This window comes from Centropristis striata, chromosome 6 (assembly GCF_030273125.1).
Source record: "Centropristis striata isolate RG_2023a ecotype Rhode Island chromosome 6, C.striata_1.0, whole genome shotgun sequence".
Taxonomy (NCBI): domain Eukaryota; kingdom Metazoa; phylum Chordata; class Actinopteri; order Perciformes; family Serranidae; genus Centropristis; species Centropristis striata.
This window is the reverse complement of record NC_081522.1, coordinates 7,679,904-7,799,065: the sequence shown is the minus strand read 5'-3', so window position 1 is coordinate 7,799,065 and position 119,162 is coordinate 7,679,904. Positions and strand designations below refer to the sequence as shown.

At 40.2% G+C, this 119,162-nt stretch overlaps 4 protein-coding genes across 5 annotated transcripts; 1 reads left to right on the top strand and 3 right to left on the bottom strand.

Annotated features, from left to right (window-relative positions):
• Nucleotides 1-25,580: 25,580 nt before the first annotated feature.
• On the bottom strand, nucleotides 25,581-34,638 carry LOC131973929 (glucoside xylosyltransferase 1-like). 2 transcript variants are annotated; one of them, XM_059336068.1, is made up of 8 exons: nucleotides 34,268-34,638; nucleotides 32,859-32,951; nucleotides 32,024-32,207; nucleotides 31,572-31,703; nucleotides 31,210-31,461; nucleotides 30,442-30,565; nucleotides 30,097-30,269; nucleotides 25,581-27,368 (listed from the first exon to the last, which is right to left on the bottom strand). In XM_059336068.1, the coding sequence occupies exons 1-8, from the start codon at nucleotides 34,483-34,485 to the stop codon at nucleotides 27,207-27,209; spliced, it is 1,338 nt and encodes a 445-aa protein (XP_059192051.1). In that variant the 5' UTR covers nucleotides 34,486-34,638; the 3' UTR covers nucleotides 25,581-27,206. The 2 variants fall into 2 exon arrangements, with proteins under 2 accessions (XP_059192051.1, XP_059192052.1); XM_059336069.1 differs by lacking the exon at nucleotides 32,859-32,951 and having other exon boundaries at nucleotides 25,582-27,368.
• An 859-nt stretch (nucleotides 34,639-35,497) lies between these two features.
• Nucleotides 35,498-39,190, bottom strand: LOC131973262 (YY1-associated factor 2-like). The gene is made up of 4 exons (XM_059335220.1): nucleotides 39,057-39,190; nucleotides 38,616-38,741; nucleotides 36,582-36,734; nucleotides 35,498-36,463 (listed from the first exon to the last, which is right to left on the bottom strand). The coding sequence occupies exons 1-4, from the start codon at nucleotides 39,080-39,082 to the stop codon at nucleotides 36,223-36,225; spliced, it is 546 nt and encodes a 181-aa protein (XP_059191203.1). The 5' UTR covers nucleotides 39,083-39,190; the 3' UTR covers nucleotides 35,498-36,222.
• Nucleotides 39,191-40,653: 1,463 nt separating this feature from the next.
• LOC131973775 (periphilin-1-like) lies at nucleotides 40,654-57,267 on the top strand. The gene is made up of 10 exons (XM_059335852.1): nucleotides 40,654-40,768; nucleotides 41,298-41,360; nucleotides 42,268-42,341; nucleotides 42,790-43,020; nucleotides 43,591-43,652; nucleotides 46,531-46,593; nucleotides 47,005-47,183; nucleotides 49,831-49,907; nucleotides 51,153-51,287; nucleotides 56,434-57,267. Coding segments are annotated over exons 2-10 (1,041 nt in total). The 5' UTR covers nucleotides 40,654-40,768; nucleotides 41,298-41,359; the 3' UTR covers nucleotides 56,653-57,267.
• Nucleotides 57,268-57,346: 79 nt separating this feature from the next.
• On the bottom strand, nucleotides 57,347-83,282 carry prickle1a (prickle homolog 1a). The gene is made up of 8 exons (XM_059336161.1): nucleotides 83,012-83,282; nucleotides 64,241-64,444; nucleotides 62,314-62,427; nucleotides 61,290-61,427; nucleotides 60,335-60,538; nucleotides 59,917-60,103; nucleotides 58,957-59,826; nucleotides 57,347-58,844 (listed from the first exon to the last, which is right to left on the bottom strand). The coding sequence occupies exons 2-8, from the start codon at nucleotides 64,427-64,429 to the stop codon at nucleotides 57,988-57,990; spliced, it is 2,559 nt and encodes an 852-aa protein (XP_059192144.1). The 5' UTR covers nucleotides 64,430-64,444; nucleotides 83,012-83,282; the 3' UTR covers nucleotides 57,347-57,987.
• Between the last annotated feature and the right edge of the window lie 35,880 nt (nucleotides 83,283-119,162).

The following is a 119,162-nucleotide window of genomic DNA, read 5'->3' as shown; positions in this document are numbered from 1 at the left end:
CTATTGAGACATTATCGGAAAATTGAACCTTGTAGCACACTTTAAACCTCTGAAAGATAGGTAGGCTAAATAGACTTACAGATCAGATGAGTCAGGGTGGAAATCCAGAGTGAATTGTGTTACTGACCAGGTGTAGGCCTATCACACAATGGGGCGGAGCTCCCCTAAAAGGCGTCCGATCAGAAACAGTGCAATGCTGCAACACGTCCTACGTAAATAATTATATTTTGAAAAATGAATTCAAAAATCTTCAAAATCAAGCATGCACAGCTTTGTCCCATGCGCAAGCCACATACAAAATCTTAGGTCAGTCTGACAAACAGTCAGCGAGACATGCCCTAGATACACACACACACACACACACACACACACACACACACACACACACACAGACCCTTCTTGCTTTTATAGACAGATAATCCTGCAGTAAATCAGTATCTTGTTATGTCACAGGTCAGGTGGACGGATTATCTTGGGAAATGAGAAGTGCTAACATACTTTGATTTTAACAAATTTGTGACAAAGTTGAAGAGAAATTTGTGCGCTTAGATCTTTTATCGTGAAAAATGGTAGAAAACCTCCCCCAAAGTTTTTATTTTTGCTGAGTGTATTAGATTTGTGCAGCTGTCCCTGACTAGCTGTTTGTCCTATTTTTCTTTTCTTTTTTTGGCTACAAAATTGAAGCTAGATCAAAGCTGTGCAGATGAGGCAACCTCTTGCTGTCTTAACCAATTTATGGGCACATACATTTATACCTGCATACAAATACCTACACCATTGGTATACACTGAAACTGTCATGTTACTTCAAATGAATACAAACCTTTAAAATAATTCAGAATTGTCATTGGCCATGGTATACTCAAAATGTTAACCCTGATGTATTTTGTTTCTAAATGTCACTCATTGACAAAATCATTACAGTTTGTTAACAATAATTGTGACCTTTTCCTTAACCTCTCCCCATCTTCCTTATACAGACCTTTCTGTATTGAAGGTGATGTTAGCAATGTACTGGTACACCTGATCTATAACAACTAAAAAAAAAAAATCACAACGTAATTTATGGGCTGTAATCTACAAACATAAATTTGTCAAATCTACACTAGAGTTTACTGTCAGCCATATCAGTGAAACCTTGTAATGTGAAAATCTGAAATAAAACTACGTAGATAAGCACATCTCAGGTAATTCCAAGTGGGGAGTGGATGTAATGAGAGCAATATGGTGATAAACAGGTGTGATAAGATCGATGAAGCGTACATCAATAAGGCATTATCCAGCTTCCACCGCCTCTACAGACATGCACTGACAGACAGCTTGACATCTACCTGTGTCTTTTAGGAGAATGATGGACATTATTACATCTCATGCCCCATTCACTCCAATGTTCACTATTAATCTCCTACAGGCCTTGAAACTACTGTGACCCAAGATACATTAAAAAGGTCAAATTGTAAATCTGCACACTCAATGCAAATATTGTGTTATACAAATTGAGAGATTCTTAATCTCATACAGAAAAGTTAACCGGATGGCTTTTCTTATTGTTGATTGTAAAGTCAATGGTGATAACTGTTGGTTAAAAAAAAGCCATCGAAAAAACACATTTCCTGTTAATCATTGGAGCTTCTTGAATGGTGCAATAACACTTCAAACTCTGCCATATCACATCTGCAGTATGCCGCTGTATGCATTATGAGGTTCACAGTATGGGGAAATGGATTTGGCAAATAAAAAGCAATGAATTCTATCTCCCACTGTAACAACATGAGCATGGTGGGTGATGAACAATTCTTGCCAAGCTGTATGACCTTCGGCTACACTGAGATGCAGCCTGACATACCCGTGTATCACCACCCGTCACCGGCTATTTACATTTGGCCTCACGCTCAAATGCCAGGGATGCTATGTGAACATAATGGCTTACATTTCACAATGCCCTGTCATAGGGAATTGCCACATCGGCAAAAGAGGCAATTATTTTTCTGTGGTGACTGTTTAGCCGGTTATGCGGATATAGTATGTCAAACACAGATCCTGTACCTCCCCACCCCACCCCCCACCCCCCAAGGTGGGGAAAACAAACATGTTACCCTGCTATCGCATGACACCGTTGGGGCATTGCTTAAACAATTGTATTGTCTGTTTCAGAGAAAAGATAAAAACCAGTCTCCGAGATTTCTATCGGCAGTGACTTCCCCACCTTTTTTGGGGGGGAGTGGAATAGGCAGAGGAAGTTGATGTGTCTGTCAGAAATCAAAATCAACACTCAGAGCTAAATGAGGGGAGGAAAACTTGCAAATTAAATTCAGCTGTCAATCCACATCTGTTTGATCCTGTCTCACTGTCAGTCTGTATCAAGATTCCTCAACACAACATTATTTGAAGACTACAAAAGGGGCATTCTAATGGTGTTCATACGTGTTAGTCTGCCTGCAGCCAGCAATAAATGCCAAAGAAAGTTTTATTCCCATTTTCTTAAAAGCTTTTTTGAATTGTATGATGGCTTTTGAGAAACTTAGTAATACATCTTTATCAGCATATTAACCGTTCCTGACCTGCAGTTGAACCCTCCCATGGCTCCCTGGCTCCTCAGATGTTGCCTTGCTTGCTTTCTTTGGCAAACATGTTGTCCCATGTGATTCACAAAAGTATAGGTATAGGCAATGAGGTTTAAAAGAAACAATGCAAACTTTTGTTACCTGCATGAATTATTTCAGTCTCTTACTTCAGGGCACAGTCAAATTCTCCCTCATTATATAGTGAGAATAACAACGTGTACATACTTTCAATACATGGGCACCCCAGTTTTGCCAATATAAAGCCAACCATGTTGTGAATAGCGAGATCCCTCCTTACGGTCTTTGATGGAAGGCCATAAAATATTAATTTCACAACAGCTGTCTAGGGCGCTCCGTTATTTGACGTGGGCTGTCAGCCTTCTAATAATCTTCCTGGGTTTTGTCTCATTTGTGTGTCCCCATCGAGGTGCCTGTAATCTCCTTCATTATTAATCTCACAGAGCAGAAATGTCATGCCGGCAGCCTCAGTGCACACTCGGCATCATTTAATTCTTGTTTACCAGCTTTCCTCTTTCGCCCCGGTGATGCCGCCCGCTACCACCAAAGCAGCATGCTTTCCCCTAAAGAATAGTCTTTTCATTCTGTCAGGAGGCAGAGAATTTGCATTGAGATCTATAGTCTTCTCCCTGCCACACGCCCCTCTTATCATTCCCCTAATGGATCACAACAGCCATTGTGCCTTGCATCTGTGTGTGCGAGTGTGTGTGTGGCAACTGTTTGTGTGAAGATACCTTCAGAGCCCCTTGAGGAAAATTTCTAAGCTGATTTTACCCTCTTGTTGCATGTCCTACTTCCTGCTCCCCAATCTCTTTTCTAGATCCCTAGACTCTTGCAGCTTTAATGTGACATCACAGGGTTGTGTACCTGGCCGGGACCCCCGGTTAGAGTGAATACAGATGGAGCTTGGCTGTTTGTCTGTGGTTTTTGTAGCGATTTATCTGGGTATTACGGATTGAAGCTGGGAAAAACTGGAGCAGAAGGTGACTGATGGAGATAGGAGGTTTAAACAAGGAACAATATTGTGTGCTGCCGGATTTCAGCACAATTGTAGTCTCCATTGAAATAAATATTTTTATATTTCCACATAACTTGCCAGGTTTTAATGGGTGTCAGTTTACATCTATTATTGGTTACATTTCAAGCTTGAATGCAATATTAAAAATGACTATCATATAACTATGTAATATGAAAGGGTGAGGAAGTGCCAGAGAATTGTATTTAAGCATATTGTAGCTTATTTTTTAGCTTTAGGGCCCAGAACTACTGTTTTGATTTACTGGTTTACCTGGTTCCCAGTGGCAGCTATTTTTAGTGAAAAATATGCAACCTGATGGGCACCAAACAGCATACAGAGTTAGCAACTAACTAGTAAAAAGAGCATTATTGCCTCAGATGGATATTTTTCTGGAGACCAGACCAGATCTACAAGGAGAGTATTGGTGCAAATGTTTTGTCAGGATGCCACAAACATGGCTCCAAATGGATGCTAATGTTGCCATGTGTCTGCTGGATGTGTAAAAAGGAAATTGCTTCATAAAACATTCCCCATATTTACTTTGTAATGTGACAATATGACAATGTTTTGTTAACAGTTAAATCCCACAAGTGGTAAAAAGAAAAATGCTGTAAAACAGTAAATACAATAAAAATGATAAGCAATAGCAGTAACTGAACTTTGTACATGCTAACCAAAACCAAATATGTGTACTCCAATTTATTAGTGTATACAGCTCATCATTACATTTTGATTTTTATTTATACAAAGACATATCTGTTTATGTATTAATTCATCCTCTCTATGTGCCAACACCATCACCGCCAATAATTATGCTACCATGCTTTTCTCCAACAACCAGAAACAACAGCGCTTAGTGACCGCAGTTACCTCATTTCCTCTTTTGTCAAAAGATTGGCTGCTGAAGTATTGCCCCACGCCAGTCATCAACATCCAATTACATACACAAGCTGTAGCTGTATGTTTTGTCTAAATCTGCCTTTTGATGAAGTACGGCAACACAGGTGGTGGAGGCATGAACCTAGATTTAGGATTAAGACAGTAATGCCGTCTGGAGGTCCTGCAGGGGCTGAAATCTGAAGTTGAGTGTGTCTCTGAGAGTACATATGTGTACCACAGAGGCTTTGGCAGTTCAGTGGGCCTGTATATTAGCACTCACCAGCTGTTCTTCCTTACATGCCAACTCCTCTTTTGTTTGCTGACAGGCTCATTGGCAGCTGCATGTGGGATGGGGAAAGGCACCTGTCAGAATTAAACATGGGGCCTCAGCAGCTCCACAAACAACCTCACAACAGATGGAGAATGCTTAAAAATGTGGCCTGTGTGTATCGCATCTCTTATTTTGAAATGTATTCTGCACACACAGCATTAGCCCGTGCTACATGGATCTGGGAAATTAAGTTTGCACAGTTTGCACAGTGGGTCAATGAGGTTGGTTTTTAAAGTCAAGAACCTCCCTGAGATTATTTTTTTTTAAGGGCTGGGTATCAGCACTCCATACCTTTATGGTCTTGACCAAAAAAACCCAGTACCAAGTACGCTCAGCTGCCACCAAAATGTTTGAAAGCATGGCTATACTACACGCCTGTGGCATCTGATGAAAAATAAATGTAGTGGTGGTTATATTTTATACAACTGAATTTAAGCATCTAAGCAAATCTACAGGTTATGATAACTGTTAATTTAAATTTCATGGTATACCGTAAAACTGGTAAACCACACACATAATGGGTATCAAATGAAGTACTCTATTTATATTGGTTTCATTTTTAGGGTATTGTAACTTTATAAATGATACCCAGCCCTACTCTTTCCCCCAAAAGTATGCTCTTCCTAATCCTGTATCCCTGACATGTATTATGAGCACAAAAAGCGTCAAAAACATGTTTTTTCCAACTTGAAATGAAACATCTGCATGATCATAAAATGGCATGGCTCAAAGTACGGGGAAAAGAGTGGTAAAGAGGTTTCATTTCCTGCATCATATCAAGAAGATTTAAATGAAGCTGGTATATTTCAGCTCACGTTCTTTACGATAAGATATTCCTTTATTGATCCCTATGGACATGTTTGACACATCAGGTGACCATCAACTGACACAAACAATCTCTCGTCATGTTTGCCTCAACATTTAATTAGGAAAAAAAAGTGTCTCCGCTGCTACATGTTGTTGGTGACTGCATGTACATTCACATGTTGTGGAACTGTTTATGATGCTTACTTCCATATACAGCTGTTTGTAGCCTCCAGCTGTCTGGTTTATTATTAACCATACTATCGCAGCATCTTTTCTGCAGTATGCATATTCCATATCTCATGATATGTGAGTGCAAGGCTGTGTTCTGAAACTCTGTGGGGAATTCAGCCACAGTCTTTGCTGAATCCCTGAATGCTGCCTGGCTTTATATCGGGAGCAATACAGAGAACAGATCCTGAACCCGTATTAGCATTCAAACTGAGTGTCCCTGACTGACACTTTCTTTTAATTTCATTTAGCATTGTAAATCAGTCAAATATGCTGATTTAATAAAACAAATTAAAACCAACCAAAACTGGTAATTTGTGCACTTAACTTTATAATTTGTTGCAACTTATTATTAAAACATGCCCACAATTTAATATTTTTTGTAAGCATGGTCTTGATTTAAACAGCATGTTTCAAAATAATTTCAATCACTAGCCAAAAGTAAAAATTTTCCTAATGCATTAATTAATTTTGTTTGTATTTAGCCTGCTATCTTCTTGAATAGATGCATAATTAAGTAAGGCTTTTTAAAGGGTATAATGGATCAGAATTTGTTAATCAAGCATTACTTCAGGTAAAAAGCTCTGGGGAGGAGTTATTAAGGCATCGCCTGCTGACAAGACTTGTGATGTAAAGTGCTGCTGTCAGTACACAAGGATAATCAGCAATCCCATCAATATGCAGATTTGAGTGATGCTTCAGACTTTGAACAGACAACAACACAATTCACAGATTGTACTAACCCTACTATCGTATTTTCACATAAAATATATGCAACTTCACTATGTTTAAACTCACAATATAGTGTGCAAATCACTGCAAAAATAGTTCATAAAGCGCGTAAACTTGTCATAAAGAGTAATACCAGAGGAACTTTAATATAATTAATTTGTGATTTATACCCTGCAATTACAATATAGTAAATGTTCTCTATTTTACTACGAACACAATAAATATCTGGACCTTAAGTTGACTGTCTGGGAGGCATTAGTTTTATGCATTCAGCTTATAATATCGCATGTTAGTAGCTACACAGAAAATGTAATGAGTGTCCAGTTATCACTACACCACATGCATATTTTGTTGCTCTTCCACATGCACCTCATAGCTCAATCAGGCCATGTATACACATTTGAGCTTCACTGGATTTTTAAAGATAAATACGTCTGAAATATGAAGCACTGATAATGAATTTCTCATTGAAACTTACTCCTCATGTTGTTATTCAATATCTGTGAGAATGGTACAAAGAATCTACCATGTGAGTAAGCTTTATTACAACACCATTATCCCATTAAAAGCACCGAATTGGGTTTGTTGACTGTGGATGAAAGAGAAATATTAAAGCCCTCATGAATAGGTCTGCCACTATTTTAACTGACTGCAAGACAGCCGAGTGATACCCCATACACAAGGAATAAGCGAGGGAATGAAGAAACGTGCAAATAATAAATGTACTGAAATTGTCTGGAATAATGAGCCTTTTGATAGGAGGGGGGGTGTGTGCTATCATTTGTTGCAGCCGTGGCCCTCAGACAGAGGCACTATTCTAAGATATGATCATTTCATTCAACCTGTCTATTCATATTCAGAAGACCCAGGAGGCGAAAAGAGCAGGGAACATGTGTATGAAGTAGAATATGCAGGAGCGCCATTGTCTGTCAGAAGCAAATCTTTTTTCAAATGCATTCTCTGTCAAATTACTCCGATATCAGGATGTAATGAGACAGATAGGCAGTGCAATAAAGCTCAGACAATAACCGAGTCACATCTGACATCAAGGTAGGTATGCAAGCTTAAGTAAATATGGTAATATGAAGGATCTGATAATCAGAGACTGGCACAACAACACACCCTCTGTGCTTTGATATTAGTGTTCATTGGAGGAACCGTGCATCAGATAAAATAAGCGGAGCATTGGCCTATAAAGTCCTTCGAAGTAGTGATCCTTCTAAAGGTAGCACTGATGACTCCACTGTGAGACTCACAGATGGTCTGCTCCTCTCTATACCTGTGAAGCCTACAGAAATACGGGCAGCTAATGAAAATGAATGGCCAGATCTATGCGACTTGATTGCCAGAGCTGCTTTCATCAATACATCTAATAAAGGAGTCACTCCTCCTAGTGGGACAGAATGGAGCAGTGATAGAGAAACAATGAAAGAGTTTTTATCTTATCTCCAGCACCACTTTCTTTTTTCAGATACGTTGAAGCGGTTTATCTTGACCAAAGAAGCAGGATGAGTCATGTGGGACTGAAGTAAAGCAGCTCAGTATGAATTATAGAGTGGGTTGAGTCATAAAGTTTAAAATTTTCACAATTTTACGATTAAAATTTCCTGCTTCACCACTTTTTATCTCTCAACTGCAGTAAAAACATTATGTATGGATTGTTTTTTCATGTATATCCAGTGGCAGACCTTAATAAATATTCATTAGATTCATTTAATTCAAATTCTGTTACCCCACTGGCAGAATATTTCAATCACGTCATTCAGGCCTTGGATCTGCTGAGCTTTTGCTTGAGTGTTTATAACTGGAGGGTCTGCCAGCAGAGAAGCTTGCCTGCATGGCCTTCTGCAGAGATCTTACTCAGGCTAAAACATAGAGGTTGGATGAGCTCTTTTCATGGCGAGCTCATTCACATTTTAAGTCTGGTAGCACAATCTAAATGCAAATTGCAAGCTGATTTTGTTGTTCCTCTATCCTTAGGCATTATGAGGTAAACTTAATAGGTTAAAGGTTGTTTTAATGCCGACAGGAGTAATTGGAGTCCTACATGTTCTTCTGATATGTCAGACAAGTCAGAAGCAACGTCCAAGTGATAACTTGTGTAATCCAACAACACTATGCAAGCTCACAGCTGTTGTGATGCAGTATCAGGTGTACAAAATTACCAGCTCCATGTTTGCATGCTGATTCAATTCTTATCCCTGGGTCTTTTTAGCAGAATATGTTAGGAGTTTTTCACTAAAACAAAAGTCATTAAAATCCCACACTATGGAAAGACTTGTCACTTTACGCCATTTAGCGAACATTATTATATTGTGGACAGGTGTCATATACTGTTAGGACATAATTGAAGTCTAACTGGCCTCCAGTGGACACAAATCCTTAACTCCAGATGTACTAATGCCATGCTGCAGCCCATAACGATGCACAGGCCCCCATTAAATTAAATACTGACACAATTGTCAAACTGTCTGAAAAAAACCCTGCATTTTTCCCTCACACAAAATCAGAATTCAGTGAGGATATATAATAATAGGCAATAGTGGTGACTGAAAGGTAACCTTCACATTGTTATTCGTCCATTCAGGGAAAATATGAATGACAGAAAAAATGTAATTTGTCCATTTTATTTTTAAGTATAGATTGTCATGCTGGGGAATTCAGAAATTACATTTTTGTTTATAGACAAATGGAATTGTGTGGAGTTAATGATTATTATCTCAGTAAAACTTAAAAGCTGTTCATAGTTCATACATGAAGTTGATTATTGTTCCAAACAGAAAAAATGTCACATTGGGCACATCCACACAGTTACCAGTTAATTAGGTACACTTAGCAACAGCTAATCCAGTCCAATACAACAGTCCAGTTGATTAAACTCTATGGTCAGTTTGGATTTAGTTTACGGTGCTGTTGGACTGTTTTACAGAGAAGTGTTTCTGTTATTTAGCCAAACCATATCAATACAATTACTAAATAGGCAAGGCAAGGCAAGGCAAGTTTATCTATATAGCACAATTCGGACACAGGGCCATTCAAAGTGCTTTACAGGGGCAAGATTAAAATACATAAAACACATTAGAAGACATTTAAAAGCGAATTAAAAAAAAAAAAGTGAATGAATAAAACATTTAAAAGCAAATGAATAAAAATTACAGGTTAAAAAGGAAACAGAAAAAAATAATAGAAACACCTAGCATAACACAATGCAATTCAGTAGCTTACACCCTCCAAAATCGATAATGTAAAGATGAATCAACACCTCTAAAAGTTTTTCAACAAAACCTGAACATTATAAGTATTTAAGTTATGGTTTATTGCAGGGCAGTTGTATTGGTAGGGCTCAACAGTTAACATGGCGCCATTGTCAACCCTTTTGATAAATACATTTTTAATATTTGTTGCAATAATGATATTTAAATATTGCTTTTACAATCAGAACCGTATTGGCGCTTCAAATAACAGATAACACTGATGATTGAAATTCTTTAAAATGTCAAATAAAACACAGGGGAAAAAAATTGAATCATTTATTTGGAGAATTGTGACACTTCTACTTATCAGAAACAAGTGAAATCGGAGATGTCTGACACCTCACTACAAACCAAAATCAGCAACAAGTCTTTGGTGACCAGAGTATAAAAGGATGAATCAGTGACAAAAAAATGTATCAAGTAAAAAAGAAAAAAAAAGTCAAAGATGTTATGAGGAGAATTTGGTTGTGCTAGAGTATATGGGAGATAATTTTACCGCCTGGCGAGATGAAAGAGCGGTCTCTTTTGCAAGTGCTTCACTCTAAATTTGTAGCTATTCAGGGGACTTGGAAAATCTGCTTTGGGGAGTTGCTGAGGACAGAAAATATTGGATAAACGTTACACCTGGATGAAAGACAGAGGCGACTTACTGCTGAGATGAATTGCTATGTGAAGAGGCTGGAGTGGGATTTGATGCCTGAGATGCTCATTTGTTCAAAGGACTTAGTCTCAAAGGGAAACACCAAAAACCTGTTTATGATTACTGGATAGTCATGTTTGCCCATCTGTCTGTCCATTATCCACTGCTTCCGTTCATTTTCTGCTAAAATGGCTTCATAAAATGAGCTTCCTGTCTTTTCTGAGCATGTCTGTTGTCGGTTAAGGTACTTGTCATGACTCATTCAAGTTAATTACCTTTCCAATCAATATGAGGCTTTAACCTCTTGTGACCTCCATGTTGTTGTTATTCCATTTAAGTTCAACTCTTGGGAATATAAACTTATCTAAGGAAGAGGGTAATTACTGTTCTCAATATGGAGAAAATTGATTTCCTCTACCACAGAAAAGTCTCATTAATCCACAGCAGGAGCAAAAGGCTAAATATTCAACAATCATTGGAGTCTACTAGTTGAAGAAGAATGTACCAACAAGCCCCTAAACAAAATGTTTTCATTTGTCAGCCTTTCAGAAACTTAAACATATTAAATATTAAATTTCAGTCTTCACCATCTTAATAGTTTAATCTCAATGATATCAACCACTGGAATCATCCTGATTAAAGGTTATCTTTGCTTGTTTTTTTTGTGTTTTCCAGTTTTCTATTATAACTTAAACTCAAGGGAAAATAATGACCAACTAGAGTTAACCTCCACGGATCAAATCAAGTACATTTCTCAGAGAAGTGGCCCAGGTTTTCAAAATATCAGGTTGTCTGGTGGTATAAAGCTACAGTCCACCTTTTAATTTTACTTGGAAAATTTCACATCCATAAAGCCAAGTTCTCAAATCGTTTGAACTGTTTATGATTGAATTTAGGAAGTATTAATAGTCCATAATAATTATAGATAATAAAAATGTGTTTACATGTTCAGATAGAGAGAGAGTTAATCAGATAATAGTAGCATAAGGATGTCGTAATGAAAAAAGGTAGAATACAACACATAGTTGCAGTCATTGTCAGTAGGCTTATTCTTAAAATGTTATGTTTGTTTTCACCATCATAGAGTTGTTAATTGAACTTGATGTTTTAGCATTGAGATCACTTTGCACTGGACTGCCTTATTGAGAGCTTTTTCTAATATTCTGACCTCGCCCTCATGCGATTGGGTGGACAAGAAAAGGAAGCGTTTTTTATTTTTATTGGTTATTAAATTTATATGTGTTTTTTCCTCAAACTGATTTGTCAACAACACATTTAATTAAAAAATAAATGTGTTTTTACCTTTAGTGGTCTCAATATGAGACTAACCTTTGTTTAATTCTGTGTTCTTGGGGAAATCAACCTGATTTTAAAATGTGGTCAGGCAATAAAATACTTTCCTTTTAATCAGCCTTTTGCTCGTAAAATTTTATACGTGCTGGTAAATATTTTACTACTGCAAATGTTTAGGGTGATCATTAAGCCAGCGCCAGAGAAGCAAAATTAATATTTCAGAAGACAATTTTAAATCGGATTAAAGTCTGGTGGTAAAAGCACTTTTCATTCTGTAGCTTTCTTTTGTCCTCTAGAATGTAGGATTTTCAGTTGCTCAATTGCAGTATTCAAAGTTATTTAAAGTCAGTGTTGTGTGTTAAATGTTGCAGAGAAGACTGCTGTATGAAGAGATCCCACCTTGAATATTATACTCAAGCTCTGTGTATGCTGTATTCTTTTTCAGGAGGGCCATTTGCTTGCGGCTTCATTGTTTTATGCACATTCTCCCCAGATTTTCCACATAGTCGTTAAATGGTTCTGTCTTTAATATGTCATTTTTGTCTCCTGTTGAAATTTTTTTTTCAAAATTCATTCACCACGCTTCTATCCCCATTGGAGCATGACTGAGAGAGAGCAACACTGAGAGTACAAAAGAAGTACAAAAGGTTTTCTGGCTTGCAGGCATTTGTACAGAGATAACTATTTCCTATCTCTACTTTTTATGTTTGTAGCACTTACTGCATGCATCTGCAGGAGTGAGAAAGGCATTTTATCGAGCAAGTCAGAAGTTTAGTGCTTGATTTTGCTTTTTGCTGCAAGGCAATATTTCTATTGATTAATAGTGGGCTAAAGAGTTGGGGAGTTTTATTGCAGTAAGAGGTCTGTTGTTGAAACCTTCGACATTTTAGTTGTGGGCAAAAAAATATATTTATACTAAAATTAACCTTAGTGAATTTCACTATAAAATGTCAGATTACAAATAATGAAATGAGAGGATACGAACAATTTCCAATTATAAAACTTTGCTCTGGCATAATAATGTATTTGTTACCGGTCCACCAACTAATAATTAGTGGTTATTGTCAACTTATATAAAAAAAACCCTGTGTTTGACTGGAATTTTCCTTGCAGGTTCCATCTGCTCTTCATGTCGATGCCATCTCAAAACCTAAACACATGCAGGTCAGCTGGATTGCAGACTCTGAATTTCCCACAGGCATCGGGTGTGTTTATCTGCCAATTTGTGTCCGCCCTTTGATGGATGTGCGGCCTGTCCGAGGTGTTTCCCAGGATATGTGTCATTTAAATGAGTCTATATTTATACTTCTTGTTATTGCCACCAACCCCATGACGGATAGCAAAAACCAACAATGGATTGGTCCTTTCAAAACCTATTGTATGTGTAGCCAAAACTTGATACAGCTTATTGCTCAGTATTCCACAGAGCTCCAATGCTGTCCAAAAACTGTTAAAAACACATCAATGGGCCACACTATTTTACTGGGTGCCATGGTCTTTCTGATCAGCAGCCTTTATGACTGAAAAATTAAGCTGATGTGGAAATGCCAAAAACTGCAATTCCTAGAATGACCACTTGAGGCTGGCTCCAAATGTGAGTCAATCTCCATAGACCCCCATGTTAAAATACCTAACTTTACAGCAGAAATAAGTATGTTTACAATCTGATACATCAAACTGTTTTAGTTTATTATTAAGTTCAGGTAATTTTTCACTCTATTGGGGATAATTTTCATGTAACTCACCAGTTTAAATTATATTAAAGCTTGGAGTTATGCATAATTAAGAGTATCAGGTATTTCCCCATTTCCCTTCCGGATATACAATAAGATCATACTATATTATGATGTGTATAAGTAAAATAACATATCAAATTTACTGTGATTAATTGGTTGAATTGTGCCTTGGATTTCCTCCTTGCTTTGTGTAACGCCGTCACTTCAATAAATATTCAGGTTGTGTTATTTGGTCAGTCAATGGATATTTCTCTATATAACAATCGTGAGATGAAGCAACTGCTCAATACTGCCATGCACATTACTGTATTATTGCCTCAGCCACATTATAATCACATATTTGAATATGCATGTCAATGTGGCCAATGACTTTACACAGCTGGGAAATAACCTACCCTTACTGCATTCTCCATCTGATGACTTACAATGTGACCAAAATGATGCACTGAAAATATTTGCCTTGCTACCCAAGGTACAGTTGTTTCGCAATAATAGAGGAGGATTTCTATTCAACCGATATGCATGTTGTTGTCACAGACTGCAAGAGTGGCCAGAAGCAAAACAGAGAGAGAGAGATAGTGTTTGTTATTTGTATTCACTGTATAATGGAGGAGAATGTGGGAAAAAAACCGGAGATGCAGCCTCCGATGGGAGGATTTCTCCTGGGACACCAACACCTGAATAATAATGACACAGACTGACAATTGAGAAGAGAGGAGTGGTTTCTGTAAACCTACCCTGTCACAACAGAGCCAAAAACAATGATATTTTAAGTAAAAGGGATTACAGCTTTTAGTCATTGTGGCAAGATTGGCAAATTCCCAGAAGGTGACATGGGTAGAATAGATGTCTTACAATTTGTGGATCCTCTTTTCCTCCAACACAAAATTGCACAAAGTGACTGGACAGCTGGAGAGATATAGTCAGGGGAATGCAGTTCTATGCTAAGACTTTCAGTTCACATTTCAGCTAATCCTAGCTGTAAAATCTATGTTAAACTCATTTTGCTCACAATTATATCTCCTCTCTTTATGTAAGATTGTTTTCTCGAGCTGTTTCATGAATAATGCAAGTGTAAGAAATCAAAATGCAACGAAAAGGAGAAATATATATCACACAAGGTTTAACATAATAATAATAATAAAGCCTCCACTTTTGATTGTCATCCAACTCTATGGTGGGCTTCACCTCTACTGTGTGTGCTCAGCTTTTCACACTTTTAGCCTAGCTGATGGAAAGAACAATCATGTTATATCAGCTGAATGATTGCTCTTAACTTGTGTGGAGTGGCTTTACGGCGATAACTTGGAGTCCGGGAAATATCACGAAGTGCTGCGGAAGATTAAATGGGACAGTGCTCTTTGTGGACGAGCCCATATAAATGCCAGACCATATAATTATGATTAGGATAAGGGATCTCTCTGAAATGTTAATTGAATTAGGAATTTGGACAGGACCCTGGATAGCTCGGGATGAATGCGTGATGATTTAGACCTGTATCTGTCACTGAGCAGGGCACATGCTGATTTTAATTTGATCAAAAGCATGAGAAGTAGATAGCCCTGCTGAGTTGTTCTATTTCCTATCTCCTTGCATTTAAACATTTTCTAATGAAATTAAACAAAAGTGCAGTGGCATGAAAGGTTGTTCAAAGAGGTAGCATGAAGCCAAATGATGCTTTTATGACTTTCTGCTCTAGTGCTCAAAAGTGCTGTTCATTAGAAAGCAGAGCAGGAAAGACTGCAGCAGAAAAACGCTGCCATATTATAATACATAATCAGAGAGAGTGCCATCATTTCATAATGCATGACAGGACCATCCAGGCTGACACATGGAAGGTGATGTCTACATCTTTAATCTGCATTTCAATGAATTTGCATTTCATTTATAAAGGCCCAGTCAGGTTTCCTCTTCTAATTAGAACGAGAGAATGAAAACTATTTTTCACCTGCATGCTTGATCATTATTCATTTGTTATGAGAATGATCGTGTGGCCAAACAAGGATCTTTTGCAGGTTCTCAAACAATATTTACAAGATGTGGAGATCACTTGTTTACTCCTCTTCTCAATGCAAACAGCTCATGCGCACAACACTGAATGTAGCTAAATGTCTGTGTGCCGTCTTATCAGCTTTACACAAACAAACCACCTCACAATGATATCACTACAGCAGCTGTGCCAGAAACACTTAAAACCTACCTTGCTAAATCTCCTGCTGTGCATGAAATTAAAAAGCAGTGTGCAGAAGCATCATATTTCTCCTAAAAGCAGACTTCAGAAATTAAAAAAGGATGGCTATATTCTTACTGAAAACACAATATTATGAATAGGAAAACAGATCCCAAACAGGATAACACTGAAACCATCAGAAGAATAATATATATTGGGTTTGGATTTGTTTCACTATGCAAAAGTCTGAAAAGTCTCTTTTCTACCTGTAAACATCCTCTGACGCCTCAGGTTCTCTAGACCTGAGGTCAACAGACACTAAAAACTTCCTCCAAGAGCTGAAAGCTCTACATTCACAGTGTGATCTGTGGGCCACTGAGCAGCTCCACTGAAGCAGCTGGAGGTTGTGGTTCTTGTCAACAGCAGCTCAGTAGTGGTAATGAGGGTCGAACCACTTCCCTTCCCTTCACGTCCCCTTCACTTGCTCTTTCAGATTCAACCTGATAGCAAATTTTGATTGACAAAAAAGTATCAAAACATTTTATTCATCATTTCTAATATTAGGGGTCATCCAGTCCAACCATGGTTAGGAATATACCTCATTTGAAATATGCTTCATGAAAAATGTTTGATTTTTAACGTAACCTGGTGTTACATCTTCACAATTACTCATAACCAAAAAATACTTAGTATTTAGTGTCTTTTAAATGACATGATCCTGTTATGTTATTTGTTTGTTGTGTCTTGGCGTCTCATACATACACAGAGGAAAGCGAAGCTAGATTGACAGACATGAGCCCTGAATTTAATTGGGGTTATTTTTTTTTACATTTTGCTCGTTGCATCTTGTTGTCAGGGCTTTTAGGTACCTTGAGAATGCTTGAATGTTACTCTTAGCTGTATAAATCTTTCAATAATGATGACATTTTTTTTTTAGTATCTATTGATTTGTTTGTAAGGATGCTAGTTTGGAGGGGGAAAAAACCTTCCTAATACACACTCAACCTTGGAGAATGTTTATATGTGCTAAACCAATGATGCTGCTTATTTGGCCTGTGGCTCTTGGGCCATTAAGCCTTGCACTTATTAGCTTATGTATGAGTTATTCTAACAGTATAGGAGGTGGAATATAAATACCTTACTCAGCCACAATAATAGCATAAAGGATTATTATATAAGCATTTGTGTGTTAGTGAGAGAATCATTTGAGAAGCCGCCTAGATTATCCTGCAGTGTCACACGCTAGACCTCGGTGATCTGCAAACAGGATAAGAACTTAATCTTCTTATTAAATTGTCATTCACATGTTCCATTAAGTTCCAACCCCTCTGCAAAATAAATACGATCTTTATTAGAAATGTCAAATATTACCTGCATTCTGCATACATTTGCTTGTGGACGCCTCATCTTACATATCTGAATGAGGCAAAGCACAAGTGATTCATCATAAATTGTTGCCTTTGTGTAAAACAGTGACTCATGAGTATCCCAGGTTTATGGTTTAACAATTTCCCAGCTAATAATTAAAAGTAACACTTTATATTATTCATATGAACGGTGTTCCTGTAACAAAAGTAATCAATTCATAAAAACTCAGAGCACCAAGTGTAAATGTTTCACTCAATGTAACAATATAAGATTGATTCCACATCACAGCCCTTTAATTGATTTCTCTTGAACACCTCTATAGGTAGAATATTGAGTGAACGGAACATTGGATGGCTGCTGGGTAAAGGTAAAAGGAAATCCATGCGTGCAGGAGAGAGATAATGAAATAGAGTGAAGTCAGACCCTCCAGGCACATACCAGTGAGTCGCTCTGGGTCCCATGACAATAAAGATTTTACCCTTTAATTGAATTCTGGTTATTCTCTGGTCATGATGGACAACTTTCAAAATGAAGGCAGTGTCTCCCCTTTTTTTCTGTTAATTTCCCTGACCCACTTTAAAGTCCTCTGACTTTTCTTTTAACGGCTGCTTTCTGGCAAAACAAGAATTTTACTCTTAATGGTCTTGTTTTTAATGATATTTTATGGGCATAACACTATTTTATTAACAAATTACAGTTAACTGTGGGAGCCAGTTGAGTTCAGTTGCCCTGGCTAATAATTTAACACCAGAACATGGTGGCTTTGGGAGGAAATATGTTGTGCACAACACAATGGTGGATGAACAAAATTTACATATTGATCATATTGAGTCTTGTTGGTATTAAGTCCTAATAGATGTGGGGAGTGCTTGACTGAATTTATTTGACAGATTGCTATTAGATACACGTTTGTGATATATATTATCAAACAAAAACAGATGAAAATCTCTTACAAAATTACCCCTTCAGATTTACCTTTGACCCCTTAGAGTGAAGGTACGATTATTTCAATTGGGAGATGTTTTTTTCACTACTGTAATATGCAGCTGTAATGTAATAAAACTATACACCTCCAGGACATACAATAAGTGCTCTTATTGTGCTTGTTTTTATTCCATACTCTCTTTACCTTTACTATGAATATCAAACAGCACAATAGTCCATACACTACTCAAGAAAGTTTACCTGACCCCAGGTTGACCCCCACTGGACTGAACTATCTATATATGTAAACAGTAGTTAAACTATCTCCACCTTGGTCAGCTACAACAGCAAAATAAAATTATGAATTGAAGCAGTAAGGTAAAATGACTGTTTTTGTTATAGGAGTCTTGTGTCTTTGAACATTAATTCATTAATTCATTATCCTTAACCGGCTTACATTGGGTGAGAGACGAGCCAGACCATCACAGGGCAGACACAGAGAGACAGACAATCACACTCTCATTCACACCTAGGGGTAATTTAGAGTCACCAGTTAAACTTAAGTGCATGTCTTTGGACTGTTGGAGGAAGCTGGAGGACCCAGAGAGAACCCACGCTGACTTGGGGAGAACATGAAAACTCCAGACAGAGAGCTAACACTGTGTCTTTGAACAGAACTTACATAACAGCTTCACTTCCCCTCCGCATAAACTTAAACAGGGCTGTTTGGCAGCAAGGTAAAGCAGTGAAAATATTCTAAATATAGCGTACAGTTAAACTGATGTTGATTTTTTTGGGGGTCTGCCTTATTCTTGCAAGCTTCTCCAAACTGGTGTTGTGCCAACTACCTACATATAGAATACACTGACTACAGATAAGTATCTTGTTCAACCCCACTTCAAAAAATACTATCTGTTTCATAATGTGACATTTAATATTGCCTTAGTCACAGAGTCATTTCTCTGCAGAACCAGTTTTTTTTTTTTTTTTACTTTTTAGTAGATGTGATGGGATATTTTTCCATTGTTGTATTGGTACACAACAAACCGGTCCTTCAATAAAGCATCTGAGTGCAATCTGGGATCGGCTGTTTTGGCCCATGGGAAACACTTTATCTGGCTGCCACTCTGTACAACCGCAGAGATTCTTTGAAAGTGATAATGCTTCTTGTTTACGGGATCAGACAAAAAGCAGCTGCTGCAAAAACTCACAATCCAAGTGAAAAATCTTCCTGGAAGAGTGAGCTATTGTCTTTCAATTAAAGAAAGTTCACTTTACAAAATGACATCTGCTTCAGTCAAAATGAGGTTTTCTTGGGAAATATTCCATCATAACCTCTTCTTGCAATCGATGCTCACCTACTATCAGTCATATCACTGAAGAATTAGGCCCTCCATTGCTCCAAGCATGCATAAATAATGATAATGACTTACAGGAGCTCTGATGAGGAACCATCTCTGGGTTTTGGTGGTCAAAGTGCCCTTGAAAATAATAAAGGGGACTGAAAAATGGCTTTCTTGGAGCAATTTCTGCTATATTCCTCAGTTGAAACCATGCAGCTCATTATGCATTTTGCAGCTTGGTAACCTTAAATTGCATTGTTGCTGTAATGTGTCTGATTAATCTATTTCAGTTTTATAAATGCCTTAGAGTGCAAGAAAGAGAATGCTAAATTAGTTTGAGATTAGGGTTTTATAATAGGTTTCACATGAGGGGCATGTCTAGGTTTTTCCAGAAACCCCAGCTCATTTAACACTTCCATCACAGCCAACAGTTCATGAGGTGGAGAGAGATTTCTGGTAAATTGTGAAGTTTGTGGAACAGCCCATTTAGCCTGGGGGATTTCCTTTGAATGTACTTTCAACTCCAAATGAGAGACACTTCTTCAGTCTTAAACCAAGCTTGGAAATCCACCCATTAAAAAAATGTGTTTGCACTGGCTTAAGCCGCATTGTGCAGAAGCTCTAATTTGACCATGAATGTTTTTCAAAATCTACGAGGATTGTCCTTTTCCGTGTCAGAGATAAATGTTGTGGCAAATCCATCATGCGTCGACAGCTGTCAGACTCCAGGAAAAACAATTAAAGGTTCCACGCACAGGTCGAGCTGCTCCAATAGTCAGTGAAGCAACCTCTGTGTGTGGGCTCAGGGACGACACAGTCATTAGGAAATGCCAGAGAAGGAGGGATGCATGGGGAAGACAATTAAATGACCTACAGTATATGAGGTTGAGGACTCAAGGGACTGAAAGATGAAGGGGAAAAAACAAGAGTACAGAACAGAGTTTGCTCAGTTCACTATCATTATTTAGCAATTAAAACAAGTGGGTAAAAACAGGAAATGACAGATTAAAGTCACTGCGGTGAGAACACGTCATACAGGCTTCAGGAGGTCCACAAGGACTTCAGTAAACAAACCGATATGATGTGAACCAAAGCTAGCCTCAGGTCTTTGGCATGCCTCCCAAAAGTCAACATTACCACACAAAGACAAAACCATACATTAATTTGCATGCAAACAGACAACACACACATTGTTGGCATTTGGCCGAGTCACAGACAATTTATGGTCACTGATGCTGCTGTCATGCTGGTGCATGAAAGTGGATGCCCGTAATAGTCCGTGCAGTCAATCAGTAACCATGAATCACAGGCTCGGCCCATTAATGCTGCTTGTCAGTGGTGTCTACAGTGCAATCAAGAAAGTGCAGAGTATTGAATCATAGGGCATATTGTTCACTAACAATACTTGGCATGGCATTGATTTCAACCAATAGTCCTTTAGCCCTCAGGCACTGGGATGTGACTCATTGATGAGACACTTTATCAGGGGGAAAAAAAGGTCAGTTGAAGTGATTGATACCCTCTTTTATGAGTGGTAATACGGATGGTATTACTTGTGCATTTTGAATGCTCAATCTCAATGACATTTGCTCCAACTGGGCCATAAAAAGCCAATATAAGAGTGAGACTGAGTAATAACATCCTTATTTTGTGTTTGAATGTTATGCATCTATAAAACATGCCATGCTATCTTGTGTGTGATGGCAGCGGAGGCGAGAGCCCTTGGGGTCAATGTGGAAGCTCTTTGAGCTGTTGTTTATGGTTGTTGAGTGAGAGGAGACGAGCCACCACCCTTGCATAGGCGGGATATGGATTATTTGTTGAAACATTGATCCACACACTGTAGCTGTAAGGTGCGAAGTCATTGATCAAGTTTACCTTTCTAACTTTTGAGGAAACATTCGAATAATTTGCTAGGATGGGATTTGAAATGCATGTTTAGAAAAGTTAATCCAAGAATAACCTTTTAAGATAAGCGCATAGCTGTAATGACGGCATTGTCAGTCTGACAGTCCATCACTTTGGTCCAAACAGAAATATCTCAAGAACTAGTGGATGGATTGTTTTAATAAACATTTATAGACATTCACGGTTCACAGCTTTAGAGTGAAATGGTTCAACAACTGTTGGAAGGATTGTCCTAAAATGTAGAGCAGACATTAATTTCCACCTCAAGATTAATTGTAAAATGTTGTGTGTTCTTTTGACTTTTTATCTAACATCATTATTTAGTCAAAGCTTTAATTTGACCAATACTTTTGTTGTCAAAACTAATGGCTTTTCCAAGGAGCAACATTAGGGGCTGAATATAGAATCCAATGCAGAAGTGCCAAAAACTGAAAAATAAATAAATCCCCACAGACCCCCATGTTAAATGACTTTACAGCAGAAATAACTGTATACTTTATATAACTCACAAATTCAAATTTTATTATGGTTTGAAGTTATGCATAATTAAGGGTGTGGCCTGAGTGACAAGTGGGTGCTGTCACAGGTGGCTGGCTGCTCCGTTGGGCCACCTCAGCCCCACCTTTGCTCCACCTCTTGGCCCATTTATTGATTAGCCAGGAGTTAGGTGGTCAGGTGCTGCCAAGATGGCACTGAGCTTATCAACGGCTCTTCTGAGGGTTCATAGCTGACATCACAGAAACTATGTCCATAGTTTCAATGCTATTAGCAAATATCAAAATGCTTATTATTATGATGGTGATCATAAAATAAGAATCAGCATGTTAACATAGTTATTCATAGTATTTTGCCATGTCTACTGCCACGCCTAGTGTGGCTGTATACCACTAATCTCTTCCCAATAAAGTTTGACTAAAATTAGAAAGAATCTAAATTCACAGTTCAGTCTATCAGTAACTGTAAAATGACAAGATGATATCCATACTTTTCAACTGTCGGCACTGAAGTAATGATTTCATCTCATTTCCATATGCATATTTCTCATCTTGTTCTGCTTACAGTGGCACATTTACTTCTCAGCATGGTACTGAAGGATCCATGCATGGCTAATGCTCAACGGTAAATTACATTAATTGTTTTAACCCCTGACATATCAGCACAAAATACCTGTCTCAGCAGTGCTGGCAAATGTATTATTGATCAAATGTTCACTAGTTAAATGATATCCTTCTGCAGCAGGAAAGGTAGAGCTGAGAGATAGATGCACGAGGGGAAGACGGATTTTCTACCTGGTCCATTCAGCTGTGATAGACTTCTTGCTTTTCTCTCATCCCCGTTCTGGTTTGACACTTTGTTCAGTTTATCAAACTGACAAGATACACGACTCGCTGTCAGGTTCATGTCTTGACTAACTGGATTCTCATCCTCACTCAGGAGTTCTGTCTTGCAAAAAGAGCAGATTGAGGATCCGCCATTCTTTATAAATACACTTGATGAGTAAAACTTCTGTGTTGTCACATCACATATTGAGCAATGTTTCATCTATGGCAGACTCAACAGCCTTTTTATTTAATGGCTTCCTGGCAGCCCTCAAAACACATCAAGTTGTGCTGAATGTATGAAGCCTTCCTTAAACTTTGAAAACACAGTGAATCATCACCCAGCTTCACAGCTCTGATAGGGCCTTTAAGCCTCTTTTAGCTAATTGTTTTGGTTTTAAGGCATGCACAATGAAATTTGGCTAAAAGTTAAAAAATAAATCATTTTTCTCTCACATTTACTTTTTATTACCAAGTACATTTCTGCTTTCTCTTCCCAATCGTCTCCGTCACTTCTGCTTTCCCACACTACCAAATTCTGGCATCACCGTATATGACCAATAATATTTTTGTCTACTTTGCCAATCAATCCTTGAGTGCTGCTCCTCAAATATAATTGCCATCCTGACATTCCATCTTTCCGACTTGCTCAACACTCCCAGATCACCAAAATGAGCTCCAGCATGTTCCACAAGCTTCCACTCTTCCTCTTGGTGGCTTCACTCCACCACCACAAGCCTGTAGACTCCAGCGGATCATGTTCTGTCTTCTACCACGATCAGCTAATTGACAAAGTTCTTCTCTATTGCTTGCATCAATAATATATATACTTAACGACAGTGTATCTGCTATATACATTTTGGAGTAGCGGCCTGCCACTGCAAAGTTATTACCCCAGCTCCTTCAGAACTTTATGAAATGTCATGAAGTCATTATAACACAACTTTTCCATAGACTGTAAAGGACTCCGCTGAGCTGTCCGCTCCATTTAAACAAACAAAAAACAAACGGTTTTCCGCTCTCTCTCCAAGTTGAGGAGAAGCAGCTGGAGCAGTGACAGGATGTCAATCACTCACAAACTCATGAAAACCAAATAAACAATGCGGCCAGTACAGTATTTTCTGCACCATAGTTGGTTAAGAAGTCATTCATTTTCATTCAGGAGTCTGTACAGAGTAAAAACTGTACAGCGTTAAAAGACGAGAAGATACTGAACTTACATTCAGAAGCTTGCAAAAAACACGACTGGTTGTGTAAACAGGCAAGTGTTATCTGAATAAAGTTTAAAGGTTTTTTCTTTCTTCTTCTCCCAAGTGGTTAAAAAAATGCAATTTTTCATTTTTCATCATCATTGTAGAAAACAACATGTATGCATGGTCTGAACACATTCACAGTCTTTTCTGTGACTTTTCCAGACTTTTCTCTGTCCTGGCTCCCAAATGGTGGAACGAGCTCCCTACCGACATCAGGACCTCAGACAGCCTGCACATCTTCCGCCGCAGGCTTAAGACCTTACTCTTCCAACAATACCTCGGTTAAGTCATGGTCACCTAACATATATATTTAAAAAAAATGATCTTCTTCTTCTTTTCTTCTTTAACATATAGCACTCCTGTAGCGATGACAGTTAGCTCTTAAAGTTATGTACTTACTTGATTCCTGTGGTCTATGTCTAGTACCTTTAGGTTGAATGCACGTATTGTAAGTCGCTTTGGACAAAAGCGTCTGCTAAATGACATGTAAGGTAATGTAATATTATGTGTGTATGTAACAGTAAACATTCTAACTTCTAGTATTTGAATGACAAATGGTGAATGCACTGTTTTTGTGAGTGCACATCATTTTAACATCCATTCTCAGATGTCATGCACAACAGATCCTGCCATCCTTATAACTCTAAACGACCTCTGCACACATTTGTTGATGATGCACGCTCCACACTCTCCCCATTGACGTAAAGAGGAAGTTGATGACTTTGCATTGCCTAATATTGCATAATCCTTACTTTGTGACCCTTTTTACTCTGCACTGGGCCATTTGCCTCCGACTGTTTTAATTTATGCCTGGGCTTAAAATCACTATTGAACATTACGAAGGCCAAGTGGTGCAAGCAATAACATGAATAATCCATTGGAAGTTCCTGTTAGACCGAAAGAGAATGAGACCTCAATCACCATTATACTCAGGGGGAGTGAAACCAGGCAGGAGCAGCAGGAGCCTTTCCCCTCAAAACTGAACATGCTTTGCATACTAAAGTTGTAAACATCCGTCATACTAAGGGTTGGACTTGATGGTATTCAATGATATTATTGACCATTTCTCTGCACTATGCTATGCATAATCACTTCATGGAAGAAATAAATTCACCTGTAGGTTTTTTTTGTATCCACACAGCAAACGAACACATGCACTCCATAACCCATTAAAGACACAATTGTGAGAGTAGAAAAAGTACTACGAGCTTCTATTACACTGGTTCTCTATTAAAAATATGAATCACCAGAGCCAACTTAGGAGCCTTTCCTTCAGGCCACATAACTTGGTTATTGCTCATTAGCTCACAATACAATACAACCATTAATTGCCTTATATGCAAGTCCTTCAGAATTACTGATGGGTTCCTACTATTTTTATTTTTCCCACTCACTCCACAATGTGTAATTTCTCAGGAAGAAACCGTATATAGCTCCTTAGAATAGAGACCATTTTAAATTCATCTGCAGATCTATTGCCTATTCCCAGCACGTCTGTCAATCTGCCTGTGAAATGAAGAGCCAGAGGCTACTGACCCAGACACATCAGCTCCTTTTCGGCCATCTAACAACACTTTCTGAAGTCTTCACACTTCCACATTAATTTCTTATTTTAAGCTGGCTGCTGCCTTCTAGGATATGGCTCGTGCTCTGTCTTTTGTGTGGAGTGAGTCGGCAACAGGTACAGTTTATGCAAAGTGGTTATGATGGCTGTTGCAAAAAACTTAATAAGAATACAAAATAAAATGTAAGAATATGAGAACTGAGCATTCCAAATCAAACCTTAAGGAATTTCAGTCAAATAATTTAATTCCTCCAGAATTTGCCTTATCACAATTTTTTAATTGTTATAATTCCTTCATTTCCCCCCTCAATACTCTTAGGGGTTTCATGTGTAATAAAGTACATTTGCAGCCAAAAATAATTATTATTAACTCTTCAAAGGGAAATTCTAAACCATAGCACGTACTTTAGAGCAATCACATTAAAATGCTAAGACTTTTTCCAGTTCATCCATATCGCAAGCATATGTTAGACACTACATAATGCATCAAAGAAACCGTTGGAAATTGTTTTTAATAAAATATCTATTTCTGATTCAATATATACACTTGAATGTTGTTGCTGGCTTTTCAGTAATAGGTTTAAATCACAGATATGAATTTATATGGTTTTACAAATCCACAACTTCTCAAATCAATAGTGCAAATTTTTGCTAAACCTGTTTAAGGAGATTTCATGATGCATGGCTTGATTGAAAACTAACTGCTCAATAAGACTTTGTTCCAGTTATGGAAAAACATGCTCATATTGATAAAGTTACTGAAATAACTTAATGATTTTCAACCAGCTTTGTGTTATCTCGGTGTGTGCAGATGAATGGCCAATAGCAGAAACCCAATGCGCCATCAATGACAACCACTCTGCCCACACTAAGCTAACAGAAAGCTGGTTCAAAATCTGCAAAGAAAGTCTTTAAAGCGGCTGTACTTGATTCTCAGACAATAATGAACATAAATATTGTAGTAAACAACTATGTAAAGATATAATGGAGTAATGGCATTCTGACCAGGAAATGTAGTCACATTCCATCTGTGTTAATTCAAGCTTCTCTGGTCTTTGTTGACAGAAAACAACAACAAATTGTTGTGGTCAGTCTAGCCATGCGTGCCTTTGAGTCCCTTTGTCAAGTATGTCCTGAATTCTGTGTACAGCCACTTTAAATGCTACTACAATGAACAGTAAACAATTATTTGACAAACTCCAATACCACAGTATAACACATTATAGCCTCATGTTAAAGTGAAAAGGTCAATCAAAAGTGCTTCCTGTCACAGATGTTCAACTGTAATAAATACTGATCACATTCTATAAACGTTTTCTTAATGAGCATTTGTTTCGTTCAATGAAAAAATAAGATAATTCCAGTCCAACTAACTAGTACCTGAAAATGATGACAACCCTTTTCCATGATATACTGCAGTGACAAACACACCAATACAAAACCTGTATTCAAGATTATATTAACAACTCTAATAAAATACTAAAAAAAATATGAGGATAATTAGGTACCCTGCTGCATATCTTTTAAGACAATTTTACAAAGTGATTGTAGATACGGAAAGTGTCAGTGCATTTTCCACCGTGGTGAGAAAGCATTTGTGACCTGATTGTGTGTTCATTGGACGGATAACATTGGCTTCACTTTAGAATAAAAAGATAACCTGTTTAGAGAACAGTTTCCCCATCCCTATTCCCACCCCTGATATGCAGTTTGGTAAACAGATGATGGCTCAGTGTTGACCTGAGTCTGTTAGTCATCCAGCTCATTGTCTCCACAGGAGTGTCGTACATCCAAGTCTCTACTTCCACAGACATTAGACACTAATCATAACATCAATGATATCAGAGTGCTGTGCTGATCATCTTCCCTGTGTGACATCTTGTTGAACAGACATGATGCTCTGTTTCAACTTCTTCGTAAACAGGTGACTGGCTCTTCCACAGTAGCCATTTTTGGTGGTCTGTAGCGATGCTTCCAGCGGATGAAGCAGTGAGGACTCCATGTTCGCCCCAAATGGGTACTGATGAAGAGAAAAGTGTGTATTAAAAGTATTATATTGCAATTTTTTTAATACAAATCTAATGTTATTCCAGCTTTGTGCCTCTATACATCCCTATAGATGTCCCTTGATTTTCAGCTCAGCCAGATATTACTCAAGAAAAACTCTTATTGTGTTTTTACACCTGTTGTCTGCTGTGACAGCCGAGATGGAACAATAAGAATTGCATTCAGATCACAAGAATTAAGTGCCACATTTATCACTGTCACTTCAAGACAATAACATTCTGCATTTGATTCAAAACTGTCAATTCAGAGTGTGTTTAGATGATGAATATCTGCTAGCACAACTATACAAGAACGGGCTCAGTTAGGCGGAACAGCATTGGTGAATACTACAGCTGCAGCATTCCAGATAAACTTTATTATTAGATGCTTTTGTGTCACCAAGTGAATGACAAAGATAAAACTTCGAGCTCTTCAGCTAGTTAATATAAATACCCGAGGCTTTTGTCACATACAGTATGTGAAAAAAGATGCAAGCCCTTTTGTTTTTGTATTGAGATAAACCATTCATTTACTGCTTTAGTAAATAAGAAGAAATCACTATTTTACAGCATTTCATCTGACTCCAGTTTGGCCAAGCATTAGGTAACTCAAAGCACACTTTCTTTATTATCTTTCATATACTGCGGCAGGCAATAAAGCACCATTAACAGCCTTCTATCGATTTTTATGTGGATGCTGCTGGTGCGTTGTCCACACAGCCATCATGATGTCTCAAACTAGCATCAGCACTAAAAATTTTACAACTCTTCTGTGGGCTTGGCTGCGTAATGGTACTGCCCTTTATTGCGAGCTCCTCTGTTGGCTGGGAGAGCATGCCTTGGGAGCCGGGCTGACTAAGGAGCTCTTGGTGGGATAGAAATTAGAGTTTCCTTCAGAATTGCATCCTCCAGGCTTTAGGATGCCGTCCTCAAAGGACTGAGTGGGAACAAAGTGGGAGGGGGGCCTGAGGAGCTGGAGCATCAGGAAATACTGATAAAAGCTTCAACAAAATATGGCTTATCACAACAAAAGGATGAAATGCTTTTCAGTTAGATCAAGCTCTTTTCTAATAAACTGTACTACAAAGCCCTGTATCTTACATTTATCAACTTAATACAGAACACGTTTTTTGATTACTAATGACAAACTGCCACACTCCTCCGTCGTCTAAAATCAGGTGGAGTCTGGTATGTGCTGTCTTGGATGCTGTATGTGTGTTTGTGCTGTCGGGGAGACTGATGGAGGCATGAGGCCGAGTGCCCCATAATGAAGCCCGCTCGTTTACTTAATGGCTGAGAACATTGCCCGCACTGATAGTGGCCAGGCTGGGCCCTGTGGCGGTAATGGATGTAGACCAGCTAATGAAGCTTCTCTTTACTCCCCCGATTGCTGCCTGCATGTTGACCGGTGTGCTGAAATCAACAAGAGCAGATCGAAGGCAAGAGCTTTCCAGCTGACTTGCTCGCTCGTCGATGACGGATGTGTAGTTGACTTTTGAGCTATGAAAGCATACATAACGCATAGTAAATCAGACAGATGTCATACTTTCTTTTTCCAAGTTCTGTCTTCATTTTCAAGAGCCAGCAATGCACTGGCAGTGCTCTGTAGGGCGTCGTACCAACTTAAGGATGCTAAAATTTGGGAAAATGTAAGAGTTTACAGAAGGTGTAAAGAGACAGCCAGTCCTCACCAGCTGTTCCAAGTGCTGACGCACAAACCCAAGTAGAGGGCATTAAAGGACATGGGTGGTGATTCTATGTTTTTCTTTTATTGTCAACATATAAACTGGAAAAAAACAAAACAACAACAAATTGCTCCGATTAACAAGTAATGTCTGTGTGTCCCGAATCTGATATAGCTTATCCCTTTGTGCCAAAGACCTCCAAAACTTTTAAAAGCACATCAATGAGCAACACAGTGTCTCTGGCTGAGCATCTAGGGTTGCACCAAACGTCAGTATTTAACTTTTGGAGCCTCTATTAAGGTTTTTTGAATGAAGCTTCAAAAGACTGTGGTCTTATTTGATGACAGATAATGTGAGTTAGTCTTATTAAATCAACTTTCTTTAATAAAACCCAGTCAGTTATGATGCTGTAAGATCTTTCTGTTATAACAGTGTGTGCCTTGTTTTGTTTGAGGCAAACAGTAGAACAAAAAGTTTCATGCAGTACAGCCCTATTGGCCTAAATTTTTGCCTTTTAGTTTCGAACATCTAAAGCCAACATTCAAGTGGTCAGAGCAGGGTGGGGCTAAGTTGTCTATTTGGGAGAGCCAAGACAGGATGACTGAAATGTTTAACAGGCTATTGATTAAGCACTGGTGGAAGGAAGCATCTATGAGTAAAAAGCAATGGCCGGGAGTGCCTATTGATAAAGTAATGACAAGAAAATGTCTCTCCAAATAGTCTGGTCTACCTACATAACGGCCCTCTAAAGAAACAGAGGCACCAGAAAGAAAGTCTATAAAATGATCACTCCTCATTAGTATAAACAAAGCCGTTCAATCATTACTTCCTCTTACATTAAGTTATGCAGTTAGCGGTGTCTGGAAAGCACTTAAAAACTTTTGGAGGAATAAATTCACTCAATTCTATTCAGAAATATTTTACAAGACTGTTAACAAAAAAAGACCCTTGTTTTTTAATCTATTTTACTGTCAGAGCTCAGAGAAACTGTATATTTATAGTTTGAGGCTGTGTTTACCTTTTGGATGGCTTCGTAGACAGCTCGAAATGCAGGCTGCTTGTCATCATGGTAAACTCCCCTGTTACCATGGAGAATGAAGACCCCTTCTTCATCAGCCTGTTGACAGTTGCTGCCATAGATACAGTGGTCTGGACGGTAGTTCCACTGGCAGGGGAACACATATAGGCTTTCTGTAACACAGCAAGAGACATGATTGGGTTGATGAGGATTGTAAATAACTTGGTTTATTCAATAAGAACACGTTACAAAACCTCAAATATTTATTTAGTAAAGCTTTGTCGTCTCTTGGACTAACGGAACATTCATGACTAAAAATAATGCTGCATATGAGGTTGCACAAACCTGGGTTATGGTGAAATATGATATTAAGAAGGTCCTGGTCACCCCAAGTGATATTGAGTTTATACTTCTGGAGAAGGGGCATCAGAATCTCCTCCCACTTCAGTGCAACTGTGGTCATGTCATTCTAGATGGGAAAATACAGCAATCAGGACAGCATTCATATCAGTTTGCATCAGGAAGTCATAAACATGCAATTCTGGAAAATGAAACCCTTTGTCAACACTTCACATCAAATCAAAGAAACTGTCCCTCAGTGGAGTATGCTCACTGTGATGGTTTAGAAAGGAATTACAAGAGTGACCTCAGCTGGTCAATCTTGGTGGTGCATCTACTCCAGGAGCCTCCTTTGGTATTCAGAACTATTTTTCAATGTTAAATTTCACACATCTCTAAAATGTTTTAATGTTAACCTGAATGTAAAGATCTAGATCTTTTAATTATTGGACAATGTGACATATATTGTTTAACTCCATAGATGAGATTACAAATATCTGCCCTTTGACAGTGAGTCAAACATTTCTCATACACATTCCTGTTGACTTTGGAAGTAATAACATTTACATTTTAGATGTTTCACACCTGCTTAGTACTCATTTCCTTAATAGGCCCGCACTTAATCATAGTGTGTATGTTAATGTTACGATGGCCCTCATGATACAATGGCATATTTTACTGGCAACAGCAAATACATGCACACAGTAACATTTGACAGCAGTAAACATGCTGCAAAAATACATTAAAGAAAGGGAAATTCTAAATGCACATTACCTTAAAAGATTTCTCCCTGAGGCGCGTCATGTTCATAAGCATGACCCCTGAGTTGATGCCCGTCATGCCATAGTAGGGATGGCGGGCAAAACGGTTGTACCAGCCGATGCGTGGCTCCTCGTGTTCTGGAGCCATGGCAGCTAAGTGGCTCGAATTGAACTGAGAGAGAAGGGCCCAGATTTGCTCTACTGGCTGCAGGAAAATTATATCTGTGTCGACGTAGAGCAAAGAATCCACCTCTTTTAAGATGAGCTGGAAAACAGACCGCAAAAACAAACAAACAAACAAAAAAACTTGTGAGCACATTTTGCAAGTGGGTCATTTTTACAAGAGATATGCATGAAAGATGACTGTAGACCTACCGGAAGAAAGAGCCTCTGAGAGGCACAAGGCTTAAATAATTTCTTCCACTCCCTTGCATTCTCCTTGGGAAAAGTGATGGGGTAGATGGTGAAGTTAAATTTGGTCTGAACTGTTCTGGGCCATGAGTCCAGCTTTAAGAAAAGATAAACACAACGGAAAAGAAAAAAAAAAGTCAACAATATCCACATGCAAGATTTTAACTGAACTTGTTTTTTGTTTTTTTAATTATGAACTGTGTAAAAAGAAGCCTTTGTTTAAAGCATTCATGCATGCACAATTTGTGCAATGGATGCAATACTGGCTTCTTAATGTGATTGTATACATCACTTGGCATAACACATCAGTAACACAGGTTCAATCGTAACAGGTTTCAAATTGGTTTAAGACACTATGTACAACCAGAAAATTAACTAATTAATTAAATGAAAGTTATGGTGAGGAAAAGACTTACAGCTTCTCTGAAATTGTCATGCAGATCATCCTCAGCAAAGATGTAAAAATGCAGAGGTTTTTTGCTGAAGATTACGGCAGACTTCAACATGGTGAGAGTCTCCTCTAGCCTGGGGCCACAGGCCACCACAGCCAGGTGACTTCTCTCATCTCTATGTTCCCTCACTGCAGAGCCTGACCTCTCCCTAGGAGCCAAGACAAAGTAAAAGGAATCAGTAATTAGTGTTGTTTTTTTATTCGCACAACAGCATGGATACACTTTCAGATGACGGTAAGATCAACATGGTGAAGGCATCAGCAGGCTCAGCTGACTGATACTTGGCCCTGCAGGGTTGGAACTGTCATTAGGTTTAATTAAGGATGTAAAAAAATAATTATTTCTCATGCTTTGTGCTGCAATCAGTTTGAGAAATCGTGAAATCATGTCCCATATTTCAGAGACCAATTTGCCAATTTTAAATTATACATGCATGATATGATAGTGGCATGATTAATGGTGTGTATGTGATTGTCAGTCATGAGATTTCAGATTACAATAGTAGTAGTACTTTTACAGCCAAACAGGCCAGCCTTACAGTACTTATAATCATGAGATGGCTTTAAACTAACAACTCAAAGTGTTTTCACTTGTCAGCATGTCTGATTTATTAGGACTGCTTGTACTTAGGACTTCAAGCTTAAGAGTAGTTTCAAGGTACACGGTGCAATAGGTAAGGACCCAGCCTTTACTCTGAACTGTGGATCTAAGAAGTAGGTGAAAGTTGCAAGTTGAAAGCTGCGGATTATAAAAAAAAACATTGGTATCGATTAATAGAGATGCACAAAATAACTCATACCTAAGAGATGATTCCAATAAGCAGTTCACTCCACAAACATCAGCAGGCAGTCTCCAATATGGCTTCCAGTAAGAAACTGACACTGATTTACACCTAGAATAAAAACATGATCTTATGGATCCTCAATTTTAAATGAATCTCTTGGACATCAGATATGTTTTGGGATTAGATCTGTCCTAAACTGCCTAGTAGTTAGTTGTTTAACAGATGGCTGTCCTTTAAATCCAGCCAAAAACTAATGAGGCACTGAGTAATGAGGAATTAACAGTTAGTAAATGTCATCACACTGTTAAAATAATCGTCTTCGTCATTTTTTGTCAAAATTGTTGTTGTTTTTTGCCTAAATCATCTCCTCATGACGCCGGCCACCTATGGTAAAATCGCCTACATCCTCAGTTGATCAGATCATGTGATTTCACCCCTATAAGATAATGGCCTATGTCAAGTGTGTGACTTAAGCAATTTTTTTGTGACTAAAGCAAGATATGGTAACACTTTATTTTGAAGGTGTCTACATAAGAGTGACATGAGCGTGTCATAAACATGACATGGGATGTGTCATGAACATTAATGACACTTTGAAGTAACATTAATGCTCATGATACTTGTCATGTAATGTCTCTGACAGGTTTGTGTGACTCTTATATATAGACACCTTCAAAATAAAGTGTTACCACATCTTGCTTAAGTCACAAAGGCATTTTCAAAAAATTGCCTAAGTCATTTATTTTTCTTAAGTTACATAATTTACACACAGTGTTATTACTATGCCAATAGCCATCCTTTCTTACATCCTTTTTGAGTGAAAGTATCAATAAATGTCGTATGTTACACTTTTGGTGAAGTTTTTTTTTGTTTCCTGCAAAACTTGAAAAAATGAGTTAGGCGATTATTTCAACAGGGTGACGGTGTGTTTTGGGATTAGATCTGTCTTAAACTGCCTAGTGGTTAGTTGTTTAACAGATGGACGTCCTTTAAATCCAGACAAAAGCTAATGAGGCACTGAGTAATGAGGAATTAACAGTTAGTAAATGAGCAAGCAATAACGTTAATTGCTAATCAATTATCTAGCTAACAAGTGGTAGCTTTTAGATTTATGCACGCAATGTTACAGACTGCCCACTACTTTTTTTTCCAATTTGTCCACCAAAGGTTAAGCCGGGTAACCAGGTAACCAGGTTTAACGGCTTAACGTTCGGTGTCCCAAAGTCAGCTATAGCAAACAATGTTTCAACGGCATCATTCTGTTCCGTTATTAAGGTTCAATGTAACGTAACCACCACGCTAACTTCATACAAACTGTAAATGTAAGCAAAGCTAACCATTAGCTAAGTTACTAATGTGCTCAGTAATAAAATATAATGAGAACTAACGCTTTGTGACACAGATTAGCTAGCCAGCTAAGCTACCTGTCAAGCCCTTCTTCGCGGTCTCGAAGGCCTGCCAGTCCTGGCCTTTTCCTGAGAAGAAGCCCGGAATCATGACTGCGCCTGTCGGGTATCCCCTGCTCTTTCAAGTCCCAGTCGTCTCCGTCCTCCAAGGTGGAGGCTAGTTGGTTGAACACATACAGCAGTGAGAAGAAGGTAAAGACCATGCACAGGAGAAATGCTTGAAGATAGCATCGCATTTTGCGTTTCGAGTTTTATGCGCTAACGGAACATTTTTGTTGATCCTTGCTACCATCTGATGTACTACCAGCTAACTGATGTTATAAATCAAGTCAGATCAGAAGCTAAGCCGAAGTGCACAGTTGGTGTTTACAGTTTTTTTTGCCCCACCCACATCTGTTACACGTGTATTTTGTTTGAACAACCATCTGTCAGTAAAGTTACAGTGAGTGTACAGTAGAGAGCCAGGTAACTACCAGACTCAAAGCTCAGTGCATAAGAACATAATATATAAAAGTGTCTGGCAGAATAGCAATACAGGGTCAGACGTGCGATGATCAGAAAATGAAATGAAAACCATAACTCAAATCCCATCTTCTTTTCGCTGGGTAAAAGTACAGTAGTAGTATCAGCATGCTATTTCTCTGGAGTATAATTTCTGACAAGTAAACACCTATTTAATGGTGTAGCTGCTGCATTGTTTCACATATAACAATGCATATTTTAAGTGATAACATAATTTGTATGTAATATCTTAATATGCACGATACCTGGCTGTCAAATACATGTAGTGGAGTACAAAATTTCCCTCTGAAATGCAGTGAGGTAGAAGCATAAAATAGCAGATGGAAATACTCAAGTACACCAAGGTAGTTATTTATGTAGGAGAATGTAATTAGCTACTTATATCATTGGTTTTGGAGCCATCCTTATCAGATGCAAAGACAACAAATTTAAGGACCATAGAGATTGGTAATAATAATGAACATATACCGTATGGTGAAGAATGTGCAACTCTCTGATTGACCTGAACTGAAGTTAAATACTAAATCTATCTTTTATGTCTTGCCTTTATGGTACTTATTGGTCATGATGTCAAAAAGGTTGTGAACAAAAACAGGAATCAATTACCAGTGGAGCTGCTAAAGACAACCATTAAGGAAAAACATTTTGCTCTAGTAAAGCAACTTTTAAAAAACCCATGTGTCTTACCAACAAAAAATTAAAAACAAAACAAAAAACATACCCAAGTATCTACAACTTATTTTATTTAACATTATTTTACAATATAAACCATTCTATAGATTAAATCATGCTTAACTCTACCAAGTGAAGGAGAAGCATACTTAGAATAATTATTCAATATTTGTACTCAAATGTTAGACAGTAAAAAAAAAAAAAATTGCATCCAATGGCATAAAATGACAGCTGGACAAGGCCAGTAACCAACAGTGTTATGATTTAATGTTAATGGCAAAGTGGAAATAATGCTAAAAAATGTTATCATGAACATCTGATGCCATCAAGTGCAAAAAACAACAACAAAATTCAAGGATAAACTACAAGTCTGAGATGACTTCATCATATTTTCTTTCATAATGCATCATTTATTCTGTGCAGCAACGACCAGCTCAGTGTGATGCTGTCGTAACACTGAGGTGTTTAAACACAAGTAACCACAACACGTGGCACAGTTCCACTGACATCCAGGATTTAATGCTACGGTTCCTTTTTTCAGCTCGTCATTATAGATCTTGCTGCAACAGTTCTTTGAGTTGAGCACACGGCGTACGTCCTGACTCCTGAATTCTTTACCATCACGGGAAGGCCGTTAACAATACAGCCCCAACGGAAGTAAATGCTATCATATTGGCATGTATAGTATTATTTAAAAAAACAAAACGTGCATGTTGAAGTTTAATCTCTGGTTGAGGCTGTTGAGAGTGCAGAAGAATGGGTTGTGCTGAATGTGAAGGTTAGTGAGTCTCTCCATTGACTGGCGAGCCTTCCCCGCGAGGCGAAGAGCATCTGGACACCCCTCGTTCAGTGTTATCAGAGCTTGAGCCACTTTGACTGTGTTGGTCTGCTGAGGCAGCACTTGTTGAAGTTGACGTGGGTTTGGCTTTCTCCTTAAAGTCTGTGATTATTACAGTCAAGTCCCCAACTGTGACCTCTAGATGCTGGGCGCTGCTCCGGTCTATGTTTTTTAGCCTGGGTCTGGTGAGGTGGCAAACAAACAGAAAACTAGCTTGAAGATCAAAAACAAACAACAAGATCAAGAACCACAGAATATGATGAGTCATTCTGCTTTTTCCTTTTGAAAACATTATCTTACCTCATCTTTTTATGGCTTTTCTTTTTAAGTGTTAAATCTTTATCACTCTTGTCTTTTTCTGACTTTTCTTTCTTCTCCTTTTTTGGGAGTGTTGGTGGTGCAAACTGCTGATTCGCTTGCTGTGTAACCAGCTGGGAAACAGGCCGCGGTTTTCTGAAAGAGATTTAAAAAAAGAAAAGAAAAGTAAATGGCCTCATAGGTACATTTATATCACTGAACCTGTCAACAGGGTGAGCTTGTGGTTTGCATTGCTGAAGTTTTAACTACTCGATAAGACCAGAAGCAGCAGGGTTTACAACAACTATTTAAAAAGGACATTTCTGTCTGAATCTTAACTCTCTAAATGTTCTAAAATGTTTGTAAAAGATATTTTTCAGAGTTGTTCAAGACAATCTAAAAAACAAACCCCTATGTTTATTGAAACAGCTTTTGCTTACTGCAATCACTCCTCCTGGCCATGAACTGTCCCTTCATAATGTAATTTTAGTGTAAATTGTGGGAGACAAAATCCACAGCCCCTTTTCTGTATCATAATACATTATAAAGTTAATCCGAAGTTAATATAGAAGTATATTTATATAGAAGCCTGAGTTTGTAAAATCAGGTGGGATATCTTCAAAAAGTTATAGTCTTAATCGATTAGTGGACATAAACTGGCATCTATTTGGATAATGAAATAATCTTTTTTTTTTTTTTAAAGCAAAATAGCCAAACATTTGCTGGTTTCATCGTTCTTAAATGTGATATTTTCATACTTTTCTTTGTCATTTGGATTTTTAGAGAGTTGGTTGTGGAACTTATACAATTTAAAGATGTTTTTAAACTCATTTTCATACTCATTAATCGAGATAAAAATTTGGCATTGAAAATGAAGAATAATCCCTACTTCTAAATATATAAATATATAACATTCCTTTGTTCCTCAGTGCTGTGTTTCCTGAATGAACTTATGTGAAAATGTAGCAATATAAAGAGGGGATTTCATACTAAAAAGGACAATAACTTTGAAAGAAAGACATTTGATTTGATCAGCTCAGACTACTGAAGCCTCGTATTAACTAATAACATATTTCTGCACATTACAATTTTTCCCATCTCAGAGTTTAAGGAAGGAAACTCTTCATTGTCAGCATGAACAGGAGGAAATATTACAGCAAGCAAACTAATTCCCATGTTTATATTGGCATCTGACTACAGTTAAAATAACAAACACTGAGCTTCATGGCCATATCGTCATCCTGTTAAAATAATAACTTAACTATTTTTTTCAAATTTTGCAGGAAACACAAAAAACTTCACCAAAAATGTAACATATGACATTTATTGATAATTTCACTCAAAACGGATGTATCAAAGGATGTCTATTGGCATAGTAATAACACTGTGTGTAAATTATGTAACTTAAGATAAATAAATGACTTAGGCAATTTTTTGAACATGCCTTGTTGACTTAAGCAAGATATGCTAACACTTTATTTTGAAGGTGTCTACATTGGAATCACACAAGCCTATCAGAAACATGACATGACAAGTATCATGAGCATTAATGTTACTTCAAAGTGTCATTAATGTTCATGACACATCTCATGTCATGTTTATGACACGCTCATGTCACTCTTATGTAGACACCTTCAAAATAAAGTGTTACCATATCTTGCTTTAGTCACACAGGCATGTTAAAAAATTGCCTAGGTCACATTTTATTTTGACTTAGGCATAATAAATCCGCTTAAGTCACACACTTGACATAGGCCATTATCTTAATTATCTTAAAGGGGTAAAATCACATGATCTGATCAACTGAGGATGTAGGCGATTTTACAATAGGTGGCCGGCGTCACGAGGAGATGATTTAGGCAAAAAAAACTATTTTGACAAAAAGTGACTTAGGCGATTATTTTAACAGTGTGACGATATTATGTATCGTAGAGCTAGATAGGTGTACCTAATAACCCTTTACCAGAGTGTACTTTTTCTTTAAAACATAATGCAATCAAAAATAGTTGTGCAGTAAAGAGCTATAGTTGTTCTTACCGAGTGGACGTCCCCTTCCTGACATCACACATCATGCACTTGAACGCCTCAGCGGTGTTCCTGAACGTGCAGACGCTACAGTCCCAGTAACCATCGTCGGCGGAGGGCTTCGATTGCCGCTTTGGCCTTCAGACAAAAACAAAACAAAAACACTGTGATAACGCCACATTTTCAATGAGCGCAATGATTTAAAAGAACCCCTGTTTGGTAGAGATTACCAGAACAGGAAAGACACGGCAATAAAAGTTCTTTTCTGCTCGGAAGTCAGTCATTGAAGGAGAAGGTAGCTCTCAGTTCACACAGGCAGTTGCCCCATATTAAACAAGCAGCCAGCGAGCCGCCATGAACACTTCAGTAAAACAGCTCCATCCATTGACCGAGCTTTCTGTTCTCAAACGGCCCGATAAAGTCTCCATTCAGAGATACAGGCGACAATTTTACCTTGTGGGGCTCTTCTTGTCTCCCATTTCATGAAACTTCGACTCAGTGGAGTTAAAAAGGATCTATGTTACAGGTGAAAAAACGCATTTAGCTGCTACTCAGCTGTCGTGGAAACTCCTGTCGAAGGACGGTCACGTGACGCGGGTTTATCCAATCGCCTTTAATGTAATCACAACAGAGACAGCAATAAATGTGACACAACATTGATGAAAGGCGCTTTGTACATTTTTACAGCATGAGAGGAAGGTGTACGTAGGCTTTTATGGCGTGTGGGGGAAGGCAAATGTACACTAATAGCCGCAATAAATGCAATGCAGACATATTAATAGGAATATGTGGGCTGTTGATACATTTTTACTCAAGCATTGCTATTTTAAAGGTGGTTGTGGTGGATGTACTTTACCTATGTATTTTAAATTATACATAATGGTATATATATATTTATAATTTAGATTGTTGTGATATAATGATTCTATACAGGGGAACTAAACTGTCATAGCAGTAAAAGCAAGTACAATCAAAGAAGCATAGTATAGATGGCCTAAGTGAGCACCAACGATGTGCAGCTCACAAAACAAAACAAACAAAATAAAAAACAACAAAACAAAATACTGTATGCACCATAAAGAAAGCAAAACAATGAAATGTATCGAGAGATGTATCGAAAATTATTCCAATCAATGTAAGGACATAATGAAGTTAATGGCATTGTTGTATCTTCATTTACACCTCTATTTTTCTACATTTCAGAAGCAATGATTGCAAATATATATACATATATATATATATATATATATATATATATATATATATATATATATATATATATATATATATATATATATCCTGCCACATGCCATCACACTGTATAATAACAAATAATAGTCTGGTTCATTACATACTGTCTATGCACTTTATGTGTTTTTTATGCACACTGTTCATTGCACCTTATTTGTTTCATAGCACCAACATTTTTATACTGTATATTCATATTTATTCTGCACTGGAATTCTATTCTACTCCTTCTTTAGACACTTTATATTTTATTGTATTTTTATTGTATTTTTATATTTTATTGCTTGAAGTATGCCTAGGTTGTTCTTTTTACTTAATTGTGTTGTCATTGTCTCTGTGTGTAATGCTGCTGCTACACTGTAATTTCCCAGCTTGGGATAAATAAAGTATATCTATCTATCTATCTATCTATCTATCTATCTATCTATCTATCTATCTATCTATCTATATATATATATATATATATATATTACATACACAACATTTGATGATGGCTTTAGAAGCTATTGATTTTGCAGCAGTATATAAATTGATAAGAATTAGCTCCAAAGAGAAATCTACAACATTAAAAGACTACTACACAACCTGATACCAACATTACATACAGATATACCACATAATATGGAAATATTTTTGTTGATTGAATATATTTTAATACTTTAATTCCAATACATTTTCGTTTAATTGAATATTTTTACATTGTGGTATTGCTACTTTTACTCTAATAAAAGGTCTTCCACTGTCAACATGAGGCAGTTTGGACAATCCCACCTGTCGCCACCAGAGGGGGGCAGCGAATTGTTTTCCGGAAGTATCTTGTTCGTCGAAGAAGAGGAGCAACCTGGTGCTAAATTACTTGTTTTGGGTTTCCTTGCACATGAACCCGAAGAGAAAATCTGGACAGATGTTGGATTCAAGTAAGTGTACTTTAGCGATACGAGAAATATATAAAACGCACGTATTTAAAGTATTAAAATCGTCATTTGGTGAGTGAGTTTCTTACGACTTCTCTCCTGTGCGGTGATGCTGTAAGCTAGGTTTGCTAACAGCAGGTGCTAATACTGTGGAGCTTTCCTACCCAGTAATAACAACATCATACCTTTTCTGCAAACCGCTCTCAGTCACTTATTAATGTTTGGCAGCAGTTGTTCTATTACGTGATATAGATACATGGATTGTTCATACTCCCCATTGGTCTTTAAATACTTGCATACTTTGGATAAATTCAGTTAAAAATAGCAGAGGTGGAGTTGCACTGTGCCCTGCTGAAGCTCTAGTTTAGGAAGGCTTGAACATACAGCTGTCTTATTTTGACAATTCATAAAGAGTTATGGATGGGGATGGTTAAGAACTGTTGAGCTGAGGTCATAGTTTGTGTGTTTGGGCTCCTGTTTCTCTGTGTTAGGGTGACTGGTAAAAAAGTCTAAAGCATTTTCCTTCTTCTAGGTTAATTATTCTCTACTGAGACATATTGAGCATATCGGACAAAACACCAGAATCATTCCAACAGTAAGTGAAAATTACAGAATTTTGCATGTTTTAGAATCATAACTAGTAATTAGTTCGTTTAGTTAGGTTCTTTAATGTCCCCAAAGAGATAATTGTTTCCACACAGACAGGTTGTTTCAGTACAGCATATGTTTAAAAAATGGTAGCACACAAGTACCAGATACACGTCTCTTCCCACATATATCACAGAAATACATATACAAACATAGACAGCAGCAATCGTGACATCCATTCATGACCCCTCACATGACAGACAACAACCCTCTCACCACAGAAGAACATCTAGACAAGAATAAACATGACATGGACAATATACAGTGATATCAGTGAAATCTACATATTCTTTTTCAATTAGTTGTCTTTCACACATACTTTATCCTGAGTCTAACTGGAAACTAGTTGTTTCTGCCAAACTCGTGTTTCATTTGCATTTGTGAATTAGAATAGCTTTGTTATGTTGTGTTTAATCAACACTTCAGCACTTGCACTTAAACTAATATATTATTAAAAACCATGTCATCAGCAACTTTTTCATTCTTTTTTTTGTATTTTCCCCTTGTGAGGTAGTACCATGTCAATGCTTCTCAGGTTCTTGTCAATGTAATGTAGAGTTTCTCTTTTGTGTTGTGTGATGTGATGTTTTTATGAAACAAATTCCCCCTAATAATGTTTAACCATAACCATATGTAGTGCTAAAATGTTGACTAGAGAACTTTCAATAACGTGATATGTATATATATATATATATATGCATACATGTACATATCACCTTGTATATAGAAGGTTTTGGCCAAATCATCCAGCCCTATATCTTTAGTGATAAAACAAAGTCCTGAATATGCATACTAAATATGATTAACTCATAATCTGACTAATCCACTAACATACTCCTTTTTTGTCTTTATAGTGGCATATCGACATAGTCGAAAATCAATTAGAGAGGCATATGAAGAGCAGTTCTCTGCAGTGGAAGCAAGAGAGGTATGTGAACACATTTTATATGCTTAATATTGATATTCATGGTAGCAATGAGTATTCGTTTACTTTTTATTCTTTTATAAGTCAAGTTGTATCTCTGTATGTGTCACAATGCTTTAGATGCTGGTTTCCTGCTGTTTGTTATTTCTGCCTGGCTTAATTTTGTTTAAATACACTAATTGATGTTATGTGATTCAAACAAACCAAACTATTCATTGAGCTTTTGCATTACAAAGCCCAGTATCTCAGGATATCTTTATTGTAGTAGGGCAGCATAAAATGAACAAGGTCTAACAGATGAATCACAAAACCTGAATTCATTTTGTACAAAGCCATTCCAATTCTTTCATAATAAAAGTAGGTAATGTTATTGTTTAAAACTGGGATACCTTTTGAACATTTCCCACAAATGTAGTCCTATTTTGTGAAATATAACATTGTATAATTTCAGGTGACAGTCCATCGAGTTGTCAACATTGTTGAAAAGAGGAGCCATGCATCTCGGCCACTAATGGAATTTGAAAGAGGTTTCAAAGATGACCAGTGGTATGAGAGTCCTCGAAATTACCTGGAAACAAGAGAATATCATGACGACAGCAATTATCCATCCAGTGATCGTCGACATTATGATGAAGACTCCAGCTTTGGCCTTTTTCGCAGAAATAAGTCGCCCTCACGAAATGTAAGATAATCTTGTTATGCATAGTTTATAAACTAGCATCGGTTTTGTGTTACAGGCTTGGAAACAACAGCCCCCCCCCATTTATAGCTCTGGTTAAATAGAAACATTAAGAAATGGCATACCAATGTCTCTCTCCATCCTAAGTATGTCTGAAGTTAACAGAATTGCAAATTGTAATAGTTTCATTTCGATCTTTTGGACCTTTTTGTTTTCAACATCAACATCAATTTGCAGAATTTTCCACGTTACCTGTGGAGTTTTCTTGTAAAAAAAAACCCAAAAATAAAGAAGTTGTTTTGCTTTTCAGTATTATTTGTCTAAACTCTGTTTTTATGCTTTAGATCTTACAAATGTGCCGATTGCATTCCCTTCGTCATAAAACAATTTTAAAGCCCATTTAAAGAAATATATTTTTCAAACTTTACATCCATGTTTATGAGCAAACTTCTTTTACTAAATTGCAATTGCAACAAACACGGATCCACTCATAGAAAACACCTCCATGTGTTATTTGAGGTCAAATACTCTTTTAACTTTTAAGATTGTTAAAAATTGTGATTTTGTTTTCAGGAGGGCCAGTACTCCCAACAGTCATATGGCAGAGATGATTTGAGGCACCAGTTAGGCTCACGGTAATAAATATTGACTCCTCTACTCATTTATTACTTTTTGTTTGTCACATCTTGATTCTATCAGATTGTTTTGTGTAACTGAATTTTCTGTGTAATGCATCAAACTGCCCACAAGGTGGCGGCAGAGTTCAGTCTGTGAAAGATGAATATTATTAGCTTGTTTCAATTGAATGACCAACATGGTGTTTGACTTTCTTTTTTTTAATGTATTTCCTTTATTATTTCTTTAGTCCTACATTCCAGCCAAGAATATTACATCTATTATTATAAATTATTGCTTTGGCAAATGCCTTAAAATGAAAGTATAGCTTTGGAAAATATATTAAGGGAGCGTATTTTAATAATCTCTGACCTCACTGCTCTGGAAATAAGCTGAAGAGCTTAACCCCACAAAGAGCTGCTAACTCCAGCAGTTAGAGCTCCTGCATCAACACACACTCTTCACGCCCAGGCCACTTCAACATACCAACAGTTAACGGGCCCAGACTCCCCTTTCCAGGAGTCATACCAGGCTAGAGACGGGGACAAAGGGCACCAGTGTCTACTCACTCAGTCAAACAACCCCACATCCACACCCCTTACCCCACCCTGAGAGGAAAAACAGCTGGACCACTCCCTCTTCAGTCAGACACCCACACACTTCTCAGATATTGTGAGCAGCTTGTCTCTTTCGGTCATTCCTGCATTACATTTAAATTTGTACGAGATATTTTTAAATCACTCCAAAATCTATCTGCTATGAAACGCTGACATAGCAAGTTATGCGTATGCAGACCAGTTATTTTAAGTGTGTGATAAACTTTGGAATGTGTTTTCACACAGGACAAGATTGTGGATTTTAACCCCCATCACTTACAGTGGAAGCACAGGATGAAGGGATATTGTAAGGCCAGTGTGAACACCTGGCTATTGTTTTATGGCAGGCTTGAAAATGTCTGAACTTGTTCTTTAATGCGTCTGTGTAATAATGCTCCATCAGAAGAGTAAAACAGCAGCATATTGGTTTTGAGAAAGTTTTTGCAACAATTTCTCCTATCAAGAGGCAGCATGGTTGCCTCTGATCTCATCCTGCCTCTCAGACAACAAGTCTGTCCGTAGGATAGTTCTTACACAAATTGCTACAGTCACCATGTTTGCGAGGAGCAAATATACAATGACAGGACAGAAACTCCAGGTGCTCCAGGCTCTGAAAGCCCAGGCCAGGGTCACTGCCACATGTAGGAAAGGTGCAGCTTTGTGGCTACATCCGTGGACTCTATCTATGCTGTAACACTTTAGATCTAGCTGTAGGGGTGTGGGATAAAGATGAACAGTGCATCAACATAATATAGTTCTGCAATGGGGCATTGATGACACACATGCTTCTTGTGCTCCCTTGTGGAGGTTTTACCCACAAATTATAAAATGAGTGAACTATGCCTGATGCACATGTTAATGAACAGCTAAAAGCTAAATGCAGCTTTGTCTTGTTTTTGTAAGCTGCCTCTTTAAAATGTATCCAGGTATTTGAAGTATTTTTGTTTTCAAACAAGCCAGGTGCACTTTTATTTTAAGTTGTTATCAAAGAAAGCAAAGAGGATAAAGAGGAAATATTATCAGTTGTTATTTTTAGTCTCTTTTGTCTCTTGGGACCCACAGTTATTTTTAGGTTTCATGACTCATCAAATTATTGTTTTGTACTGGTAATTTATTATTGACTATCAGTATCAACTGTATGAAGTATGCTGTATACTATATACAGTATATCTCAGCCTCTGTAACAAGGCATCACTATTGATTGCATGTCAGGCTGATTAATACTTGATTTACCCTTTTTGCTTTTTCGAAAATAAAGCACACAGCTTTTTCTCTCCGTCCAAACCTTTTGATGTTAGTTTTGAACTGCATGGACGGCAATTCAGTGTTTGGCAAATGGCAGGCTGACTCTTGGCTACTTCAAACAGACCATGAGTCGTAAAAGTTTGAGGTCTTGTTAGACCTGCTCTTTGTTTGAGTGGCTTGAGTTCAGGCAGAGGTCATAACAACCAGGTGCCTTTGGGTCATTTCTACCTCTGGATCTAAAGGTTGTGTTTTGGACAAACTGAGCCTGGGAAATCATAATGAAAAATAAAAAACAAGGCACAATGAGCAGTGATGTTTCAGTACTTGTACTAAGACTATCACCCATTATTACAAAACATTAAAGTCGGAACAATACAGTTTTTTTTTGGGCAGATGCCAATATCAATATTAGGGAGTAAAAACTAACTTAAAACTCTTGTCCTCTGTGTTGAATGACATTATAGGGTTGACATTGCAATACATTACCCAAATTACATTTTTTTAATTACTCAAGCATCTCTTTCTGCATCATATTCTGTAAAATTAAAAAAATATTTTATATATATATCCATTGATATGGATATATTAGTTCAGCCGAGAATACATGGATAGATAATACATGGTTAAGCACAAGTTTGGTGATGGTATTTTGTGACTTCAGCTCCATTTGTAGGCTTAATCTTGGCTCTGCCTTCAAATGAAGACAGATAGGAGAGAAGGAAGACCAAAATTGGTCCAACAGTCTGCCAACTGCTTATGCCAAAGTGGAAGAATGCCTTAATTCCTCAAATTGATCAGTACCCCACTGAGACTTAAGTCTTTGTGGTTTGTCTTCTATTTTTTGTGTTTCCATTACCCTTCTGTAGGCGTTCTTCTCAAACAATTAAAACAACATTTAACAATGAAAATATTTTATTTTAAAATCAAAATTAACATGCTCTTGATATATTTATTTTATGTCCCCTTGGCCTTTCTTTTCCTGCAGTCATTGTCAGGTTGCAAACATGGATTACCAGTAATTGATTTGTCTGTAATTTTATTTATTTGTGTTTTTTAGGAGCAGTGGAAGAGGTGATCCATATTTCCGCAGTAGAGGTCGAGGGTCAGGCCCTCCTCCAAGGTCAGTACAAGACAGAAACGCCAAGTCACTGCAGTCATATCCAAATGTTTTTCTACCATTTAACAAACTGCCAACTAAGTTAGCTGGGCTTGAAATCAGGTGTGGTTTGAAGTGAAAAAAAATGAACGGCTGTTTCTTATGCATTTCTTATATGTAATAAAAAGCCCCATAGGCAACCATTTGTACGTGCCCTGATGAATGCCCTATTGGCTGAAACACTTTTTACTTCTACTGTGACTAAATATACATAAATTATCAACACTTTGAGAGACTCAAGAGGGTAACAAAGTTCAGATTTCTTCCACAAGTCTATAAAAAACATTTTAAGAAAGTAATATAAATTCCCATGATAGATAGTATTGATCTAAAGCACTCAGGATTCCTGAACTTGATTGATTCTTATTTTTTCAGAGAAGAACGCAAAGAACACTACAGAGGCTCTCCGTCTTTGGTTATCAGACGAGACCGCTCTCCTGTAAGGAGGGAAGCCCAGCCGTCCGTACCGGTCCGCTCTGGATCAAACAGCAGCAGCAGGAGCTTCTCCCCCGACAGGGAGAAAAGTTACAGCTACCAGCAGGCCCAACAAAAGCGTAAGTATTAAGTGCTATGCGTATCCTGGACAGCTTGAGTTTAAAGATATGGAAAAGCCTCCGTTACAGCCTCACTTTCAGCTGAAAGGGATGTTAGGAAGTGCTGCCAGAAAAGCAGGAAGAGTAGCAATATTGTATTAATCATGTATGGCACTGACCTATTTAATAGATTTTTTTTGTTGCTGAGCCTAAACAAGTTTTTTTTTAGTTTTTTTTTTACAAAATCTACTCATGAATATTATTCATGCAACTGTGGTATGACTGCAATAATTCAGAGGCTGATAAAACATTTCTGGGAGTAACCAAACTGTCCGGCCTGCAAGTAGATTACATGACGTCCGATTACACTATTTACACCACTCTTTAATACCTGACAGACATGCAAACCTGAAGGAGCATAAATAATGGGATACAGTGTACCCATACCTAGTACAGTGTTTGTCCCTGCAGCTGTCCCTCCAAATTAAGTAATTTTCCCATTTCACGCAGGTAGGCCTGTAATTCTAATGTCTAAAGGTATTAAGCTATTCCAGGTGAAGCATCTGTTTTAAGAGGTCTGTGTAATGTGAAGGGTCACGGTGTGCTGAAACACGTTAAGATGTTAATTACACGAACACCACACACACTTTCCGAGGCTGGGAAAAGGATACCCTTGGTTTATTGGGGCGGTTTGGCTTCGGATTCAGAACCTGACCTTTCCTCAGTGAAAGCAGTTCATGCCCCGGTGTAACGACGTCTTCAAAATCACTTTGGGTCTGTCATTTAACATGCTTTCTTTTGTGACTTCTACAGACCTTAGAAGTTTAATTAACAATGCTGAGCTAATGAAATTTATGGATTCACGCTATACAAAACGCTGTAAAAAAAAGTGATCCGACATCAGCAACGTTACAAGTCTGAGACAAAGCAGCATGGACAGTAATTTCTCTGGGGCTTTGATTTTTAAGACACATAAAAATATTAATGTGGTGAAAGCTTAGCTCCATGTCACACCACCCTTTGAAGAGGCAGTTAAACTGTGAGAAAACAGTTGTACCTCCCAACTCAACTCCCATCTGGGATACTAATTAGGCCAGCACAGCAAAGTACACAAAATAGGGGTTTTGGTGACGGTATGTATACTAGGCTTTGTCATGCTCACAGAAACTGTGTGAAATCCATTTACGAAACTTGCTCTTAAATGTGGATTATCACCTTAAATTTTAAATAAATCTAATCTAGCACCTGGAACCAAGGCCAGGCAGGGTGTTTACATGTAACCAGTTTACTCATTTAAATCATGTTACATAGGTTATCAGACAACCCGTTTACATGCATCATAGTAACTTGGTGCCTGTAGATCTCTGTATACATGCAGCACATAAAAAGTGCATCCTCTACCCCGATCTTATTTTGGAACTATTCAGAAACCGGAGCTGTCGCTTATTACATGAAAGTTTCTGAATTTAACAAGTTAAGTTTAGCGTTCAGGGTGTAAGGTGCCGGACATGCATGGATACTCATGAGCCCCCAGATAAGCTACTGTATGCTGTGTTGCATTCAGAAAGAGAGTCTCATCTATGGTGCTGCATGTCGCAGAAGGAAAAGCGGTCAGTATGCCCCAAATGAAGTCTTTGTCAGATCGTCAAAACAGCATCTATAAACACCTCACCCCACATCTTTCCAACATCATAATTAGAGTGGCTGCATCCAGCAGTTTTTGTAAATTATAATCTCCAGAACTGACAATCTGAGAAGCACCCCTTAATTATACAGCAATTGTCCAGGTGTCCAGAATTGAGAACTAATCTGCATTCTCCTGAAAGTCTCCTGAGAGTCTGTCTAAATGTGTGAACTCTATCCCCATTAGAACACTTGTATTTTGCACATTGCATCAAGCCCTTCATGTGCAATAGCAGAACTTTCACACCTTCGAAACATATAAGCATTGAGAAATGATCATACAAAAGGTCCTAACACTTGTAAGTCTCTATGGCCTTTTTGGAGTCTCTGGGACTGTGCAGTCCTGCAGAGGACTCAAATTAAGATGGAGGTTTTACCTTGGCTCACTCTAATCATTGTGGGGGATTTATTCCGTAAAAACAAACAGCTCGGTCATATTTGTTTTTTTCTAGACACATTGGAGCCAGTGGAGGACAATATTTCAATTTAGGCACTGCTGAACTCCTCCACCACGATTGTGTGGGAGGATTCAGCAAGGGAGTATTTAAAAAAAACAGTGATTTATACTTTTCAGCTGCTTCTTAATGCCTCACAATTGTTCACAATGACAAGTGAGCGATTGTTTGATGCCTCACAGTAGAAAGTCATTGTTCCCTTGGGTGTTTTTTAAAAAACATATTATTTTGCAGTTATTAGTCAGTTCAGTGGAGAGAGCTAAGTAATGTGTGGTCCCCATGCAGATTTCAACCGTGGATGCTGCAGTTAACTTGGCGTGCGTCCCAGACCGCTGACCCACCAGGATGCTCCCCGAGGGTTTATTTTATTACAGAACAAAATTAGATAAAAGAATGCTGCGGTCGCCCTCATGTATTCTTTAGATCAACCTCTTTATATAGTTGTCTCCCCTCAGTCTGAGCTGAGGAAGATCAGCTGCCTGTTTTCTCTGTTTTTTCCGTTTCCATCTGTCATGATGCTTTCTCTACAGATAAGGCCAGCGGGTTGACGAGCCATGCTCCCAGCACCACTGTGGAGGACACTGCTCACAGCTCTGGATCTTCAAAGGTAAAGCCGGCATTTCAGGGCAATCTCAAGCAACACTGGTGTTAAACGAAACATGTTGCAGTAAAATGGTAAAATAAGTCTTAAATAAAATACAGCAGCATCAACAGTAGTTTTTACCACTGCACTTATAATTATTCATTCAAGTGTCAATACACATTGATTACATTGATGGAAACATTTTACAAGGCTGCTCATTAAGTTGAAATAATTTTGCTTCAAGACACGGTCCTCTGTCAGCTGTGATTTCATTTTCTTTGTGATATGTTCAGAATAGATGAATTAATAAAGTTTTGAGAACTTATACACATTATCTGTCAAGAATAAATCACATTGTCACAATCATTTCATGGAAAGAGGTTAAAAAATATTTCATTCCAACTTATGAATGACCGTGTAGATGTGATGATAAAGGCTTCAAAGAGTGGTATTTTTTTGTTTTAGGTACCTTGAAAGTGTTTAAAAAGGGCTTAATTTTTACTCTTACAAAGCTTTACAACATCATTGTATATAATGCAATTACATAAAATTACCATCCTTACATTTCCTAATCATAAGCACAGCTTTGGCAGAATAAATTTACTCTCCAGCAAGCAAGTGGAGTTTGTTGCGTATTTTTATATGCTCCTTCCCTTGTGGAAAATATTCTATGAAATATGAAGTCTTCACACTGTCACAGGTTTATAAATGTACTATATACATTTTTATTGTTATGAAAATTATACGAAATACAGTGAATTTGTCAAAATGATGAGTTATTAAAAGGCGTCTTTGAATTCATCAACTGCATTCCAGTGACAATGGAACTTGGATATAACAGTCTAAATCAGTATAGTATATAGTTACAGTATATAAATATACAGTACATGTGTAGTTCATGAGCCAAAATCAGGGGAAAAAACACCGGAATGTGACTGTAAGGACTAAAATATCCTAAAAAGGATATGTTCTTTGATTCATGGACATTTAGGTTGAGTAACCTAAGTATAAGTGACTGATCTATTTGTGTCAGCAGGCCTTTTCTTTAATCTTTTACTGTAAGGATCCTTTAATCAGAGAGATGCACTGTATATGGTACATCTTCTCTGTTTACTGTTGACATGCAGCATGCATAATGACACATGTACCAAAACAAGAAGTCAACACCCGTAAGAGAGCAGAGTTGTCTCTATTTGAAACACTTTGAAATCAGAACCAGCTTCTAAACCTGGTGACCTCAGTTCTGACCCTTAACCTTTGGTCTGCCAGGAAAAAACTCCTGCATCTGTAGCGGAGACGGAGGAGGTGGCGGCTGCCAGCATGGAGCCAAAGCTGACACCGGGAGAGGACTTCAAGGCTCGCAGGTTGGAGGCCATTAAGGCTAAGGCTCTGGAAATTGAGAAGGTAGTAAGATTTTCTCCATGAAACGACCTAACTTCTGTTAATTCTCTTGATTCACCTTAACATAACTTGTCTGTGTTTGTGTTTTATCTGAAGCTTTCTCTCTGCAAAATCCTTCGTCTTAGCCAGGCATCAGCCATTAGATGGTTCATTTTATTTTCTTAAAACAAGTGTAAAGATCTTAAGGGACGTCACATACCCAGACAACCCTTTTACACTGTTTTTACGATTTGGCTGAGAGTCAACGGGTTGATGTAAAAGGTGTGCCTTGGCTTGCTATACGTAATACTTAGGTAATTGAGAAACATTTTTTGATGGAGAGAAAGAGGATAAGTCAGCAGAAAAGTCCTTAGCACCTCAGGTTGCGATGCTTCTTGTGGCCTGCTATTTGGAGTTGCACTTTTTTCCCTCCCCTTCATCGCTCTGTACTACAGTACCACTTATCTGTTCCCGTTAAAGCAGGGCAGGAATTGCCCTGCAGGATCCAGGCGGCCCACCCACAGTGTGGTACGTCTCTTGGCATTAGCACACACATGCTTACCCTGCCATTTCCAACTGCTTCTACAGACGTGGTGAGAGGCAGAAATCTCTACCGTGTCTTTACAGTAACTTCTGCCCCAGGCTCAGTTAAATACACACTGATCCATTGCTGCTGTGGATTGCCAAACTGAGCAGATCAGATAGCGGGCAGAGTTGGTTCTCTGAACTCCTGGTTAGAAAATAACTGCAATACTAAAATGCAATAGTAAAAAAAGCATGTGACAAACACCACAATAAACTTGTCCATCCATTTTCTGTCTGTCCTCAATGGGCTTTTTGTCTGATCAGTTAGGGTTAATATTGTGTATACGGCCCTGTCAGTTTTGGGCCGAACATTTCGGAAATGGATTTGTCACACCGGCGTAGCTCATTGTATTTTGAGCCAGGACCTTGTTGAAATACATTCTTTCTGTGGGCGTTTCAAGGTTCTAAATGAAATTAGAAACCTCAAACAAACTCATCGACACAGTAAACACCCCTGTTTGTCATAAGATGTTTGAAAATGTTAAATCATTTTATTGCAGGCATAACGACCAGCATGCAGCTGTTTTGTGAACCTTGTGATGCAACATATGACCAATGTCATTCTTGTGACTGACCACAGAGCAAATTTGAGCATGTAAAGTAATAACATAGAAAATATCCAGTCAAGTCATAGCTAAGTGCCTGGGAGTGATTTTCAGAGAACTCCATTCATCATCTCAATCAGCGCAAATGAAACATATCCATTTCAACTATTAGCCCTTCCATCGAGAGGTCCGGTTTGCAGCTTGAGTGATTAAAATGGCTCTTTTAATATCCCCTAATGTGTACCAGCCCTCAAGTCATTACCCCACTTCCCTTATTATGCAGGACCCCTGCCTGCATCAGAGCCTCATTTGAACAGAGCCTCACTAAACACACTCAATCCCCCCAACTTCCCAACCCCCACCCGGTACCCCACCACACTCCTGTCAGTATGGTCACAATTTGGACCTCCGCAAACATCCGATTTGGGCAGAAGCCCACTTTTTAAGGCTCCTCCTTAAGGCCCCTAGTGTTGCTGTTTCTCTGGGGGCTCCGGACCGTCCTGTGTGGCCCCTTAGTATCAGAATTAAAGATCAGCTCATGGTTCCCACTCCAGGAGGGGGAATTTATGCAGAACCTCCCTGCAACCTTTTCTCACAACACACAGAGCACGCTCAGGTCAAAAGCACCCTTCCTGTTTGTTCAAGTAACATGGGAGTAGTTTTTACAAAAATAGCAGGCTGGTTGAAGTCCCTCCACTTTTGTTCAGTGCTGTAATGAATATAGAGTGATGCGCTTCAAGTCAAACACATTTATATGCGTAGTCATGCGCATGCAAGCTCACAGTCTTCTAAGCTCCAGAACCAATAAGGGAAATCTCTTAATTTGAGTCCATAAGTCATTATAAGGCCACTTTTTCCAACCCTTTCCTCAAGGCTTTCAATTGTGTAAAACTGTGTATACAGAATATAATGAAGTGAAAATGTAATCACTGTCAACAAAGGCTGTAGCTTAGGAAGGTTTTGTTTTGAAAGATGGCAAACATAATCAACCCTAAGTGATTAGAGGGGCACTGGTTTGTGGGACACACACCACATGTTAGTGTCTCATTTAGCCCCATGTTTCCTCTCACATCTCCAAACCTGGAACCAATCTGTGCCTCGCCTAAATAATGCTCACTTAGTGAAAATGTTTAACAAAGGCGAAATCTGCACTTAAAAGGTAGCGGTGTGGAAATCCACCTGTGATATGTGAAGTTGAGATTACATGAAGAGGTTAAAAATAACCAGGGAAGGGGCTCAGACAGCATGTAGAAAGAGGGAAACTCGTGTTGTTGAATGAAGCTGACCCTGAGCCTCGCTGGCCACACGTGTCGTGAGTCTCTCGCTTCCTTGTGGTTGGGGCTGAAGACTATCATTATGTGGGGCAGCGAATTCGCTTGACATGATCTGCAGACATTAAATCACCAGCACGAGTCCAAACATCTCCCACAGTCTGGGATATTTCTGTCCGAGTTTACTCGACTTGCCTTCTTCTGTGTGTGTACAGTGCATGTTGTGATACAGCGATAATAACCCGAATTACTACAACTCCAAGTCCAAAAAAGGTCAGATGTTGTGTAAAATGTAAATAAAGCAGTATCCGATAATTTGCAAATTCTTTGTTACATATATTAAATTGAAGACTGCAAAAAAGATATTATATTTTATATTCCAGCTTTTGTTTTGGTACACAAAGAACTCTGAATATATTGTGTTATTATTATATTTTTACCCAAATTTTAGGGAATTTTGTAATGTGGGTTAGGGATGCAGGAATAAAGCGATAGGTGTGCATCAACTACCTGAACATGCTGCCGCAAGTTAGCAGGGGAATTATCAGGGGGAAGAGAGAAATTAAATTTAAAAAAAAGGAGAAAAAAAGCCATAAAGGAGGTGATCTATTGGCTGGAGGCGTAGCAGCTTTTTTCCTTTTTTTTTTAACATAATTGTAATTAGCAGGTACAGCAGAAAATACAGACCCTTCATTTTCTCCCACCAAGTTTTATGTGTCTAAATTTTATAATTTCCCATAACCTTATTTGGCCTACTTTGGACACACACAGTGGATGGTGCACCTGGGATGTGAGAGCACAGTGAGCGGTTCCCATGTGGTACTTTGTTTCCATCCTTATTGTTCCAAGCTGAATGTCGTATTGTTTTTGTTTCTTTGACCTTCTCTGCACATTTAAAGCTCCACCCAGCTCAGCTCCCCCCCAGGTTTTGATGGAAAAGTTCATCTTGATACGGACTATGGCAAATTTCTTTAAATACTGTACACCCACAGTCACACATTGGATTTTCTTTTCTTTCCTTCTCAGCAGTGACAGTCATATAATTAAGTAAATCACAGATTACAGACACTTTTCTTACTCAAAACCTTCATGAAATTCTCATCAAATCCGGAGTCATGTCACAGTGATGTATTGAATTTACAAACGCTCTTGTGATCACTATACAAATTGATGGATACACGATTGGAGTTAGCCTAGATACACATTATGTAATGTGTATCTAGGCAAGGAAACAGCAGTTGTGGCTTTAAATTTCCCCATAACTGACAGAACCCTGGAATATCGCCGTTTGCCCGGTTAACCTCACATTCTGCTCAAGACTGGACTCTGATTTAAGTTGACAGGCAGCATTTTTCTTTTCAAAGTTAACAAAGCTGATGGCTTGTGTTTTATTGCATTTACCAGACAGTTAATGTTGATGAGATATTGTCATCTAATTTGGTTCTACAACTAAACTAAGGCCCACATTCCCAAAATGGTTTTGTGGCCTGAACATGACACAGATATAAAGTTCCTCTAAGGAAGCCGTAACCATTTAAAATCACTGCTGTGAAGAAGTAGGTCATATCTCCTGACACTTCAGAAGAATTGATGCAAAGATTGACTGTTTTCCATCTGATAAAGTAATTACCTGGTAAAAATAGATATTATATACGTTTCCGCAGGTACATATGTCCTCTATGACCACATACATTAGCCTTAGCTTTTGTAAGCAGATTGTATAATCTTTACAAGCAATTGGATTTGATTTTGTACATGCAGTGGCTAAGAGAGTGGTTGTTTTTAGCCACATAGAAGCCTTCCGTCTGCCCCAGTGACTTTAATTAAAGGAGAGAGGTGATCTGGGCTGCATTAACTCAACCCTGGAGGACCCTGATGTCCCGGACTGCTCCTTGACAGGCTGGTGAAGCCTTAAACATCTAGGGTGGCTTCAGTGCAGGATCCCACATTTAGCCTTTTCTCTCCAGGTGATAAAGATGTTGTGAGCTTGCACCTGGGACTCTAATAAAAGGGCTTAACAGCCGTTTTGGGTCAGCAGTAAAATCTGAGAGGGATGTGAGAGCTTGTTACAATGTGGTGTGAAAGAATGCTACAGCACCAGTAACATACTCTGACACCTTATGTCTCCTTTGTTATGGGTGGACATGTACTTGAATAGGTTCACATTCACACATTCACACACCTGTTTCATGGAATACACCAATTTAGCAGAACTGGGTTCATTAAGTCCACAGTTAGACGGTCTTTATTATTTAAAGACTTGTCAGATGGAGGTGCTTACTTATTTTTGAGGTCATTTATAGACTATTATTCTATTTATATGTATTCTATGTGCATAAAATACATGCACAGTCAGTCATATAATGAGGTTCTCAGTGTTGCATGTTAGCCAAAGATTTGTGTTTGAGGAGACTCCAGATTTGGTGTTCAGCCAGCACAGTTTTTATGGTGTTCAAACCAAACGCAAAGCAAATTTCTTCATATGGCACAATTAACTTTGGCTTTTTCAACTCAAGCAAGACATTTGTGTTATGCCGTATCACCAAAGCCTGTCAGCGTTGAGATTGCCCTGAGCAATCCAAACTACATTCTGAAAACAAGGATTTTGGAGTTTTGATCCATTATTGGTATTAAAACACAGAAGAATCTGCTTATTTTGAGTCAAAACGTATGTAGTAGCCACATGTTGGACTTCTGTTCCTCTACACTATATACTTCATTGTAAAATTTTGACAATTGACATCCCTGACATGATTGTCTTATGTACAGCATTACAGGCAGGACTGTGAGACATTTCGCACAGTGGTGAAGATGTTGGTGGCCAAGGAACCCAGTTTGGATAATCTGTTGCAGGCTCCACTGGATGAGAACCTGCAGGAGATCAAGCAGCGCTGCTTAGATTCCCTAAAGCATTTTGTGAAGGAGCTGGACGAGGTATTAAAGCAGCCGGACACCTCAGCATTGGCCACATGTGACAAAATCCTATAATGAGTTGTTGGTTTTTTTACCTTGTTTTATTTTAATCACACTCTACATGTAACAGCGATTTACTTTAACGTTCATATGTATTATTAAGGAAATTTTGCAGTGGCTCATTTCCACTTGCTAAAACATACATTTTCTTAAGACTCCTTGCTCTATTAAATGGCAGTTTGCATAGACATGTGATTACAGTGACACACCTATAGTATTATAAATGAAATATATAAGAAATAGCTGCTTTTTCATAACATGTTGTCAAACATAGTTACGTTCAGTCGTTCACAGATGACACTTTAAATGCATATCAATAAAATATTTGCTTGGTACTATTTTTGAATCCTACTCATATTAGCAGAAAGAACTATATGGTCAATTTAACTTTGCTGTCACAACCTTTGTGATTTAAAATGTATTGTGCTTCCAGTGTCTGTATTTCTTGCAGATGAGGGTGCAACTATTGCTAAAAAAGTATTCTGACCTCAGTATCAAAGGGTCCAACTCTGTATGATGTTTTTCAGTGCAACACTTTTTTTGTATGAAAAATGTTGGCTTTTTTGTCTACTTGTAAACAGTTGTATGCTCAATATTTTAGTTTAAATTTTTGTAAATAAAAGCTGAAGCATTAAATTAGGTTTCTGTTCTTTTTACGTATATACACTCAGTACTTCTGTGCAGGAAAAACAACACAAATAATGATATATAGATATTTTTTTATTACAATTATCATCTATCTTAGCCTTATATTCCAGTTTGTACATTTATACAGATTACAACGATTTGCTTACAATACAGTGACCCATAAATACACCACTCAACCAGGCTTTTTAATACACACAGTGTTTTTGTTATATTAGCGCTGCACAAGCCTGGAAGAAAACACATTGAAGAGCTTGGGTCAGAGTCAAATTGTCAATGTCTGAAACCCTTATGGAAAAATGGCTCAGTACCAACTGCCATGCAACTGCAATGTTAATGCCATTTTGGTACAAAGCATTTCATGAACTCAAGGGTATAAAAATATCCATTTTGTTCTTTTTTAAAATTCTACAATATATACATTAATATCTTCACTGTTAAATAAGCACAGTTTAGATGATGGTTTATAAATATGCGTTACTCTAAAATAATTTTTACTTTACTGGCAATGTTTGCAATGCTATGCGTACACCTATGAAGACTCAGAATGTGGAGTTGTGTCTTACACAAACACCTTGGTAAATTGAGTGCTGTGAAGCATTTAATAGCAAGCAGGCTGTTATTGCATTTTAAACAGTGGACATGGGAGGCAGAAGTGAGTGGCAGAGCATTTCCCAAAGCTAGGGATTAGAGAGTAATGAAAGTCTATGAGATTATACAGTTTTTTCCCTTGTGCCCTTTCTTCTTTTTGGACTTAGTCCGTAGGCCGTAGGGAGGAGAGGACATGCCTGCCACAGGGCAGGGCAAGTCATCAGTGTAGTAGTGTCTATGGGGCCTGGGCTGAGGGATGGGCTGCCCCAGGAAAAAGCCTTCTTCCTCAGAATCAGAAGAGGAAGAAGAGCATGTGGAGCACCAGTCATCATCATCCCCATACAGCTCCAAGAACCTCCCCATGGCTTGGCCCTGATGTCCATAGTCTGACATGGCAGCAGGACCGGGGTGGCCGTGGAAGGCTTGGTGCCCCTTGGGGCCAAGAGCGTGTCCTCTGTGGTCCACTTTGTAGCACGTTTGGACCCTCTCCTTGGGAAGAAGGTTAAGAGCATTGTCAGAGCGAGACTTGCGACTGCGGTGCTTCCTGTGGTGGTGATGGTGGCGACCAGATTGAGGTTCCTGTCCCTGCTCCTCAAAGTGATACACTCTCCGGCGAGTCCGTTCACTCATAGGTGGTTGGCGGACTGGGAGATCGCAATAATGCCCATTGTCCACAACATCATCTGAGAACTTGACTTGCTGCGGCCTAGATTGTGAGCGTGTCCTTCGTAGGGCAGGGATATTAGGTTTGGGTCTGTCCTCTGGGAGAGGAACCTCCTCTTCTATTGGAACGTTTTCCACCTCCTGCTCAGATCCAAGACTTTTCAGGGAATTTGCACTTCTGTGTAGCATAGAGGAGTTGAGGGTTCCCATGTTACTGGTTTTCTCACAGTCTTCTGTCTCCAGCTCATGAAAGCCTTGCAGGGAATATACCAAAGGTCTATCTTTACTATCACCATCTACTGAGGCCCCTGGAGAGGAGAGAGAAAAAGTATAAAATGTTGGCACATGGACTCAAGACTCTGTCTGTTTAAAAAAAAAAACAATCATTGGCTTTTGATTTGATGTATCATGTCTACTCACCAGTAATATTGGAGAGTGCCAGTGAATCCATAGAGTCTCGGACACTCTGATCCGTCTTCTTGAACTCGTCCGTGATGCACTCCAAAGAGTCATTGTACCATTGTGGCTCCTCTCCCTGGAACCCTGCTCCAGCCCCATGATCCAGCTCCAGCTCCTGGATCTTTCTGCTGCTCGCTGGGCCCGGGTGGCTACCATAAGCTGAGTCCCCTAGCCCATCCTGTGACTGGGCCCAGTACATGTCAGCCTGGTACTTCTTACTTGCCAGGCTCCCTCTTCCTGCTCCGCTACCACTGCAAGCTTTTGATGCCTCCTGCTTCAACTTGGCATCCTTTTCAGCAATCCAGAAATCTGTGGGTCGAGAGTCACTTGCTTGCTGGAAAACCCCATGTTCCCCAAACTTTAATAGCAGCTGAGTCATGTAGTCTTCATGCTCAGCCCACTCCTCTTCCTGATCCTCAGGTGCCTCGGTCTCCTCACCACGTCCTCTCCAGAAATGCTCATCAGATAGGTTCATGTGGGCAAGCTTGTTGGTCAGGGTGTCGTCAGCGTTTCCACTGAAACCGGGGAACTTATAGTTGACAGAAGGTGAGAAGAGAAGTGATTGTCGGCATTGGTCTGCTGAGCGGCTGCTCTTGCCCATACGCACACTGCGGCGGGATTCACGTGATCGCGCTGACTGGAAGGCAGAATCGGAGGAATCGGATGCATGCACGTCTTCCCCAAGACTGCAGGCCTTGGAGCAGTAAATGCGGCCCTGGTGCGGTAGGAAGGGGCAGCCAAGAAGAGAGCTCTTACACTGGGCACAGCTGAAGCAGCCCTCAGTGGCGTGCCAGTGGAGCCCATCATAAGTCATCTGAGCATGATCAACACCTGGAAAACAGGAAATGTTGAGGTGGTCAGCAATTCTACTACAGACAATCATAACTGGTGTTTTATTTTAAGTCTCGGATATCATCTTACCAATGTGCTCCCCACAGGCCTCGCAGTACTCTGCATAGAGAGACTCAAAGCAGCCACAACAGTAAGGTCTGCCGTCCTTCATGATATAGCGCTGCCCCCCCAGGATTGTCTCACATTCAAAGCAGGCAAAATGATTCATATGCCAGTGGCGCCCCTCTGCCTCTGTGCACTCATCAGCAAAGATAATCTGCAGACACAGATGTACATTGGATGAGACAAAACAGTCAACTTTTGCCTTCCTGACTGCCCTAAGTCTGTATATTCATGGTGGATTTACAACTCTATAAAAGACAGTGGACACATAAATTAAATGTTATTGCTATCCCAGAGCAATTCTGACAGGCCATAAACTTAAGACTCTGGATGTTTTTTCTTCACTATATTGTTTTCTTCCAGTATTTCAGTCTTGTGGCTTTACCTCGTCACAGGCTGAGCAGCGCGGTTTGAGTAGCTCAGCATGATGCCTCCCACAGTGGATCTTTCCATCATGGTAGAAGTAGATCAAATCCACCAGCAGCTCGCTGCATGTAGAGCAGGCAAAACATGCGGGGTGCCAGCACAGCCCAGGGCCCGCCCTTGAGGAAAACACTGCCATTTCTCCACCGTTGATGTGTTCCCCACACTGCAAAATCACATGATCATATAGTTAACCATAACATAATAACACAACAAAATATTATGTGATAAGATCATCTGAATAGATGCTTATATCTATTACACCCCTGCATGGACATAGCTTTGACTTCAAGCCCATATGTGTTCTAACGTAACACAGAAACTAGCCCATAGAATCTAGAGCACCGTATTGAAGGGGTCAATGTGTGTCCCATCTGTGTGTGCCAGCTCAATCGAGTTGTCCTTACTGCAGTCCCAGGGCTGCTCATTAGTTTTTTCATCTGACCTTTATTCCTGACCAGTGCATCATCGGACATGAGGACATGACTTTTTAAATCAACTACAGCAACTTTGAATAGGACAGTTAGAAAGATAAGAAAAAGCATGGATCTCTAGTGAAGAGCTACATACATCAGTTGGACTGTGTTTTGACATGGTTTATGGGCACCCTCTGGCTGCTCAATGATCATTGTAAATAAGAAGTGAAACACTTGAAATGAGCCACTGCAAACCACTGGGCTGTGAGGTCTGCATGGCTGCAAATCAAGCTCTTGTTTAGGGATCTCTTTAATAGCATAGCTGACACTGAGGTCTTTATTTCAGCTTTGCCTCTTCTTTTTTTTTTTTTTAGTTAAAATTGGATTGAGCAAACCTTTTTCTATAGTTGCAAAATGGTTTTGGATCTACCATACCACCACCTCTCCCAATCCTCTCCATATTTTCAGATGTAAATGATACAAGCAAGACAGGGAACTTACATGCTCACAAATGCTGTTCAGATGATTTCGGGGGAGCAGTTTCACTGCGCCCCTCCCCAGTGCTTCCTTCTTCCTCTGGACACTGAACATAAGCAGCTCCTTCTTCTCCTCCTCACTGAGGGAATGGCAGTAACGCACCTGGGATGGACAGTGATATAGATATAAGTATGAAGGCCAGTTCCACAATCACACTTTTTTATATCAATAAATGGGATTCCTTTTTATTTAAAGATTTAAAGGTCTAAAAAAAAACCTGCTGTGGTTCAAGTGACCTTTTCATATTTCACCCCATGAAGGACCCCATTGCAAGACTGTCAGCCACTAATAAAGGTTATAAACTTAGGTCACTATGAGAGAGGGCAGAGTGCATACCAGAGCATGCGGAACAAAGGCAACTCTTGACCCCAAGTTGCCCTTCCTACACCCCCTACACATCTCCACCCACAGTCTGTGATTGAGAACATCATCTTTACAACAGGCCTTTTTAATGTTTCCCAAAGCCTTAACAAGAGGGAAAGCAGACGTTTACACAAACAAGGCCTGTGTTTAGAGTGAAATCAAGAGAACGGGCAACAAAAGGAGAGAGACAGCCAAGTCGAACTGTGGTGCCACTGCGGTGGTGGCATCACATAAAGCCTCTTTCAACCATCATCCCTCTCTCCTGCTGAGCAGTCCTCGTAAAAACCACTGCTATGACAGGAATCCTGCTGGTGGGGGCTCCCGGCAAACATCATAAAATCATCAAGTCAAAAGTCACATTGTGCCCACACTACTTGTCTACAAGATTGTGGAACAAAAATCCCCTAGTGTGATGTCAACGTGAATGCCAAGGGCTCACTTAGTGGGATGGCATGAAGATGGTGCGGCTGTTAACAGTGTGGGTTTAGCGGGCAGCAACAGATATGGCTACTCAAAGAAAATGGAGAGTAAATCCTTTCTGCAGCCACAGCGTAAATGAGAGGGCCTGCTGGGATAAATTTTATGATACATGCATTGACGCACATGCACACAAATATATTCTCACCTCATTATCATGCGGTGGAAGTTGGTAGAGGAGCTGCTTGATTCTAAATTTCTCTCCTGGACTGTTCACATAGGGGATCTTATCCTCAGGCAGACAAGAAAAATACAGCTGGACCTGGAGAAATGGCACAGATTAAAGAGAGTAGGCTTAGAAACACTGTCTGACACAAAGCCAATTTAGAGAGCCTCAAGACAAGGTACTAGGTATTGGTGTCATTGCTGTAAAACATTTTTTAAAAATCAAAACATATTACCGATGGTGAGGCAAAAACATTTCAAGGTTGAACGAATCCCCACAGAAGACAAATGAAACCCATTCCAAATGATATAGTTTCAAGAATGTACGGCCATCAATCTGAACATATAGATTTTTTTTGGTTTCCCAAGAATTTGAGCTTTTTTAAAAACCCTAATCTTCATCCATGGAACTGCAGCAATATATTATTGTTATGATCTTGGACAGAACAGCCCATATTTATGAACACAGAACCGACACATTAATTTGTGATGAGACACATTCTGGGATAGCTCTGTGTAAAATCTATGGAAGACTGACTTTGTGGAATCAAAGTGTTTGCTTGAATTTTTCCTAACCCCCAAATCAGCTTTATTTCAAAAGCACTGGTGTTCTTTGATCATGCCACTGGAAGAATCATTTTCTTCATAAATCTGTGTTAAACAAGTCAAAACAGGTCAACAGGTCAAATCAGTTTAGAGGTTGTATTTTCCAGTCATATGCTCGTCTCTATAGGGACAGGACAAAGCAGCCTGTCACAGTGGCACTCTGACCCTTGGGGCTGACCACTGAAAACTCAACTTTATGAGGGAGGGGCTATTATAGCCTGCCAGATAAAGAGGTGGGATGTGCTTGTCTTGTGTGTTGGGGGGGCTTCCTGCAGCTTTGGCCGTCTAGAGGGGGGGGAACAGCAATTTACCCTGACAATCAACCTAACGTTTGCCCCCCGCCATAAATTATGCACATTTTCATGCTGCTATTACCCCTCATCTAGCTCCCTAGGGGCTGGGGAACAGTCAGCTATCACCAAGGCCCTATGTGTGTCCTCACTGTAATGATGACCCATAATACATAGCCCATTCAGGGCAATGGCTGCAGTAAAGGCATTACAGTTGACCCATGCATTTCTTAAACAAAAGGCCCTGCATGTTTAGGATTTAAAGTTCTCTGTTGCTGTGAACCCATCTCCTCTTGCCCATCTTTCCCTCATTGCTTCCATGTGTGTTGTTTAATAAGGGAAGTGGAGAGAGAGAGAGATGGAGAGGAGGAGAGAAACAGAAAGAAAAGAGGGGGAAAATGCAGCCGATTTGGGAAAAGTGCCACATCACACTAGCTGCCCTGCGGACACATCTTACAGCCCCACTAGTGTTTGTGGAGGAGAAGGCTCATTAAAAGACAGCCCCTTGATTTCTGATCCTGCCAGCAGCAGTAGGCCCGACCCACCAAGTCCTCCTCTTAACAGATCTCTGATAATCACAAGCAGACTTTGCCATGCCGCAGTTTGTAAATAAAAGTGCACACATCCTGTCTGTTAGTGGCTGGCTGGTACAGCTTGACAAGCCTGCCTCAAACAAAGAGACCAAGAAAAAGTTTTATGGAATATGTTGTCTGTCCCATAAGTGCCATTAGCCAGACACACAAGTTGGTATGTTATTCAGTAATGTGCTGAATAGCATGTATCTGGGCCAGGCAAATGGGCTAGAAGGGAGTTAAAATCAGGTCAGAGCTGTTTTTACTCTCTGTCAGGAGGATACACTATTATTCACTGTGTTAAGGATTTGTGAACCAATGAAATAGGTACCAGAATAAAAGGGAATAATATTGTGCTGTAAATTTTCTTTGCAGTACATCCTATGCAGCTCAGCTTAAAACTGCAATAAGGATAGTTCATTATAAGCAATATTCTGCTCACCTGTTCAGGCCGAAGGCCAGGTGGCACCCAGGCGTACTCCTCCAGCGCACAGCCTGAGTCATCGTCGGAGGTGGAGCTGCGTTGGAAGCCAGAGGTCAGCTTACTGACTTTGTGCTCCATCATCAAGTCTCGCTGGCGTGCCCCGCCCTGGAAGCCAGCCGCCGACACTGCCGCACTTGCCAGGCTCATCAGACTCTCTTTTTACTAGACAGACAAAGCAAAAAGTGGAAGGATGGGGGTGTAAGAAAGAAAGGGGAATTGGGGTGAAGACAGAAAGAGAAGGGAGGTTTGAAGAAGACAAGAAAACGAATTGTTGGTTAACAAGCCATTATACCAACCAGTTCCCACATAATGCTATCCTCACTCCATCTAATCCGGTTCTCTCATGTCAGTGCCATTCCACTAAATGTTAACCACCGGCTGAATCACACCATCACTGTCTCTTTCATGAGGCCTGCAACCCCCTTCAAAAGCCCATTATGGTATCTGAGCAAGCTTTTCTTGGTGCACTTCTGGTGATGAGTCTACTTCATAAAGACACTCATAAAGAGAACTGTACCCTTTCACTGCTGTTGTGGTGGCAGTTAAACACGTGACTGCCTTGTGTGGCTTTTTGAGGGTATAGAGACCATTAGGAAATTCCCTAAGCTTTGTGATGTGATGTCTGATCTCATTATAGTGAGAATAACAAGCAGTAACCTATTCATAAGTACACGGTAAAATAGGAGTTGCACCCAGCTTTGGGCAATGTTCGCAGACCTCACATTCCTTTCTTATACTGTAATTCAGTTTGCCAAGAACAACACCAGGCGCTGGCTGTTAAATCTTTAGGTTCCACCTTATCTGTGGCGTTTAGCTCGGAATGAGTCATGATTTTGGTGCTACGTCATAATTAGTCCTAAGAGGGGCCACCTCATGGGATCTGTTGCTGGCTTGATCAGTTGAGCCTGAAGTCTGTATAAACACAGGCCTGGCCTTAACACAGGGCCACCATATGGGGAATGTCCACAAGCCTGCTCTGTCCCTTCATCTCCCCTTTTTCTTTGGACTGTTTGTTTTCCAACCTGCTGCAGTGAGTGTCTGATCATCCTTTCATCTTTTTGAGGGGACAGGACAATGCCAGACAGGTGAAGTAGCAGCGAAAGATGGATAGAGGGGGACGTGGACGGATGGGGTCGCTGATACTCTGTTGGACACTCTGTTGACAGTGCAACACAGGGAGAGACACAGAGCAAGGAGATCAATAACTGGCACGGTGTTGATCTCTGTGTGTGGTGGCCACACTCACTGATGCTTTCTTTCCTTTACATCTGCAACGTTGTAGGAATAAATGTAGTGCAATAGTTCCACAGATAGAAACATTAAACTGGTGCGCAGTTTGATAAAATACAAAAAAATAAATAATTAATGCAATATAATTGTACTCACAATCAGCAAAAACTCTTAGTTTATTGAATTGAGCAAGAATACAAAAAAGCTTTTTTTTGTTTTTTTGTGACAAAAAGTTCATATTTATGAAGCAAATCAATTAATTAATGTACTCTGTTTAAGCTAAAAGGTTTTATGGTTGAACACCTGTCCCAACCACTTTTTTAAATGGTTGATTTTGTCCCCATCACATAATTGCAATTATTCAGTTCTCATCTGCTCCTTGAAACATGTTTTTTCATCTAAGCCTTTGTGATTCCTCCACTTTTCAACACAAAGTCACGTCCCTTGTTCAAACTGAAGAATAGTCATTATTTACCAACCATATAACACCTATAAGCCTACTCTATTCCCTGAGCTGCTTTAAGCTTCACAGGACCGAGCAGGCATGGAGATGATGAATGTGTGTCCAGTTGTGGTCATCTCTCACAAGCCAAGAGCTCTAGCTGAGATCAAATGGGAGCCCAGCCAGCGTCCAGCAGCCAGGCCCTTACACCACCTTCCCCCTAAGCCTCTACCCCCTATGGCCGGCAAGGGCACCGAGGGCCGCGGAAAGACAGCTGAGAAAACCAGACACACTCGAGTGCAGCCTTTGAACACCGGGCTCTGACAGTAAAGGGGACTGAAAATCTGCGCTCTCTCCTGGAATGATATATATGCCTGGCTGCCCCTGGGAGTGTGCAGCTCCTATGCACACATGAACAGGGAATGCACACATTTACGCTGGAGCCACCTCGGACGATGGCGTGCAGACATGTAGACACAGGCTAATATAGGCTAAGCTAGTCCACACACACACACACACACACACACACACACACATACAGCAACATAAACACCCTGTCAGAGTCAGCTGTGTGTTCATGTACCCTGCTTCTCGTTTAGTGACAACTCTTTCTGAGATAGCAGCACACCGGACCCTCCTGTGGATGATTAACTGCCACACACGGCATGCCGAACCAGGCGGCTATTGGCTATTCATATCATGTCATCTTCCTCAAGGACAAATCATTCCTCGCCGCAACCAACGCCTGGCATGCCCTCCTCCAGCCTGCACAAAGACTTCCAGAGTTAAGCATGATGGATAGTGGTGGCAGTGGATTCATGTGATTTTTTTTTTTTTTTTTAATTTTTGCTGCATTACACCACAAAGTGTCATGTCAGGCGGATTGGCTTATGACATGCCCCATTAAAACGCCTCTGATGTCCTGAACAATGGCGACTTTGTGAAGGAATCCACTGAAGGCTTGTTCCATCAGGAGCCTGTTTATCTCCCTTTAAGTCTTTTTTTCTCTCCTGAAGATGTGGTGTGTTATCTCCTTATACATGACAGTTAAAGCCCTAAAACCCAGATAACCTGTCTTCAGATGAGTGAGGGGGGCGAGAAAGAAGACACTCTCTTGTTCTATTCGCATCTATTGACTTGCAAATGAGACCAAAATAACCTGCAAAAATGTGGCCTTGTTTGAGAGCAGCTTGGGTTTCACATGGGAGATAGCTAACTATAGGCAGGTTCAGTCAGGAGCCCAGAGACTCCGACTTCACAGCCTCACTTTTTTATCATGCACAGACTCACTCATGCGTTACATTTGTTAGAAAGATGTTTGCTTTCGCATCTTGGCCAAGTCTCCGTGAGGATGTCTCACGCAGCCAAACCTGACTCACAGGAATGTCAGGCTTGAACTTAAGCCAGGCCCGCAAACAGGAATAAAGGATGTACGCGGCTCGATGTAAGGCAAATCGTCTTTCTCGTACAACCACATCTGCTTGCATGCTAATTTTTCCTTTAGATGTCATGCAGTTAATTTCCTCCCAACTTTGCCCAGAACGCTTCCTTAACTTTTTGAATGACAGAAGCACTGAGCCAACTAACTTAACACACTGACTTGCCAACTCACTGACTCATCACTTGAGCTGGCTTCTTAAGTTTTTCTCCCAACAAGGGACCTATGGTTTGTGAGCCTAGTTTTTCATCTCCCCCTGCTCACCGCTCCACTCCCCCTGCTCTGCCCTCCTCCCACACTAGCCAGACCCCTGCAGTCCTGAATGTTTAACAGCCCCTCACTCTTTTGTAAAGGTGCTTGTTAACATGGCTTTGGGAGCTGCAGGCCTGCATATCTGACTGATCTGCCCACAGAGGGCCAGAAGGTGGTGGGGGTGCCATCAGACTAATGCTAAAATGGGGTGACTGACATGTATGAAAATGTTAATGTGTTTTGTTGCACAAAGGAGATGAAATGTCAGTCAGGGCAGGTGAAAGAGGAGAGCTGGAACACATGCCTGCTTTGAATGGTTTTTAGTGGGTGAACATTTTAAAGCATCCCACAAGATATTTGGAATGAATGAAGTTGCCTGTGCTGTAGAAAAAAAAGTGCACAATGACTGATAGTCTTGTTGCACAGAAAGCTTATATTCAAGCTCAATGAACAAGTAGGTGAAAACTTGATTCATTAAGGTACAAAATACCCACAGATCTGTATTCACCCTGAAAAAAGCACTGCAGAGTCTCTGCATCATGTGTTAACTACAGTTTAATGCTATTAATCACTTTGTGAAACCTCCCACAGGACCTCATACTGCGACTGACCAATAAATATAGCTGTCAGTGGCATTTTTAAAGAGTATTCAACAACATGTAAACCAAAGTCCCCCTAAAATCCAGACACTGGAGCATTGGATTAACAACCCTTAAGAGAGTGCACAGGGAAAATAAGCAGCTTCTGGTCTGAATTACTGTCTATATTCCTCTAGGAAGTGGATGATGGACATGCACACAACCCAACACAGTGCTCTCTGTCAGTTTGGGCCGGCCCAACATGTTTAACTTGGCTCCTGCAAGCTCAGCAAGGCAGTAGAGGCTCAACTTGAAGGGAAAAACAAGATTTTCTGTTCAAAGTCCTTGCTTACTTGAGCTTGAACTCAGAAAAATCTGTTTTTATGTCAGTAGAGATATGTCTTAACTTGCAGCACATTACTGCTCCTTGCTATCCCCGTATACACAAATATCTTTAAATGACAGCCTGTCAACTGTTGGCATGTAACATGTTGTATCCCTTGTGTATTCCTTGCCAAAGTGATCAAACAACAGGCCAGATGAGTTAGAAAATTAGATTTTTAACAAAGTAAATCTGCATTTAGGATGAAAATTCTAGTTAAATTATCCAATGAACTGACTGACAATAATGAAATCAAGTACCAAAAAAAAAAGAGGTTCTGATGTTCATTCATTGCATTTCTGCAGAAGATTTTATTCCAGTCAGCTTGAAATTGCAAAGGTGGAAAAGCTGATAGAAAGTCCTTTCCTGGCTGACTAGAGACCCAGACAGGACCTCAGTTTATGCAGTGTTGAGGTGCTACATGGCTGGAGTTTGGTCAGCTTATTGAGGCCTCCTTTCATGGCTGGGGGAGTGTTTTTCCAAGACCAAATGGATGGGAGTGACATCCCCACAGTGATCTACACTATGAAGACCACCTGCATGCCCTGACCAGACTGAACTAAGACTCAACACACGTGTTGCTGTCACATAGCAGGCATCAAACACATTTACATCCAAGTAAATTCAGTTTGCAGTATAGAGGACCTAAAATCAACTCAATGAACAGTGGCGCCCTTCACACAACCCAAATGGGGAAAAGTGCACATGAAGGCAAAGATCAGAAGTGGCACCAAGCTGTATCAACATATGTGATGTGCTGTATGTCTTATAAATCATGCACAGATGAATAATTAAAGAGATTTCATGTACATGTGTGAACTTTACAAATCTGCACCTGAGTCACCAAAGCTTGCTCCTAAAGGCAGTTCAGGATGAGATATGGTACAATATTTTAACATCTCCTCTTGTTCAAGTATTTTTCTTTTAGTCTTACTCCAACCAAAGCACACTCCCTAAAATAAAGAAAGAGATGACATCTCCAGACATTTCTCTTACCTCAGTGTAGGCCAACTCTCCTGAGGCAAGCACAAAAAGGATCTTATCACCACTATATCCAGTCCTAGATTCTTCTTCAGCCTCTGGGCTCCATATCTATATGCAAGATCCTCAGAGCTCTAATTCCAGGACAGAAGCAGTCAGCCTTCTCTACCGGAGCTGTCAGCACAGTAACAGCCCATATCAAAGCTAAGACTGTAAAAAGTCAGTGAGCTGTCTGTCTGAGTGTGTGGGAGAGAGTGTCTGAGAGGGGTGTGTGCGTGTGCGTGTACATGGAGGAGCTCAACCAGATGGTCATCCCACCCTTGTCTCTCTCACCCACCATTCCTCCTCCTCCTCCCTCCCCTAACCCAGCCCTCATAACCTTAGCCCGGCCCCCTTAACCTCACAACAGCCAGTCACAGCAGGGTATTGAGGAGCGAGGCGTCTCTCCTCCGCTGACCCTCCCCTCGTTCTTCAAACATATGCCTCCAAATGAGAACCACCGGTAGAGCTCACAGGAACTGCGCTTTTAAGTAGCACATCAGTGATGGCAGAGCTCACTTTACCGCACTGACCGCCCCATCTCCACAACGGCTTTCACATGACATTCTTCGTTCTCCTTCCCCATCAACAGCTCAAAGATGTGGGGAAGGTGGTGAACATTAGAGTCGGGTTTTGGTTTATCTAGTGGTTTGTCTCTCTTCTCTTGCGCACTAAAATGTCACTAAGTTACAGAGAGCTGTTTGCTAACTACAGCTTTATGATTACAGAGTGATTGTTGGATCGAGCGAACAAAAGGCACTTTATTTATCCCGCGATGAAAAATTGCTTCCTACCATCTACAACATCCTGGCTCAGCCCCGGATAACCCTTCATGATGTCAGCAAGTCTAAATGAGTCCAGCTTTAATATGTCAGGGCTTTAATATGATTTACAGAAGGCTTCTACAAAGAAATGACTTTAACCTCAAAGCTGTTATTATCTGTTTAACTTTGTCTGAGTGAGAGCTAAACGGGTTCCACTTTGTTCAGCTCAACTTTGTTAAGTCATGAAAGTGTATAATGGGAATCTTATACATACTGTCATGTAAAGTAGGACAAAAATGAATTATATATGGAGAGCCACTGGATTGAGCTAAGTACTACAAAAACTACATGATATTCAGTTTAAATCTTGAAAAATTAGTTGATTAATTGACTAATCTTACCAAATATATATATAACAATTTTGCTAATTGATCATTTTTAACCATGTTAAAGAAAAAAAATGATGATGGGTGATGATCTGCTGCTGCTTCTTTGTCTTTCTATATATATGATACTTTTGTGTATTGGATAAAACAAGCTATTTGAATATATCAGCGTACGCTCTAGAAACTTGTATTTAGCATTTTTTAATGCATCTTCATATCCCAGACATATATAACCACAATATGCAACGTTTGTTGCAACTCAAGGGAGATCAACCCTACAAATATAGTACTTTCTAATATACAATACAGCATTCAGTTTCTCTTTATCATGTACTGGCAGGAGTTAAAATTAAAGGCATGTTCTATGAAATCCAAATGTACACATCCACCCATCCAGTGAAACTTCCTGGGACGCAGTTGACCTCTGCCTCTCCTTCACCTCTGCAGGAATGTCACAACGTGATTCTCTTCCTGTTGCCTCAGAAAACAAAAGTGACTAGTTCGGGTCAAACTCTGGACAGTTGCACCTTTTGCATCCTTTTGCACTTGTTTGGCTACAAAGTGTTAATTCTGTTCACAATAAAACATGTCCTTTTTGTGGGAAAGTGTGACTAAGAGAGCTAAAAAGTTATTTCATTCTTTCAACACAAGGGTTAACTTACTTTCAGACTATAAACAAAGCAATAGAGTTTTTTTTATTAGGCAGCAAGGAATCTATTAAACAGCTAGAATTGCTTTCTTTATTAACATTTTAGAAGCTGTTTAATTTTGTGGAGATGACGTCAGGATGTAATTCTGTGAGCTCGAACACATGCACGAAGCATTTACTCTGTGGGGTTTTTAAGTGGGGCTTATATAGCAGGGTTCACAAAGTTCATTGCTGTTATGCAGCAGAAGCAGTGAAAATGTATCTTCACGTTGCATTAAAATGGAGCAAGCACTGCAGAATGATTTATATACGCAAGTCTGCCTATGATTTGATCACTTGAGACTAATCCACAGCTAGTTCAAAGTCTCAGATCACAGCTCATGGCTGATATGTTGAGCTTAGTACAGCAGAACATCAGTGTCTACATGCCAAACGGTCATAAAACCTTCAAGTTAGCAGGTATTGTTAATATGAAAAAACCTGGCCACTCATTCCATGTTTAGTACACCTTTGCATGACTGACAGCATGTAACTCTGCTCTCCCACACGCCTTACATTCACACCATCATGTGTTAAAATACAGTGTGGGTGGTGACTGTCACTTCACTGTCACTTGAATGAAAAATTTAACTTAAACAGTGCTGATGAAAGTAAGTAAAACTCTATCCAAGATAGAAAAAAAGATTAAATAAACTCATGATTATAGGGGCTTATATACTATTATTTGGGTGCCTGCATGGTGCATGTACTGTGGGTTTGTGTGGGTATGTGGACAAAGCCATTGTAGCAGCCAAGGCCAGGATGGAGAGGCACCCTTTCACAGCGAACCCCAGGCCTTTGTGCTGGTCCAAATGACTCTACACCCTTCTCCATTAGCAATTCTTAGAGGGGAGGGTCAACACAGCATCCTGCCTTTGGGGGGGGGGGACATTCATGAAATGCAAAGTTAAGCTGGTAAACTAAGCTGGACAAAAGTTACAGAGCCTATTCAGCAACAACAGTATGAGTAAACAGAATTGTGCCTGCTTTTCTTAAAATGTAGAAATAAATCACCTGTTTATTCAATGCACATTTAAAAAAGATTGGAAAAAAGTTGCCCTGCCTTTAATCTTCTTCTCATTTCAAAGTTTGAAGGAATTTGAGTAAACGGTTGAAAATAAGTTATCTTTCAAGTTCAAATGTGGGAAAATCTGCCACTGAAATTGCAAAAGATAATCAGTGGCCTTTGACAATGAACTAAGGTGAAGATGAATTTAAAGGCATCTGTCGATTATCTTTAGTCTCCCAAACCAGAACCTGAGTCAGATAACAACATCCCTGGTCTCATTCTGACATTGCACAACTCTATAGTTAGAGGTAGCTGGCTGCACAGTTCAAGGTTCGCCTCAGATGGTTGAATAATATAAAGTTGGACAAGTCATGCATCCCTGACCTTTGACCTTAGAGAGCACCAGATGACCCATAAATCTATGGCCCTGGGGCTTTACGGCCCATTCCCTTGTCATAGCCACAACGACCTGAACAGCACCTCACACCTGGTCTGCACCTTCTCACCGCTGTAAAAAGAAAGAAAAAGACGCCCTGTGCTGGCGGCGAGGCAATCCATGACCAGCATGCCCTGACAATGACAGGCCAGAGATGATGATCATCAAAACCAACGCCCGACGATAAAGCTGCATTCTTCTCTGGTCTTAACACGTCCTTCAAGAAAGGGACCCATAAAACAAAGCATCCAGTCAAAGCTGAAATCTGTATCTCACAGTTAGCATGCGATCCCCATGTGAAACACTGTGCAGAAATGGACGCTAGCATGAGTTAAAGTCTAATGTAACCTGTTTAAATCAGACTAATTGGAGTCCCAAGTAATGCCATAAATCGGGGTACCAAAGAGGGCAAAGGGAAGGTCAGTCTCTAACTCATCGTCATTGATGTCCATTGTTGAGAACAGCTCTCACTGGTGTGTGAGCTACCTTATAAAAAGTAGGCATTCTCAAGGTTTAAATGACTTGCCAACGGGTATTAGCAGGACACAGGCCCAACAAAAGCCTCAGTTATAAAGGCCAATAAAAGCCTATCACTCTACTGTAACAACAATCCTTTTTACGCCTTGAAAGAGGGAGGAAAAGGTCAACTGGTGGAGCAGTCAGCGCATTGATATTGACTTAGCTAGATTGGCGCTGACAAACTCAGGTCAGACTGTGGGCTTGTTAGCCCTATAACCCTCACATAACCCCTTTTACTGTTTCACTCTGACACATTGGAGGCAGCTGAGGGCAAAGCTTAGATCTAAGCTTAGTTTCTGACAAGAGACATTTGTAAAAAATTAAAGAGAAATATCTACTCGCGTGACACTTGACCTCGCTAAAGATCATGTGCATCTCAAAAGCGCTGAATAGGAAAAATCAAAATGAAAAAGGGACAGGATTCAAGAGTTATTGGACTAAATTACATCTGAACTTTTCAACTTGGACTGAAAATCTAATTTATTCCCAAACAGCAATTATACAGGTCACAATACTTAAATCCTGAGTCTGTGACCAAACAGTCTGTGATTGATTATTAAATTACAGTATGTAATGCTATTGTATAAAACCAACAACATAATACTTGTTAAGCAGATGATGTCAGTTTGAATGGCCCCGATTTCATGGAAGCACACTATGAACATATTACTGTTCTACCAATTAATTTCTGCTTTATTTAATTTGCTGTATCCCCGTTGTGTCATGCATGATGTAAGGCAACATGAATGTCCTCTTCCAGTGAAGTAACCTGTAATAGATGACATAACACGTCTTCTGAACAAAGGCAGCAGGTCAGCACACTGGTTGTTTTTTCACTTTATCAAAAGTAAACCACTGTCTAACTGCTTTGCCAAACATTGCAGAGATGTACGATTGGGGAAAGCTCATATTTCACCCTCAATTTGACACCCTCTCACCTAGTTGTAAAAGCCGGACCTCATTGGGAACAATGGGAAGTGGAGCGACAGAGCTCCTGGGGCTGTTAAAGGGAGGAAGCCCCTTTATTTGAGGACACTATAACTCAACAAAAGCCTGTGGCTGTCTACACACAGAACGGGCCGAGGATGAATGGGCTGCTCTTACACTACTCACTTGCGCTGACAAAAGCACTGGATCAGAAAAGGGCAAAGCCTGTCATGTGTGGTCTCTGTGGACAAACTGAGAATATAGATGTAAATGACAAAACAGCCCTATTAACACCTTAAACCAATGAGTTCAACCAACAGGTCTCTGTTTTAACTGTCATTTTTTATGTCTTTGATGTAATTCTTCCTCATGACCTTGGAGGCTGTCCATGCTATGTGAAAAGGTTTGCTCCCTCCTGTTGAAACAGCACCCTGTCAGTGTCCGGGTTCAACACTCGCAACCTTTAAGACTTCACTAAACTTTTAGCTTATGACCTCACACTTTTAGAAAGACGAACTCACACACCACTTCAACCTCACACCTCAAACATCTGGGCTTTTCTCTTTTTCACCTTTCCTCGAAGTTCAACAGTATATCCTTCACATGGCAAGAAAACTATTTCCTGTGTGTTTCCAGCCCCGGGCTCAAACGGACACATGAATGAGACCGCTGGAACAAAACAGGCAATACTGAGGCACGAGTGCTACGAGCAAATCGTTGTCGGAGAGGATGCTTTTTTTTTTTTTTTAAAGGAAGAGAAAGTTGGCAATTTCCACACGTGGAAGCATTTTCCTGAGCTTCAAAAGGCAAACTGTGGAATCCAACAATACTCTGAAACAGTTAAGAGCTGCTCAGTCAGGATCCCACTAATGATTAACATTCCTGGAGAAACACTCCGTTACAGTCTTTTTAGAGCGTTCTAATTAAACACATGCTCCAGTGCCACAGCACAGAGGGAACTCTGACGACTGAGAGCGGGGATGCTTCTTTCCAGCGCTGCTTAATTGGACACAATTTAAGTCATTAAGGTGGTAGTAAAAACAGCAGAAAGAGCAGAGGAGAGGCCCAATGATCTCCCCTATAAGACTCCCTGTTGCTCTGATGTTGTTGACCCTTTCACCTCTTCACGTGACTCACATTGAAAAGTACAGGAAAACATTCTGGCCCTACTCTCTCATTATGAGATGTCCAATGTCTTTTTGACTTTGAGAGTTTACTGATGCTAGTTTTTTATGCGTGTCTAATATATTCACATCGCTGAACAGATCAAAGAGGTTATACATGTTTGGAGGTCCTACATCTTGGGAGGCAAACTTATATCTGATTATCTGTGCATCTGTTTGCCACATTGAGATGTTTATCTCTGTGTACTTTGTGACATGCATTTATGATATATTGTCTATAGATGAATTTGTGACACATCATCTTCTTCATCATCTGCTCTCGTAAATAAGCGATTAGGAGGGATACCAGAATGTATTGGAAAAGAACTTGAGTAACAATGGTAACACTTGATAACAATTTCACTTGATAACAATGACATCTTGCACTATTGAGGAAATATATTGACCCTTCGACTTCCTAGGGAAGAAAAATATTGCATACCATAGGGCATCATCAGCTGGCTTAAATATGTAAAGCTCTCACCATGTAATTGCAACCTCCCTGATATGACTCTTGCTGGGGATTTTGCACATTGTTTCATGTTATTTCTCTCATTTCTCACCCTTCATTTCCTTTCTGCTCTCTACTATCTGCAGTCTAATAAAAGCTTTATAAGTTAAATAAAAGAAGAAGAATGTGTACAGTATAGGCTATGCATTAAAAGTGTCCAGATATAAACAAAACAAACTCTAAACTCGGGACATACTTAACAACTTTTCACCAACAATCCTGGAATTAAATTCCAGTATATCCATTCTCAAGTACCATGCTATTTTATTACCAAATTTGAATTCTGCATAGCTCACTGCATGGGATTATTTTATTTTAATAAATGGCCTGAGTTTATGGCCTGCCATGACTGAATGAGTGTAACGGCTGCCAAAAACACTAAATCTTACTATAATAATATTTGCAAAGAATCAGTATTTAATGCGAAACGGTCACATCATACTGGATCAGTCCCAGAGCACTGAGGTGGCCTGTAGAAGATAGAATATGTGTGTACTGTGTGTGTGTGTGTGTGTGTGTGTGTGTGTGTTCAGGTCTAGTAAGATCCAATCTGAAATCCCCGGGAAGCCTCACTCAGTTCAGCAGATATACAGGCCAGACATGGCCTGGTCTGTGTGTGTGTGTGTGTGTGTGTGTGTGTGAGAGAGAGAGATAGAGAGAGAGAGTGATTTGGCACAACATACAGTATGTGTGCAATGGAAAAAAGGACACAACTGGCTGCCTTATCACCCCCCAATTAAGGATACCGGTCCTCCAGGGCAGAGCTTATTCTTAGAAACCTCACATGTAATACGCCTGTTTCTGTCAGCATCAGAGTGTTATTTTTGGGGCTGCTAATACTGAGGTCACTAATGACACAAAGCCATTTTCAGCATCATGGGCCAGCATAAAGGAACATGTGACAGAGTGGGCATACGCACTGTGTGTGTTTTAATAACACTTTCCATAAAATCTGAGATGCTTTTTCTTCAAGTTTTTTTATTTCTTTCCAACATCATAAAACATTCTCCCTGAATGGTCAAGTGTGTGTGTTTGGACAGGACACACACACACGCACGTGCAGATGAACACATCTGGTGAGCCACCACTCTTGTTTTCTTTGGGAGCCCAGCCCCTAACAGGAAGACAGTGCGAGCATAGCAAACAAAAGCCCGGCTCTTTGAACCGGCCACTCACTAGGAGCTGCCGTCAGGTTGTTGTGGCCAAACGAACTGTTTCTGTGTCAGCTCAGTGGGCCCATTGTGGGCCTCAGGCTGCTGCTCTGCAAGACATGTCCTCAGTTGGCCTTTGTCAATATTGACCCATCTGTATGTCATCCTACAACATCGACCTCTACTCTGAAGTATTTCCATGTGATACTAATACACTCCCTCTTTGTAAAGAGATTCATTTGCTTTGAAAGTAGCATATGCTAATCATAACTTCTGCAATAAACTTAGTAATAGCAGTTAAAACAACAAATGCAGTCAAATAGATCATTTTAATATAGGGGTGTAACAGTAAACAATAGTCATCGTTCGGTTCATACCCCAGTTTAGCAGTCACGGTTTGGTGTGAGTTCGTTGCAGCAGAAAAAAACCCAAATGCACAAGGAAACATTTCTTCTTATTTATTTTGAAGTACTGAAAGGGTCAAAGACAAGACAAGTAACCTCCCTGGAGACTAAAGTAACATTTTGCCCACAGGGAACTTTAGAAAACAAACATCAGCTGGTTGTGCTGTGCTATGACATAAACAATGAAGCATTTGTGTAAGTAAGTAATAAATATGTATATTTTCCAGCCTTGCACAACTTTATTATTTGCAATTTTACACTTGTTTTATGTGAATTATAAATGCTAGCAATAGCTGATTTGGGGGCATTATGGCTGCATCAAAAACTGCATTTTTTTGTTTTGTATTCATTACTGCATCATCATGCAGGAGGCCTTTTTTCTTTGCATGAACTTTATGATCTTCTCTTTAGGAACGTTGTGATATTGAAAAAAGTAAAGTATACATACTGTAGACAAACTTCACTTTGTTTTGAGCAATTTATATGCCTATTCAAAACTAATGTACCAGTTGTTATAAATTTCCATGCAGCTTCACTGCTCCTGTTCTCGATATCCAACCCTGTCACATGCAGCACTCTGGAGCAAAACTAATTCTAATACTTCAGAAGAAATGGGATGGGGGTTGAGTGTATTATGAATGTAAAGCATGTGGAATATATCGGATGGTATACAGAGCTCTCACTATTCTTGGATGTAAGATCCTGTTATGGAATTATCTTTGAATTAGCTCACATGAAAAACTCCCCATCAAACAAAGAAAGAAGAAGCATCAGTTTAAATCTGTTCCCGATAGAGCCTGAAGTGGATCAGGTATTGATTATTGCTTTCTGCTCCCTTTAATCTTCTTATGATGTATTTTAGAATATGTTTTTAAATGAGTTATTATGATTTAATCCAGCACTGTGTGCTTTTGGAGTATGGCCAAACTCTTGTATGCATACATTTGTTTCCAAACCTAATTAATGGCGTAGTAAAATATGACAGGATGAAAGTTTTAATGAGGAAATGTTCCGAGAGGAATATTCTGGCAGACGTCCAGAAACTGTCCCCACTGTCTGTAACTATAACCTTTCTGAAAAATCTCAGGAAATACCTTTGTTGTCAGTCCAAAAAATCCTTGCCCTGCAGAGTCCATTTTTAAACCCTGCTGACCTTTTCCATATCATCCACGCTCAATGACTCCACCCCTGTGACAATGCCAACAGGGAAGGAGGAACAAGAGCCACAGGAAGGGGAGGGTGTGTGTGTGTTTTGCATATTTCCAGCCGTGGGTCCGGAAAGCTTTAACTGAATCCCCTGTTGTGTTCCGGGGAAATGAGCTGGGCTTTTTAATGACTATCTCAGGGTAATATGTTTTCTTTTGCTTCTAGCCCTTGATGCTGTGATTGCTTGGATGGATGCCTATAGATTTAGAGGACAGAGGTGAAAACATGCCCTCCTGCAGGCAGCCATGTCTGGGTCAGATAAACTTTCCAAAATCTCCATCTGATATTTGGCATCTCTACATCTGTTATTCCCCTTTATCAAACACAGACATGTCGATAATAAGCACTTTTGAAGCACTGCACCATGGTTATTACGCCGTATTCACCCAGAGCAGAGCATCATGCCTATACATGGTGGTGATAATGAAACATGTGTGTCAAGTATGACTTTCATCATCGTGGTGGTCTGATGGTTAGTCCCGCAATTATGCCGTGTGGTTACCAGAGATCTGCTGGGGCATTAAACTGCAGTGTGAGAGCCAAACCCGTTTTCCTCTAACATCATCCTGCAGCTCCTAATAAACAGAGTTGTGCCTGGAAGCGCTAAATCACTAGCTACCTTTAATCACTTTAGAATAATGCTTAGCATGTGGATCCAATGTGTGCCACTGCTGCAGGCGCTGACTCTCTTACATGATGCCGTTTGAAAGTAACAGGAGGGAGAACTTTATGGCACAGACAGCAGCATCCAGCGTGGTTGTCCCAATCTCTACAACCACAGTGTAACACTGCCCTTAATTTGACCATCCAGGCCACCGTCCATTCAGCCGGGCCCAGTGACCACAAATTCTGGGACCACCGGCGTTTAAACAAGCCATATTTCATCCAGCCTGCTGCCAACCTACCACAAACAGTTTACAGTCAATGCGCTCTGCTCTCTGGAGTTTGTCTATGGCAACCCGACTCCATGCCACATCTCCCAGTCCAGAGCCATGAAAGACTGGCCTCCTCTGACAGCTCCTCACAACACAAGGCCCTGTCCCGCTCTGCTTTTAGCCCTAGCTGTGGTGAGCTGGACCACGTCAGGGGATAAAAGGCTGCCAGAGTGTTTGGCTTGCAGGCGATTTACACGGGCGCGAGGGTGATTCATTCTAGCTTTGCACAAACAGGCCTCTGTGTACATTTCACTGGTACTGGCCTTTTAAATCAACAGTGGGGAACGTATACACACGGGCACTGGGACTCACATTCTGCTCATTCACACTCAGCTGGGTGTCCGTCTGTAGGTGTCAGGGAGTGTATGTGTGTGTGGCAGTCATACACATATAGGTGACTGCTTTGTCTCCGTCCATCTGCTTCTCCGAGACAAACACAGACACACGGACATCCTTGAACTTCTGTCCTTGTGGGGACCCTCATTTACATGATGCATTCCCTAAAGCCCCTTACCTTAATCTTAACCAATTGCCTTATATAAACCCCATACCTAATTGTAACCTTAACTTAAAACCAAATCTTAACCCTAAAACAGTCCTATAGAGGACCAGCCTCACTAGGTTAAAAACTTCTTATGGTCCTCACTAAGTAGGAAATATAAGAACACGCACACACACACACACACACACACACACACGCACACGCACACACACACAAACACACACACGCACACACTGTTTATGTCTGAGACTGGCTTCTTGTCTGTGATTTGTCTCCACCTCCACCACTCTTAGTGTGCACTAATGCAATGGCACACAAGTGTGCTAATGTTATAACTAGCTTCTCTAGCTGAACGGTGCATTATGGGGTGTGCATACAAAAAAAAACAGTCCTTTCTGCTGCCAAGTCCTAAATCCTCCAGTCTATATGCACTTTGGTACTCAAATAAACTATCAACATTTATTAAGCGAGCACTCATAAACATCCAGTTGGCAGAGGGGGATCAGAAATGTTTCTTTCTGCTGTGTCCAAGAAAATGTATGATAAGGCAAGCTATTTTATTTCCCTCTTGCGATCACGCACACATCTAGAACAAAATGCTTTTTAAGTCTTTTGATTCTAATAATGGTACCTTTGATTTACTTCGAGGCTTTGAAAATAAGACATGAACAAGCACTGTGTGACATGTGGAGCAGCTCCAAAAACACCACTTGTAAATCATTTAGTCTATAAATAACCTAATATTCACAGAGAATTCTCACCTGCAGCAGATCACTGAAAGTAAAAGCTCAGCTCATGTCTCCCCCTACACAAAGCCTGCTGCAGCTGTGAAGCACGAGGCCAGATTTAAACAGACCTTAAAAAACATTAAGTTTTTTTTTTTAGTTTAAACTTCTTGTGATAAAAATGTGTTGTAGTTCAGGCTGTAAAGACAATGGTGCTGATAAGTTTCTGTGACTCCTCGGCAGTGAAGGCGTCAACCTCTATTCTAGCCACTAGGTGACACCACCACCTTGGTTCTGTGCTCTGTCCTGCCTGTATCTCTGTCCACAACACTCACACTTACTCTGTTTCTTTCTTTAACCTCTTCCATTACTCACAACTAACCGAAGGGAAATATATATAACAGTGATAGGATGGCTTAAAGTTCTGTAATCATGGATGGAACTGGCCACATTTCAAAATACCTCCTGGTGCAATTACAGCAAGGTTTTGACCTGGTGCATAACACTTTGAAGTAGAATCGCTGACATAGTGCAGAACTTGCAGTTCCTCCTTTGTACTGTCAAAGTGGTCCAAGGTATTCAATTTATCTAAAACCATTTAAACTTGTATTGTCCTGCAATACCACAAAACACTACTACAATCAATCCAACATGTCCAAATAAGACCATTGCATCTCCTGAGTCCATTTTCTAACCTAACTGTCAGGCTTCAAGGTGAACTGTCCTGGGATCAGCAGCCCTCTGTTTTTATCAGCTGTGGCCATGGTGAGAGATTTCAGACCAGCCTGACTTTGCGCTCATTTGCGCTCGGCCTGAGCCAAGTGGGTCTGTCATTCTGTCAGCCCCCCAAGAGGGCATGCATGGGACTTAATGGCTTATGGTGATGTTTACTGTGCTCCAACAAGAGCAAAATATTATCTTAGACAGCCTCGGTTAAATATAGCAGTAAATGCTCTCCTGCGCCTTGTAGGTTCAGCACTTTCTAACACAGCTGAGAATTGAAATGTTTGAAACTTGAGGGTGTGTCATTGTTCTCTGAAGGAAACACTTTATGGCATGTTTAGGTCTGTGCAAGGTCCACAAGGAGTGATGAATTCACTCAAGCAGTTTGCAGGGTTATTTTTTTATTTAAAAAGCTGACTGCAAAAATGTCGACAACTCTTTTAGGATCATACAAAGGCTAAAGATGGTTCACTAAGTTAGGATATATATGTTTTTAGGTTTTATTCAAGTTTTATCTCAAACAATGCAAAAAAGTGAAGATCACAATCAGAAAGATAAAACCTAACTCAAGAAAGAAGTTTATTTCTATTATAAAAAAAGACGTATTTACTTACTTTGATAAAACATTTCAGGAGTAAAACTTGGTTTAAATGAGTCGTCAGATTTTTTTTTTTTTTTTTTTTTTTTTTTTTGCAGCTGGTGCATATCTTTGGTCAAGCTGTTCCCACCTTATCCATCATGGTTGGAATTGAAGAAAGTGAGAGTGGCTTCTGATACTGTATGTGGCCGGGGTGTGTGACCACATTCCCCCTCACTCAACAGCACTCTTGACAGCTATGGAGCCCTGCAGTGGCGGACAAGCAGCGGTCACGAAGTGCCGACCAGTTGTCACCAAAGTGACAGGCGACAGCTGAGTCCATACATCTGGAGGCCTGTGGGACTCCACACTTCCACCCGCCCCTCGAATCTTACTCAAGTTTTCTTCTGGTAAGATAAATGAGGCTGCTCGCAGGGAAAGTGAAATGTTGCTGCGTAAAAGCGCAAAGCAGCGTTGGATGATGAGGAATAGATAAATACCATTTGGGGGCTGACACAAGAAGCCTATAACCTCTTTAAAGTATCAGTCCTACTGTTGGTAGTTGGGTTGTATATAAATTGTTGATGAAAAGCAACATTAGTCGAAATATGCCCATTTTCTTTGCAGCTGCATAATTTTGAGCATTTTCTGTGCGTAAAGATGAAACGTAGGTAGTGCGGTTATTTTTAAAACTGTGCAGACTCCTGAACGTAAAATCCAAAAACAACTGTTAAAACACATTAAATGACTCGGTCACTCACCCCCAAAGCGATCAGTCGCAGTAAACCAAGTATCCAGAACCAATATTCCTGAAGTGAGAAAAGCGATTCACGCTGCGTCTCATTGGCATGAGATGAAAAGTCCAGAGAGGGTGCACCACTGTGCCGCAAAGCCGAACCCAGAGCTGTGCAAAGCGATAAGCTTAAACTCCAGATACTGGCAGCATTGGACAGGAGCGCAGAGAGTGAGTGAGAGACTGGTCTGACTTCACCCGCTGTCACCACATCTCAGTCATTACAGCGGCGCACGGTGCGCTATGGTGCTCCTCTCGGCGGTCACAGTGAAATGACATTAGCGTTGCTCCCTGCCTATTGGCTTAAACAAGCAGCCCCCACCAATCCTGGAGAGACGGACCAGTCTGGAGCACAGTGGACAAACACTCCTGTGAGTTTAACTCTTGCTGCTTCAACGGGGAGTTTAAGAAGTGTTTGTGTAACTTAAGTGCTTTAAAACTACTAAGTGAGTTAATCTTTCTCTGTTGCCTTTACCTACAGGCTGCTCTTACCTTTATATGAACTTTTGGATTTTTATCTAGGTTATATATAAACCAATAAAGACTTTGTGGACTAAAATATAATGTTCCTCTGCTTTAAATATTAACATCTCCATTGATTAATGCCTATACATTCAGTCAGACTGATGCCTTCTTTTGCACCACCCTCCCCACATACAATTTGTCACCAGGTTTGGAAACTTGATCTTTTTTGCAAGCCTATTTGTCCCTCTCACAACCAATATGGAATATGCTTTATGTTCTCCCACACAGATTGTGTAACAGTACTCCTATTTACAGTGTGCCATGAATGAGGTAAGTCTATATGCATACACTGAAAAGAGGCTACCGCCTAGTTGTCTATTGAGTTAGACAAAATGTTCTGGGATGAACTCTTCAGATTTGAAGAGAATGGCCACCACCCATAAATCAGTGCATGAGCATAATACAATGTAGAAATTCTTGTAGAATCGGTCAAGTTTTTGTTAATTTTATGGCATCTTTACAGTCATGAGTGCTAAGCACATGTTAGGCTGTCATGTGCTGACAACCTAAATACAACTAAGATAAGATTTTTGACTGGTGGGGACCTTTAAAGAGCTCTCTGACCTCCTGCCATGCAGATAAGGCCTTACCATGACATCAAGAGTGACACAGCACCCCCAAACAACTCAACCAAATCTGGATAATCCTTCACATTTGAAATCAGGATCTGAAGGTGTCTTTGGAATCTTGCCGTCTCTAAAACATGGTGGTTGAAATGTGAAACATAAATATGACAAATGCATCGATTTGATTTCGTGACATTTGACCTTTGTGGCTCTCTCGCTCACTGAAACAGACGCTACATCTCCAGCTGACCTCGCTTATGAACCGGTGACCGTCACATAGATCTGAGTGTGTGAATGCATCTTAAGTGAGAACAGGCTCAAACCTGTCAGTCATTCTCTATGCAGCCCTGGCATTAAGCAATGGAACATACTGCAGTGTCAGATCTTATAGGGAGCAGATGGATATCAGCTAGTATTTGGTATCACACTTCACTGCAACCACTCACTGTGCATCTTGAGCTGCAGATAGGAAGATAATGCATATAATTCAAGCTAATCTAAATGAGGTATCACATGAGTGGTATCCCATTTAACCCATTACTTCACCTCATACAGGCCAGGTAATCAGAAGTAACTTTACAACATTTTTTTTTGTTGCCTTATTCTTGATTCTTGCATCAGAGCTTTAAAAGTAATCTAGTTTTACATTTTCTTCCATTATATTTCAAAACTACACTGAATTAAGTATAATAAAGATCAAATATGCCAAAAATGTAACCCTATTAGAGGTGACGAGGCATAAGTTACAGCACAACATCTGAAAGGAGGACAGTTATAAACAAATGAGGTGTGAATGTCAGGTTTCTGTTACACAGCACTAAAGCAGATATATATCATTTCAAACAGCTGATTATTTTGAGGAGACATTTCACCTTAAAACGAGAATGTTCGACTGGCTAGACTTGAATGTTTAAACCCCTTTCGATCACTTATCTTGCCTCTTTTCAGAGCTTATCTCCAGCTTATCTAACGAGATATTTATGGCTGCGTTGGAAAAAAAACCTTAAAAATTCCCAAGAGCATCACTTACATGACTTTGGACCATAAAGATGCTCTGCATACTTTCCAGCGTTTCTCTCCTACATGTGGCATGTGACTTTCCCCCCGTGATTTTAATAACATAGAACTTGATTCTGATTGCTGTGTATCAAATGTAATCCTGCTGAATTGCTGAGCATTAGGGCCTCAATTGGTCAACAAACCGATGTATCTTTTTCCCGTCGCAGCTGTTTTGTATTTGTCGTGCTGTGTGACAGAGAAGCAGTGAATGTGTTGCTTAAATTGTTGATCCCTATAACAAGATTAGGAGCTTAAGGCACTATAACCCATGAAACATGAGCTCACCAACAAATCTGCTTTAATTACAGAAGATGACATTTTCTTCTTTATAAGTGATATTTACTGTTTGCATGTAAACCCACGTAAAGGTGCAATGACTTCCCACTTTTCTTTGTCTCTCTCTTCTGTCTCTTTCTTGCAGAGTGTCTGTCCTTCAATGGAAGCTTTCTTCTATTAATTATTAAAAGAAAATCCTTAATGTGAACCTATGTGTTTCCGGCTGTGTTGAAACAATAATGGAGCATTTCTGAATGTCCGGCCACTGACTCGGAGACCCAGTTTTACAAGCTTGTGGGAATTTAAGATTCAGCTTTAGTGAATCCCATCAGCATCTATATTTTATACTCGGGAAGTGTAAATGCATCCAATAGAGTGGGAAACAGTGGCACACATTCAAGAACACCAGTTTTTACTAGTAGAGTTGTTTGATATTGGGCCTGAAATTACAGCAATTAGGCTGTCTGAGAGATACAAGTCTCTCTTTAACACCTCAAGCCCCAAACAGTAATGCAGTTATAAGCTTGGTTGCCAGGTTGAGTGAGTGTGGTCTTAATCAAGTGGCTCGCTCTGCCTTCCATGTTTGCTCTGCTTTTTATGTGGCTGCATATTTGCTTGGGCCCAGGAAGAGTGAATATGAAGCTGCATGTGTAAACTAATTTTGCAAAGATAGAAAGATTTTACTATGACTTCCTGTTAGCATATTGGATTACTAGTGCAGTGACTATTCTCAATGTGTGCCTGTTAAGAATCTGAAAGATTGCTTGGCCTTTAGTTTCGCTGCTTGCGGCTTTCTCAAGAACTCTTCATTCAAACGACTTCACACTCACACTTCAGTACTGCAGTTCTTTGGGTATACAGCAATACACCTGCCATTACATAGTTGCATCCCCAAGCAAAGGGGAGTAAAAGGGTTCACTGGAGTTCTGCAGCAATGAGTCCTGAAATCTGGATATAATGGAGCGTTTTTTTCATTTCTCCTACGTCGAAGTCGTTTAGGTTTATTTAAAATGTGTTTTTAATACGTTTTCTGAAATAAGGTCTTTGCTTGACATACGTTTAAGAGACTTTCACTGTAACATTCCAATCTCTCTTTCTTCATCTATTCTTGAATGTACTGTAGTAAGTGACAGAGAGCAGTGCACTGGTTAACAGGAGTCCCCTCTCAATACACTCCAGTGTGTACATAACACACTACTAATAAATATGTCACGTAGATCTCAAGAGCTCGACCTCAATACCTCACTGCCTTTTAGTGTGAAGATGATCAGATGTAGGGTGGATGAAGAAATCAAAGGACAGATGGAGACGCTGCCTGTCCCAGAAACATATTCCATACACATACCTCCCTGTAATTCCATTTGAGATGTGATAATTGCTTCTTGCTGGTACATTACTCCCACAAAGAGGGAAAATAAATCCACATTCAGGCGCATTCAAACAGTTTGGGAGGGGTATTCTTTTTCTAAAAGGATCTAGTTTCTTTGAGTTTACACAGGAAATCTTTAGTCCAAACAAAGGCAGGAAAACAAACAAACAAGTGACTCGGGCAGAGGCTGATGGCTGATGGAAAAGGCGGGACCAGTCAACAGAGCAGCTGGACCTCTTGACCAGTCACCTGGCTGCTATCCATACTCAAACACTGGTGACCAATTAGGGAGCAGTGGTCACCCAAGAGCCCCAAAAGGCCCAGCTTTACTCAGTCTGTTGACTCGATTTGTTGTTGGACAGCTTGTCACAGACTGACAAATGGGATCACATTACTAAAACAAACAAGTTAATGCATGAGCTGGAGTCAGTGAGGTCCTGATTGGTTTCCTCCATTTCTGTAGAATCCCATGAAGAAAGGCATAGAGTCATAGACTCATGGGTCCACAATAACAATAGGTTACTGGCATTCTGTTTGGCTTGCTGATCCAGCATTTTGTGAATACCAGGCCATTATAATTGATATGCTACACTTTAGCCTTTGTAGTCTCTAATTGGCTCTTATTCAAGCTCTCCTAAAATAACTACAAACACCCACTGAAACAAGAGAAGGCTTGTTTGCTGACAGCATGCTAATTATGGAATTGTTACAGGGTAGAAGTAGCAACCAACTGCTTGGAGTAGTGTCAAGATATCTGCTACCCTGCATCCCTGAGTCTCTATTGGTGTTTACTAGTATTATCATTGTTTGTTAATGGTCTACAGGCAGAGCAGGAGGGAGGACAAATGAATTCTCTAACCATTTGGTAGATGCTTTAACTTTGCCAGAGCGCATGCATTCTTAGCCCTTCTTGGATTGAAATTGATTGCAATCTTTAAAGAAATAGTTGCCCAAGAAACCCTCCAGAAACCTGCAAAGTGTTGTTTCAGGTGAAATAAACAAGAGAAAAACACTAACCATGTTGATAGTTGGGTTTTATTGCCTTTATACAGAACCAGACTAGCTGTGTCCCCTTTCTTCCAGTCTTTAAGAGTGGAATCAGTCTTCTCATCTAACTCTATAGTGTATTTCTTCAATGCCAAACTGTTCCTTTCAGTTACTGTACACTCTGCCTGCTGAGGTTACACAAGAACACACATTAAATTTTAGTTCACATTGGTTTGGAGAGGCTCCTTTCTGCAGTTATTGAAAATTAATGTATTTTCCTGCTATTGTATCCGCCATCTGCAATCATACTTTGACTTTTCTTCCCAACAGTCTCTTATGAAAGAGCTGCATCCTTGAAAAGGATATATGTAATGAGTTTTATGAATCCTACTTCCTGGAGCAATAAGGATTTGTATTACTAAATTATGATGATGAAATAACAGTTGTACGAAAGACTATGTACCAAAAAAGTGGAGTGCTAGTAATGGTCTTGGATGCAAAACTATGCACCTTTAGAGATGTATAGCTGTGACAACTATCTAAATTTAAAAGGCTAGACAGAGGTGGTGATTCTGCATCTGCATAACATGACTTTGGTCTTTCGCCTTTCATGGGGCTTTGTTTTGTGTGATTACAGCAGGGATGTGAACATGCAGGTGGAGAGTTGGAGTCAACATGCTGACAGATTGTGGGCCTCCGGGCAGGAAAAACCAGGGAACTGGGCAAAAGACAAACCCGGAGAGGGTTTAACTGAGCCATGCCACCAAACAGATATGAGTTCAGCGCATTAACTTCCCTCCTCCAAGAGTTCAGTCTGCATCATTGTTTGTGTGGGAGAACTTCCCTGCTCAATTTTTCACGCCCCTCTCAATGTTATGCCTCAAACGTAAATTGTCAGAGGATCAGACCCTGATGTTAGCTGGTTTCCTTTGCTTTTTTCCATCTTTGTGTCCTCCCTCAGCCTTTCATTCTCATCCCAGACACTGCAATGCCTCTGCTATTAATTCCCCAGCTGTGGATTGAAGCTCCTTTAGGCATGCTACATTCCCCAGCCCGGTCTTCTGTCGCCTGTGAGATAGCGCAGAGCACACAACCTGCACTACTATTAAGATTCCTTATGTTACCCAGATAAGGGACATAAGAGGACCTCTGCTTTCCCTCTGCCTCTACTTTATATCCACTTTCTATAATGTCTTCCTTCCTCTCTTTTCCCCCATGTCTTCACTGAGGACTCCTCATGCTCCTGTATTTGCTCCATCTCTCTCCCTGTCTGAGTTTTCAGACCTTGTCCAATCCCAACCGGCTCTGGTGTTTGGTTTCTCTATCACTGTTGGTGGCTCTTTGACACTCCGCTTTTGTGGCACCCCAGACTGCAACCAACACCTCCTGAGGGATCTCTCCCCCAGCAGTTATCCTCTTGTTAAAAGAACTTTGAGAGACTGACTTGTACTCCAGAGTGTGTGATTGCATTATTGCAACTCGAGGGTAGAAACTTATGAAGAAATTCACACCTTTATGCACTCAACACAAGCTTCAGAATTGCTGTGGTTGAGAAATGTCGCCTGGAAGCTATTTGTGTAATTTCTTACCCTGCTGTATATAATCCCTTTTCAGCATTATCCTCTCTTTACTTGGCAACCATTTGCGAAGGGCTGACCCAGTGGATAGTGTCTGTTTCCCTCATAACAGGGGCCGTACATCTTCAACTGCAATCCTGTGCAGCTTTCAGCGGCACTAGGCTGTAATTTAATGTGTGGCTGTGGAATTCGGTGCCAGGTCATATTGCTTCAGTAAAATACCATCAACAGCTTTGTTCCGCCACAAAAAAATACATTAACAAAATGAGGTCAGCCGCACTTCTGGGCGACACTTTACGTACCACACATTACTTTTTACAGACTTGTTAGAAGCTGAAAAAAGCCAGATAACTAGATTTATAACCCTGGGTCTAGTATCAGCACCAGGAGCCATAAGTTTTGGCATTTTATTTCACCTTGTGACACTGGGATTGTGGAATTTGCTCCGATGAAAGGTGTCTTTCCATGCAAGGCTTTTTTGTGTTCTTGTAGATCAGTATCCTGAGGATCATCAACCCAGGCCGTGCCAGTACAACTCTGTCTGCACCTCTGCAACACTGACAGGCTGATGGGGGAATGTTTTTTTGGGGTGGGGTGGGGGTGGTCTTAGAAAGTTAGTCTGAGAGTAGTAGCCTCTCAAAGGAATCTGCTCCATTCCCTAAATTCCTTGCTCGGCAACCTGCTTTGGAGGAAAAAGTTTCAAATGGAGATGCTTTTTGTCGTTTCAACTGAAAAAAGTCCAGGCCCCTGCTCCACAATCGTTTAAACTCTCCTTTCTCCCTCCCTCCCTCCCTTCAATCCTCTGTCCCGTGGAAATGCGCCATTGACAGATCTTTATCAGCAGCCCCATCCCTGCTCGGGCTCGCCGTTTGCCTTTGTTTTATTTCACCGACCAAGCGCTGAGCCAGGATGAGGGATTTGTGTGTGCTTCCCTCTGCAGCTCTGCAGCCCTAATGTGAAACTGGTGTATCTGTGGTCGTGACAATCCTTTTCCACTCTACGAATGTTGCTCTGGATGATAATAACATGGGTCCGTGCCTGGGGGACAACGCAGTGTGGTCAGGGTCAGCCGCAGATGGTTGCGCCTGTGGAGGATATAAACAGCGGAAATGTCAAAACAACCCTCGGACAAGTAAAAGGAGAAGGAGCGAAATACTGAGAAAGTGAGACAGAAAGGGGGTTGAAAATATGGCAATGAGAAAGACTTAGAGACAGATGGAAACAGGCATTAAAGAAAGCTAAATATAGACAACATGAAGAAGACATGCTGAACTGTCCTTGTTGGTGTGATTATGATGGTGAATGGAAAGTATGTTAAGCAGTAAATGAAACACAAGGCTGTGGGCAAGAGGTGTCCCCTTTCCTCCCCCAGGGCTGGGGACAAACAGGCTGGATGAGTCTCCAGAGAGGACCATTTTCACAGAGCCACTCAGGCCTTGTCAGGCTCCAAAACTGCACTACATTACCCAGAACGCACGGCCACCCAGGCCTCTAAAGATTGGAAAGGATAGTGAGAACAAAAATGTTAATCCATTTTAGCTCTCTCTATTGGCAGCAAACACACAACACCATATGTGAAACCAACTGTTTGTAATTTCATTCCTTCTGTTCTCGTTCAATCGTTCGGTTTGTTAATATCTCTCTACACTTTCACATAGTTTTCCCAACGTGTGAATTGTTAATTAACATTGCTTAAACATGCCTAAAGCCCATTTAAGTCATTTAAAGGAAAGTTATGTTTTTACAAGCTCTAACAATCCTTTAAGATGCTCATCACTGTACATTATTGGCTAAACAGAGGCATGGAAAAAAGGTGCAGAACTGTCAAATGGATTCACAGACTTAAACAAGATTTTGTGGAAAGGTTGTTCATGAGCCAAAGGATAGCTGATTAGCTGTTCATGTTAGATTGTATGAACATGAAGAAGAATAAAAGATAGGTCTCCTTCTACTGTGCAAAAGTGAAGCCAAAACAAGATAAGGCCGCTCCCATCTTGTGCTGATAATGCCATTTGAAGCCAGAGTCTGTGCAGTATTATTATAGTTATATATTATTAGTTATTTGACATGTTTTTACTTTGGCCCATATCCCAAACACTAACATGGAAGGGACAGGACTGTTTATGACTGTTACACTGCAGCCAGCCACCAGGGGGATGATCAAGATGGTTTTTGTTTCACTTTTGAGAAGCCGTCAGGCCATCCATCCTTATATATAGTAGTTTAAACCAAATGGTAAAAATGGGGTGTGGCATTGGCCTATACCCAAAAGTATAAAGTGATTAATGTACCATAGGCAAACTAATAAACTGTTTGTCATAGACAAAGTTCCTTTTTTATTATTAAAAGTTTGACCCGCCCCTTTACTTAAACCACGACCCCTTTCAAAACTCAAACTGTTCATCGTAGACTCCTGTGGGAGGCAGCATAGAATTCCTGTTTCAGTGGTGTGAATTACAGACTTGCAGGTGGTGTCATTGTCGTCCCAGTAGAGAGAACTTTTTAGCTGCGACCACCAGCTCTATTGCTCTCTGTCAGTTGGTCTGCAAAAATTCCCCCACACTTTGGGGGCCACATTTTTCGCTGTTGAAGGCTAATATTTGACATGGATATCAAGTGTTTGTGGGTTTTGTGTGCTTGTGTAAATGCATGAATGCATAGATTCAGTCAGTGTAGATGTTGTTTTTTCAGGAAATGAAATTTGCTCGAAAGTCACTTGTCAGGAATATATGTATACATGGACATGTTTGGCATTTTAACAAACAACTGACTGCAGTTTTCTGATGAGGATCGTCTCCTCTGTTTGACTTCATGTCAGAGCCATAAAAGATAAAAAATGTGTTTCTAAGCTGTCGGGTTCTTACATAATGCTCGAGTGCTTTTCTCATATTTGATGGTCTTGAACACAGTGTCCTAGATGTGCTTTTGCCAGCCAAACACTGACGACCAGATGCGTTATTTGAAGGAAAGAGCCCAGAATAGAGACGGGTGACACATCTCATTGCACCATCCTTCAGTCTCACTTTCTGTTTCTTATACATTCACACTCACATGCACACTGAAGGTGGCATCGACCGCATGACTGAGTGTCTCCTCACAAAGAGAGCGTTCCTGTCAATCAGTGCTTTCCTAATTAGACACACTGTATCCGTGAGTGTCGTCTGGTTTCATTTGAGCGTCTTTGCTTTCAAAATGATCTGCATCTCTCACTTAGTTAGAATTTAATGAGGTGGGGACAATGAAAGAAAGCTGGACCATGTGCACGGCCTCTGTGCCACTCTTAATGACCCAGCTATGACTATTGTCACAGCACATAATTACCATTTCCACTGTGTGATTTCTATTGTACAGTGTGCTCATTAAAAGTGTCACCAGAGAGACTTCCCTTCTTTAGACTGAAATAAGCCAACTTGTGGCCTTTGAGGGACGGATCGGTCTAATTAGCCAAACAGAGGATTTCCCTTGAGATCAGCTTCTAAAAACACACACTTGACCTTTTGAAATTTGGAAAACAATCCAACACCTGTGCCAGACGGGGAATTACTCAAATCTGATTTCCAAAGAAACAATCATTACCTTTGATCCTGCACTGTGTGTGTGTGTGAGTGTGTGTGTGTGAGTGTGAGTGTGTGTGTGTGTGTGTGTGTGTGTGTGTGTGTGCCTGTAAGCTAACCCCATTTTTAAAGTGTAAATGGAAGTTCTAGTTGTATTGAAGGTGTCCACACACACACACACACACACACACACACACACACACACACACACACACACAGGGGTCATGCTGGCCCATTAACAGCCAGTCTTCTGTGACATTCAGAGAGAAACACTATTATAATATTTATGATTCATTTTCAAAAGCTGCCATGTGTGGGAGAATTAGATAAATGTTTTCTGGGTGAAATGACATGTGGATGATTTTGACTGAGGAAACAGTGATGGATTGTGACTAACTGGTGAAATGCATCAATAAAAAGCTAGTTTAAGTTTTCCACACTGAATATTTCTCACAAACTGCAGCCTGGAATAAAATAGGGACTTTGCTTTAAAGAAGCTGCTGTGCATTCACCTTGAAAAGAGAATTTTCTTACATTCTGAATCACTGTGACCATCATTAAGGTGGCCTGATTATTTGCTGTGTTCTTAGTATGGGTTCAACCTTGACAATAAGATTAAAATTCAGTGGGGTGTCAGCATTACACGATAAGCTCAACTGGAGTCTTTGTGCATTCACCTTGTTTAGGCAACGCTGAAAAATTAGATTTGCATTTAAATAAAGGTCAAAACCATTTAAATTGTGTGTGTGTTGAGTCAGAAAAATTAGGTTGCACAACACAACTGGACAATCAATTTGGATATGAAAAGGCAACTCTCCCTAAAACGCACTTGTTCTGTTATTCAGACCATAACATGTGCATGCAATAAGCAAGAAAACTGAGGTTTATTAATATCAACATTTCAGCAGAAAGGTTTTTTTAATAACTTCAATGTGATGTACAGCTGACTTTACATAATGCAAGACAAATCACTGTACCTCAAATATAATATAATGAAAACCAGTTCAGATTCTGTAAATAGTTATCACTTAAAAAAAGCAACTTCATTTTTCGGAGCTTGTTGCCAATTGAGTTTTCAACCACATGGCCTCCGCTACGCTGTAATAAAGAACAATAGAAAGCTCTCCCAAAATCATCAGAGCAAACCAACTTTTATATTTGCATAACTGCCTGTTTAAAAACCTAATCGTATGCAGTCTCATCTGCATAGCAGGGCGTAGAGAGGTCATTCCTACTGTAGTTCTCCTGCATGCTCTCTGTTAACGTATCACATCAAATCCTGAATTTCGACACATAAACTTATACAAATTTCTCACACTAGAGGTATTGTGATATAGCAGTATTAATAATAATTGTAATATTTAAGATAAAATAAAAAAATATATATGTATATGCACCCGTTTATGCCACAGCTGTCCTAAATTAACAGCATAAGTAATTACTAAAATATTTTTTATGTTTCTGTAATGGTTAATACACCAGTATGTAAAAGATGTTTAATCAAAATTAAAATTATTTAATTGAAAAACAAATTTACTGTTTTACAATTTTTTTTAAAACTAAAAATAGTAAAGGACATCATTATTTCTTGATCAAGATGTCAAATTAAACTTATTTACCTGCATTTCTGAACAGAAAAATGGGTTTTAGAGGTTGAATGTTATGCTTGATAATTTCTGATTTCTCGGAGAAGCCCAGTGAGCCGGTTCAAATTTGTGTATAAAAAGGTGAATTCAGTTTGTTTTTTGCCATTTTGAATATGCTTTTGAAAGATTTCTAAAATATTTATGTTCTATGTCAGGTGGTCTAATACATTTGTTAAGCACTGTATATCAATAAATAATCCAGTTTCTCTTAAATCATTTCCTTTCCTGCTTTGTCTCCCATGTGCATTTTTTTGTTTATCAGTTAATCTGCAGCTGGTGGCCTTTTCATTATCCATCATGTACAGTTTTGGGAACAGTCTCCTTATCCACCTCCCTACCCTTGTATTTTGAGTGAAATTTATTTGCCAAAAAAGAGACAAAATGCACAGTAAACAAAGTTCAGGGATATAATTTTTTTAATTAAAAATTTCTACAGATATTGCGATAATATCATTGCGTTAGTGGCCAAAAGGCCTAATGTGTCTTCCAACATTTAATCAGTATCATAAATTACTACATATTTTCTCTACATTATACACAGCATGCAATGTAGAATGAAGCATCAGAAATCAATGACCCTGAGTGTTTCTAAGCTCATCATACAATAGAAGCAGCAGCCACTTGGAGATCAGTTATAGCAAAGTCTGAGGAGCTGTCAGGGGAACAAAAGGTGTTGCCACTTAGATGGTGTAGCACAAAGTCTGTGTATACACCACTGTCAACTGCTCTCTTTCTCTTGTTCAAGTGCTCGTCCATCAGTTAAACCCCACACTCCTTCACTGTCTCCTGCATAATCAGCGTGGTGTGGAGTGATCCGAACGCTGAGGCGACCAACAGCCGCGAGCAACGGAGAGTGTCATCGCCCTCCTTTTCCTACTGCAAGCAAGAGGCATTTGAGGCACTCTGCTGTGGATCATGTGTGCAGACACACAGCAGAGACACACACACACACAACTACAATGACACACTCTCAGGTCAACAAGGTGACGGTTGCAGTGTCGGAGCTGTGTCCATCACTGCGGATATAGTCTGTCAATATCATAATGGGATGGGATTTAAAAAAATGCCTGCAAGAGAGAGAAAAAAAATAATAGCTCTCTTCAGCTTGGATGGAGGAAGCTTGTTTAAGTGTTTCGCATTTTCTGCAGGCACTTTATGATGAAGACAAATTATCCTCTTTCAGCCAGTATTGAAACAGCAATTGAGTTGGACAATGGGGCTGATCAGGCCAATATGAAGATATAAATACAGGGTAAACTAGGAGCATAATTCACTGTCAGGGCATACATATTGTTCTGAGTTATATTAGGCAACGGTTTGTTCCAGAGAGAGAGCACGAGCCAAGAGAGGATCACGCTGCAAAAAATATCCATCTTTGAAAAGGCACATGTTCTTTTAAAACACATTTGATCACCCATTTTTTATCACCAGCTTGGAGGGAAACACTATATTTAGACGCAGTCCTAAATAAACTCACTGATTTGGTTCTTTTTGAAGTCATACAAAATAAAGCAAAGCTGAACTACCTTCAGACTGTTGGGCAGGGAGCTTTAAAGCTGTTACCATGCTCATTTTTAGCAGGTCAGATAGACAGTATCATACAATAGGCCTACAGACATGAGCAGACATGGTTGCAGCTGAACATTCAGTTGCACAGAATGGTCAGTGATTATTTAAATAATGAAGATCAATAATCCTTTGAGGTGATTATGTCTTAACATTTGCCTAACTGCACATAAAAGTAGTAGTCTTAAAGTTAAGCTATTGTTTGAGCTGGTGAACGGCTATTCATGACTTCCCCTCAGGGCAGTGAAACTCTGCTGAACGTTGCAATAAGGCATCAGAGGAAAATGAGACTTGTTCCAGTCTGTTATTATGGTGATACCACAGAACAATGCCAGACAGATGTCACTGTGAATGAGACAAGCCATGATGAGAGGATTGAAGCGGTGTCATGAATGACACAGTTTAAGAGACATGAGTCACTCTGCAGACTGTTTTCCTGACTGTTCTTTCTCAGACTCAGCCATAGGACTGGCTCCTTTGCCCCAGCAGAAGATGTCAGCAACATAACTCTGGGCTGGCAGGGTGGAAGCATGTGTGTATGTGTGTGTGTGAAAGAAAACAAAGGAGAAAGGAAGAAAAGAGGGGATTGTGTCTGAACTGAATGTTTTCATTGTCATTTGTTAAATGACTAGACTGCAGACTGTTACATAAACAAAGGAGACCATCAGCAGAAGAAAACAATAATTAAAAAGTGATCATGTTTAGTCTAAGTGAACACCCATATTACCAGAAAAGTAGCAGCTCTGTGTTAGCCTTCGGAAATGAGTCAGAATTTTTATATACAATCATTAAAGGCTTCATTTTATTAGTTTATGATTAATCTTATATTACCCCTGCTGCGCCAATCCCTCCAAGACATCTCTGCTTGTCCAAAATAAAACATATATCAAGTGTACAGTGTCAAAAAGCAAAATTGGAAACACAAGAAAGTCTGTACAGATTTATGTTGGGTTCGCGCTTGGAGGATTTACACCCTTTTGCCTGAGCACAAACCACAGCTGAAATAACCCAAACTGGTCCAAACCCTCAAGCAGTCAGTGCCACTTCAAGTGGTGCAAGAAAGTAGAAAGAATTATATGAGACATTCTCTGTTTATGTTTATGAAGAAGAAGATAAATGTGCTAAAATTGTGTCGTCCTTGCAGGTTAAGATAATAATCAAGCAGTATATATTAAATTATTCTGCTATCAAGAGACAACCAAAAGAGTTTGTATGCTTTATTTTATGCAGGGAGGGATCCAGCTGCTGGACTGCTGATGCTTTATTCAGTCTGATCTTTGTCAGACCCGCGGCCTGTCCACCAGCTGTGTCCAAACAACCCACACCCTCTGCTGCGTCTGGGAGCTGGTGGTGGTGGGAGGGAGGTGAGGCTGTGGGTCATCTGAGGGTGGACCAAAACCTCTCTCTCTCTCTCCACGCTACAGTAACTTCTGCTTTTGACATGCGGAGGCTCTGGGCCCATCCATCCTCCCCCTGACAGCTCTGCTGCTCACACAGAAAGGGGAAGGTAGACAGATTTGGTGTAGGCTTGCTGCTTTAAAGTCATAATGTGTGACATTTTTTCATTATAGAAATGTCCTTTTTTTTCTCTGCCTGTTTATATAACCCTGATTCAGTCGTGATTCCCATATCCAGCGAATGAAACACTTACATATTCACTGCTGTAAACACCTCATAGTCCTCTGGTACATTGGTGTACAGGGATTGTGCAATTTACACTTTCAGTGGCAGTAAAAGTGGGTTTTTAAATAACAGCTAGCTCAACTGATGCAGAGCCAAACTTCAAGAAAAAAGTAAAATGTAGGCAAAGGACATTGCAGTACTTCCCACAATAATTCTTATGTACACAAATTAGGGTAATGACAACTAATCAGATCATCCAGATTAGTGGAAAACACTTTATTTGTAGGCGGAATGAACTCATGAAACTCTTGATTTGGTCACTTTTTGGCTGCCTTTACAGACAAATAAACAAAACATGTTAAGCAATAAAAGGGGCGCAGTAATAAAAACCATTCTCAGTGGGCAGGCTGGCCCGTCGATAGTTTTGCTCCACATCACACAGATCCTCCCTGTGAGAGAAAAACCTGGATGAAATAAGAGAGATGTTGCAGTGCAGATGGTGTATCTTAATAGATGTGAGCTCAGCGAACTGTGATAAGGGACCATGTCTACTTTGAGCAGGGAGAACAGGCAATCCCAGCACAGGGGGCTCTGCAGCATCTGCAGCCAGACATTAATAGATGACTACGAGAACTACGTTGACAAATTGAATGCCACCGATGAGTAATGGCAAGAGACTTTTATAAGAGAGATTGTCACAGGAAACTACGGACTCAATTGTTCCCGAATGCTCTGGTGCATGTGCACAGTAATAGAGAAGGGGTGCACCTAAAATACTGAATGCAAAATATCTACTTTGCAGTTTAATGGAGGGGGTTGAAATTTTTTGGGAAGCCATTTTCACTCAGCTATTAGAAGGTTCGAGGTCAAGGGACTCCTGTAAAAGTTGCCATGCCAGTTTTATCCTCAACAAAACTTACTGGTTGATGCCAATGGATGGATCATTGCAGTATATTCACTCTAGCTTCAAGACATCCTGCTACAGAATCTTAAAGACAGAATATCATTCAGGATCTAGGAAGGCAAGTGGTGGATCCAGGTTTAATATTAAAAGGACACTGGCCCCCCTTTCACCTCCCTTTAAGACTGCCATTGCGTTCTATAAATTGTAGGAGAAAGTGCAACTTGCTTATTTAAACAGTTTTTGCAAATGAGTGAGCTGCAGGCTATTTTATGGAGCATAGAGGTGCCATTAGACCGTTGAGCTTAATTTAGCTAAGGTAAGCTAACTGGCTGCAGCTTGTGTATAGTAATGAGAGTCAATCTTCTTATCCAGTTCTTGGTAAGACAGTAAATGAGCATTCAAAATGTCAAACTCTTCCTTTAATAATCCCAGCACTAATAGCATTGCCTTTGCATAAACACTTGGATACACACATGCCTTCAGTCTAGATCTAGATCAGATCTAGGGCCTATGCATATTCTGATTTTGCACAGGATCGTGTAGTGCAGACTCCTTCTGGTCATGCAGTAGCTGAACTTACATGGTGGCTTCGCCCCTCTATAGTGTTTGACGGTAATCTTTCAACGTCTTTGTAAACTATGTAAACACAAAAACCGTGGCTGTGAATGGGCAAAATGTAGTCTAAATCCAATCTCTCCTCACACTGGGATCTGGGGATACTGTATTAATAACTGCAAAGAAGCTAAATACCACGCACAACTTGCCTAAATGTGTGAAGACCATAATAAACTTTCAGTCGGCTGTATGCTGAGAATAGTTCTGTGTTCCCCAACACCTTTTCGCACTGACTGGCTATGTTGCAGCTAAAAACATAGCAAGGGATTGAGTCATATGGTTTCACTTTGAGGAATATTCTTTCCTACATGCTCTCTGAAAAGCTCCTGTTTCCATTTTTGTAGGTGTGGTCTTCTATTTAGGTCACAACAGAACTCAGAGGAGAGGAATTCCCTGTGTATCCATGTGAGGGAGGGTTTTTAATGAACTGCTCAGTGATTGATATGGGGCGAGTCGGCTGGCTTTTTCATGGAGGCACGACTGTTACAGCTTCATTTTGTGAAAAAGAAAAACATAGCAGAGGATGTTACGCTAAAAAGAAACATGTATGATCAAGAATCTGGTGATATTCAATGTGAGAAATCACAGGAAATCAGTGTTTTAGAGCCACGATTATTCACATGTAGAAAGAAATGGAACCATACATGCTCAACTCTTCATCAGGTAATCATAAGCTGCATACCAAATAGTTTTTCATCTGTGCAAAAAAAATGCACGTGTGGAAGTTGAGGGTGGAGGATCTATGAGTTAAGGCCAGCCCGTGTACTTTTAGTTCAGCCAGAGCTCCCACTCACACCCCAGGACAGCTTTCTCTGATGAATAAAGAGGATGCTTTATAGTCCTGCCGGGTCTTGGCCAGTCATTCACTGCAGCACTTATTGCAGACAGCAGAGAGCAAGCAGCCTCATTAAATAAAAACGTGGTTTGCGAGTGAGTTTGTTACGTACAACATATCAATTTTTATTTGAGTCTTGGGCATTTAAAAGTAACCTGTAGCAGATATGCTCCTCTGCTCCTCAGAGGGTGTAAAATGTAGGAATTTGCCTTCCCTTCATTTCACACTGAAAGGGAATGAATTCATGACTTCATCCTACAGAGACGAAGCATATTCCAGTTCCCAATGTGTCATCCTCCGAGTATCACCTTGCTGGAATGCTTTCCAAACCACTAAACTCTCAGCAGATGTTAAACATGTTGGAAAAATGTTTAAACCCATCTTTTCGCTTCTCAAGACATTTCAAATACCTTAATCCTACATGTTGGTGTAAATGCTTACCTGACTGGACAAAGTCGGTTGTCAAAGTATTAACATCTTCTCTAAAGCAAAGGCATTAATACCACATGATAAAAATAATCCATACTGGAAAAAAAAACACTGCATACAAAATCCAACTCATGTAAAAGTACAGAAGTATTAGCAACACAATGTACATAAGTATCACAAGTTAGATTATTAATTATGCAAATAGCCCCATTTAGATTGTTATATAAAGATATTCTTTAGTACTTTAATCTTTAAAAATGCATACATGTTTTGGATATGAAAAATATCTAGTAAATATAGCTGTTAAATGTAAATGTAGCACAGTGAAGAGTGCAACATTTCCCTGAGAAATAAAGTGAGGTTGTAGTTTAAAATGTCAAAAATAAATTGACCAGATGTACTCAGTTCATTCCACTATGGAATGATAATAATAATGTTAACTTTGATAATTAGCAAATAAGCTTGAAAGCTGTTGTCACATTTTGACCCCCATACCCCCATTTGACTGGCTTTCGAGCCACATTAGCAGTTTTCTGGGGTGTTTGTGCATGAGTAGGCACTTTTCTGCATGTATGCATGTGCTTGTGTGCGTCCGAGCCGGGAGTGTGGATTAGGTCTGGTCTCTGGCTCTCGTCAGCACATGCCGGACATGGCGCTCTGAGGCCCTGCATTCATTCCATGTTGTTTTCATTCCCCCACCTTCGCTAGGTGCACAAAAAAATGTTTTCTCAAGTCTTTGCATTCCAGCAAAAAAAAAAGTGCCAGCATTTACTTTTACACACACCTGGATTGTGGCCTTTCATTTGATACCCAACATTTTTCAATTATGCAGCACAACCCAAAAAATATGCACCATTTCTTCTCGTGCGCTAACCCGTTTTGGCACATGGGACAAGCAAACAAACTGTAGGTGAAGCTTGATTAAACACGTATTTCCTAATCCTTCATTTATCGCAGAAATCTACATTTATCTTGGCCATTAGTGCTGCTGAAAATAGCTATATGAACAGTTCTACCCTCACAGAGAGGCCCTATCACTCTGTTAGCACTGTAAACTGGAGCAGGAAATATCAAGGCCTGTAATTACAGTCAGATACAGAAGGTAAGGAAGTGAACTTACATTCCTGATCAGAGTGCAGCCTGGATGGAAGACACACGAGACTTCCTCCAGTACACATTCATTTATTAGCTTTTCATTAGGGAACTCACCCTCGGTTTGATCCTTTCCCAAATAAAGCTACACAGATTTTCCAAAAAGCACTTTTAGGTTTCCTTTGTAGGGAACCTGGGGTCAGGATTTAAACCTCTGCTTTCAGTGCAAAGCTAACAAGAACGCTCACCACAACACCATGACCAACCACTCTATAAACACACACATCATGATTTCATCAAGCCTGGCATAACATTGTTATTCCATGTTGATGCTAATCACTCTTTGGTGGCCTTCTGCTTTGATCCAGATGACATTCTGGGACTGGGCAGCCGACAGGAAGCAGTTGGCATGCTCTGGCACATCCTGAGTCTGGCCAGCCGCTCCGCAGATGGTTTGAGCTCAACGTGTTGTGTCATCTCACAGCCCTCTTACCGGAATGCGACTTGGCTGAACACCTCCTGCCTTCAGCAAACCATACCGCCGTTTTTTAGACGTCTACAATTACACTTGTCATTCTGTTTTGACTTTTTGAGATCTGGTTCTAAATTTGGATTTAATCAGGCCACATTGCTTATGGGAAAATTCTGTTATGCATCCGTTTGTTTGATTTGTGTCACTTTTAATTACACCTTTACATGTCTTTGCAAAGATTGGATACACAATGTTGCTGGATGGCATCAGACTGGATTCTGATTATGAGCCACATAATTTTCAAATGTATTATTTGGATGTGGGTTTGGTCAGCTAACAATATGAAAACAATACAAGCTCAATCAGACTTACCCTTTAGATAAAAGGTAAGTAATTAGATTGGTAAAGTCTACAAAGAAGTTAAATCTCTCACCGCAAATACATGATAAGTCATAAACCTCTCAGTGTGTGAATCTGCTCTCATGTGTTTGTGTTATACGAGCACATTTGCTGAATGATTTGTATGATTCCTGGTGCGATAAAGGGGTAAATACCTCTGCATATCTCATTCCCAGGAGCATGGATGACTGTCTGTCTCGTAGTTGGGTAGTTGCCCCTATGGCACCCTGGATCACACAGACGACCTCATACCAGAGAGATGTGCTGTACTGACGAGAAGCTGAGATTCTAGCACCACACAAACAGCCCTGAACAGGGCAGGCTTTCAAAACAACGCCTGCCGGTTCCGTTTCCTCTCACTGATGGTGTGATTCGTGGATGAGTCGAACAAGTCTCCACTGTATCAGCAGCAGGTTATCGGAGGCCACGGTTCACCAGACGTTAAAGTAACACAGCGTCGGCCTTCTTCCATCTTCACAGACTATTGAAATGTCCAGTTTGGAGAGCTATAATATACATTCCCTTCTTGCAGGATCTTGATATGATTCACAGCTTAGCTTCCAGCGGATATGTGCTTGCATAGTTTTTGCTGGAGTATTGGCCTTTAAGCAGGAGGCCCTGGGGTGCTTTGTTGTGGTGGGAAGCAGCGCTGCTATCCCAGCAGAGATCTCTGTCGCATGGATTTCGGACAGCAGGAAAGCCAACAAGAGGGGCTTTCATATGAAATCCCCGAACTGGTTGCTACTGTACTATCAAACTTCCCCTATACCTTACCCAGCGGAAACAGATCCTATCTCCTCTTATCGTGGGGGTAACTTAACCCATATTTATTTAATTCCACCAGCTGATTGTTTGCAGAGGCAACATTGACTCACATCATTACATCATGAGCAGATAGAGAGAGACAAAGTGCATAATGTAACTCCTAAAAGATGACTTTCCCACACACCGAGTTAATGCACCCGGCAGCACAATACATCCAAAAAACGTGGTTAAAGTTTGGGCTTCACTAAAAAGTAAAATACCAACAGCAAGCAGAGAACGAATACATTTCAAACACTCACTTGGCTCCGTGAGTTGGACAATCTGTTGAAAACAAGCTGAAGGCAAAAGCGGCGGCTCAGTATGAAGGGGAAAATGATTACGACCGCACAGACTTTGGCTTGGATGTGACGGGTTGTTTACTGCCAAGAACAGCAACTCAGCCGAGGAAACAAGATCATTCTGACACTCTCCGAATGAGTCCCCCGCTCTTGTGGAACAAGCTATTTACTGACCAAGTTTAATTAAGAATAAATTGATTTCAAGTTTTACTAGGTTGTAACTTGGAAGAACACATTGCAGCACTCACATAAGTGACTGGAAGGGAGGCTTTCCAACATGATATTCTCCCATAAATATGAACACTCAGCTTTGTCAATAAGTATATGCTCTTGACTGGATAATATCTAAAGCACAGGCATGAGTTTAAAGGGGTTGCACAAGGGCTGAGATGTATATCATGAGTGGAGTTGGCTGACTTTCCAGCCAGCAACACAAGAGACAGGTTGACCTCCCATTGAATTATTTCTGTCTCAGCCGTGTTGAACATGCAAAATGCTTGAGTTTGTTACTGCCTAAAGGTCTATGCAGTTCTGACTCATACGGTCACACAAGGTAATGTCTCTCCTCGGCCCTTGAGGCGTCTGCCCGGTTCCCAACCAGTCGTGGAGGGTCTGCCCTAAGAGCCACGAGGTTCACCACTCAGTGAACTCAGTGCCTAGAGGTCAAGGGTCAAGAGCCCAGGGCCAGGCCACAGCCTCAGCAGCTGACAGTTATGCTTAAAGATCATACTCAACAAGCTGATTTGTGAGGTTTACATAGACCATGGGCGGGATTGCCAAACAAAGCTGTTTATGGCCTAAGTGTTTACCTGTGTCCTGTCCCTGGAACAGAATTTACAGCCTATTATTCTAAAACTACAACACAGGATATTTAACAGCAGTGACCGGAAGCTCAGAGTAACTAAGTCACAGAAAAGGGAGAAGAAATTATTCAAGGCATGACAAACACAGCCTTCTGAACAAACAGCATTTATCTCAAAGCCATAAAAGATACAGTAAAGCTTTTAAACTTCTAAACTAGCTGATGAAAAGCTCATTATCTTTTAAAGAGGGACAGCAACAGCAAAGTGGCTCATTGCAAATCTTGTCAAGGCTTTTTGAAGAACGCTCTCATAACGCCTGCTGACCCCGGGGTAGAGTAAACATTCCATTTGGCCTTCATGACTCGCCAGTAATTACCCAGACTGCCCCAGGGTCTTGCTCGCTGCCTGGCTGGCTAACTGGCTGGCTGGCTGGCTGGCTGATTTTACTAGCTAGCAGACATACAAAGAAACATGCAATGCATTTCCTAACAGGTTTACCCCACATTAACGAATCGAAGTGCATTCACAAGGGGCTTGTAAACTCACCTTCATAAAAGTCAGAACAGGGGAATTCTTTCTAATGGAAAGCAGCTTGTAGGGTTTTTTTTTAATGGATGTGTTCAGCTTTTCCATTCTCATCAGCTGTCCAGTGTTTTTGCATGGGAAACCAACTCAGAAGTACTTCAGCATTGGAGTATCTGTGCCTCCTTGCATAGATTCATTAAGGTGTGCTGCCCGCTGAAGGCTGCTTTCCATTGCAGTAGTCCATACTGTCTGCCAGCCTTGACGCTGGATTGACGCACTGACTTTCTGCCAGTGTGCTCACACACTTTCATGCACACACACATACAAACACACACAGGTCTGATTGTCCTCTGTCCGGCTCCACTCCCTCATTATCTGTATAACTGCATGTCTGAGACCTTTTGCTCAGCGACCAAGCCAAGTCTCAAAGGAGACAAACATCCCAGCCATGATAATTCACCTTTGGGACATGAATCCATGTGTGTGTCTGGCTTCACTAATTTGGTTAAGATGTTGATCCTGTTCTGATCTTCATTACATTTGGGAGAAAACGTATAATTAGGAGTCTCATATGGAGCACTGAGAATCAAATCTGTCAATTCAGATTTGCTTTATTGGCAGGACTGTAATTAAGCAAGGTTTTGCCAAAGCACACTGTACAACATTTACAATGTGAGTATACAATAATAATAATTATAATAATCATTCAAATTTTTTTTTTAAGACTCTGTCTCTCACACTATTTTTGCTCCGAGCTACATGTACAGCGATGCTTCTACATGTCTGTGTGTGCAAGATTGTGACTCACTTTGAGCAGGTGATTCACACTGAAACAAAGGTTGAATGAATCTGGAGAGACAGTGCTGAAAGAGTCTGGGTGGTCAAATTAAAATGCACTGAGGAATTTTGTTTCTGGCGAAGAAGGGCTAAAAAAAATCATGATGGATTTGCAGGATCTGCAAAACTGTTAGTAAATTAATACATTGAAAATGTTGAAAAGAAACATGAAAGAAAAATGGTGTAAAAAACTACAACATTTAATTAAATGCAACTTGAGACCCCATTAAATTAACAAAAGCCCTCTCACACACAATTTCCTCTTTTCAAACTGAAGTTGTCTCAGTACAGCAGCCACTTCTGCCAATCAGAGTGACCTGATCTCCAGCCTAAATGGTAAATGAATGTGTTGTTAGCTTGATGGATGTGTGTTCCCTGAGAGCCAGCACTAGTCTGAACATCAAACCATACATCATTTTTAATTGGCTGGGGGTTGACTGGAACTTGTGATAATTAAAATGTAAAGCCCTGGCAAATGAGCTGCTACTGCGGCAAAGCTCCACAATCCTGTTACCTTAAGTTTCATTAGTGGTTTACCAATAAACTAAGCATGTGTGAGCCTTTAAGCATGTTAACTATATGTAGAGGAGCTGGAAAAATTCCTGGCTGATAAAAAAGAAAAAAGAAAAGAAATCAATAGCAGCTGTGGTAGAAAACAAAGAAATTCAATTTTAATTATTTGCATTAAGTAAATAAGTTTTACTTTAAAACTTAAATAGGCTCTTCAGAATAGATTACATAGTCATGTTACCACGTGTTGTAGCAAGTGGTTTAAAAGGGACAAGGGGAAACTGCTGAGCTGAATGCAGGTACTGTTCATGCAAGGCGCTCTGTGAATACATGTTTACTCAACTGGTCACATGTCCAAATCTAAGCAGGAAAAAAAAAAGCCATATTACAGTTTTCCAGACAGATTAACCCTAAGATTCAGGTTAACAGCCCTCCAGCGCAGGAAATTCCTGTTTCACATGCTATAAGGCACAATATGAATTTTGATCTGCTGTAACGACCTCTGCGAATATAATCTATAAATGTATGGGAATTAAACCAGTCTGTAACGGATTGAAGAGTTTTCTATGGTGTTTGGCAAAATGTCAGACATTTACCATTTTATATACGCTTGAAATACTGAACCACACACGTGCATTTACAACCCTTTCTAAATGAAATGGCAGTGAAAAAAAAACTGTAACTCAACTTTATACAGCCTGTTTTAGGGTTAAACATAAATTTGAGTTAATCTTATCCATCATCTGGTACAACTCTGAGAGGACATGCAAGAAGAATAAATTCAGATTGCAGTGACACGTTGTGCCAAATTGGGGGTCTTCAACAATAAAGATATTCCAGGAGCTCATGAAGAAAGTCTGATAGGGTGGATTTTCCATGCTTGTGTGCACCCAGAGTCTATGTAAATAAAGGGAAAGGGCTGGTAGGAGTCTCTCAAGGCTCTGCTCTCTCTGCTCAGGCCTTATAAGGAGGCTGGCTGATCAACAGAGCAGTCGCTGGGACATTTGATCCACAGAGACAAATGGAGAGCACTTGCACTGGAAACAGTGGGCAGACCGCCTGGGGGAGGGGGGAGCAATCGTGGTTTACCATCCTGAAGGTATCACTGACATTTCTTTAGGCGCTTTAAAATAAGTTTAGTCTGAATGTGTGGAGGGGTGCTGCTGGAAGATAATGTTATTGAATAAAGTCATCTATGGAGATATAAAACATTGCACTGTTACTGTGTAAAGACTCTTCAATGAAGGTATAAATGAAAATCTTTCTCAGCTGACTTTGCAACATGCAGGATCAGCTTACTTTGCCCCACAGGCAACAGTTGCTGAGTCACAAACGCTGCTGGGATGAGAAGGTGCTGCCAATCTTGACGAGAATTCAACATGAAAGGGATGGACATGTTCATTCCCAAGAGCTGTTGACAGCAGAACTGACTTCCAGGTCAGGATGGGTAAGGATCATCCACAGGGTCCAGACCTTTGCGGTAACCATCAGGAAAACAGCTGGTCCTGGGCTCTCCTTCCACCCATCCTCCGTCACTCACTCCACTTAGCAAGAGCTGAGTCAACTACATGAAGTGGACACTCCCCTTACCGCCAACCACAATCCCAGACAGTTTACTGTTATCTCAAGGTTACACCATCAATGGGAGCTTTGACAGTCCTAGATGATTGCAGGGTGACTGTGAAAGCCTACATGGAGGGATTTCTCAGGACATCTGTTTGTGAGAAAGCCTGCTGTTGGTGGTATTTTCTTGGCCGCACGTTGAACCTGAGAGAGTGACAGTGAGACGTCTGATCATGCAGGCGCATGCGGGGTCTCAGGTGGCACAATGGATGTGAAGCAGCGAGAAAAGTCAAGCAAGATGTGTAGGAGGGAAGGGAAGAGAAGACCACCAATTGCACAGCAGTGAAGCGAAACATTACACATTTGCTTGGTCGGTTCACTGGTTGGCCTTAGCAGCCCAGTTGAGAGATTCAGCTTGGTGACCAAGCACCCTTATCAGTGAGTGTGTGTTTTGATCGCTGATCACTCAGTGGAGCCCCCGCAAGTTCCACATCATATGAGCCCAAGGGGGTGAATACCTGTGATGCAGAAACGCTGTTGAGACATGGTGTTAAGTGAGTGACAGAGCTGTGTTGCAGCTGTGTGACTGAGGAGTCCAGGATGCAGGGGCAGGTGTGAGGACCAGACCACCTACAGTTGGAGCTGAGAAGACACACTGTTGAACATACCTCTCCCAGTCCGCCCTAAACAGTGCAGGTGTACCAAGACATGGCAGTCAGCTACAAGTCATGTGAATATGTCCCATCTCTTTCCGCTTCAATTTCTCTATTTTTGTATTAACATCTCTCTATTTTAACAAAATAATGATTATTATTAATGAGGCCCTAAAAACTGTCTCCAGTTTATGTGTGCAGTGTTTTCTAACCATTTAGGCTTGTGACCCCTTATGCTCCATCTATGCAACCATGTCTCCTATAAGTTAAATTGTATTTTTGAGGGAATCATAACAAACATAAATATGGGTAATTATAAGCTGTAGTACGACCTATGGGGTTGTTTCTTGCTGGGAGGACAGCCTTGATTTCTCTGCTGTCCTGTCCTGTTAACCAGCATGCGACCTCTCTTTAAGATTCATCTGAAAAACCTTTGTGGTAGTCCCGACCCACAGGTTGGGACAGTGTCTTGGTTATTTTATTAATATACATTAACAGGTCTAATGATAGATATCGGTCTACTTATATACATGCAGTGGAACTGCTGTAGTAACAAAGTGTACAAATCTTGAGTAATGTGTTAAATGATGCGTTTGGTGAACCAGGAAAAGCACTTTGGTTAGGCTTTGGAAAAGACTGTGATTTTGGTTAACTGTTTATGAAGTAAACACATTGTGACTCATGTTTTGAGGCAATTTCAACTTTTCCACTGTTTAAGCAATACTTTCTAATTTTAACCAGCATGTCTAAACATAGCAACAAGAGCATGATTGATGATTTCTGTGGTTATGAGGGGACACTGTATTGCAAGAGCAGCTATTGTCGAGAAAACACATGAAATACATTGTCACTGTGTGACAACACTGTTTTGCAATACCCTGTGGTTTAGGAAATTTGGTCATTGAAATAAAACCATAATAAAAATGTAATTCAGGTGGGATTATGTTTTTCTCAAAACATATTTTCTGTTGCAGTTGGGCAGTAAGTAAGCGCTCATGGGGATCAAAATAAATAAACAATAAACAACAATGAGAATTCTGCCTTGCGAATTTTGGACTCATTTATAGATGATAAAGTCATCCAATGTTTTTTCCATTGTAAACCTTCCTCTGCCCTGAAGTTGTGATTTACACAGCAAGAGGCCCCTCAGTAAACAGAGGGAGCAGACGCACTGCTCAAGGGCTCTTCATTCATCTCGTCATCCCAAGGACACTGACAGCTGGCCTTCGTGACGGGACAATGAGTCCGAGAGGAGCTCCAGCAGAGAGACGCTGGCTAAGGGCCCTTTCTGCTCCAGAACGAGACTCTCTCTGAAGGGGTTAAAGTCTTAATCCTCCTCTATTCTCTATGGCATAAGGATTAGCCAGACAAAGTTAATACGCACACCTTCAGGTTAGGGACTCGGGAAAGATCCCTGCTCTGCGGCTGCTAAGCCTGTCTGCTGTTTGCAAACAACATGCGGCCTTCACTGCCCTCATTGGCTGGAGCCGGTACAAGAGGGCATTTCGGCCAGAGGGTGACCACCCCTATTTCAGAGCCCTTTATGTAGAAAGAACAGATTGTTTGACTTGTCCCTCTGCACTTTATGCGTATGCATTTTGTCGCCACTTAACCCCTGAGCTAGGTCATGATTGAAATAGAATTTGCATGCATTCACCATGAAAATATTGTAAGAGTTGTGTAAACAAGCGCACAAATAGAACGATTTCACAGCTCGCACTGCTGACCCTTAAAAGAGGGTTTGTTTGCCGCTGCTCAGCAGTATATAAATATTCAATTGCCTGTTAGCCACGGCTGCTGCTAATCCTCAGCAGAAGTTGCTGCCAAGTTGGAACATATTTGAGGGCAGCTGGATAATAAATCATAAGAACTCAAACACAGAAATATACCAAAGAGCTGGCTGTTTACGCCTTTTGTTCTGGAGCGATGATGGTTGTGACAGCGGGCTCGTGAGATGGGATGAAACCCACCAAGAACTTCGGGATCTAAATGGACTGTCTCTGCTAAGCAAGGGAGATAAAAGAAGAGCACCACTCTTGGCATAACAAAGCATTTACTGTATACTGGACTGCGTTGTATTTTTAGAATTATCCAAATATTCAGTTGTGGAAGATGTTCACATGATGTTTTGTGTTTGCATTTGTAAATGCTAGAATTTTGTTCATGCTTTAAAACTATTTCTACTTTAAGAAATAGAAAGAAATTGTGACTATTTTGCAAACGATGACTCACTTCTGTTTAAACATATTACTACAGTGAGTGGTTTAGTAGTCATCACTGATTGATTGATGCAGGCTTCAGTGCTGCATTGATTATGCAAATGCAAAACTATTTGTTTCTTCCCGCTGTGTTATTTATGAGTCCACAATAGTTGGAAAGAGCTTTACATCTGAAGATTTTTTTTAATCAAAATCTCTGATCAGAGAGGTGGAAAATTATTAACATTCTCAAACACTAAAAGGAAAATTGCATACTGACTGCTCCTACTTTTGCTTTTTACTGTACAATAATTCACTCAAACTGTTTATTGGCTTAAGCAAGTGGATACTGGTATGCTGTGTAAGTGAAAACAGGTGTCCAGTGCTGTGGCAGTTATGGAGACACTCACAGTCTACAGTATGTCTGTATCTATGCATGTGGAGAATGTCTCATATCATCTATCTAACTATATCTACCTTTAACTCTATATCTCGATCTATTATTGCTTACAGTGCAGTTCACATGCCCTTTACTTTGGTTACTTTGGTAAGCTCCAAGTTTGGGAAATTGTTTTATTATCTACAATCTTTACATGAGGTAATATAGGAGTCATGTGAGATATTAAAAAATTGTTTAGACAGCCGACTTCGGTTAGTTAGGCAGAGATCAACCATATATTCCACATAGAAACATTGAGGCGACACTCTGGACACTCTGACATATTTGTGTGACATTCAGTCGTAAATTGGCGCCTGCACTCAGACCACCGCTGTCAATCATGTTGGATGGCCAGAGAGTGAGCATGTGTTTGCTGAAGCGCCTGCCGCAGTAACGTGTTTACAATGTGGAAAGGAAAACCAACTGGGCTTCTTAAGAAAACAGGCTTTTGTCACTGAAAGATTTGCAATTGGTGATCATTTTTTACTGAGTCAGGTAATCCATTGTACTGCATGAAATTTTATTTCAAACTTTATAAACTCCGGGAAGGAGGTAATAAAGTTTATATAAACTTTTCGGTTTGGCTTGTATGTTTGTTTATCAGCACACTTTTTAAAAACTACTGGCCCATTAAATTTTGGAGAAATTTAGCTTACAGGGCAAATACATTATTTTTCACTTTTGTATACATTATGAAAATGTGTTAAGATTAGTTAACAATTTTAGAATTGTAACCCTATAAAGCTAGGTTTATGGTTGCTGTCGTACACACGAAAAAATGATAAAATCTGGAAATTTTGCATGCCATCTCACCTTTCCCATTAAGCACAAAGGCTCAAAAAGTTCAGAATGTTTGTATCAAGGTGCATGCTGCAGTTTCCAGTTTAGCATGGATTCAGTGGAAGACTGGCCAAGAGGGTCTACCTTTACAAATATCTGTGTAATTCTTCATGTAGGGACCAGGGACAGTTAAATGATCAGAGAGATAAAACTATGACAATGAGGATAATTCATTAAACTAAATTGGAGGCGACCGCAATGTTAATAATACATATTTATTATAATTACAGTATACGTCTGTGTTTACTACTGTTGCCAGGGAGCCTAATCTTCTTTACACAGAATATTTTGTATGTTATGTTTGTACGCTCCCTGGCGTTCCGGAGAATACTGCAACAAACAGTACAAAAATGCCTCTGTCCATGCATTTAATCAGACAGTATTTATGACTCATTCAACATCTTTACACAAACAATCAAAACAAAAGCATTGGTGCCTGAGGAAAAAAGCGAGACAGATTTTCGCTGGGAACACTTCTCCTGTCTACCTTTGCTTTACATTACTATAACATACCGCCACAGCTATCAGTGGAATCTATGGAATGGCTAAATGGCGTGTTGAAGTCCTGATGAGATTGCCTTGATCCGTCTGTAATCCCACTCAGATAAGATGTGTCCTACCATATCTCAGGTGATATAAAGAATAGATCCATTCTTCTTGTCAATGAGAGGGATTCTGTGTAAAGCTAAGAAGTCCCTCAGCTGACCAAAGTATCCATCATTGGTCATTAGGACATGAGTGGCAAACCAACATGGCTCAGATCCAGGTGGGACTTGATTGCTGATCGAGCCGAACAAATTCCAGTATTCTCACTGACTAAAGTAACAACGCAGGCTATCAGTGAAGAAGCTGGAGCTTAGGAGAGCCGCTTTAATCCACAGTGAAACCAGAGCGGCTTCCATCACCAAGCCTTGTTTATTACTGAGGGGATTAAGGTATTGCTAGGTTAAGAACAACTTTGATCATGACTGCTGGCTCCTGGAACGCACAAAGGGTTCGGCATAAGCCAAGGCAACAATTACCAGCCGACAGAGGGTCATTAGACAAGAGGGCTGCTGCCCACGTTCCAGACACCCCAACCCCCGCCAACCCGACCAACCAGGACCTTTGATAACATCAAACTCACTTCCACTCGGCCACAATCAGGCCAAGCAAGGCTGCCTGAGTGCAACTCTACCAGACTCCACTGAGATCCAGCATTCCCCACAACTAAAGAAGAGAGGAGTGGCCCAACAGGAAGTGACCAGGGTGGGCCACAGTGGGAGGCTGCAAGCCTCTGGGTGGTTGGGTCCATGGAGAGCTGCTCAGATCTGGTTCAAATGCGATGCTATCTCTCTGCTGTGCCTTGCTTGATTTTATTTTGCTCTCATTGTTTTACCCAGGGGACAGTCAATCCACCCAAAAACAGATGCAGGTTGAGTTGCATAATTTTAGTTTTATTTTAGTTTTAATGCAGGGTAAAACTGCAGCATTTCAGATCAGCTTGTCTCCAGTGGGGCCTTGTCTGAGCATCTCTGTGACTGAATTGTTTTGCTTCGTGGTGAGCTACAGTTACACACATGGTGGGTCAGAGGCCATTCTGAACCTTGTTAAGGACAAAGAATCAAAGACAGCTTTGCTTTAAGTTTACTTTCTGGTTGTCTCTAGTTGTAATATTTGTGTGGCAGTCTAAATTGGAGCATGAAATCAACAGGCTGACCTTTGAACCATTCGGTCCTTTCTGCCCTCTTGACCCCGACCCTGATGTAAACAACATGGTTCCTCAGAAAATGTCAGCGGGGTCAGAGAAGGGTCAACTTACCTGTAAACATGGAAGTGGAAAGGATCGTAGGGCTAAGCTTCTGTTAAGAGCCCCGATAACATTTGACTTTTATTAGAGTGGTGAAGGTCAGGCCACTGTTACACTGGCTCTCAGTCTTAACTCACTGGGTCAGGACAAGGAAAACCGAGGAAAAACCCTGCTATCCGTTTTAATGTTTTGCTTCAAGATTAGTTTGTGCAAAGTAGAGAGGACTGGATCTTAAACTGCCACCAGCTGTGAGCAGTTCAAGACATCCTGCCAAGTTTGCTTGCTAATCAACCAGCTTACAGAGCATGTTTCTTCTGTTAAATATGCTTGTGTAAGATATGTAGTCTCTCATAAATCTTTGAGTCCCCCAACAAAATTCCAACTCAGCAGTGTTTGTCAGTGAATGCGCAGCGTTGACATAATCAACAACACTCCCTTTGGGTCTGATTATGCCACAAAATGATTCAGTCCCTACAATGTTTTCCACTCGCTCCGGAGTTATTGCTTTCAGCTGGCCGAGCATCATCGATCCCCATACTAAGCTCTTATATTGCTCATATCAATAAGAAACAAATTGGCAGCGGGCAGACCCACAGTGTTTTGGTTGACTGTGAGATGACTGGCAGGAGATATGTAAATAACAGCTTTATATTCACCAGGGTCTCCCACAGAAGCCACAAAAAGCTGACAGTTTGGCAAAATTGGAAGGTAAATAAAGAAAGTGTGACATCAGTTCATCTGCAGCTGCATGACTAAACATCTTGCAATAGATGTCAAGTCTGGGAAAACTAGGGGATTTTAGGTGCAATAGATTGAGACATCAGTGTGCATCAGACAAAGTAGTTGTTGGATCTTTTACCAGTCTGTGAAACCCCATACTCCCAACCTTTCCGATCCACAGTTGGCGGTGTCTTGCCCTTTTTGGTAATGACTTTGGGCAGCAGCATGGCCATTTGGAATAGCGATAAACACTGGTTAATTTCAAGCAAGACTAACTTTTGAGGGACATTTAGCCTGTATTCAGCAAACTAAGACTAATTAGTAGCCTCAAGTCCAATGAAGTCCAATGAATCAATTTTGTCACAAGGTAGAACTCCAGTGAAATGCAAACCCATCAACTCACTCAGTTTCTGCATTATTTACCATAAAGCGTCCACCATCTTTTCAGATGTTACATTTTAATTATTATTTATAAAATAGACATGAGAGTGTACATTTACTGAAGATGACAATTTCTGAAAAGTAAAATTGTGTGACCGAAACAAATATTTAGCTTCAAACTCCACAATGCGCTAAGGTTAGACAGCTGAACAGCAGAATTTTAAAAGAGCACCATCTACTGCCCTTCAGTAGGCCGACATCCTTCCCGCATTTGGTCGTAAACCGATCCAAATGTTGTTTAACCATTTCTGTCACTTCCTATCACCGTATTTCACAGGCTCCACAATCGGCCAAAGACACCACCACATGGAAAGGAGTTGAGTCATACTGAGTGCAGAGGCATTAGCTTGCAGTGCGGTATCCGACAACAGTTTGCAAGCCTTTACAAACATGCCAAATTTGATTGCATTTTGAGTATCCTGAGAGCTGTAGTCTTTGACACTATCCAAAGAAAAACACCAATTTACTTTCAATCGCTCTAGGCTGATTTTGGATCCAGAGGCGATATTTTGTCAAGGCTTTTGAGAATGTTATCACAAACACAGCACACAGACTTTATAAAACCCCAGATTATCCCTGAACTCTATGTTACCTGTGGTCGGTAAGCTATACTTGGCGGCCGCAGCTGACACTGGGAGAGGTCATATGACACACATTGCTCTCCTTTATGTAATTATTATTCCAGATTAGAAAAGGATTTTATTCATTTTATGTGATTTATTAGTTATGACTATAAATGGCAGGTGGAGTTTCCATCCAGAACTTCATTTGAGATTCATGGTGGTGCTCATGTGACATGAATCCAAAATCAAGTCCAAAATAAACTGACGAGCTTTTGGGAAGTATCTACAGCATTACAGTAAAATAATTCTGCTGCACACAGGTATTTTATTCTAGGCTCAGATATTCTAGGTCGCTGCAGTTAGGTTTGTAAATGATGCTTTTCTAAGTAGGGGATTTCTCTTTTTCATACTTTCCCTCCCTCTCTCTCTCCCTCTCTCTTTTGGCAGGCTTGCAAAGTAAAAGTGTAGCGTATCATTAGATCAGCAATGGTTCCAAGGCTTCTGCCCCCATGGCATGTTCGGGCTTTACAGCGAGACCTCACTGTTATCGGAGACAACGCTGCATTCCACTGCAGGGCAGATGGAGTCACATTTTTCAACTCTCCATCGACAAGATTTACAATTGTGCCCACTATCTCTGATTTGTAGGTACAACCCACTTTGAAATCCTCCCATTTACCTCTGGCACAACACAAGGCTGGAATATGTTGAGGAATATGCTCGGTGTTGACATTTGCACTCCCGTGTCAGTGAAAATGGATTGTTCTGTAATAATCTGCCTCTTTAGAAATCCAATTAGCGTCAAAATGTTTGCTTTTGTCATCCGTTTTTGTCTCATTAGACTCTGATTTTGCAAGGTATCAATATTGAAAAACTCTCTTCCTGAGCAACTTACTGATGTATGTCTGGACCAGTACGTACTCTTCAAATTTTAAACTGCAAATTATTTTGATTAAACATCAGCAATTGAAATTGAAATGAGAAGCAAAGTAAATTTGTGCACATTTATCATATTGAGTTCAACCTTGGTGACCAGTGAATTCATGCCTTTAACTAATAGGAGGCTTCCTTGATATTGCTGACCATACTGTAGACTGTATATAAGGATGGACAACATGTCCCCACCTCCTACCATTATACAAAAATATCTTGGATACAGGCGCTGCCATCTAACAACAGTAGCATCGTTTGGAGGCAGAGTCGGAGTCAGGAAGACGTACAGGAAAGGGCTCCAAGCCGAATTAAAACCTGGGCCCACGGCATTGCAAAAACAAAACTTTAATAAAATACACTCTATGAATGATCCACCGGTGCACCCTGAGGATGGTTTAATCTCTTGCCACCAGCAGGGGCGCTAATTTAGGAAAAGCTCCAGTGGGTTGTATAACTCGGGATTTCCACCGGGCGCGGAACGGCAGCATAGCGAGCCAGCCATATACACGCGAGATAACGAGAACACGCGATAATCGCGAACATACGGGAGACCGCGAGATCCCGTGATAAACTGTGTGTATAACGTAAACAACAACAACAACCAACACCTTACTTTGCTTCTCTGACGTGGAAGATCTGTTGATCTGACCATCTATCCTTATAAAAACAATATGTTTTGTCATAAATGACTGTATGCTGTTCCACTTCAACAATCAGTCTCTTGTCGTCCGTGTCGCCGATCCTCTGAGACCCTTTGATTGATTGATTGATTGCTGATCTGGTGCCTCGGTCATAACATAATGTTGATGTGTGAAGTAGTTTTAGGCGGAAGTGTATTACGTTGATTCTGAGTTGGAGCTGTCTGGTGCGATCTGCTCTGTTGAAATTTACGAGGTTTAGCAGCGGCTGAAACGTTCTGCAGCGCGCCCGGTGGAAATGCTCTCATTGATTAGAGTGGCAGCGATCAGCAACGGCGACTGCAGTGCAGTCGTTCCGTGGCTGTAACGCGCCTGATGGAAATCAGGCTTTAGACGCTAGAAAGAATCCACCAAAGTGGTCTTATGAGGTCTTGTTGAGACTTGTTGCAAATTACCATTAATGTGTAGTTTCTTTCTCTGGTTTCTTTGGGTGTTTTGATTCTGTGACAAAGATTGGACTGCCCTGGAGCATCTGTACCATGTTTAAAGGCTGAGGGTGAAAGGGTGGGGGGAATGCTGTTGTTTACCTTCACAGATGAATAAAGTGTAATTTTTAAAGTCAATATACAAATCTGTATAATTCTACTTCATTCAAGCCCATCTATCAGTGCCTCCTAATTTTTTATGCTTGTGTATCAGGCCATGCAAGAGTTTGTCCGCAAAGAGGCAAAAGGGAAATCCTGTTTTTTCATTCTGTTGGGCCAAAGACCTACAAACTATCCTCTTTATGTAGCCAACTGGCTCTTCCTCTGTCTTTTAACCTTACCCACAAGAAAACACAGAAGCTTCAGTATTCAAGGAATGTTTGGCCAGGTCGCTGCTGCAGCCCGATTACAACCCACGAGTTAAGAGGCATGAGGATTACAAGCAACTGACAGAACGGTCGTCTTCCTGTGTTTAATTAAATCCCCCTTTCCGTCTCTCTTTGTATCCACGAACAGCCAAGTCCATGCTGCCAGGGACAGGGCACCATACCAGGGTGCTGTAAGCTGTTTAACCTACATGAAAGTGTCACAGCTGAAAAGAAAGGATGACCCCTTCTTTCTGGTCACCCTATCCTTCTCCAAAAACATTTGAAGTTAAGCTTGGTATTAAATGAATCTCTGGTCTGCAAAGATAAGACACACTCTACAGGAGACCTTTTGATGGCCTCTTCTCTTTGTGGGTTTGGTGATAGAATAATTTAATGGAATATAACCGCATTTAAAGCCAGATTCGGTTTTTCAAAGAATAGACCTCATCTAAGGCAAAATACAATTTTGTGAAGTTTGCGTCTAAATTTTGGCAAGAGTACGTGAGGTAAGAAGATTGTATTTATCCACCAACAAACTCATCCTAAGTGTGCGATTAACCTATTATCTGTTTAGGTGTGTTATGAATCATAATTTGTATTTATTAGAGTTTTTTAGCATTGTGAAAACAAAGAATTATGTGTTGCTGAGTCTGAGTGAGTCTTCTCAATTATGAAAAGATTTATACCCTGAGAAAAAATGTCCTGCAATGAAGGTAAAGGCTTTACATAACCTACAGACATGCAATGACGTCCATTAAAACCTGTTATTTCTTTCTCTTTCATATTAGATTACCTTGAAAATATTCTAAATATGCTAGTTTGCCAAAACAGAAACCAGGATATCTTGGATATCTTTCAGCAGTAAGACTGAGAGAGTTGGGTGATGCTGAACCTGATACAGGCGAATGTCTGGATAGGTTCCATCCTTGTCGTCCTCGCATTAAAGACATGAGCAGACACCGGCCAAAAACTTCAAAGCACTGGGAGGAGAACAATCACTTTCTGAATTACTGGTTTCCTTTTGGCTTATCCTCTTTGCTGAGGAATTTCTTGTATGTAAATAGCTGTTTGTGTGGATTTGATCAGCTCGGACCACACCCTACCATTGCACAAGCCAAACTGTCTCGCCTCACTCGTCGAATTCCCTGCAACCTTATCACCAGACCGAGAACACGGCCTTTCTATCGCTGTCAGATTGAACTGACAGACATGACCGA

Excerpts from the sequence above, each read along its gene's own strand:
- LOC131973929 (XM_059336068.1), bottom strand. The coding sequence starts at position 34,485 with ATGCGATGCTATCTTCAAGCATTTCTCCTGTGCATGGTCTTTACCTTC. Across the intron at positions 32,952-34,267 it reads CGCGAAGAAGGGCTTGACAG|GTGTAAATCAGTGTCAGTTT; the intron begins GTAGCTTAGCTG and ends TTTTTATTCTAG. Across the intron at positions 30,566-31,209 it reads TCAGGGAGAAATCTTTTAAG|AATGACATGACCACAGTTGC; the intron begins GTAATGTGCATT and ends TTTCCCATCTAG.
- LOC131973262 (XM_059335220.1), bottom strand. The coding sequence starts at position 39,082 with ATGGGAGACAAGAAGAGCCCCACAAG. Across the intron at positions 36,735-38,615 it reads AGGAAGGGGACGTCCACTCG|AAAACCGCGGCCTGTTTCCC; the intron begins GTAAGAACAACT and ends AATCTCTTTCAG. Across the intron at positions 36,464-36,581 it reads AAAAGCCATAAAAAGATGAG|ACCCAGGCTAAAAAACATAG; the intron begins GTAAGATAATGT and ends CCACCTCACCAG.
- LOC131973775 (XM_059335852.1), top strand. Across the intron at positions 43,021-43,590 it reads ATAAGTCGCCCTCACGAAAT|GAGGGCCAGTACTCCCAACA; the intron begins GTAAGATAATCT and ends TTTTGTTTTCAG. Across the intron at positions 49,908-51,152 it reads ACAGCTCTGGATCTTCAAAG|GAAAAAACTCCTGCATCTGT; the intron begins GTAAAGCCGGCA and ends TTGGTCTGCCAG.
- prickle1a (XM_059336161.1), bottom strand. The coding sequence starts at position 64,429 with ATGAGCCTGGCAAGTGCGGCAGTGTCGGCGGCTGGCTTCCAGGGCGGG. Across the intron at positions 61,428-62,313 it reads TTCCACCGCATGATAATGAG|GTGCGTTACTGCCATTCCCT; the intron begins GTGAGAATATAT and ends TGTCCATCCCAG. Across the intron at positions 60,539-61,289 it reads TGAACAGCATTTGTGAGCAT|TGTGGGGAACACATCAACGG; the intron begins GTAAGTTCCCTG and ends GTGATTTTGCAG.